At 34.6% G+C, this 144,179-nt stretch overlaps 1 long non-coding RNA gene and 1 pseudogene across 3 annotated transcripts, besides 1 other annotated feature; one reads left to right on the top strand and one right to left on the bottom strand.

Annotated features, from left to right (window-relative positions):
* Window positions 8,797-8,997: a silencer, noted in NCBI's record as "peak5329 fragment used in MPRA reporter construct". NCBI's record gives its function as "represses an SCP1 promoter by STARR-seq MPRAs in K562 erythroleukemia cells {active_cell/tissue: K562}" and the evidence as "EXISTENCE:reporter gene assay evidence [ECO:0000049][PMID:32103011]".
* Window positions 48,638-126,322, top strand: LOC105379064 (uncharacterized). Of its 3 annotated transcripts, none has more exons than XR_948537.3 (4): window positions 48,638-49,238; window positions 53,395-53,474; window positions 119,996-120,092; window positions 123,502-126,322. It is a non-coding gene; the product is annotated as an uncharacterized LOC105379064 (long non-coding RNA). The 3 variants fall into 3 exon arrangements; XR_948535.3 differs by lacking the exons at window positions 119,996-120,092; window positions 123,502-126,322 and adding exons at window positions 68,700-68,845; window positions 70,162-70,246; XR_001742789.2 differs by lacking the exons at window positions 53,395-53,474; window positions 119,996-120,092; window positions 123,502-126,322 and adding exons at window positions 68,700-68,845; window positions 70,162-70,246.
* LOC100421863 (ASH2 like, histone lysine methyltransferase complex subunit pseudogene) lies at window positions 75,914-76,527 on the bottom strand (annotated as a pseudogene).
* Window positions 126,323-144,179: the final 17,857 nt, after the last annotated feature.

Raw genomic sequence — 144,179 nt, 5'->3', positions numbered from 1 at the left:
TATTTCCTTTTTTCTGCTGAAGCTATCTTGTAAGAACTGGCTTTTCTGCCACGCCCAGAGTAGTACCTCTTTATTTTAGAGGAGATGTTTCCCAATTCATGAATCACAAATAAAAGCCAATTATTTAATTAAATAAGTTCGGATTTTGTCTTTTGATATCATATGACAGTAATATTCACCCAATTACCCATATTCAAAAAACTTATTTCACACAAATATAGTTTTGGAAAATACTAACTGCTCAGTACAATAACTGCCAATATCATTTCGGTTAGAATTCACTAAATCTCTTTTTTGGGAGGTCATGTGTATTTTAAAGGATGTTACTTTAAATGAGACAAATACTGAATAATATTAAATAAGACAAAATCCTCACTTATAAGAATGCTTTCTGTTTAGTGAAATGAGGCAAGGGCATAAAAACAATAGAGCTATGAAATGGCGAAGCACCCGGTTGTTATCTGAAAGATGAATTTGTTGAATTCTTTCTACACTATAATATTTATTGTCAATAGGTAATTTCTTCAATTTGAGTGAGTGTGAAGTACCAAGAAATTAATAATGTAAGCAGCCGTTAATACATCATAAATTTTATAGGACTAAAAATAATAAACAAAAGAGCAACAATTAGAATAAACTCAGTTATTTTTTATGTGCATATATTTTAGGTCACTTGTGAAATATTGCTTATAACTTAATTATGGACATTTTGTCTCTTACTTGGGAAATAATAATCTGTTAATTTTTTTTTTTTTTTTTTTGGTTGGAGTCTCACTCTGTCACCCAGGCTGGAGTGCAGTGACCTGATCTCAGCTCACTGCAACCTCTGCCTCTTGGGTTCAAGCAATTCTCCTGCCTCAGCCTCCAGAGTAACTGAGACTACAGGCATGCATTATCATGCCCAGTTAATTTTTATATTTTTAGTAGAGATGAGGCTTCACCATGTTGGCCATGCTTGTCTGGAACTCCTGACTTCAAGTGATCCCCCTTGGCCTCCCAAAGTGCTGATATTGTAGGCATAAGCCACTGCACCCAGCCCTAATCTGTTATTAATCATTATTTTCCATTTTTTCTTCTCCCTTTCTTTTTCATTCTCTCCCTTCCGACTGTGTCTATCTACATTATATCTACTGTGTCCCAGGCATTAAGCTAGTTATAGTGTTATTGAGGCAGAAGAATAGGATCTGGAGGCAGGGAATATAGGCTGATTCATGCTGACTTCCTAGAACTAAATCAAATGGAAACTCTTCAGCTATGACAAGAAACGTCCTCTCCATCTACATAGGGCATATATCTAGTAAATGACTGTGGTTTTACTTCATCCCCTTCATTTATATAGGGTATACACCAAGTAACCATTGGAAACCTCTAGAGGTTATTTAAACCCCAGAAAATTCTGTAATGGGACTCTTGAACCCCTATGCTAGGCCCGCTCTCCCCCTGTGGAGTGTACTTTCATTTTCAAAAAATTTCTGCTTTTCTTGCTTCATTATTTTCTTGCTTTGTTTGTGTGTTTTGTCCAATTCTTTGTTCAAGATGGCAAGAACCTGAACACCTTCAAACAGTAACGTTATTTCAAAAGTTGGTTCTACCATCTATGAGCTATGCAGTATTGGAACAGTTTTACTCAACTTCATTCCTTTTTTAAAAGCTGAAGATACTAATAATACGTATGACATTATTGGGAGGCATAAATGTATTATTAAATGGGAAAATTTTATTTCAGTGCCTGACATAAGACAGGCTCTCAACAGAGTTTTAGAATAAAGGAATGAATGAACGAATTAATGCATGGTAGTCATGGCAGTGAGGATTTGAAATTCATTTGTAATATTCAATTTTTGAGAAGACGTGAGAACTGGAAAAGTTTATTACAAAGAGATCATTTATAGACCAATGCTTCTCATTAATATGTATGCAGACAATTTTAACAAAATCAAATCCTAAATGAATGTGAAATACCTAAAATATAATAAATCATAGCTGAGGTGGTTTATTTCAGAAATGCATGTTTCATTTAGCATTTAAATGTAAATTAGTGTAATTCACCAAATTAACAGACTGAAGGAGAAAAACCATACATTTATCCCAATGAATGCAGAAAAAGCTTTTAATATAATTCAATACTCATTGATAAAAAAATTCTTAGCAACTTAGATATAATTAGGAACTTCCTTAATTTAATAAAGAGTATCTACAAAAATATCACAGCAAATATACTCAGTAGTAAAAAGCTATCCCATTAAATTTTGGAGGAGGTAGAAATATTTGCAACTGATGCTTCTGTTTAATATTGTACAGTAGGCACTAGCAAGAAAAAGAAATACAAGGAAGAAACAAATGATTATTTTCAGATGGTATTATTGTGTGCACAGAAAAATCAAAACAGCTTACAGAGAAAATATTATAATTTATAGGTAAAATTAGTAAGTTCATGTAAGTTCAAATGTATTTTTAAAAAACATTGTACTTTATATATAAGCAAAGATTTTTAATAAAATTTAAAGAACATATAATTTACAATAGTATTTAAAATATATATCACCTAGAAACAATTCTAAAAAATACAAATGTACAGGGCTTTTAACAGAAAGCAAACTGTATTGAGATAAATTAAGGAAAATGAATTGGAGGAACATATCTTGGCTGTGGATTGGTAGACTCAATATTATAAAGAACTCAATTCTTCCCAAAGTGGTGTATAGTTTAATGCCATTCTAGTCAAATTTACAGCAAGCATTTCTTTGTGAAAATTCATCAAGTAATGCTAAAATTTTTATGAAGATGCAAAGGGTCTAGAATAGCTAAGAACATCTTGAAGAAGAATGAAGAATTTACACTACTATATTTTACAAAAATATATATGCAATATTAAGACAGTGTGTTATTGGTAAAAGGTTAGGCAAACAAAAAGAAAACAGAATAGAAAATTCAGAATTAGGCCTGAAAATTTAGTCATATAATTTATGACAGAGATGACACTGTGGTACAGAGGAAATAGATATTCACTTTAATAATATTTTGATTAACTGGATATTCACATTAAAACAAAATGAATCTAACCCCTACCTCACACCATATACATGAGTGTATATCAGATGGAGTGTAAATTGAATGTTTCTCAAAAGGGTAAATATTTATATGTGTTAACATTGTACATACATGTAGAGATATTTTTAAAACAAATATAAACTAAAAAGGAAATCTCTTACATATTTTTAGACAGGTGCTAAAAGGAAATACATGTGTTTCATATAATGAGGCACAAAATGAGGTCCATTAAGCTGGCTGCATAAGGACTTCTGAATATTGGCAATTCCTATATTTAGTCATAAACTATTGGTTATGCACAGGGCAAATGATCATTCTTATTTAGTAAGTATTTGTTTAAAATATGCAAAGATTAAGCAACATTGGCAGATTTCTTAATTCTGATTTATGGTTGTGACATTATGTATAAAATCTCTAAATTTCTAATATTAATCTTCTACTAAGTATGAGAAAAAGTATGAAGTGAATTGAATCTTTTTACATATGATTTTCTTGATACTTTTTAATTTACTTTGGGGAAAATGACTGAATTAGGGATAAATTTAGATGGATGTTTTCTTACGCTGAATCTTTCTGAAAGCAACTCAAAATGATAATATTAAAAATATTTATCCCCAATATTTGACTTCCTATTACTTTTAGCTCATTTTTAACATTAGTCTTTTTTTTCCATTTCTGTGAAATTTTTAAACGTATGGCTTTCATAGTCTCCTCATATATATTTTAATTTAGCATAAAGTATGATTTATTACTCTCACATTGATGTTTTAAAATTCATTCTACAGCAGTTCCTTTAAAAGGAAACATTACTTTGTGTATTTTCCCAACAAACAGGTGGTGTGGCTTCTCCACTGTCAAAGTGACAGCCACCCAATCACAATCATTTCTCAAATAGTATGCAGTGGAAAAATAACATCTGTAGATTAATGAAAACCAGCTTGATAAAATGAAGCAGGTGGTCATATTAGCATTTCTGCAGCTAGAGAAATTCATCTGCAGAAACTTGATTTACAGTAATTTTAACCTGATTTATTCTTCATTATAAGTAAGTGCACTACCCAAGAGATGTGTGAATCATGGTACTTAGTGAAATAAACATATTTGGAAGATTATTATCTTGCAGAGAATCTGTTGTTACTCTTCTTGAACAATGTTCTTTAGAAATCATTTGCTCCTTTGCTTTATTTAACTGTAATAATGTATATCTGGGAAAAGCAGTATTTTTCTTTCCATAGGTAAAAATAATCATATATATATATATGTATATATATAGTTTTGGAATTAAATATATCTTCATTGATGACATGCAATTAGGCTTTTTATAATATGCTTCAAAGACATTTTTAATAGAGGCAAGACATACATGTGTATAGGCATGTTGTAATGAATAAAACAGATTATATATATGTTTTATATAGTATGTATACATATATAGATACATATATATTAGATATTTTAATATACTTTTATATCTATATAAAGCATTACCCTTGTGAATATACTCATTTCATATACATTTTATATATGTATAATGTGTATACACACACACACACACACACACACACACACACACACACACTGAATATATAAAAACAATGGTGGAAATAATTTAGAAGGCCATAAATAAAAGATGTTCTTTGATAGATTGTTATGCAATTGTTAAAAGGGACAGTCAATCTGTATGCATAATGATTGTGGATTAATGACCACAATACATTATTAATGTTTTTTAAAAGAGCAACTTACACAAAAATATAGACAATTTAAAATAATGCACAAATGGACTCGGAAAATTATACTGAAGTACACATATCCAGATGTCAATCAGGGTTTTTTTCTAGAGGTGATTGAGTCTTTTATTTTCACTTTATATAAGTTTATATATTTGAATATTTTCTCATTGATTTTGTATTCTTTTTTACTTTTTGAATGTGTAAAACATTTTTTAACTGAGGAGGAAATTATTAATTATTGATAAACTCTTCCTTGAAAGGAAGTAGTCTTTCTAATATGGGAAAGTGATTCCTCATGTGCTAGAGATATTCCTCCTATATTTCATAACCTACATAAAACTAGTTTACTTTTACTTAAAATACTTGATTATAATCATGTGTGAAAATCTCTAAGTCTCATTCAAAGTAACTAAGATGTAAATACATTTTGAATATCTATATTTCTTAGAAAATATAATTTTATGTGTATGTGACATGAATATTACCAACTAAGTATTGCAACCAATTGAAATACATTCAAGAACCTGATTGTGAATTCTTTAGCATAAGGGATACATAATACAGACTATACTGAGTCATCTGCAACTGGCCCATGGCAATTTGTTCATTGCCAGACATTTATAGAACAGTCATCACAAGCTAGAATAATATTAGAGACATTGACAGATTCTAGCCTTTTATGTATTACCTGTTCAGATGGACCTGTACCTACATAAGTATATTCTCTAGAACTGGAACTGTATCAGCATAAATGCATTCACTACAACGTTCAAAATTTGAATTTCTTCTGAGAATGCCAGGTCAATGAGTTGACCTTGTTCTCTTGTGGGTAGTTTTTAATCTTTATTTGTCTCAAGCTACTTTTTGTAGGTCTGTAGCAAATAATGAATAACATTTTTACAATAATTTTCATCAGAGATTTGTAAGGAGATTCAGGTTCTGATAAAAATCATATTGTTTATCATATCCTTCCCTTTGCACTCTGCCCCACACTCAGCAACTCCAACACTCACTGGCCTCCAAATATGCTACTGAAATTGAGTTACATAAATAAGATGAATGTTGAACTAAAGAGAAAATAAGTTATTTTAAATATGAGATAACATGATAAGGTGGAAATTGGAAAGAACAATTTCATTCAATTTAGGCTTGTTGGGGCATTTCAGTAAAATAGATGTAAGTGTAGCTTAGGTCCTTTCTAGCTCTACATAATCATCTTTATGAGAGACTGCCAAATTATTAGATGCCTGATTTCTGGCACATTGCAGGCCTCTTCTGCTCGATTCATTTTTCAACAGGATTATGATGGAACTTCAACCAATGAAATCTTTGGCCACATTCTTAGCAATGCTGGGCCAAGACCACAAGAACTGTCTTTGCTTTGCAGGCCCTATCCATTTAGCTAGATGACTTTTCTTTTTTTCTGATTAACTGTCTACACTGTCTTCTCTGAGATTTGGTTCTCCCACTCTTCCTTTCCCCATTCTCAGGTCCAGTTGAGTACAAAGTATGGTATAATATTTTCTAACATATCCAATTTCTATCTGCCTGATTTTCATTCTTTTTTTTTAAATTTACATTCACCATTGAGAAACAGATCAGGACAAGGAAGATGGGTGCAACAAAAATAACACATATGAGGAAATGTATAAAGTTACTAAAAATCAACCAAAATTTTCACAGTCTCCTTCTTTGGAGTCAGATTCTCCAAAAGCTGACACTGAGACAGCTTTTGTTAGGAGGATTTGTTAATGATTTCCTAAGGAAATGATCCAAGAGAAATCTTTAAAGTGATAGAGGAATCAAGAAAGGGAAGCAGAGGAAGCCAAACAGAGGTATAATTTCACATAAAATCCCAGCTTCAGTCTGATTCCTGGGGAAACTTAAAAATGAAACTTACGCCTTACAGTCTGTCTTGATTTGAGACAAGGTCCTTCGGCTTTCTATCTGCAGCACTAGTTGGCCATTCGCTAAGGCCGCCCTGGGGATATAATGTAAACTCACACCTGGGCATCTCTAGCTCTCTGTGCATGAGAGGAAAAGTGGTCCAGGAGCTCAAAGGAAGGTCTCTGAAGAGAGTCACAGGTGCAGGTTGTGAGAAGCAAGGTACACAGAAGCTGCAAGATGGACTTACAGAAAGGACAAAGGGGATTCCAAGAGATTTGGCCAGATAATGGAACTTTTACAGTCTCTATTAAAATGTAGTTAGGCTTGACTTGCCTTTGTCAAGTGTTTTCTGCCTTCTTATTTCTCCAGGATGATTTGTTCTGCCTCCTTTGCCTTTCTTCAAACTGTTTCTCTGAGGTTGGAAGTCTTTTGTAATAAGTTTATAAACAGCCCCCTGACCCCCACCTCTTCTTCAGAACAACAACAAGAGAAATAGTTTTCAGGAAGGCAAGATAAATATGAGAAATATCATCTTAGTACTATTCAAAGAAACACTGCATCTTTCAAAGAATGCCACATCCAACCTAGTGTAGTTTTTGGGAAATGCTGATGTAGTTGGGTCTATTGGGAACAATTATGATATTTAGATCTACTTTTAAAAAGTACCCCAACCCCAGGGAAAATGTCCTACATCTAGAGTTGTACCACTGGGTGACAATTAAAGATGTTTTTCTATCATGAAATAAAATTCCCAGGTATGATTATGTTTGTCTTTAGCTCCTGTTTCATTTGAAGTCTCATAACCCTTCGTGGATATCATTTTAATTGGATCTTTCAAGTTTTTGACTCATAGAAAAATGATGTGTATACTTATCTGATGCCTTCAAGCAGGCTAGGCTCTCCTTAAAATAATAAAAATATTCATTGAGATATAATATTACAGGCTCTATGCTCCACAATTTATAAACAAAATATCATTAACTTTTCAAACCAATTGTAAACATTATCTTCTTTTTATAGATGGGAACAATGAGGTACTAGTAACCAGCCTGAGAGCTAATAAATAAAAATATTCTTTAGAGTAAAAGTTTTATATAGCGAAACCTAGACTAAGGTCACTTAACCTAATATACCTGTAATCACTGTCATTTAATGTCAAGTGTAATTAAGGTTCTAGCTTAAGAGTCAATGAATAATTTAACTGTAAAATATTTTGGTTGTTTAATACCAGTGGTTTTCTGGCCATCACTTCCATGGCAATCTGCTCTAGAATGTGTATTCATTGCTTCCATCTTTGCTGAAATTGATTATTTTGTTTTGCCCTGAATAAGAAGCAGATTCACTTATTACATTTTACTTATTTTATATTTCCTTTAATTTTCTTTTTCTTTTGAGACAGGAGACAGGAGTCTCGCTCTGTCACCCAGGCTGGAGTGCAGTGGCATAAACTTAGCTCACTGCAACCTCCGCCTCCAGGGTTCAAGCATTCCTCTCACCTCAGCTCCCCGAGTAGCTGGGACCACAGGCACACACCACTGTGCCTGGCTAATTTTTTGTATTTTTGGTAGAGACAGGGTTTCACCATGTTGCCTAGGCTGGTCTCAAACTCCTGAGCTCAAGTGATCTGCCTGCCTCTGCCTCCCAAGGTGCTGGGATTACAGGCATGTCCTTTTAAGATTTTAAAAAAGAAATGTTAAAAAAGATTATAGTGCATACACAGATCTATTTTCCAACAGGTGTGAATGTTTGTATGCTTAACATGCATTACCCTTCTGCCTTGTAGCTCTTCTGCTATATTTCAGCAGAACATCTGGATCCAACCTAACTTGGATCTGCAGTTTATTTGTTATAATCACTATATTAGAATATATTGGACTTCTTGTGTTTGTGATCTTCACCTGTTTAGGAGACATAACCTGAATTCCCTTGCTGACCATGCTTGCATTTTAAAGAAACTATACTTTCAACTAATATTTTAAAAACTTATCTTTTGAACACGACATTTTTAATAATTAAAATTACTTTTTATTTACTATTTTCTTTTCAGTGCTTTTAAAATCCTTTTTGAAAAAGTACTGGGCAAGATTTTATACAGTAATGCCAGCCAGAGATCAGAGGTCTTCAACATGGAGTTGAGGAAATGAGATGAGAAGGGAAAATTCCAGAGATAGTACAAAGTACACAAGGACCTGAGGGTCAGAACTTAAATATATTGGTTCCCAGCGCACTGAAGGATGTAAGCAGTGTAGATAAGGTTTATGTGGTTTCTGGAGGGAGTTATTTACTCCTTGACTAAGCACACCTTTCAGAAGAGCCAATTCTCATGAAAATAACAGGAGCAAAATACAGTTTTGCAAAGGGAAACTATTAATACTTACATTGGACCTTTGTCTTAAGACTTTTGTCTTTTTGAATAGATTCACATAAACAGTAAATGCTTAATATTGACTTACTATTTTAAAATGAATTGTCTAGAATCATAAGTGATATTTATGGCACTTAAACAATCAACCTGACCAGAGTTTAAACAGATATGGCAAAGTTTATCCTCATACATGTAATCTACATTATAATTTAAAAGATCAAATGTTTAGCAATCAAGCACGTTTGCAGAAAACTTAGCATGTCCAGCAACACAAATTGAACTTCTACAAATTAAAGAGAATCCAAGATCTCATAGTTCAGTGGTAGTGGACTTCTGCATTTAAGATTTCTGACTGGCAGATTAAAGGGGAGAAATCAATGTAGGATACAGGGAAGAGGTAAGAGTGATAAGAGTGATACAGAATGTGCTTGGGCTGTTAATGAGGTGGAAGACACTATCAGGATAAGTCAGAAACAAAGATATTGCTGTTTTGTTCAAGGTCAGAGACTGGAAAATGATGAGCTTTGGGCCAAAACCGGACTGCCATTCATTCTTAAAAATAAAGTTTTCTTGGTACACTGTCCTATTGAGTCTTATGTGTTGTCTATGGCTTTTGTTGTTCTAGGACCATTTGACATGCACAACCTAAATTATTTACTATGTGGCCCTTTAGTAGAAAAGTTTATGAAGCCCTGCTTTAGGTAATAATGCTTTTAAATATAATAATGGAACATTAATGGTAATATATTGATGGTCAAAGCCAAGAAAAGTGTATCATCATTGTTATCTCTAAGAACACTAGACTGCAATTATTTCTTAATTTTCAATTCTATTAAGGCAGCAAATATTATTTATAGCCCCTGTATAGATTTAGTAAAAGAATTAGTAAAACTAGCTTTTCTTAAAGTGTGTTATACGCCTAAGTACACATATGTACATGCAGAAAGAGATGTCATTTAGAAATTCATTCAACTTCAGTTGTTTAAAAAATACAATTTTATTATTATAATAAGTTTCAAAACAGTTACCAGAAGAAATTGATTCTACAACTCTAAGAAGTCTGGACTGAGTTTTGATAATTTTCTTGGCTTTTCTCCCTTGCCTTTATTAATGGGCTTTAGGTAGTCAGATACTTCAGACATCATGCCTGTTTTCAATGCAGGAAGAATTTAGATAAAGCGGGATAAAATTGGTTTCAGCAGATTTCAGAATAAGGATCAGTAGCTATAGATATGTTGTCTGTACTCTGCTACCTGCAAGGAATTCTGGTAATTTGATAATTTACAGTTTTTTTTAATTGTGGTTATAAACGTGTAACATACAATTTATCATTTTAACTCTTTTAAGTGTACATTTATACTGTTGTGCAATCATCACCACAATCTATCTCCAGAACTTTTCTGTATTCCCAAACTGAAACTCTGTACCCATTAAAGAGGCAAAGGTGAGGAAGTTTTGTCTGTTGGCTGAGATGCTCTGAGGCAGTGAGGGAAAGGAGAGGGTAAGTAGACAAACTTGGGGCATTCAGAATGAAAAACAGATGTATTGGTCAGGGTTCTCTAGGGGGACAGAACTAATGAATATATATATATATTTATGTATATGGGAGTTTATATGAGAATATATATATGGGAGTATATATATATACATATAGGAGTTTATTAAGTATTAGCTTACATGATCACAAGGTCCCACAATAGGCCATCTGCAGGCTGAGGCACAAGGAAAGCCAGTCTAAGTTCCAAAACTGAAGAACTTGGAGTCCAATATTCGAGGGCAACAAACATCCAGCATGGGAGAAAGATGCAGGCTGGGAGGCTACGCCAGTCTCTCTTTTCACATTTTTCTGCCTGCTTATATTCTAGCTGCACTGGCAGCTGATTAGATTGTGCCCACCCAGATTAAGGGTGAGACTGGCTTTCCCAGCCCACTGACTCAAATGTTAATCTCCTTTGGCAACACCCTCACAGGTACACCCATGATCAACACTTTGTGTCCTTCAATCCAATCAAATTGACACTCAGTGTTAACCATCACATGTCCACCCCTTGTCAACTTGAACCCATATACATCATACATAATCTTCAAATAAAGAAAATAATGAGGTCATAATTATGCCTAACGTAATACAACTGTCTTCGTACAACTGGAAATGCACCAATCTCCAACCCAAATGCTATTACATAAAGTTAACAACACTTAAATGCTGATGTAAAATCAATAAATATTATGTCAGATGATAAAGATGAAAGAAAATAAAATGAAGATATTTTCTTAGTATAAGTGTATACATGCACAAACATGTTTTTAACAAAAGGAGGAGGAAATACTCATAACAATTACAGTCCTTATTTCTGCAGCTGGTCACGTGGTCATAGCTGGTATTGATGACTACCTTCTTCTGCTACCCATTCTGTATTCCCTTTGCCTTCAGCAAGCACTGCAGCAGGTCGTGATTTTTTTCCTGGTAGAGTGACCCAAACCTTCATTCCTGAAGGGCCTGTGTCATTTGTAGTCCTGCCTGTGTTGGATTATTGTAGTTTCCCATTGACCTTAATCACAGGGGCATGATAATGAGAAGTGACAGCATGCTGGCAGTCCTCAGAGCCCTCGCTTGCTCTCGGCACCTCCCCTGCCTGGGCTCCCACTTTGGTGGCATTTGAGGAGCCCTTCAGCACCCCCACTGCACTGTGGGAGCCCCTTTCTGGGCTGGCCAAGGCTGGAGCCCACTCCCTCAGCTTACAGGGAGGTGTGGAGGGAGAGGCGCGAGCGGGAACCGGGGCTGCATGCGGAGCTTGCGGGCCAGCTGGAGTTCCAGGTGGGCATGGGCTCAGCGGGCCCCGCACTCGGAGCAGCCGGGCGGCCCTGCTGGCCAGGGCAATGAGGGACTTAGCACCCAGGCCAGTGGCTGCGGAGGGTGTACTGGGTCCCCCAGCAGTGCTGGCCCACCAGCGCTGCGCTCGATTTCTCGCCGGGCCTTAGCTGCCTTCCCGCGGGGCAGGGCTTGGGACCTGCAGCTCACCATGCCTGAGCCTCCCATCCCCTCCGTGGGCTCCTGTGCCGCCTGAGCCTCCCCGACGAGCACCACCCCCTGCTCCACAGCGCCCAGTCCCATTGACCACCCAAGGGCTGAGGAGTGCGAGCGCACCGCGGGGGACTGGCAGGCAGCTCCACCTGCAGCCCCGGTGTGGGATCCACTAGGTGAAGCCAGCTGGGCTCCTGAGTCTGGTGGGGACATGGAGAGTCTTTATGTCTAGCTCAGGGATTGTAAATACACCAATCGGCACTCTGTATCTAGCTCAAGGTTTGTAAACACACCAATCAGCACCCTGTGTTTAGCTCAAGGTTTGTGAATGCACCAATCGACACTCTGTATCTAGCTGCTCTGGTGGGGCCTTGGAGAACCTGTGTGTGGAAACTCTGTATCTAACTAATCTGATGGGGACGTGGAGAACCTTTGTATCTAGCTCAGGGATTGTAAACACACCAATCAGCGCCCTGACAAAACAGGCCACTTGGCTCTACCAATCAGCAGGATGTGGGTGGGGCCAGATAAGAGAATAAAAGCAGGCTGCCCGAGCCAGCATTGGCAACCCGGTCGGGTCCCCTTCCACACTGTGGAAGCTTTGTTCTTTCGCTCTTTGCAATAAATCTTGCTACTGCTCACTCTTTGGGTCCACGCTGCTTTTGTGAGCTGTAACACTCACTGCGAAGATCTGCAGCTTCACTCCTGATCCCAGCGAGGCCACGAGCCCACCAGGAGGAACGAACAACTCCAGACGTGCTGTCTTAAGAGCTATAACACTCACTGCGAGGGTCCGCAGCTTCATTCTTGAAGTCAGTGAGACCAAGAACCCACCAATTCCAGAAACAATAATACTAAGAGATACCCTAGCAGATGTCCTGTATTCCATGCATGCTCTTCCTTACCTCTGTAGACTGATTTCATCTTGGTAGTCCAAGTCAATCACACCAGCTAACACTGTAACTCCCTTCTTAGCCTGTTGACTTAAATTTAGGAGTACCCTGAAGTGTCCAGGTGGCAATCTTAGCTTCCAGTTTAATGGAATTGTTGTTGTGTCTCCTGGTGACAGTGTTCCTCCTTCTGGAACTGTAGCAGGATGAGCCACAGACAAAACACCTCAGACACTGAAATATAGAAGGAAGTGGCTTTATTCGGCTGAGAGCATTGGCAGACTTGCATCTTAAGGGCCCAGCTCCCTGATAGAGAAATTCCTGCCCCTTTTAAGGGCTTACAACTCTAAGGGGGTCCACGTGAAAGGGTCATGATCGATTGAGCAAGCATGGGGTACGTGCCTGGGGCTGCATGCATTGGTAATCAGGACAGAACAGAACAGAACAGAAAGTTTCACAGTGCTTCCTTATACAATGTCTGGAATCTGTAGGTAATACAAGTGGTTAAGTCAGGGTTGATTTTTAATTACCAGGCCTGGGGAGCGGCTGGGAGCTATCTAACTATTGATCTTATTTCTGCCTTTCTTTAGCTTCTGCTTCCTCTTTTCTTTTTCTGAGGCATGAGACAATAGGAGAGGTGGTCTCCTTCCTTATTCCACCCTTTGAGAATCTCACTTATTAGTGGGAGTTCTCACTCTCATCTTCACTGAGTAGGTCTTCCTGCAAAACAGATTGATAATGATTCATGTAATACATTTGTACCGAGGTTTTCTGATGAACTACAGTGGTAATACAACTTTTTGTCAGTTGGAGAAATATGGGCAGCAAGCAAGGAAGCAATAGACAGGTTCTTAACACTATTAGTATGCCTATTATTAAAGTCCTAAATCCTCCTAGAGATGGGAACCATTTTTCAGACAGGGACCCAGGGTTAAACCCATGCCAAACCTGCAATGGCACATGTGTCAGCTTTGTTATGTCTCTAACTATATTTTTGACTACTTGCCCTTGATCATCTATGTGTAGACAGCAATTGGTTAGGTTGAATTTTCTACAGATTACTTTTTCAGCTGCTAGTAAAAGTTTAGGGCCAATCTATTCTGATAGATGGCATTTTTCATTTGGGTTTCTTGCCGGGCTAAAATGGTTAAAGCTCTGCCAGTTTTATTAGTGATTATTTTTGAGACAGCTTTATTCAGCTGGGAGTGGATGATCTGGGTCCTGCTGGCTGGTTCACTTCTCCTGAGCTGCCGGTGTTAGCTGACTGTGGTGGATCCAAGACGTAACACCTGCAACTTTAACAGCATTGGGAGTGGACAAGATTACAGTATAGGGCCTATCCTATATGGATGCTGGAGAAATTAAATTTTACTTTTTAACCTAAACAGAGTCACCGGATTTAAAGGAGTGTCAGGCTTATAGGCATTTTTATGTTCTTAATTATGAACACGTTGTATGGTTATTCTTAGAACGTGCATTTGCATTTTTAAGGTGAATTCCTCTAGTTCCTGGAGGTTACCTTTAATTTGGGATAACTATGATTTGGGGGTGGCCGACTGAACAAAATCTTATAGGGCAAATACCTAATTTGTTTGGTGGGGTTGCATCTGACTCAGAGGAGGGCCATAGGCAAAAACTTGATTTTATTTTAAATGAATTTCCTGGCAATATTTCTTCAGTAGCTGCTTGAGTGTCCGGTTTACGCGTTTTTACCTTTTCCTGAACTTTGCGGCTGGTAGGCAGCATGCAGTTTCTATGTGATCCTTAATGCCTTTGCTGTTTTCTGTACCAAGTCAGCTACAAACGCTGGCCCGTTAACTGAGCTGATTTGTAAGGGCAGTCTAAATCTAGGAATAAGATCTCGGAGAAGCACACAGATTACTTCACGAGCTTTCTCTGTGTTGGATAAGCCTCCACCCACCCAGAGTAGGTACACACAATAACTAGTAAATACTTGTTACTACACTTTGGCATTTCTGTGAAGTCTACCTGGAGGTCTTTAAAGGGGGCTGCTCCATAAGCTTGTATGCCAGGCTGGACCCTGCCTCGCATTGTGCTGCCAGCAGGTAATACATCACTGTGCCACCATTTTGGCAAGGGCTGATAAATGTGAGATGTAGAAGTACTGGTGTAACAACTTTTTAAGTGACTTTTGGCCTAGGTGGGTGGTCTCATGCACAGCCAGTACAACTGCAGCTCCTAGCAGTTGTGGCACGGCTATCCTTCCATCTGGTAACTGGATCTACCCCTCTTCTATTATTTGTCCCCCTTTTGTCTGGAAAAATTCCTTTTCTTAGAATAAGTAGGTACAAGGTCAGGGGCCTGTGAGAGAAGGGGGGCTGTTACTGACACCTGGTGGAGGGTGGATGCAGCTTTCCAAGCATCTGAGTCAGCCCAGGAGTTCCCTAAAGCAACCATAGTGGAAGCTCACTGGTGTCCCCTGCAGTGTATAACTGTCACCTTTTGGGGCTTCCACACTGCTTTTAGTAGTTGCGAGATCTCTTGCTGATGTTTCATGTCTTTTCCTCCAGAGTTTAACAAGCCTTTTTCCTTGTATAATGCCCCATGTACCAAGAGTCAGTGTAGATATTCATAGTCTTACCTTTACTTAGTTCTAAAGACTGAATTAAAGAAATGAATTCATCTTTTTGGGCTGAAGTACTCTGGGGCAACGATTTGGCTTCAATGACAGTGTCCAGGTTTACCACTGCATATGCTGCACATCTCTCTCCTTGTGGGTTGACGAAGCTGCTCCCATCCACATACAGCTTCTAGTCCACTGATGCCCAAGGCTGGTCCTGGAAGCCAGGTCTGCTAGAGTAAACCTAGTCTAACACTTTAACACAGTTGTGCTTGACAGGGCCCTCTGACACTGGGAGCAAGGTGGCAGGGTTCCGGGTGTTACAAACTTCAATGGTTACGCGGAGATTTTTACAAAGCAGGCTTTGGTACTTGGTTGGTCTGGCATTTGTCAGCCAATGATGTCCTTTGGTATTCATTAAAGTCACCACAGCATGGGGGGCTTTTATGTTCAGGTTTTGGCCAAGAGTCAGTTTATCTGCTTCTTGTGCTAGCAGGGAAGTTGCTGCTAAGGCCCTCAAACACGGGGGCCAACCTTTAGAAACTCAGTCTAGCTATTTAGAGAGGTAGGCCACTGGCCTTGGCCAGGCCCTACATCTTGGGTTAAAACTCCGACTGCTATTTTTGTCTCTTTCTGACACATACAATGTAAATGGCTTTGTTAGGTCAGGTAGCCATAGGGCTGGGGCCGACATGAGCTTTTCTTTGAACTTATGAAAAGCCTATTGTTGTTGGGAACCCCATTTGAAAGGTTCTGTGTTGCCCACATTTGTGACTTGGTACAGAGGTTTGGCCAGTACTGCAAAATTTGGGATCCAGAACATGCAGAACCTCACATCTCCTAAGAATTCTCTCACCTGCCTTCTGGTCTTAGGCTCCAGTAGGTTACAAATGACCTTTTTTTTTTTTTTTTTTTTCCTGATCCTAGGCTGCACTCTCCCCATCGGATAGTAAATCCTAGGCGGTGTACCTACTGTCTGCAGATCTGAGCTTTCTTCTTGGACACCTTATACCCACAGTCATCCAGGTGCCAGAGCAGGGCATCTGTTCCTTTGGCACACCCAACTGCCGTGGGGTATCCCAGCAGGAGGTCATTGAAGTACTGGAGCAACACGCAGCCTAAGTCTCTGGCAGGAAACTTTTGCAGGTCTCAAGCCAGGGCCTCCCTGAAGATAGTGGAGGAGTTCTTGAACCCTTGGGGAAGCTGGATCCAAGTGTACTGAGTGGTGACACCTGACCCCAGATCTTCCCACTGAAAAGCAAACAGCTTCTGGCTCTCAGAAGCTAGTCTGATGCTAAAGAAGGCATTCTTCAGGTCTAGGCAGGTGAACCAGCTGTCCTCAGTACGTGAGCAGCTGGTGGCAATCAGCCTAAGTAGGGTTATGAGTCTGGATAATAGTTTGGAGCAAATTAATTAAGGCTTAAGGCTTTTCAGTATAAGATGGGGTATTGTTCTTCCAATTGGAGATCAGCAGAGGTGAAAAGTTGATACACAAAGGCATGCCTTTCTACCATATGCCCTTCCTCATCTACCCCAGTATATCACTGCTCCCTCAGGGGGATTTGCATAGCTTGAGCATGGCCAGATTTGAGAGTGCCCATTTGACTATCTTGACTTCCTTCCATGGCCTCTCAAGGCTCTGCTCCTCCCCTTCGAGGTGAGACCTGGGGCATGTTAGCTCCTGAACCTGGTTCCTGGGGGGCTGTTGACCTCAGTAAAGAGTGGGTAGGCTGGGACATATGGAGGAAGAATTTCTGTTACCTCTGGCGGCTCCTGCAAAACAGGTTTCTCTTGCTGTTTCTGGGATTTCCTCTTTTAACTCTGTCTGCTGTCAAAGCTGCTCTCACTTTTACTTTTGGCCTTTTTTGCAATAAGCTGTTAAACAGGGCTGGATCTATGCCAGTTTTATCATACTATATTTAACTATGAGTCAATATAAAGGAATTTGGTCTGGGTACACTGGCTGTCCTCTGACCCCTGTCACCACCTTAAATACATGGCCAATTGTTCCCTGTCTATAGTTCTTTCGGTCGGCCATCCAACATCAAAAGAGGGCAATTTTAATTTACATCCACAGAGAGTTCTCAACCTCTGGGGGGTTAACTTAACTCTATAATCCCCTGCAAAACCTTTTTTAAGGTTCTGTAACATGCACTTTAACAGAGGAAGTTTTGGATGTTCTGATGACTTTTTTCTTATTTATTTTATTTTGTTTTTTTCTTGAGACAAAACAACACTCATACTACAAGAAGGAAAGGGTAAAAGGTCACTCATTCGTCTAATTCACACTAAATCAAAATTAAAACCTAAGCCAAAGTGTTGATAAAGGCATGCCTGTTTGCCAAGCAATTCAAGCCAAGTCAAAATCAAAACCAAAACCAAAGTGCCAATAAAGGCACACCGTGGGTGATCAGGCCACACTTCCACTCAAATGGAGTAGGCAAGTTCCTAAGACCGGTCTTACCATGTTTCAGATGTCCGGACTCCAAAAGCCAGTTCCTTCCCAGTGTTCAGCCACTGCGTCGATCTCACGCAGGGGCTTGCCATGCACTGCTCTGACGAGGCGTTCCACTGGGGCAAATGCCTACCTGGGAGCACTTTCAGGATCCGCGTCGCTCAAGCTGGCCGGAGTCCCCCACAGGGATGCTCTGCAGGGCAGGCCTAAGCCACCTAAGTGGCTTCCTTGATTGCCCGTCAACCACCTCACTTCCCGGTCAGGGAACCAAGAAATGTAGCAGGACGAGTCACAGACAAAACACCTCAGACACCGAAATATAGAAGGAAGTGGCTTTATTTGGTCGGGAGTGTCGGCTGACTTGTGTCTTCAGGGCTGAGCTCCCTGAGAGAGAAATTCCTGATCCTTTTAAGGGCTTACAACTCTAAGCGGGTCCACGTGAAAGGGTCGTGATCGATTGAACAAGCATGGAGTACATGCCTGGGGCTGTATGCATCGGTAATCAGGACAGAACAGAACAGAAAGTTTCACAATGTTTCCTTATACAATGTCTGGAATCTATAGATAATACAAGTGGTTAGGTCGGGGTTGATTTTAAACTACCAGTCCTGGGGAGTGTCTGGGAGCTGTCTAACTATTGATCTTATTTCTGCCTTTCCTTAGTTTTTGCTCCTCTTTTCTTTATCTGAGGCATGAGACAACAGGAGAGGTGATCTCCTTCCTTACAACTAAGACTTCTAGGCCAGCAGAACTTAAGGTTGTGGGAACAGGAAGCAAAAGTTGCTATGGATCACTAGGGGTGATGGTGAGTGGTGCCACTTCCACTTCCACCCCTTGATTCCTGGACCCATAAATCCTGGCTAGGGGAGAAACAGTACCATATATTGGGTGCTGATTCAGAGCATACATGGCCTTCTGGAGAACTTTGCCCCAGCCCTACAAAGTATTGTCACCTAATTGGTATTGTAATTGTGACTTCAAAAGGCCATTCCACTGTTCTATCAATCCAGCTGCTTCCAGATGATGGGGAACATGGTAAGACCAGTGAATTCCATGAGCATGAGCCCACTGCTGCACTGCTTTAGCCATAAAGTGAGTGCCTTGGTTAGAGGCAATGCTGTGTGGAATACCGTGACAGTGGATAATGCATTCCGTGAGTCCATGGATGGCAGTCTTGGCAGAAACTTTGCATGCAGGATAGGCAAACCCATATCTAAAGTAAGTGTATATTCCAGTGAGGACAAACCTCTGCCCTTTCCATGATGGAAGGGGTCCAATATAATCAACCTGCCACCAGGTAGCTTGCTGATCACCCCAAGGAATGGTGCCATATTGAGGGCTCAGTCTGCTCCTGGCAAATTGGGCACTCAGCAGTGGCCACAGCCAGGTCAGTCTTGGTGAATGGAAGTCCATGTTACTGAGCCCATGTGTAATCTCCATCCCTGCCACCATGGCCACTTTGTTCATGGGCCCATTGGGCGATGACAGGAGTGGCTGGAGAAAGAGGCTGAGAGATGTCCACAGAACGCGTCATCATATCGAGTTGATTAATAAAATCCTCCTCCACTGAGGTCACCCATTGGTGAGCACTCACATGGGATACAAATATCTTCACAGTTTTTGACCACTCAGAAAGGTCCATCCTTGTACCCCTTCCCCAAATTTCTTTGTCACTAATTTTCCACTCATGTTTCTTCCAAGTCCCTGACAATCCAGCCAAACCATTGGCTACAGCCCATGAATCAGTATATAATCACAAATCTGGCCATTTCTCCTCCCGTTCAAAGTGCACAACCAGGTGCACTGCTTGAAGTTCTGCCCACTGGGAAGATTTCCCTTCACCACTGTCCTTCAGGGATGTCCTAGAAAGGGGTGGTAGTGCTGCAGCTGTCCATTTTTGCGTGGTGTCTGCATATCGTACAGAACCATCTGTGAACCAGGCCCTAGTCTTCTCTTCCTTTGTCAACTGATCATAGGGAACTCCTCATGAGGCTATTAGTGCAGTCTTGGGGAGAAGAGGCAGGGTGGCAGGGGTAGAGGCCATGGGCATTTGAGCCACTTCCTCATGTAACTTACTTGTGCCTTCAGGACCTGCTCGAGACTGATCATGTATATAACACTTCCCTTTGATGACAGAATGCTGCTGTGCATAACCTACTTTATGGCTAGATAGATAAGAAAACACTCAGTTCATGATAGGCATTTCAGGTTATATGCTGACTTGATGATGTTAGTCAAATGTTCAGTTTTCACCAAAGCCCGGTAACAAGCCAAGAGCTATCTCTCAAAAAGAGAATAGTTATCTGCAGAAGATAGTAGGGCCTTGCTCCAAAATCCTAGAGGCCTTTGCTGTGATTCACCTGTGCTGGCCTGCCAAAGGCTCCAAACAGCATCCCTATCTGCCATTGACACCTTAGTCACCATTGGATTTATTGGGTCATATGGCCCAAGTGGCAGAGCAGCTTGCACAGCAGCATGGGCCCATTGCACAGCCTTCTCCTCTTTTGGACCATATCCAAAACTGGCAGCCTTTCAGGTCGGTCAATAAATAGGCTGGAGTAACACACCCAAATGAGGAATGTGTTGCCTCCAAAATCCAAATAGGCACACTAAGCATTGTGCCTCTTTCTTGGTTGTACGAGGGGCCAAATGCAGCAACTTATCCTTCACCTTAGAAGGAATATCTTGACAGGTTTCACATCACTGGACCCCTAGTAATTTAACCGAGGTAGAAGATCCCTGAATTTTAGTCGTATTTATTTCCCATCCTTTGGCATGCAAATGCCTCACTAATAAGTCCAGTGTGTTTGCTGCTTCTTGCCCACTGGATCCATTCAGCATAATGTCATCAATGTAATGGTCCAGTGTGATATCTTGCTGAAGCAAAAGGCAATCAAGGTCTTTCTTAATAAGATTATGACCCAAAGCTGAAGAGTTGATATATTCCTGAGGTAGGACAGTAAAGGTATATTTCTGGCCTTGCTAGCTGAAGGCAAATGGCTTTTGGTGGGCCTTATTGACCAGAATGGAGAAAAAGGCATTTGCCAAGTCAATGGCTGCATACCAGGTACCAGGAGATGTATTAATTTGCTCAAGCAATGCAACCACATCTGGTACAGCAGGTGCAATTGGAGTCACCACTTGGTTAAGCTTACAATAATACACTGTCACTCTCCAAGATCCATGTGTCCACTGCACAGGCCAAATGGGAGAGTTGAACAGGGACATGGTGGGAATCACTACCCATGGGTCTTTAAAGTCCTTGATGGTGGCACTAATCTCTGCAGTCCCTCCAGGGATGCAACATTATTTTTGACTTACTCTTTTTCTGGGTAGAGGCAGCTCTAATGGCTTCCATTTGGTCTTTCCTATCATAATAGCCCTCACCCTACCAGTCAGAGAGCCAATGTGGGGGTTCTGCCAGTTGCTAAGTATCTCTATGCCAATTATGCATTCTGGCACTGGGGAAATGACCCACTGGACCCACTGTAAGTTGCACCTGAGCTAAGACTCCATTAATTACCTGACTTACATAAGCCCCTATTTTAACTGGAGGATGATGGTAACGTTTTGGGTCTCCTGGAGTCAACATCAGCTCAGAACCAGTGTCCAGTACTCCTCAAAATGTCTTATCATTTCTCTTTCCCCAATGCAGTTACCCTGGTAAAAGGCCAGAGATCTCCTTGGGGAAGGATGGAAGAAAGATTCACTGCATACATTGTTAGTAATGTAGTGGGGTCCTTCCTCAAGGGGACCTGGCCTCCCCTTCATTCAAGGTGTTCTGGGTGTATAAACTGGCTCAAGCCTGAAAATTGATTGAGGAGCTGTGCTTCTCTGTCTTTATAATTTAAATTAGTGTTTTGTCCATACGACCTAGAAATTTTCTGCTTGTATAAATTAAGTAGGAATGCAGTAGGCTTTCTTTCAATTTCACTTCCAGGAACATAATTAATTAGCCAGTGCCAGAGCTCTCCACCAGTCAGACTATTCTGATTGCTGTTTTGCCTCTGCTGTCCATTACAGTAGCTACACTCACCATGCCTTTGATGGTTGAATGCAGCCACTTTGCTTCTGCCACCTTGGGATCCAATTATTCCCATTGTATTTAAATTTTTTAGTTGAGTGACTGTAGTTCTCACTGTTAGATCTGGCATACAGAGAAGAGCAATGACAGGGCTCTTCAAAGATACAGGTGCTGCCCTCACAAATCTATTTCACAAACATTGGTTAAGGGTATATCTTCTGGACCCTCTCAGCTGGGATGAGTAGGTCTAAAGTGACTAATATACTACACCATCCCAATCTCCCTAAGCCTTTGGATTCCCTTCCTCTACATTAAATCGAGAGACCAGGAATTTCCAGCTTGCTCACAGTAGGCCATCTTTTAATCTATATTTCAGCTAACCAAGCAAATAAACTATTAGAATCTTTTTTAACTCCCTGAGCTGCAACATTAAATGCAGAGTCCCTACTAAGTGGGCCCAAATCAATAAATTCAGCCTGATCTAACTGTATGTTCCTTCTACCCTTATCCCACACCCTTAATATGCATTCCCATGTCTATTCTCCAGATTTCTGTTGATATAAATTAGAAAACTCTATTGTAGCACACTGCTTCATGGGTCACACTCTCAACCTCACCTCTAGGGGCCTGCTGGGACTTTAGTCTAGTTATAGGTCTAGAAGCAAACAGAGGTGTTGGGGGCAGCTCCTGAGGAGAATCAACATTATCTTGCCTGACAACTGCCTCAGAGGAGACCATCACTGTTGCCTCAGATAGTGCAGAGGTTATCTCCTCAGACAAAGGTGGAAAGGCTGACTGCAACATGGGTCGGGGAGGGGATATTGCCACTACTGGGGATGGGGATGCTGTTTTTTTTTCTGGCTAAAATGTTTCATCAGAATTTATAAACTCAGTGTCCCCAGCTTCATCAGGGTCCTCCCACATGTCCCTATTCCAAGTTGCAGGGCCCCATTCTTTGCCAATCAGTGCTCTCACTTTAACAGTAGACACCTGGTGAGGCTGTGCATGTACCTTTCGTTGCAGGTCAGCAACTAGCATGACAAGAGCTTGTGTCTGTTTTTCCACAAAAGAGTAAGATAAGACTTTTACTCAGGGCAACCTTAGCAGATTTGAGGCTCAGTATCTGCTTCTGAAGCCAGGAGATAGAATCCCTGAGTTCATCATTTTCTTTCAACACTTTGTCCACTGAACTTAGGAGCAACCAACCAGCTTTGTTCCTTGGTTCTCCACATGTGGTCAAAGGTATTATGTATAGAGTCACTAAGCTCCTTGCCTGTCATGAGTGATGAATCAGGAGTGTCAAATGCATTTATTTTGCATAACTCTCTAAAGAGTTCATGCCAAGGACTTATCAATATTCTCCATACTATTAGAAGTAGAGTCATTAGCATTTTTGGTCTAATCATATTAAGTAGCCAACTCTAGAAACCCCAAACCAATGAAGGAATTCCATCCTTAATATTTTATTCCTGTAGAGCCACTCCTGGTACCAAAATCTGCATTAGGGTTCTCTAGAGGGACAGAACTAATGGAATATCTATTTATCTATCTATCTATCTATCTATCTATCTATCTATCTATCTATCTATACACACACACACACATGTGTATATATGTGTATACATATGTGTATATATAGTGAGCTAATATATATGATTATATATTATATATAGCTAGTATATATAATATATAATATATTGTGTGTATATATATATATAATAAGTTTATCAAGAATTGGCTTACACAATCACAAGTTCCTACAATAGGCTGCTTGCAGGCTGAAGAGCAAGGGAAGCCAGTCCAAGTTCTAAAACTGAAGGACTTGGAGTCCAATGTTTGAGGGCAGGAAGCATCCAGCATGGAAGAAAGATGTAGGCTGGGAGGCTACGCCAGTCTCTCTTTTCACATTTTTCTGCCTGCTTATATTCTAACTGCATTGGCAACTGATTCGATTGTACCCACTCAGATTAAGGGTGCATCTGCCTTTCCCAGCCCACTGACTCAAATGTTAATCTTCTTTGGCAACACCCTCACAGACACACCCAGGATTAATACTTTGCATCCTTCAATCCCCTCAGGTTGATACTCAGTATTAACCATCACAATAGTATATTAACACTTCTGAGAAATTCTTTGACCAAAAATTTCTTTATTCTAGTATTAACTATTAATTATGAAAATTCTGTTTCATAGAAAATACTTTGGTTAACATTGTTGGTAATTTGTCTTTTAGCTTGTATATTTTTGTTAATAATGGTAATGTATCTTTTGTTATTGCTATGTTTATTCACAAAATATTTTTTATATAAAAAGCTATTTTGTTCTCTAATTGTATTTTGGTTTCATTTTTTAATATTTTGCCTTCCAATTTATTTAATCAAATTTGTTATTTGTTGTCACACATAGTAGTAGTAATCGACTATGCCATTATCTTTTATATAGTTATCAATGATATCCTTATTGACTTAAATATCATTTTTACAGTATGCAATTTCAGTCTTCATTTATTAAGACTGAAATTTATTTATTATGCCTTTCTCTGATATTATTTAATAAATGATGACTTGAAAATAAATGTTTTTCACTCTGGAAAATTTTCCTTAAAGCTTTGTAAATTAATGTTTTTTTCTTAAAATATTATTGGAAAGAATATTGAAAGAAATTTGAAATATTGAAAGAATACTGAAATATTGAAAGAAGTCTTTGTGGAAAAATTAGATTTTTTTTTCTCCTGCTGAATACTTTATAATTCTTTTTTTCTCCATGAAATTAAGGCCTGCTAACTTCTTTTTAGATTCTTTTTTGTTATGTTGTTTTGAGATATGGTCTCACTTTGTTGCTCGGGCTGGAGTGCAGTGGCGCAATCATAGCCCACAGCAACCTCAAACTCCTGATCTCAAGTGATTTCTGCTGTCTCAGCCTCCCAAGGAGCTGGGACTACAAGCATGCAGCCTGTACTAGCCTGTACTAGACACCTGGCTAACTCACGCCTGTAATCCCAGCACTTTGGGAGGCCAAGGCGGGTGGATCACCTGAGGTCGGGAGTTTGAGACCAGCCTGACCAACATGGAGAAACCCCATCTCTACTAAAAATAAAAAAAATAAGCGGGTTGTGGTGGTGTGCACCTATAATCCCAGCTGCTTGGGAGGCTGAGGCAGGAGAATCGCTTGAACCCTGGAGGCAGTGAAACCTGAACCCGTTGCGGTGAGCCAAGATAATGCTAATGCACTCCAGCCTGGGCAACAACAGCGAAACTCCGTCTCAAAAAAAAAAAAAATTCTGTAGAGAAAACATCTCACTATGTTGTCCAGGTTGCTCTTTAACTCCTAGGCTTAAATGATCCTCCCACCTCAGCCTCCCAAAGTCCTGGAATTACGGGCGTCTTTTTAGATATTGACTTGAACTTTTCAATCTAAAAAATCTAGAAATCTTTTGCTTTTAATTTTTGTTTTCTTTTTTATTATAGTGCAAAAGTTTTTTTTTCTGTTATTACTTATGAATTCTTAATTGCTTTGAAAATATCTGTTTCATCTTTTCTACTCTTCCAAAACAGTAATTAACTATATTATGAATTTTTATTTTCTGTCCTTAATACCAGAGTCATTTCGGTGATCACTTTTCACTTAATTGTCTTCTTCCACATTTGAAAGTTGTCTCAAGCCTTTTATTCACATAACTTATTTGGTATAAGGTTTTTTAGCAATATTAATTCTACTGTTAATTTCATCTAATGCATATAAATATTCTGTAGTATACCTTTGTTTTAAAAACTGTCCTTTGAAATCTATTTTAGCTTTACATTTCTGCTTTGTCTCTCAGCTTCATTTGTAGCTAAGTGTTGTCTTATTTCATCTCTTGTTTTGTGGAAACACAAATGTGTGTGACATTTATTTTCTTTTTCTGAAAAAAATTATTTTCATGCATTTTATTCCTTGATTTATTTACTGTTATATTCTTCCTGACTCTACTGTAGCGTCTAGTACAGTATGTAGTAAAGAATTTGCCCTTGCCAAAAAAGAAAGTCTGGACTTCACCCTCAGCTTTTGGGGGGTAATTTCTGGACCTTTGGAATGTCATGCCTGATTGGAGTGTCTTTGGAGGCCATGGGTCATACTGCTTAGTCTAACAATGTGAGTTAGGACAGGGCCTAGCCAAACCCAGGTCTCAGGGCAGGGGCTGACAATGCTAGAAAGACTGACCATGTGATATAAGGTGCAGGTTCTGGGTCATGTGGTATGATTTGACCAGGAGACTGAGGTCAATCATATGTGCAGTCAATCAATCAACCATGCCCATGTCAGGAAGCCCCACTAAGAACTCTGGACATAAAAGCTAAGAGTGAGCTCCCTGATTGGCAATACTCCATGTGTATTGTCACACATGGATTCCAGGAGGTTAATGTGTCCTGACTTAGAAAGAGGACAAGAGCAGCTCTGCATTTGATATTTCTTTTAGACTTTGCCCCATGTGCTTCTTCCCTTGGCTAATGTTAAACTATGTCCTTTTCAAGTAATAAACCATAGTCATCAGTATAATATCTTTCAATGAGTTTTGTGAGTCTATGAAAATTATTGATCCTGAGGGTAGGGATAGGAACCCTTTGAACTTTCAGTTGATGTCCAGATGTGAGGGCGATATTGGGGATTGTACCCTCCAACTTTATAGTTGGCCCAAACTCTTTATAGTATGTGTCCATATGCCCTGATATAATGTTTTATTAGTCAGTTAGAGAAAGTGTTAATCCAGTTCTGGAATTCCGATCAGAAACAAGATAGATCCTCCGCTAAATCTCCTTCTCTTCTTTTCGATTTTGAGCTCAATATTCTGCTTCTAATTCAGTGAAATGGTTATCAGAGATCAGAGGAAGGGTTCTGCAAACATACATTATTTCATTCCATCCTGTGCATGCATCTCTCTGTATGTGTGTGTATGTGTTGAAACCACCATGTCAGGTGCTGACACATATTGGATTAATCCTATTTTCTGCTATTTTTCAGATCAAGTTTGGTAAATGTTTATCTATTACTTCAGTTAATAAAAGCACAGAATAACCTTGGAGAAAACCATTCTTTCAGTTTACCTACTATACGCTGATATCTTGGTCTGTTTTTCTGTTGCTGTAACAGAACACTAGAAGCTGGGTAATGTATAAAGAAAGGAGAATTATTTGGATCATGATTCTGATAGCTGGGAAGTCCAAGAGCATGGTGCTGGCATCTGGCAAGGGCCTTCATGCTGAATAATAAAATGCTGAAAGTTCAACTGAGCTTGCAAGACAGGAAATTGGGAGAAACTCATCCTTTTTATCAAGAACCCACTTCCATCATAACAAACTGACTCCTGTGATAATGGCATTAATCGATTCATGAGGGTGGAGTCCTCATTACCTACTTGCCTTTTAAAGACCTCACCTCTTAATATTGTTAATTCAATAGCAATGAAATTTCAACATGAGTTTTGGAGGAGACATTCAAACTCTAGTAACTGCTATGATATGTTGGGACTCTCTGTGGTCTAAGTCTTTTGGCCCAGTTTCTCCAGGAAACTGTCCTGTACTGAGAATCAACACTGTAGAGACATCACATTTTCAGATACCTGAACTTGTAAGTCTGACTATAATTGCTGCTTTGAATATAAAGATTTGTAATGAAAGAGGAACTACAAATGAAACTTAAAAAAATTATTGTCTATTTCCTCCTCTAGTCCTCTTGTTTCTGAGCCCAATGGCTGTTTATGGGATGATAGCTGAGGATAATTAGAGATGCTGTTAAGTAGGTAAAATGAGGCTATGTTAATGAATAACCTAAATACTGAGCTTAGTATGTAAGATGGCAATAGTACCAAGTGTAAGTCAAGGAACCTATGCTCCAAAGACATGTTGCCACTTTTCTTTCTATCCTAGGTCAAGCTACTTAAGCTCTTTATAACTAGGTCTTTTTCATTTGTAAAAGAAGGTCAAAATGTGTATTTTCTGTAGTAAAGATAAAGTAGATTATACATATTGCGATGTTTTGAAAAATGTGGTGCAGTATATGGATGACAGAAGCTATTATTTGTTCACATATGAAAAGCCTAATTTCTGAACTTGGAAGTGTATAATAAAAATTACATTTTTAGAAGATGAATTTGGCACTTATGCAAGAATAAATGAAGTGGAAGCATAACCAGAGTGAATTAGGGTGGTACATTAAGTGATGGCTCAAAAAAGAGAAGATGGAGGCAATCCTAGAAATGAATCAACAGAACATGATAACTAATTGGATGTGAGGCAAAGGAAGAGAGCAGTCTTAGCTAATGTCAGAATTTAACTTCATGAGTCAGAAGGATGGTGGTATCATTCACAGGAACAATGAATTTTGAAAGGAAATCCAGAAAAGGCAAAAAAAAAAAAAAATGTAAAACAAAAAAGGAGAGGCAAAGAGAAAAAGGAAAATAAAAGATATATACTCATTTTCCCCAAATTGCTCACGTTTACATTTTTAAAGTACTAAGTAGCAAATAATTAGATCTATTATATATTCTCTAATTCATTTTATCTTCTCCTCTATCAAAAGGATTGCTTCAGTGCCTATATAACACTAAAAAGTGAGCCTTCTTTTCCTGCAGGAAATAAAAAAAAATCAGAACTGCTTTAAAAAGTCGCATTGAATGATTTCTATTGAGGTGTTTCATTTCAAACTAAAAGCAGTTTTTAAAACTCTAAATAACGGCAGATTAGATGTGCATGTTATAGGCATTCTTATCTCATGTTTTCTTTTCCATTTTGAAAGATCTGACTAAAAAGGCCACTTAAAATGTAAATTTTTTTTAAGAAATCAGTACATGAGAAATATTAGAAAAAAACCAAAAATGTGAGATCTTTGTCATCATGTATAAAGTGTTAGATATTTACTTTTAATTAAAATTACCCTTGTCTGAATTGTTTGTTATTCTCATCCGTTTCTGATGGTAGAGACTATGGTGAGAAAGAAATGTAACAGGGCCTACTTAAAAGGCAATAGGGAAAAAAATCACTTATTATTATAATGTAGTTTTACTCCTTGAAACCTGTAACCTCCATTACACTAATGGAATAATGAATAATGATAATACATTGAATATAAGTAGGCTCCTTTTGCTGCAAATAGAATGTTTCATCTTTTGTCTAAAGTACTACTAATAAAAGCATAATGACCTTTCAAGGTCTGAAAATGAATGTACAAGAAACTTGGGAAGCTAGTTTTCCATTAAATGCATTAGTGATAAGCTTGGTAGTTTTCTTAGTGTTCTCAGAAAGATCCAACCTCATTATCTCTCAAATGGTGATGCCAAAGTCAGCAGCAACTGAGTCTTAGCTTTTCACTGTAAAAGTTAGGGTGAAAAAATTGAAGGGCACAGAAATTTCTCCAAAATAGCTTGTTATTACATTTTAGAACTAAATAATTTATTAGAGTAGCCAGTAGATAATAAGCATGATCAATTCATATTTACTTTTATTCACATTTATATTATAGATATTTATATTTATATATAGTTATATAATATTTTGCACACACACATACATACACATATACACTCATATAAATTCTTAGGCCCTAATGAAATTATACTTGAACCATGGGTTTTGACATAATTGTCTTCCTCCTTCACCTCCTTGTAGAAACTTACTTTTTAGAGCATATAGCACTGGAATGTACTGGTTTACCTCTGAGCATATCACTTGTCTTTTTCATAGAACTGTTTTATTTTCCTACTCTTGTTGGAAGAATACAAAGTTTTTCTAATGTGTGTTCTTTCCTTTCTATACCTTGTCTCCTTCTCTGTCTCATCCACTCCCTCATCTTCAACAATTTCCTCTATTTAGATGAAATTCACCTATATCTGGAACACTTACTTCTGTCCTGAGGTTGTGTCCTGTATTTCCAGTTACTTGTTAGACATTTAAAACTGGATGACTTGACAAATTCCCCTGAAGCCAGCTTTTATTTCCAAATGGTCTATTAGCAGCACTAATATATTCTATACATGAGCCTTATTTTACTCTTTGCTATCTCCCCATATTGAATCAGTCCTCAATTGCATCAATTTTTTTGTTCAAATGTTACCAAACTTTTTCCATTTTTATCTTTCTTTATTGTCTTCATCTCCACTCAACTTTTGGCTGATATCATTTCTGAATATTCATTCATCCTCAACAAAATTTGATTATGGTTTTATGAAAAACAGAGAAATGAAAAAATTGCAAACTTTATCAACATACACCTTTTAATCTAGAAAGATGCAAAAGATATATCAAACAAAATGATTATAAAAGAAAGTATTTTTCATATCTTGAGTAAAAGATATTTTTCCAACAGATTTTTATTCTGTTAAGGACCATTTTAAAGGGTCCTTAAATAAAAATTGTCCTTATTATTTATTAAGTTATTTTTGGTGAACTTTTATTTATTCTACTTTTTTTCCTTTTTAGTTTTAATTTTTCTTTCTTCATTTCTAGACATTTTATCTACTAGAAAGATTATCTTTCTTTGTCTATAATGGATGTTACTAAAATTTTTTGTTGTTACTTGCCTTTTGACTTTACTCTTTTTTATTGTGACATAGTTTTTTTAAATGTACTTAAAATAATCTATCTTTTATTTTATGGATTCTCTAAATGAGTCCCCATGCTAAATTTATAAAGACATTTTGAGACATTTCTTCTGATCTTTGATGGCTTTTTTATGTTTAATTTTAATGATATTTTTGGTTTATTTTGTTATAAGTTTGATTTATGGATGGAATTTTATTTTTCTCCACGTAACTCCTCCTAATATTCCCACATATATTTACTTCAAAATATCTTAATTATTTTTATTAGAATGCTGCCTTTATCTTACTGAAATCCCATTTAGTGTTCATTGTTGAACCTTCCAATTTTTTTCAATGATCTGTTTAACTTTTCATGTATAAGTAGCACACTGCTTCAAGTGAGTCTAAGTTTTTGAAATAATGACTCTTTAGTCATATATATTACATTTTACATACAAATGCAATACTGTAAATAGTATTCTCTTTATTTCGAATTAAAAGGGGGAACTACTTTCACAATATCTACGAGAAATTTTTCCCTAATCTTTGCAGCAGTTATAAAATTTTGCCCTTTGTCATTGTGATCTGTAGTGTCCTCAGTCTCCCAATATAAACTTACCATTTTGATTGAATTTCAGTAGCTTGCTCAAATTCAGACATCTTTTATGGTGAGGCCCTTGGCAAGGAGAATGACAGGCTTTGATATAATACTAGATGTGTTTTCCTGAGGCTGTCACCTGGCTATGGGACATTTAATGGCTGAATGACAGAAAGGCAGAACATTACTTACAAGGCAGGCATAATTTTGCAGACTGCCACCTATCTATCAGTTATAGAAGTCAATAGAAATGTCTTAAGAACAGTCAACTAGAATTTCTTTATAATACTTTGAAAATAAAAGAATTATTTTGATTATTTAAAGCGAGTTTTGTTAATAACAACTGGATCATTTTTTCTCATTTTACTTTTGATCTCACTCTGAAAATTATATATAGTATTTTCATCTCAAGAACATCCTTATTGCCATTGACTGAGTAGCAAATGTTAAGTCATTTGTTATTATAATATTCGATATTATAATTTAAGTTAAAATTAACAAGTATAGGCTTTGTTAATACAATAAAGATAATCCCATTTCTCTTTTCCACTCTTTCATCTAGTAACATGTATTGGTGAGGTCACAATGTCCAAGGATATGTGATAGATAAATTAGGGGAACAGAACATATTCAAGTATATCTCTGATATTTTTTCTGGTTACAACATAAATAGGTGTACGAAAAGTTAGCTAAAAGCAAAAGGCTGCCCAGGTGGAAGGGAAAACGAGTAGTATAGAAAATAAGTGCAGTATGAATTCAAATGAGGGATATGACTGTGGGCAGAGGGTAGCAATCACTTGAGGCTCTTCAAGGAGATAGACTTTGAGGCTGACACTCAAAAACACACAGTGTTCAATAAATCAGAGGAGATGAGAAGTTGAAAAGGATAAAGTGATTGGGTTTGTGAGGAGATTGGCTCACTACAACCTCCACCTCCCGGGTTCAAGCAATTCTCTGCCTCAGCCTCCTGAGTAGAGACGGGGTTTCGCCCTGTTGGTCGGGCTGGTCTTGAACTCCTTACCTCGTGATCCACCCGTCTTGGCCTCCCAAAGTGCTGGGATTACAGGCATGAGCCACCTCGCCTGGCCTATTGTCTTATTTTAAGAAATTGCCATAGCCACCTCGACCTTCAGCAATCACTACCCTGATCAGTCAGCAGCCATCCACATGGAGGCCAGACCTTCCACCAGCAAAAAGAATATGACTTGCTGAAGGCTCAGATGATCATTAGCAGTTTGTAGCAATAAAATATTTTAAAATTAAGGTATGTACATTTGTTTTAGGCATAATGCAATTGCACACTTAATAGTTATAGAGTAAACATAACATTTATATGCATTGGGAAACCAAAAAACTGGGACTCACTTTATTGCAGTATTTGCTTTATTGTGGTGGTCTGGAACTAAACCTGTAATTTCTCTGAGGTATGCAGTATTTTCTCATGATTAAACATGATACATATAAAAAAAAAACAGAAAAAACTGACAATACCTGTATTGCCAAAAACATGACAGAAGGATAACATCCTCTAATTCTGCCTAATTCCAAAGTGAAGAGTGATTAAGTGAAGTATAAAATTTTCTTCTTATTCTGGCAAGCCTACAGAGGAAGAAGAAAATAATTTAAGCTCGACTCTATATAATGCTGTTACTTCTTCAATGGCAGGCAAAGGGCATTTCAGAGTAAGTGATGATTAGTAAATATTTTTCTCATTTTAGGTTTTATTGATCTATCTTAAAAATTTATATTTTGCTTATAACATGAGGAAATGCTGAATCCAACAGACGGTAGCAGCAAATAAAAAGTCATGTTTTCAATTAAAACTATAGAGGAGACTGAGACAGGAGATCCTATCTAAAGGAACCATACCTCTCAGCATTTGCCCCCTTCACAATATTTACCTTGTTCTTATGCCCAAGCTTTGAGTGGCCAATAACGTGACTTAGATTGAGGAAATTAACAAAGGAAAGAAGAGGAAGGACCTAGGCAGCAAAACCATTTTCTATGGGAGGTGTTCATAAACAGATGAATTGAAAATTACACAGAGAAAGTTGCCAAAGGTTTGCTTTTCAGGGTACTGCAGACCCTACAGAAGAAATCCAAGTAGTGGGAATGTATGAAGAAGAGTAAAAAGATTTAAAGGGAAAATATGTAAAGGGCTTAATTTCCTAAGTAACTGCTTTTAGATTGAGAAAAGCTTTCTTTGAAAAGCAGCTTTAATTTTTCCCCTATTACACTTTAGTGGCTTTTAAAATTCCCCTTTGTCTTTGCTAAAGTAATTCCTACATAACTGTAACTCTTGAGAATATTGCTTTCATGGAGAATGAAGAAAGATTTTTTTTTTTTTAAAGAACAGTCTCATCTCTATATTTTTATTCCTAACTGGAGTCAGGAAGCTGTATTTAATTCAGGGGATTGTTTCCTGTAGTTCCAAGCATGAGCTAATGATCCATCACAGACTACAGAAGTATAGCCTCTTAACACAGTTCTAAGCTTTGTTGAAGAACATGTGAAGTTGAGGGCCACTTTCTGAGTGTGGAAGCAAGTTCCCTGAAGAGGAAGGCTCTGAATTAAAATACTTAATAGTAGATGATACTATAATCTGGCAATAGAGAAGGTAATCATCAAAAGCAAGCATGCACACAGAGCTCAATTTATACAGATTTAGCGCTTCCATGTGGAGAGCATTTCTTTTATTCTTATTTGTATAAATTTAAGAAGCACAAGTGCAATTTTGAGCTATATTGTGTAGTGGTGAAATCTGGGCTTCAGAGAAAGACTGTGTGTGTGTTTATCCATGTGTAACGCTACCAAAACACAAGTCGTGTATAATGGGGGCCCATAGAGTCCGAAAAGAGGGATATGGGAATTTAGAATATGTTATTTTATAGAAAAATTTCCTTTGGAGAAGTATGGCACAAAACAGTAGAGATGAAAGAAGTACCACATTAGATTCTTTATTGTCTTATAAAGGGTTTTATACATAATTCCCCTGGAGTACTATCCTACTTTCTTGAGGGCTGTGCCTGCACTTGAGACATTTTACAAGAAAGAAAAATCATGACATAAAAATGGATCTTTTTTTTCTTGCTTAAGATGGTGGAGAGTAAGTTCAAATGCGTGTCCAATAAACCCACCATCAATTTTATCCCTGGGAAGTATTTGGAAGGTAGCCAAATGGTAAGCCACTAGAAAGTGTATGAAGAGACTGAAGTTAGATGGTCAGGTTCATGGCTATATTCTTGGAGTAACCAACTTTGCTTTCTTTCCTCAGGGAGACAAACAGTCACCAATCCTCCATAGTCACTCATTTATTGGGTTAGATACTTTTCAATATTTGTATTCCCTATATGAATATATTCTCCTATAAAAGATTTTGATTGTGAATTATTATGTAATGTGTTCTATGATTGTTAATTTGATTGGATTTGTCAGTAAGAAAGTTTCATCTAAACCTAATGAAGATAGAATTATTGTGTGCAGACTAAAGGGGCAGTAGATCTAGAATGTGGAATTTATAAATCATGAGGCCAAGAATTACTCCACTGGATGCACAACCCAGTTTTAGATGTTTAGACATGAGCTTCAATTAATCATGATCTTTACTTTGATGTATGATATGAGGGTAGAAAATGGACTCTGTTTTTCCAAAGCAGATAAGCTAGAAGATAAATGTTCAGAGGCTTATCACTTGATTATAGTTGTAGTTTACAATAATGTGTCTAGACACATATAGCTTCATCTAACTTAAGTAACGTCTTAGGATCTTCAAGCTCCTGTTACAGGACTCAGACTTTCTCGATAAATGCACAAATGCTGTATGTGTCTGGAATTAAATAGAAGAGATCTGTTCAGATTCCATAAACTCATTCAAATAAGAAGTGGAGAGCTGGAGGTGAGGACAATCTATAGCTATCAGAATGAAGCCTGGCATTAAGAGCAGTGTCTCTCTTTATTGTTTGAATTCATTCATACATTTCTTCACCAGATGGGAAACATGGCTGCAAGAAACAGAGAGCTGGTGAACATTTGTGCTTCTCCAATGCTGATTCATTCAGGGCTCTCTTACTGTCCTTTGGGCACTAGCATCAGTAGGAAGACTACTTTATTTTATGCCATTTTAGTTTAAAAACCCTTTTAATGCCCTTACTATGTGCCAGACATTATTATAATTTCTTTGCAAATAACTTCTTGGTGGTTCTCGTCATGCCAAAGGCTTTATCGACTGTGAAGGATACAGAGCTCAATTTATGCAGGAGATTTAGTACTTCCACGTGGTAAACATTTTGTTTTCTTTAAATTTGTATAAATTTAAGGGTTACAAACACAATTTGTTACATGGCTTTATTGCATAGTGGCAAAATCTGGGCTTGTAGCGCATCTATCACCCAAATAATGTATGCTGTACCCATTAAATACTTTCTCATTATCCAATCTCCTCCCTCCCTCATGTGGTTAAAATTTCTAATATTTTAACTGTTTAAAAACGTGGATCCCTTCCTAGAGTTTGAGGAACTCATCACCTTTTGGTTCTGATAGGAGGCTGAAATAGAAAATTGTTAGACACTTGCTTTCCCAGCTTCCCTTCAGTGGAATTGCAGATATTTCCTTGGATCCACCAATAAAATGGACCACCCCAGAGTGTGACTCAGGAGCTGGTAAAAGTAACAAGAGAAAACTAGAAAGTTCCTCCTAATGGTAAGAGTAAGCAAAAAGATTATTGAATCTCTGGGGCAAAAGTGGAAGCAGTGACATTTGTAGCACCCGCTGCAAGGCGGCAGCAATACTGCTTGTAACAATGCAAGCATATTGGAAGTGGCTGGGTGGCAGCAGTCCTATGACATCATTTTAAGCATCCTCTTAAATTGCCTCTGCCTAGATCTCCAGTTCTCCTGTGGTTCTATGAGCTACCGATATCATTTTCATTCATTCCTTTTCTACTGAAATCAACCCAGATCTGCTTCTGTGGCTTGAAACTAAAATATCTGACTGAAGCACACCAAATATTAGACATGGGCAGTCAACATTTTCCATTTATTATGTAAATATGTAGGCTTATGATAACTCTTCTTTCTTCATAGGACGAAGAGTCAGGCATAAAAACTGCAAATTGAAATGATATATTGTTCTCCAAGGCCTAATACTTTCAAGGCACTTATAAATAACGACTTCAGAGTGTACAGCATTTGAAAGGAACATTTTGAAAATGTGTTTAGCCAAATGCTATTTCTCCAAGAAAGAAGGTTTGAAAAAGGAACATTTTGTAATTTAATAGTTTTGAAAAATGGAGCAAATCATATCCTCTTCTTAGTACTTTGGTACACTTTGGATTCTAAGAAATTCCACATAAAAGAAACCATTTCATTTTTGGCTAGATATTTCCAAATATATTGGATGCTGCAAACATTTTCACATAAAACTTCTTAGTATTCCTCAGAGCCAATGTTCTGTGGAACATTCTGGGAAGACATAGAAATGTCTACTTAGTTATTCAGTATCCACTGAGGATAAAATGTGTTGCTATGCTTGATTAATGTGAGAATTTCAAAACAACTAGTTTTATTTTTCCTTTTAAAAGTTTCATAGAAATTTAAAGAGTTATAGAACCTCTTGATTATTACACTTGGAAGATTAGCATGGCATAGTGTTTATACAAATAGACTCAAGAGCCAGACCCCCTGGGCTCAATTTCTGGTTCTTTTCCCATATTAGATATGTGGTCTCAGGCAAGTTACTCAGCTTTCCCATGCTTCAGATTCCTCACACTGAGGATAACATTTTACAAGAATTAAATGAGTAAACTTTTGTATTAAAATTATTTGTTTTCAATATTTTATTTATAATCTTGTGTTTAATTTATATTTTCCTTTTGTTAATTGTGTTAGCTAGAAAGAGATTTCTAATAGGATTATGGTTAGTGAAAAGAGAGCTATTTATTATGAAGATGAAACAAAAGATACAGTTAGCGAAATGCTAAAAAGATTTTTGTAATAGTTTTATGTTTTACAAGAAGTGTTCATCAAAATGTTATGAATTTGTCTTCAGGAAATGGTCCGTGTTCATGTGATAACTTTCAACACCTTTAAAATACATGAGTATGAAAAGAAAGTGATAAAAAGAAAAAGTCTCTCTCTCTCTCTCTCACACACACACACACACACACACACACACACACAGCTCATTCTGTAAGCATCCTTATGTGATTTTTAGTTAAGTGTTGGGGTAAATAAAAACTTGTGACCCAAAATAAAATGAATGAGCTAATACTTTCTTCAGATTTGGTATTCTCTGTAGGAAATGTCTTAAGGGAGAAGGGAAAGTTCTTGAGAATTGAAACACCCACATATAAAGGGTCAAACAATTATTTTATTATATTAAATTAACTAGTTTATATAATTTATAATTTCTTTTCCATCACTCCCTAGTTGTAATAGACAGTATATGAATTCTGCCAAAATCCCTTGTATATACCCCTTCCACTAAGTGCAAGTGAAAACTGTGACTAACTTCTAACCAATAGATTAGGGCAGGTTAAAAGTAGTTTACAGATATAATTAAGGTTCCTACTGAGTTGCCTTTGAGTTAATCAAAATGGTGATTTTTCTTCATGGACCTGACCTAGTCAGTTGGGCCCTTAAAAGAGAAACCGGGTCCCTCCTGAAGAGAAATTCTCCTGGTGTATTTGAAAAAGTAGCTGCCATGGTTTGAGAGGGCTTTGTGGGTAGTTCCTGAGGGTGACTGTTGGAGATTAGAGTGACTACTAGCTAGCAGCCAGGAAGAAACCAGGGACTTCAGTTCTGTAACCACAAGGTAGTGAATTCTGCCAACAGCATGCATGAATTTGGATGAGAACTCCAAGTAAAAACTAGATGAGAACGTAGACCTGGCTGATACCTTGATTTTAGGCTAGCAAGACCCTTTAACAGACAACCCAGCTAGATGATGCCTGGACAACTGACTCCTGTGTGATGGCTAATATTAGGTGTCAACTTGATTGGATTGAAGGATGCCCAGATAGCTGGTAAAGTATTGTTTCTGGGTGTGAGGGTGTTGCCAGAGAAGATTGACATTTGAGTCAGTGGACTGGGAGAGGACGACTCACCCTCAATGTGGGTGCGCACCATCCAATTGGCTGCCAGCGAGGCTAGAACAAAGTAGGTGAAAGAAGGTGGGATCAGCTTGCTGAGTCTTCTCGCTTTCATCTTTCTCCCATGCTAGATGATTCCTTCTGTCCTCCTGCCCTTGGACATCAGACTCCAGGTTCTTTGGCTTTTGGACTCTTGGACTTACATCAGTGGTTTGCTGGGAGCTCTCAGGCCTTCAGGCACAGACTGAAGGCTGCACTGTCAGCTTCCCTGCTTTGAAGGCTTTTGGACTTGGACTGAGTCACTACTGGCTTCTTTCTCCCTCATCTTGCAGACGGCTTATCATGGGACTTTACCTTGTGACTGTGTAAGCCAATTCTTCTTAATAAATTCCCTTTTATATATACACGTATATCCTATTAGTTGTGTCCCTCTGGAGAACCCTGAGTAATACACCCCAGCAATAGCAAGTTATTAAATAAATTTTGTTTTAAGCCTTTAAAAGTATTTTTTGTTTGTTTTAGCAGCTATAGAAAACTAATACAACAGCGTTCCAATTGCTCGTTTTAGTGTCTTGCCAAGTTCAGAACACTATGGTTAAAACAATTGATTAATCCAAATAAAATTATAAAAGCATAATGTCCTGCCAAATAGCACTGTGACTTCTAGCTGGAGAGATTTTTATGAATGCCAAATGTTGCTGTAACTTGATGTTACTGTTCTATAGAATTTGAGTTCCATGAACATTCTTCAATAAGACAGGGATATTTCATTTCTTCTGGAGGTGGCTCAGAGCCAAACTGGAGCATTTATAGATTCTGGGAGCAGCAGCAATGAGAGTTTAGTTAGAAAAATGTTTCCACAGTGTTATTTAGACTTGACATTCTATACCCACATTTGGTGTTTGGCATGAGCCTTATACACAGTGGCCTAAAACATTGTGGTAGTAATAAGCACAGCCAGCCAAACTCTGGAACCAGCCTGTGTGATCAAATCTAGGCTCTGCCTTTAACTAGATCTGTGTTTCAGTCTCTTTATCTGTGAAATGGAAATTAATAATACCTACATCAGGGGGTTCTTATAGTAAAAGTGATAATATGGGTAAACCCCTTAGAACAGTGCCTACGTAAATATTAGTCTGCATAATTATGTCACTTGATTTGTATGTTTACAATTCTGACACCATTAATTCACTGCAAGGAGGACAGTCGTGTATATCTCTATGATACATGTTATCAAGTTGCTGTAATCTCTCACATCTCTCGTTTCAATTCCCTTTGCGATCAAATTATGTGAATTTTCAGAAGATGGCTGTGGATGTCTATTTCTACAATTTAGGATAGAAGCAAAGTAAATATAACAAAGACTGAATTTACCAAAAAATATGAATGGTATTTTATGGGAAGTGGCGTTATTATAATGCATAATATCAGAACATAAAATTGTTTTCTTCCTAATTTATGTTTATTTATGTAGCACTGGTAATCTTTTCAGGTCCTAATGGTAATTAGTATAGCTACAATCTTTCTTTCTGGCCAGAAAGAAAGTTAATGAAAGTACATAATAGTCTGAAGAGCGGGTGTGGAAAGACTTTTATCTATTTAATGGAAGGATTAATGTGAAAAAATTAAACTATCCTCAAACAATTATGCTGCTAATTAATATTTCAGCTTTCACAGATATTAGACAGGAGTTTATGAAGGAGGAAAAGTCATTCCAGTTTTAACCTAGCTACTTTGATATACTACTGCAAAGAAACCTTCCTATGTTCTGATCTTTAAATGTGTCACTTTTCATTGAAAAAATGCAGAAGCAGAATCCCCTAGTAACATGTCAACTGTGCACCTGATGACTTTTCAAATAATGTACAGGACATGCATAAAACTGTTAAGCAAATAATGAATTTTGTGCAAGGCATGCTCCCAGGTGTTATTTTGCAAATATAGCTTGTCTTGTACTGTTATGTCAGGTGAACCTAAAAACAGAGGGTAAAATTGCTATCAAGAGTAAATGATTGGAATCCAATTTTTCTGTTAACTGAACTGAACCCATATGCACACTGTAATATTCCCCAGGTTTGATAGGCATATTCTATTAGCAATTTCTACTCACCACATACTGTAATTTGGTGTTTAATTATTTGCATGAAATAAATCATCAGTTGAAACTTACTATATTAAAAAACATAAAAATAAGCCCTTTTTTTACACACACCAGTGCCTTGAAAAACTGGCTTGCCAAATTCAAAATGGCAAAATTAATAAAATGAGTAGCTAAGCATTTTATTTGCAATTGTATCTTTGCATTTATTTTTAGAGCATAATCAAGAGAAATATATTTATTGATTCCTAAAGGAAATGTTTACTTTCCTTTATCTGGTAATTACAGAAACAAATTGCCTGGTCACATTTGAAATAAATGAATCAAATTTGAGTCAATGTGTTATAGATAACTAAAGTTACATGATTGCAATTTATTCACAGAGTGTTTTTTTAAAAAAATCATTGAAGTGACTGGAAAAAATGTACTTAATTGAAATGTTAAAAAATGGAGAAGAGTCTCAGCATGAAGTGCTGAAGGCTTCTGGTGATTTGATATTTGTCTATGAAAAGCTTATCTCCACTGAAGAAAAGGCAAAGAGGGTGAGCTCCTTGAGAGACTTGTTTATACAGAGGAAGGATTTTATTATACTTTATTGTATGTACATGGCATAAGTTCTAAAACATTAGAAGAACTATTCTGCTGTAGATCTCGAAGCATCTTTCTTTGGGGTAGTTTAAAAGTAGGAAAACTGTTCCTCTTCTTAAGGGTGCAACATGGTTTTAATAGAATTTGAAAGGAGATGCCTGGGTTTTCAAGGTTTCTTTCATGGATAAGATTTAAAGAAATAATTTCCATCTTAGGTCAGAAATGCAGTATGCTTTCATTTCTTTGCTCAAAAGATTTCCCTCAGGAAACACAAACCTGGAAGTACAATCCATGGCTCCCTGGGGGTAAATGAACTATTTTGCTTATTCTTATTGCTGATTTTTAGAAATACATCTCATGTACAAGCCTACTTCTAGCTTATAGAGGGCAGGTAATTCATGAAAAAGGGAAGGAAGCATGAGGTATTGCTCTCCCCTTCATGCTCACCCACCTCCTGCCATTCCTTCAGGTCCCCATTGCACCTCACTAATGCACAATGTGCAGAGCTGGTCTGGCCTCGCCTCTGTAGATTGGTAATTCCATTTATTCCAAAAGGAAGTGATTCCTCTCTTGCACATTTTCTTTTTCTCTTCTGTCTCTATGTCTCTCATTATTTTCCTTCTTTTTCACTTGAATTTATTGAAATATAATTCAAAATAAAATTGTATATATTTTAAGTGTGCGAGGTGACTTCATATATGTATAACAGCACTCATAGATACCTTTTTTTAACAGAACAGTTCAGGTTTATTAGCAAATTTCAAATACACAATACACCATTAGTAACAATGCTCACCATGCTCTACATTAGATCCTCAGAGCTTATTTGTTTTATAACTAAACGTTTGTGCCCTTTAGACAACATCTCCCCATTTCCTGCACCTTCCAATCTCTCATTCTTTCTCTGTCTTTTAGGAGCCACAAAACTCAACTACTTTCACTAGATGGGGTTACAGTTGAGGAGTGGTGTTGGAAAATTTGCTGTTGAAAGCTTTTCTATAGTGCTAACTTGTTCCAGTTCCAAGGAATCCACTCATTTCTCTCTTCCTGAGAGAATTGAGATCTCTACATATGACACTGGGTCATTTCCCTTTAAACTGATAAAAATTTAAATTTGATATTCTGTGCCTTCAGAGCCTCTAGCTCTGCCTGTCCCAAGCACAAAATTGTTTTCTTATCCTTCTTTCTTATTCTCATTTATGTCTGTGGATTTTTCCCCAAATAACAAAAACTTACATACTTTTCTTTTTTTATTATTATTATTATACTTTAAGTTTTAGGGTACATGTGCACCATGTGCAGGTTAGTTACATATGTATACATGTGACATGCTGGTGCGCTGCACCCACTAACTCGTCATCTAGCATTAGGTATATCTCCCAATGCTATCCCTCCCCCTTCCCCCCACCCCACAACAGTCCCCAGAGTGTGATGTTCCCCTTCCTGTCTCCATGTGTTATCATTGTTCAATTCCCACCTATGAGTGAGAATATGCGGTGTTTGGTTTTTTGTTCTTGCAATAGTTTACTGAGAATGATGATTTCCAATTTCATCCATGTCCCTACAAAGGACATGAACTCATCATTTTTTATGGCTGCATAGTATTCCATGGTGTATATGTGCCACATTTTCTTAATCCAGTCTATCATTGTTGGACATTTGGGTTGGTTCCAAGTCTTTGCTATTGTTAATAGTGCCGCAATAAACATACGTGTGCATGTGTCTTTATAGCAGCATGATTTATAGTCCTTTGGGTATATACCCAGTAATAGGATGGCTGAGTCAAACGGTATTTCTAGTTCTAGATCCCTGAGGAATTGCCACACTGTCTTCCACAATGGTTGAACTAGTTTACAGTCCCACCAACAGTGTAAAAGTGTTCCTATTTCTCCACATCCTCTCCAGCACCTGTTGTTTCCTGACTTTTGAATGATTGCTATTCTAACTGGTGTGAGATGGTATCTCATTGTGGTTTTGATTTGCATTTCTCTGATGGCCAGTGATGGTGAGCATTTTTTCATGTGTTTTTTGGCTGCATAAATGTCTTCTTTTGAGAAGTGTCTGTTCATGTCCTTCGCCCACTTTTTGATGGGGTTGTTTGTTTTTTTCTTGTAAATTTGTTTGAGTTCATTGTAGAGTCTGGATATTAGCCCTTTGTCAGATGAGTAGATTGCAAAAATTTTCTCCCATTCTATAGGTTGCCTGCTCACTCTGATGGTAGTTTCTTTTGCTGTGCAGAAGCTCTTTAGTTTAATTAGATCCCATTTGTCAATTTTGGCTTTTGTTGCCATTGATTTTGGTGTTTTAGACATGAAGTCCTTGCCCATGCCTATGTCCTGAATGGTAATGCCTAGGTTTTCTTCTAGGGTTTTTATGGTTTTAGGTCTAACATGTAAGTCTTTAATCCATCTTGAATTTATTTTTGTATAAGGTGTAAGGAAGGGATCCAGTTTCAGCTTTCTACATATGGCTAGCCAGTTTTCCCAGCACCATTTATTAAATAGGGAATCCTTTCCCCATTGCTTGTTTTTCTCAGGCTTGTCAAAGATCAGATAGTTGTAGATATGCGGCGTTATTTCTGAGGGCTCTTCTCTGTTCCATTGATCTATATCTCTGTTTTGGTACCAGTACCCTGCTGTTTTGGTTACTGTAGCCTTGTAGTATAGTTTGAAGTCAGGTAGCATGATGCCTCCAGCTTTGTTCTTTTGGCTTAGGATTGTCTTGGCGATGCGGGCTCTTTTTTGGTTCCATATGAACTTTAAAGTAGTTTTTTCCAATTCTGTGAAGAAAGTCATTGGTAGCTTGATGGGGATGGCATTGAATCTATAAATTACCTTGGGCAGTATGGCCATTTTCACGATATTGATTCTTCCTACCCATGAGCATGGAATGTTCTTCCAAAAAACCCTTCAAAAAATTAATGAATCCAGGAGCTGGTTTTTTGAAAGGATCAACAAAATTGATAGACTGCTAGCAAAACTAATAAAGAAAAAAAGAAAGAAGAATCAAATAGACGCAATAAAAAATTATAAAGGGGATATCACCACTGATCCCACAGAAATACTAACTACCATCAGAGAATACTACAAACACCTCTATGCAAATAAACTAGAAAATCTAGAAGAAATGGATAAATTCCTCGACACATACACTCTCCCAAGACTAAACCAGGAAGAAGTTGAATCTCTGAATAGACCAATAACAGGAGCTGAAATTGTGGCAATAATCAATAGCTTGCCAACAAAAAAAAGAGTCCAGGGCCAGAAGGATTCACAGCCGAATTCTACCAGAGGTACAAGGAGGAACTGGTACCATTCCTTCTGAAACTATTCCAATAAATATAAAAAGAGAGAATCCTCCCTAACTCATTTTATGAAGCCAGCATCATCCTGATACCAAAGCCTGGCAGAGACACAACCAAAATAGAGAATTTTAGACCAATATCCTTGATGAACATTGATGCAAAAATCCTCAATAAAATACTGGCAAACCGAATCCAGCAGCGCATCAAAAAGCTTATCCACCATGATCAAGTGGGCTTCATCCCTGGGATGCAAGGCTGGTTCAATATACGCAAATCAATAAATGTAATCCAGCATATAAACAGAACCACAGACAAAAACCACATGATTATCTCAATAGATGCAGAAAAGGCCTTTGACAAAATTCAACAACGCTTCATGCTAAAAACTCTCAATAAATTAGGTACTGATGGGATGTATCTCAAAATAATAAGAGCTATCTATGACAAACCCACAGCCAATATCATACTGAATGGGCAAAAACTGGAAGCATTCCCTTTGAAAACTGGCACAAGACAGGGATGCCCTCTCTCACCACTCCTGTTCAACATAGTGTTGGAAGTTCTGGCCAGGGCGTTTAGGCAGGAGAAGGAAATAAAGGATATTCAATTAGGAAAAGAGGAAGTCAAATTGTCCCTGTTTGCAGACGACATGATTGTATATCTAGAAAACCCCATTGTCTCAGCCCAAAATCTCCTTAAGCTGATAAGCAACTTCAGCAAAGTCTCAGGATACAAAATCAATGTACAAAAATCACAAGCATTCTTATACACCAATAACAGACAAACAGAGAGCCAAATCATGAGTGAACTCCCATTCACAATTGCTTCAAAGAGAATAAAATACCTAGGAATCCACCTTACAAGGGACCTGAAGGACCTCCTCAAGGAGAACTACAAACCACTGCTCAATGAAATTGAAGAGGATACAAACAAAAACTTACATACTTTTCTTAAAGGGATGATATATTGTCTTTAAAATGAAGCACCAGCTTGTTTACTAAATTACTTTACTTGTTTACTAAATTAATTTAATTTCAGCAAATTAATGATAAGGTATTTTGTGTCAAATTAAAATTTCCAGGAAATAGGGTCTTATAAGGCCATTACTGTCTACATCACCTTAGTTTTAGTCAAGTGTTCATGAAAGTGGTGAGCACTGATCAAAGGGCACAAAATATCTACGTAAAGAAATCTATTTTAAATCCATAGATTTCATTATAAAAAGGGGCACCTTATTTCCAGTTTAGGGAATTCCTATTGAGTGATCTGCATATGTACCAGTAAAACGCAAACCATTATTTAAATTTTTTCACAACTTTGGAAACTTTGCATTGTAAAACTTACAGAATATGATTACCAATTTTTATATTTTTTTTGTACAGAGTAGATTAGCTTAATAAATTGAACGCTAATGAAAAAAATTATGATTCTAGGCTAATTCCAAATTGAACTAGACAGTTTTTCTCTTTTATGTTTTGTAATTTTTTTTATATATTCTGATCTTTCATCAATTGTTCCTTTTGTATAATCTAAGCTTAAAAATGAAACTGGTGATTACTATATTAAAATGCATTAACTTTATAAATTGCTCTTCTTTTGTATTACCAATACTTTGGCTGTGCTGCAGGTGCATAAAGTATTTTATCTCAGTAAATCCTTTGGACCTTAAGGATAAGATCTTCCTGCTCCTGTTGATACAAACAAAGGACGTACTTTAGAAAGAAGTGACGTCCAGTAGAATTTTCTTCAATAATGGACATGGTATATATCTGTACTCTTCAGAACAGTAGCTACTAGCTGTATAGAGTTATTGAGCATTTGCAATGTGGCTGAGGGACCAAATATTTAATTTTAAGTAACTTAATTATATAGACACATAGTGGATATCATATTGAAAAATACAGTCTAAAACTTAATAAGTTGCCAAATACCTCTGAGCTTCAGTTTTCTTATTTGCAAAATGAAAATACTCACCCATGACTCTGTCACAGAAGTGTTTCAAAAATCAAATGAAAAGAGAAAAGTGTTCAAGCATATTTAGGAAGGGCCATGGATGGACTCTGGAACTGTACAGCTTAACTGTGAGTCTTGACTCTACTCCTTTCTAACTGTTATATATGCTTGAGCAAGATATGACAAGTATCTGTAAAATGAGAATAATAATAGTATCTAACTCACTGATTTTTGTGGTGATTAAATGAGATAACATATGCAAAGTCTTTTGAACAGTACCTAATATGAAATTGAGCCCTAGATAAATAGACATTATTATTCTTGTTATTAACAATGCAAACATGTAGAAAGCATGCTCTAATGTTTAGAGAAAGCTCAATTATCTCATCCTTTATTCAGTTTCCAAAATAGAAGAACTTGGCTAGGATTCAAGAACAAAATTTCATTCATAAGATTTTGTGGTGAATGAATCTTTGGTAGGATTGCAAAAGAATTAAATATCTTTGAATTTTCCCTCTTTGTTTTTACTGTTCTATGTGGCAGTTGTGTAAATTGGGTTTGAAAATAAAAATTCCATGTAGGGAAGCCTGCCTTTGCTTAAGAAGAAGAGGAGAAAAGAAGATATTGAATATTTCTGTATTATAATAAAATTGACAAGGGAAGAAATAACAAAAAAATGGAGGCTGATACTCTAGTAGCAACACAGTATGTATTAACCTTGTGTTGGGTGTCTAGCTATGACTTAGACATGGAATTCTGAGATCTCAAGTCCTGGCATTTTCTATTGCCTGTATTTTCCTTCAGAGGCATGACCAATAACACCAGGAGTACACAGGGTATTTTTTTTTTTTTTTGACAGGGTCTTGCCTTGCCATCCAGGCTGGAGTGCAGTGGCATGAATTTAAGGTTATATAGCTCATTGTAACCTCAAATTCCTGGGCTCAAGCAATCATTCAAACTCAGCCTCTCAAGTAGCTAGGACAACAGGCATGTGCCACCACACCTGGCTAATTTTTAACATTTTTTTGTAAAGATAGGAGTATTGCTATGTTGCCCAGGCTGGTCTTGAACTCCTGGCCTCAAAACACTCCTGCTTCCTTGGCCTTCCAAAGTGCTGGCATTACAGGTGTGAGCCACTGCCCTCAACATCTATACCATTTTGATTTTGCTGCTTTGGAAACGCTGATCCCAAAATTCATTTTCTTTTTCCTAGGACATGCCCAATATCTTCCTTTTTTTGAGACATTTATTTGGGTTAAGAAGCAAAGTCTCTTAAAGTAAGTACTTTAGAGAGAAGAATAAATCAAGATGTTTATTTGTAACTTGGTAAATATTCTGACAGCTGACTTGGAATGGAGATGATGGTGGCCAGATCGCTGATGGAGCCAGAGTAGGTGTCTAACTTGGAGAGGTATGTGTGGTAGGCAGAAGAGTGTTGAAGAAAGACTACCAAAACCATACCTTTTTACCTAGGACTGGAATATTTGACTTTTTCCCCATGATCTTCTGTACCATCTACAATTTGGATAGTGCTTTGCTTATACATTGAAAGTCACTATTTGGTATGTAATATGTTTATTCTATCACTGCCAGTTTAGATGGAGAAAAATACAGTAGAAATTCACGAGAAAGACTTGGACTTATAACTAAGGTTTACAGGCTGTTACCTGAGTAGAGTGTAATGGTCATTAATAAAAAATGCCACTATGTCCTACTTTAACAGGTATTTCCATATTCAAATTCTTAATCAAATCATGTTTTTGTAAAACAGACATACTCTTGATCTCAAATAAATGAAATATGCATTTATTTGAAAACATACAGTTCAGTTTTCAAAATCTGATATTTTTGTTATTTTAAAATCTGATATGAAAAAACCTTTAAATTAAAAAAAATACAGTTTTAGTTTTTTTTTTTTTTTTTTTTTTTTCTCCCATCAGTTGGAAGACACTGATTTTCTTTGCTGGAGGTGGAAATTTAAAAGAGTAATATTCTATTGTTACTTTTAAAGTTTAAGTCTAGGAAAAGTTGAGGTTTTGTTTTCCTTGAAGTATTGAACCACATTAAAAAAAAAAGCCCATCATTTCATTTATTAACTGTAGAAAGAAGACCAAAGGAAATTCACCAAGTAGATAGGTTTACCAGACTAAAAAATATAAAAGTGTAAAGAAAGTACTGCATATTGTCACATATCTATCTCCTTTTTAGACAATACATAAAACTTTACTTTTTAAATGCTTATGTGTACAGGTATTGTGCTAGATCTTGTGACCAGTAAAAAGATAACAAATAACAAAACTATAAAATTAACATAAATAAGATGAATAGCAATAAATATAAAGGCTATAAAATAAAATGTAGAATAAACAAAAATCTTATAAACGCCATAACAAGGATACTTCTGACAATTATGAAAGTATAAACAAGAAAGTGTTTCAATTTGAATGAGAGGGTTAGTTAATTTATTGTCTAGAAATGACATTTAAGTTGGTCCTTGAGAAATGTTAGAATTTTTATAGCAGTGATAATGGAAAGGCATTCTAAGTGGATAAAAACTGTGGTTAGAAACATAGACTGGAGAGCAGGGTATCTGAAACAATGCTGAGCCATTGTTTGCTAATAGTGGACTATGTAAGCAAGGCAGTGGAATATAGGCTAGAAGGGTATATTGAAGCCAAATTAAAGAAGGATGTGAAGGTTAGGCTAAGAAGTGTGATGAGCTTTATTTAGGTAATAGGCAATGAGGAGAAATTGAAACATGAAGGAACATAATTTGAGGTGTGATTATTTGAGTTTTTAAAATATTATCACTGTGCATCAGAATGGGTTAGGGAAGGCTTAAATCCTGGATGCTGGCTCAGCACCTATTAGAGCAATTAAAATGAGAAATGATGCAGACTAAACTAGAATTTCAGGTAAAAATGGGAAAAATAGGCGTTAAAAAATGGTATAAACGTTAAAAAACTACACTTGACTGAGTTAGAATATGGAGGAAAAGGAAGTATGGAGATCAAAAGAAAACATCAGGATTTGGGAGCTTGGACACAGGTAAGAGAAGTGGTCTGGGGATGGTAAGAGTCATGAGCCTACCACTTGGGGTCAGGGATAGGTCTAGCCATTTAGATGTGAAAACAGAAAGATAGTGCCTGAAGCATTGTCCTCATTCCTAAAACTTCCAGTGATGGGAACATTAAAACTAGTAGTAACCCAATGTTTCTGTCAAAAGAACATGAATTCAGCTCTGATATTGGGAACCATGTCATTGGAATGTATTTTACCCCTTCAAAACTAGTACAACGAGTCCAATGATAGGAAGTATATGCTTCCTTCTCCCCAACAACATTCTACTTATGATTTGACTGTGTAATGCTTAATTTTAGGTATCTACTTGATTGGATTGAGGAATGCCTAGATGGCTGAGGAAACACTGTGTTTGGGTGTGTCTATGAAGGGGTGTCCAGAGGAGATTGACATATAAATCAGTGGACTGAGAGAGGAAGCCCTGCCCTCAGTGTGGGTGGGCACCATCCTGTGACTGGTATCTTCAATGGGACAAACTGGGAAGGCAGATTTTCTTTCTCATTGGTCTCTTCCTCCCTTCTGGAGCTGGATGCTTTACTCCTCCTAATCTTGGACATCAGATTCCAGGTTCTTTGGATTTTGGACTCTGGGACCCGCACCAGGAGCCTCCTGGGGGCTCTTCGGCCTTCAGCCTCGAACTGGGGGTTGCACAGTGGGCTTCCCTGGGTCTCAGGCTTGCTAAGTGAGTCGCATTACCTCTACCGGCTTCTTTGGCTCCCCAGCTTGCAGAGGGCCTATTGTCGGACTTTTCCACCTTTGCGATCTTGTGAAATCTTCTCATACATCGTATTGGTTCTGTCTCTCCAGAGAACCAACAATGTGTTTAGTATCAAGCTACACAGAAGTTAGAGTTGAAGTCTGGAAGAAAGAAAAATCAGTGTAATGGGGAAAAATAGAGAAAAAAGTTAGTTAGGGAAAGCACTTGGAAGAATATTCGCATTCCATATGCAGTCATCATTTGTTAACTCTCTCCCTATGGTTCACTCTGACATAGTTCTAATACATAGTGGCAATATGTTTGGGTGTGATAATTCCAGCTCCAGCTTCAGCAGTGAATCTCACCTAATTCACTAGGCTCAGGTGATCCTCTTGCCCCAGCCAACTAGCTGGGACTACAGGCTTGTGCCACTGTGCCCAGCTAATTTTTGTATTTTTTAGTAAAGATGAAGTTTTGCCATATTGCCCAGGCTGGTTCTTGAACTCCTGGGCTCAAGCGATCCACCTGCTTTGGCCTCCCAGAGTGCTGGGATTACAGGCATGAGTCAAAGCTCCTGGCCTGTGAGTTCATTGAAGATGAAATTTCTTTTCCTGCTTTTTTTGTTAAGTTTACGGGTTTCAGGAAGAAGAATGAAGTAATCAACACCAGATTACATGCTTTGGAATTTATAAACACATTTGTGATAATCAAGAAAGTAGTTTTATTCCAGTAGTGGCGATGAATGCCAAATGGCAACAGTTTGAGGACTGATTAGGTTGAGTAAATGAAGGCAACATAAACATAATGTTTTCTCATATGTTAGAACCTTAACTTGATAATTTGGTAGATTAATTCTATGAGAAATATAAAACTGTGTCTTAACACAAGAAGTTGAGTTTATTAGTACACAGTTTATTAGTACTAGACTGTGCTTTTGCACAGTTTCCTCTGCCAAAAATAAAATCTCCCCCTTTATTCACTTGTTAAATTTTCATGCTTCAATATAGAGTGGAGAAAATTAAAATGATAAGAGAATATAGTTGATAGAATAAAAGTCTAGAGGAAGTAAAGAGACCTGGTTTACCTCCCGAGTTCAGAGCTGAATGTACCTTCCTCTAAAATTAATAACAAAAAAAGGATGGGAGAAGAATCATGGGCATTTTAAAATTGTGAGTAAAATGAAGGAATAACTACCTGAAGAACTCATTTTTGAAAATAATTTAAGTAGAATTATCTACACAAAATAAGGGAAATGGACAGCAGACTGGAAAGTAAAACAAGTAGTGGGTGCTGAGATGTGTAGGGAATAAAATTGGAACTCAGCTAGAAAAACATTAAAAGATATCTGATTAGAACTGAAAGCTTCTCCATGTTTAGGGTGCATGAATATGTAGTGAAAACAATTAGCAAATTTTCATGATTTTCTATAGCAACACCTGTGTAGAAGCAGTAGGGGCTAAACCATACTGCAATTTGTCATGGGGTTAAAATTGGCAGGTCCGATGTGTTGGAAGTGGTCACCGAGATAGATAATTCTAGGAAGCAAATAGAGCATTGTTGAAAGGAGTTACTGTGTCTTTCCAAACTGGATGGAAAGCCAAATGATGTGGCAATAATAAATGGGAAAATAGTGCTGTGTCAAATAATGAAAGTCTTAATGAGCTCTAAGTTGGCTGTGGGAAAGAAAGAAGTGACAGGATTTGAAAGTGATTTTGTGGAGAGTATGTAAATAGAGTCTGATGGTGGTGGCACAAGGGTTTGTAAAGAAATCAGAAAATATTGTTAGAGTTTTTATAGAGATTACAAACTAGTTTGGTAGGCAAAACATGTATATATATATATATATATATATATATATATATATATATGCATATTTACATATTTTACATATGATAATGATTATTTAAAAATTAGGTGGGAGGTACTGATTTTAAGTGTTCTTAATATTCACAGACAGGAAAGGTCTTGTCAAAGGAATTTGGCCTGGGACTGAAGGATAAGTCCATTTTAGTTAAATAGATGGAAAAAGGGATCTATTCTATGTGTTTTAGGAACACAATATGAACAAACATGGTTATGAGGAGAGACCAAACCAAACACTAAGGATAACGATGACAATGATAGTAATAACAACTTGTTATGCACTGACTTTACGTATATGATTTTATATAATCTCTATAGTAACCTTGTCAAATAGATATTACCCCAGTTTGTGCATGAGGACATGGAAACCTAGTACTTGCCTTAAAACATGGTAAGAGTACCAGAAATGAAATTAAGATTTGTCTGATATCGAAGACGTGTGCTTAATAAATAGGTTTTATTGCTTTTAAATATGGACCTACATGGCTATTTCAAGGATTGCTTCCCATTGATTATGGGGAAATGTACCCTTTAATTTGCTCTGTGAGTAGTTAAGTTCCCTTCCTATCCTACATTTCAGCCACCCTAGAGTTCTCTGTTATTCAAAGGCACCACATTCTCACATGTCCTGTGCTTTTGTTCTGTGCTTTTCTACTAAAAATTACCCTTACCCATTTATTCACCCATCAAACTCCTATACATTCTTTATTTCCTTGTGCCTTCTTTCAAGATCCAATTCAAACATATGTTTTGGTAAAGTTTTCCTTTACTAATCTATATGATTAATTATTCTTTCCTTTGTGACATATGTACAGACATGATGCTAATCACATTATATTAATTTTTTTATGTTTGCCTTTTCTTTTAGAATGTAAATTTCTTGAGAACACAGTCTTAGTCTTATTTATTTATTTTTTATTAAGAGGGAGTCTCACTCTGTTGCCCAGGATAGAGTGCATTGGTGCGATCTCTGCTCACTGCAACCACTGCCACCCAGGTTCAAATGATTCTTGTGCCTCAGCCTCCTGAGTAGCTGGAACTACAGGCATGTGCCGCCACACCTGGCTAATTTTTTTTGTATTTTTAGTAGAAATGGGGCTTCGCCATGTTGGCCAGGCTGGTCTCGAACTCCTGACCTCAGGTGATCCACCTGCCTCAGCCTCTCAAAGTGCTGGCATTACAGGTGTGAGCCACTGTGCCCCACCCATAGTCTTATTTATATTTGTGTCTTCAGTGTCTTATAGTGTCTAACATAAGTATTGCTCAATTAATATTTTTTGAATTAATGAATGCTCAAATGAAAGATAGGTAAGTTGGGACAGATTTATGAAAGGCAGACAAGAGTGTGGATTTATTGCATGGATTAGTGGTTGTCAACCTGTGTTCTGTTGCATCTATGGGGCCACTTCAACAGGGTTTTAGGCTTTTATCAGTGCAGAACTGCTCTTATATATTTTGCATAGTGAATTTCTATGTAAAATTTCATTCAAACAAAAGCTTCTATAGCCAAAAACTCTTCAGAAACCACTGAAAAGTGATAGAGCATTACAAATTTTTCAACAGGGGAATGACAACGTAAAGGGATTATTTCAAAGATAATTTGGCATAGACACTTCTAGACTCTCCTCTTCATCTGTGTGTGGGTACGTATATCAGATATCTATCTATTTATCTATCTATCTATCTATCTATCTATCTATCTATCTATCTATTAGCTATCTATCTATCATCTATCCACATCCACATGTATAATTTTAGATCTTATAAAATTCACCTAACTTAGGCTTGGCTGACTGAGGCTCTACACTTATTTAGGGGTGTTTCCTAGTTCTTAGGCAGATGTTCATACTCAAGATTGTGCTTTGATGTGAATGTTACATTGCTCAGTGGGGAGCTGCTCAAATCTGTTTCGCTACTGCATATAAGTGATTCAGAACACATACACTAAATGAAAGGTCTCAGTGTCTCAAGTGTTTTATCTACATGAGGCCAAAACCCCAGATATTGGGAGACATTTGGATCATTCAGTTTTCTCTTTTTCATATGAATGCTTTGGTGTCATGTAGACATTGCCTCAGTAGATATATCTTCAAGGATTAGATTTATGGAGTTCTCCGTAACAGGGAAGACCAGAGAGACCATTTATCTTGAGCACTTAGAAATGTAAATGTATTCTTGTTTAATTGTTTGGTTTCTGAACTTCACAAAGAACAGCTGGAGATAGAATTCTGTAATTCCTAATGCTAATAAACTGATATTGTGGATAGCTCTATGTTTATAAAGTGGTTATTATGTTCTATGGGATTAAATACGACATTTGTGTCTGTGCATGGACAGAATTAATCCTGAATGCAAATAATAATACAACAAAGTGTTTGGCCTTATATCCTGTCAAAAACACTCAGTGCTGTTAGTCATGGTGGTTAATTTTATCATAAAATATCTGTCGAAACATATCACTGTTCTTAAGATTCTAAAGGGTTATTTCAATTTCAGAAAACCAAGGATTTGAAATATTTCCCTTTCAGTTTCTAGGTAAACTGTGATTATAACTTTTTGTAACTCTTTAAATAATTTCATTTTTCTGGTAGAAATTTCAGAATGTTTTAGAGAGCATCAAAGTGATTTTTTAAAATGATATATAATAAATACAACTTCATTTCATGCCTGAAAACATCAGGTATCACGTAAATCCCTGAAACTCATTTTCCTATGTCTCACCATGTAACTACAATCTGGAGACGGAAATTACTATCACCCAATTAATTCTGAGTTACTAAGTGCAGAAGCAAGATGTAAATGACAAAATATTGAAATGAGAACTACTTAATTTCTTGTGATAGAAGCATAAGTAAAATGAATGTGTAAATGTTTCAGTAATTCTACATTCTTTTATTCATTTTACAAGTATTAAGTGCATGCAGTGCCAACACTGTTCTAAATCCTGAGAATTCTACAGGTCTGAATAAAATCCAGCCCCGAAATGTAAGATCGCAGATAAACAGAAGAGATAGACCCTTGCCTGTAAATGTGGGAGAAGCTCCCTTAAAGGAATTCCACTTAATTGAACTGTATGACATCAACTGATGCTGTCTGTTCCTACTGTGACATGTAATTGATAGTTTTCCATGGTGCACTGAGAGTTAGGTTAATTTGGGGATGTTTTCTGCATTCACCACCAAAAATAGTCTTACCTACTTAGCAGGAGAATGGACTATTTTTTCCCAATTATGTTTATACCAATTGAACTTATTTTTTTAAAAAAATACACATAAAATAGTGTATACAACAGAGAGACACAACTTTAATTATAATAATAAATGAAATATATATGTTCCCACTGGTTTAATAAATAGAGCAATACTAATACTTTACCACCCTGTGCTGTGAATTCTATCTTAATAATTGTATAATTTAAATATTATATAAATGGATAACATATGGATATAAAAGAAAAATAATTGTCATTTAAATGAGAACTTTGTAGAATGATTTGAAAATATTTGATAAATATTAGTGACTAAAATCATTATTGATTTATGGTACGAGTAAAAATCATGTAAAGACTGACAAAAAATATTAAATGTATCTTTCTTTAGAATATTTTATCTTTAATATGTCTTTCCACTTGAAGAGCTACTTTACAGTAATACTGAAAAAATAAGTTCAGTTGTCCCTAGACAGGTAAAACAAATTCCTGTTTCTTTATGGCATTTTGTCTTTTGTTAGCATTGTCAGTATGAATATGCACAGATTGTTGTATTATTTAATGTTCTGAATTTTTCTTGAATCTATCTCTTCTGTGAGTCTATAATAATGACAAAAAAGTAAACACCAGAAAGGGAAAAATATTTTTTTCTCAAAATTATTCAGTGATTCTTTAAATCTTAGAATTACAAGTAGGCGAGATGAGCTAAGTCAACAAAAACTGATAGACATAGATAAAAACAAAGCCCTTCAGATTATTTCAGGTTATTATTTTTGTGCCCTGTGTTTTACTTCTCAGGTAGCTGAGACAGACATTTTAGGAATGGAGAAAAATGAGAACTCTTAATTTAGAGACAAATAGAATATGAATATTTCAATTTTACTGATTTAATATTAGAAATACAAGCACTTTTAAATTCAAAGAAAAAGAGACCATAAAATATTTAAGCTTTGGGGGATATGCATTAAATATTTCTTGAAATGTTTCTACTGGAAATGAGATGTATTAAAATATTTCACTTTTAATGAAGAAATATACAGAAAATTAATTGAAAAAATTAATATGGTTTTTTAAATTGGTGATTTTAAAATGTACTCTAACATTAGAATTTTATTCATCTGTTTTCTTTTATGTTGTTGTTGTTATAGCAAACCAAACTGTATTTTATATGAATTTAGGGAGTACAATTTTCTTAAACAGAGTGAAAAGGAATGAAAAATTATTTAATCAGGTTCCACAATCTCTACTTCTGACTGACAGCAGAGCATTCTTATTACATGGAAATGCAGGGTGATTTATCTTTATTCCAGCAAATTGCTGAAAGGTTCACAATATATGTGAAAAACAGCTTTGTTATTCAGAGTAAAGTGGAAGAAATTGGAGATCCATACTTTTGAGTTTCTTTTCATCTTTTTGGCATTTTTAAAATTATATTTGCAGATTTTATGTCATGGCAGGTTTTCTATTATCTTTAACTTGAAAAAAAAGGAGATATGAGTATACTTTGCTGTACTTCCTTTAACTTTTCCTCTTTGAAGAAGTCGAATGCTAATGACATTACCCAGTACTGCCTGGTGAAGGTAGGGTAGGGGGTGTTTTACTGATTTAGATAGAAGGAGTAATCAGTCATGTGCCTTGAATAATCAGTCATGTGCCTTTTTCAGTCACTAGTTTATATTTAATCTTTTGGGTTTCGTGTCTCTAATTTGTAAATTATTCAGGCTTCTGAATTATATTCTGGCTTTCTTTTTCTGAATCATTTTACTATTCATTACCATCTTTACTTGGAAAAAAATCAAACTAGATTCTTTTAATCTTTGTTTATGGCTATAAGTGGGAAAATGTTTGGTATGAAGTTGGATTTAAACTACTGGATACATTTAGCTTTAGAAAATTCATCAGTTGCCACTGGTCTTAAGTCAAACTTCTTGGATAACCCCATCCAATATCACATGGTGTCAGTTTCTCATTGCCTATGATACTTATGTCTGTACCTTTGGCTTAGATCTCTTTTCCATGCTGTAGAACCACATATCCAGCTATCTTATGGACAACTCCACCTGTATGTCCAACACCAGCTGTAACTCAGTATGTTCAACACTGAGTTTCATCTCCTCTCCTTATATATTTCACATCTAGTCACACAACCATTCATCCCAAGTCCCCAGAAAAATATGAATATATGTATATGTATATATGTCCCCAGAAAAAAAATATATATGTATATGTATAAAATCTTAGATATATATATTCCTCACAGTATATATATACAGTATACATATATTCCTCACAGTATATATATATTCCTCACAGTATATATATACACAGTACATGTAGTATGTATAGTATATATAGTATATATAGTATATAGTATGTATAGTATATATAGTATATATAGTATATAGTATATATAGTATATAGTGTATATAGTATATAGCATATATAGTATATATAGTGTATATAGTATATAGCATATATAGTATATAAAGTGTATATAGTATATATAGTATATATAGCGTATATAGTACATGTAGTGTATATAGTATATATAGTATATATAGTGTATATAGTATACTATGTAGTATACATAGTATATATAGTATATAGTGTATATAGTATATATAGTATATAGTGTATATAGTATATATAGTATATAGTATATATAGTACAGTATATATAGTATATATACTGTATATAGAGTATATACAGTATATACATATTATATATAGTATATATAATATATATAGTATATAGAGTATATATAGTATATAGAGTATATATAGTATATAGAGTATGTATTGTATATATAGTATATGTATACAACATATACTATATAGAGAGTATATAGTATATATAGTATATAGAGTATAAAATATATATAGTGTATATATATTCCTCACAGTATATATATAGTGTATATACATTCTTCACAGTATATATAGTATATATAGTATATCAATTATTCCTCACAGTATATATACAGTATGTATGTGTACTGTATACATACTCTATATAGTATATACTGTGTATATAGTATATACTGTATATAGTATATATGTATACTGTATATATATACTGTGAGGAATAATATACATACTATATATACTGTGAGGAATAATAGATATACTATATATACTGTGAGGAATATATATACTATATATGTAATATATATAGTGTATATGTATACTATATATAATATATAGTGTGTGTATATATACTATATATAATATATATACTAGATATATGCTATATATACACTGTGGGGAATAAAATATACTATATAATTTATATACTCTGTATACTGTGAGGAATAATGTATATACTATATATATACTGTATATATATACTGTGAGGTATATATATATATAGGAACATATATATATATATAGGAACATATATATATATAGGAACATATATATATATATATAGGAATATATATATATATATATATATATATATATATATATATATATTCTCCAAATTAACCTAACTCTCAGTGCACCATGGACATCTATCAATTACATGTTACAGTAGGAACAGAGAGCATCAGTTGATGTCATACAGTTCAATTAAGTGGAATTCCTTTAAGGGAGCTTCTCCTACATTTACAGGCAAGGGTCCATCTCTTCTATTTATTTCAGGGCTGGATTTTATTCAGACCTGTAGAATTCTCAGGATTTAGAACAGTGTTGGCACAGTATGCACTTAATAAATATATATATATATATATATAATATATATATTTATATATATACTGTGAGGAATATATATATACTATATATATATACTGTGAGGAATATATATATACTATATATATATACTGTGAGGAATATATATATACTATATATATATACTGTGAGGAATATATATATATACACTATGAGGTATATATATATACTATGAGGTATATATATATATACTGTGACATATATATATATATACTGTGACATATATATATATATACTGTGAGGAATATATATATAAATATATACTGTGAGGAATATATATATAAATATATAATGTGAGGAATATATATATATATACACACACACATGCACATACATATATATAGATAGATATGGTCTTAGTCAAACCTCTTCTTGGATAACCAAGAATATATATATATATATATATATATATATATACACACACACACACACACACACACACACACATATATGTACACATATATATATACACACACATATATATACATATATATATGTGTGTGTATATCTATATATATTCATTCCTCACAGTAAACTAATGTTAGGCTGGGCATGGTGGCTCACATCTGTAATCCCAGCACTTTAAGAAATGTATATATGTATATGTATAAAATCTTAAATGATCACACACCCTAATCTATATATGTATATGTATATAACCTAATGTATATATGTATATGTATAGACCTGATGTACATATGTATATGTGTAATCTAATGTATATATGTATATGTATATTACCTGATGTATATATGTATACGTATAAAATCTTAAGTGATCATGCACCCTAACAAAACTAATGTCCCATATATTCCTCACAGTAAACCAATGTTAGGTTGGTCATGGTGGCTCACAACTGTAATCCCAGCACTTTAAGAACGTGAGGCAGGAGGATCACTTAGACCCAGGAGTTCAAGGCCAACCTGGGCAACATAGGGAGACCCTGTATCTACATAAAATAAAATAAAATAAAATAAGATAAAATGAAATGAATATTTGGACATGGTGGTGGATGCCTGTGGTCCCAGCTACTTGGAAGGCTAAGATGAGAGGACTGCTTGAGCCTGTGGGCTCAAGGCTGCAGTGAGCAGTGATCGCACCATTGCACTCCAGCCTGGGTGAGAGAGACACCTTGTCTCAAATAAAGCAATAAACAAGAAAGAAAAAAATCTCCTTAGCTTTTATAACCTCCATTTTATAGGTGAGTAAACTTGTCTAAGGCTCAGACTCAGACTTATGTGAGGTGATATAGTTAGTGAATGACAGAGCTGAGGATCTAGAGCTATTTAATGTCCATATTCTTTGTTCCACATAGACTGACTTAATTTACAGTTCTTTTGACTTTTGATTTCTTTACTCAATCAGCTAACTTGTCTCCAACTAGACTTTCCAGAAGGAAGAGAATCCAAATGAATATTTGAAAGAGAAGTAAAATGGTACTTATTGATACAGAAATTTTTATTGATGTAATTTTGCTCTAAGTGAAAAAGGAAGTAATTGATAAATATGACTAAATTTATTAGTCATATTTCCAGTTTCTTAATCAAAATTGTAATCAAAATAGTCTCATCCTGTACTCTCCAAAAGTTAAAAAATAATTATAGTAATCAAAGCAATGTTTAGCAGTATTTTCTTGATGGGTTGCCAATTTATAAAAATGTACAGCTAAACTTTCATTTCTTTTAAATTTTTATTGTGTTTTTATGCAAATGAATTTGTTAATATATTTGCAATGCTCAATATTGATAGATACGTATATATTTATGACATATACAAAACAATCATATTGTTCCCCTTGTTATTGTGGAATTATTAGTTTTGTTCTCACTACTTCATAAAATAAATTATGTGTCAGTTTCAGAGAGAAATGTAGTTTCAGTGTGTATTAATCTAGGTAAGAGGCAATATGGCATCTTATAAATATTAACAGTTTATTCTGAATTTTTAAGATTTGGGTTTATTGTGATTTTTAAACAGCTGTGACTTATAACTTATATATCTATCCCATCCCTTGCTGGGTAATATTTTTAAAGTTTCAAAAATGAAATATGCTTTCCAGGGGGCATCTGTTTTGAGAAAATGAATACAACAGAGTTATTATCCTTTGGATTCTTAAAACATATTGACTTATCCTTATGATTATTCATTATGACTTCAAAGGAGAAAAATTAAACTTAAATCACTTTCTGCTTTTGTAGTATAAGAACAAAAAGTAAGCTGGCAACAGGCAGAGGGAGGGAGAGCAAGATTGCTACGTGGAGTACTAATTCTTTCACCCTGTCAGAATGAGAATAAGATGCTTTATGTGACCAGCATTTGAATTCCTCAGGGAAAAAAGGAGATAACTGTAATCTTCCATGCATCAGAATAAGTGGCAAATTAAAAAAAAAAAAGGTATCCAGTACAAGAGCCATGTTTATTTTTGGAGCTTTAAATTTGCCTTTGTCCTGATGTTTAAAATATAGTCCTCATCATCTGAATACACACCTTTTAAAATCAAAGATTATTGTTGCCATGCTTGATTTAGTGTAGTTTAGGATAAACTCCAATAGGATCTAAGTCATATAATCATTTGGATTTAGATGAGCAAGAACAAGATTATTAAGAGACTCAAGCAATCTAGCTTCAAACTATAAACTTCCTTGTGGCTAATCTAACAAAAATATCAAATTGGCACAATTTGACTCTGCAAAGCAGATTTTATTTTGTTTGAAAACATGAGTATTTGACAATAAAAAATCAGAATTATTTGGTGTATTCTACAGGTACATGTGTAGATTGCAACCTCAGAAAAGTTGAAGAAATACTATTTTTGATATAGTTGATTAAAAGTAACAAAAGTAGCTAATCAGCTAGTTAACAGTGTTTGAAAAATACAAACTGTTGGGAGAGAATACCAACTGAAAGCAAGTAATCAAGAGACAGCTGGAAAGAAGAATTAAAAAAAAAATTCTAAGAGCAAATGTAATGGATGAAATAAATTCTGCATATGAAAACCTGAAGTCACAAAAATGATTAACCAGAAGGCTGGTGTTTAATTTCAATGGAAAGTATTCTTTATCTAATGAGATTAACCCAAAGGACCTGTTAACAATGCCTTACATGTATTTCAAAATATTATCTACTTAACAGAGGCCTGGGACAAACAAACTTTTAACTGAAGAACTGAAGATGCCAGAGCTAATATAAGGATAATCAGGGGGAAAAAAGAAAAACAGCAAAGTAACTCTGAAATTTAATGTAAATCAGTGAAAAAAAATTCTTCTATTCTTAAATTTGGATTCAACCTAGCGATTTATTCAATGAATTGCAATACTCTTGACCATATCTTTTTGTAGTTCTCAATAGTAATGTAGCACTTTGCCTATTGAGCTTGATTGCAAAAGTTGCCCAGGAATTAACATGAGGTAGGTATGTTAAGAACTCAGAATTTTGTAGGAGGAACTATAAATCAATTGAGGGGAATCAAGACTCCTAAAATGTTTTGGAAATGGAGCAACCTACACTATGTTATCTTATGTTAGATAGAGCAAGACATTTCACGAAGAATTGTCTTGAGGCAGTATATTTTTCCCCCAAAGGATTGGTGTGGTTGTCAAAACTTATGGTGGTTACATGTCCTTTGATACATTTGAACAATTAAGGCCAGTTGCTGAGATAGAACTTTATCAGAAATTATATTGTTGATTAAGACTCAATGCCAAAGTAGTTTGATTTTCCCTCCCCATCTTCAATCCTGGCCTAGCTAGAACCCTGGCCTACCTTGCTCTCTCTCTTGCCCTGCCCTTTAAAAATCCACTGTGAGGCACATATTTTAATCTGTCTTTGCTTGTGGGGCAAAGAAGGTAGTAGCATTTCTGAGCCTACCACATATATTCAGGTAGCTTCATACCAGTGTTTCTATTCTTTACAATAAATGCTATTGGTCATATATAACCTTCTAGTGACTCAATTCTACATATCTTGTCAGAGATATTGGATATGAAGTGATGAATTAAAAAAGAAAATACATATAAAATTTAATTCAAAGCATTTAATTACTGAGATAAGCTTCAGGCAGAGAGAGATGACAAAATATTTGTGAAGGAAATGTAGAACAAAGTACATTTGTTGGCATATCTTAAAATTCAATGGAAATAAAATTGTTTTGATCTTTTACCATATCTGTAGCTATTTCAGTATTCACCACTTTTTACATAAAGTAATAAATTATATTTAAAATTTTCATGATATTTGGACATGACCATTTTAAATACAAATGTTTATATTTTTTCTGGTAAATTTTTTCTGTTAGTTATGAGTCTATTTAGAAACATAAATGAAATAATTTGTGGGAGCTTAATTTCTGTTTGTATCAATTTGCATGTGTGTAGCATTGCTTATGCAAAATAAATGAAAGCAAGAACTAAGAAATCTAAATAAATATACATTTAATTTTTATTGTAAAATTTAAAATTATGCACATTTGTAGATGTCTAGAAACACAATTAAGCAATTAATTATTGCATAGACAAACTAAGAAGTTATTAAAACATTAGCATATTGTGGGATTGCTATTTGAATTATTTATTTATTTATTTATTTATTTATTTGTATTTCTTCAACATATCAAACTGAATGGCTTAGACTCTTGCAAATGGATCATTGAATCAATCAAATTCTAGAAATGACATGCATTAGAAATGAGTCAGAGTATGGCCTAAAGCAAACCTGGCCAAATACCACGATCCCCAGAAAAGCTTTTTAAAATACAAACACCCAGGCTTTCTCCTTGGAGATTTTTATTCCGTAAGGGGTAAGAACTGAATATTTTAAAGTAGGATCTTAAAAAGTATTCCATTTCCTTTTTTTAAAAAATTTTCCTCCATCATATTTCTTTGCCTGCTTTGGTATTATTGTATACAAATATTTCCTTAATTGAGCTCTGCTGCCGTATTCTCAAGGGTTGGCAGATTTTCTGTTTTTAAATGTTGTGATTAAATTTGATAACATATTGTTTGATTCTATTTATATGAGATGTCCAGAATAAGCAAATTTATAGGGACAGAAGGTAGATTAGTGGTTGCCTGGGGTGGGGAGAGAGGGAAAATGAGAGAGACTGCTAATGGTTATGGGGCTTTCTTTTTGGGGTCATGAGAATGTTCTGGAATAGACAAAGGTGATGGTTGCCCAACCTTACTAATATGCTAAAAACCACAGATGGTAGTTTACTTTAAACGGGTGAATTTTATGGTATTCGAAAAAAATCTCAATTTTAAAAAGTGGTAAAGCAAAAACAATGTTTGATGATAACACAGAATTTGATATTAGCATGTTCTGCGTTTTGTGGATTACTGCCAAATAACCTACTGCCAAATAAGCCTGATATTGTTGGTATCAACTTGTGATACGTAATAATCAGAAGTAAATGGAAAATTTAAAAGAGGAGGATTTGATATATAAAAAATATATTTGGACAAGAAAATGTCAAATAGGTTGCACAGTTTTTCAAATAGAGGAAAGTGGTGAGGGAATTGAATTGGTACAGTACAAATGCTAGAACAGGCAAGCCAAACTCAGAGAGTGGGCACCGGCAAGTCAGCACATTTACATTGTGATCAACATTGTGCGTTTCATAAGGCAAACTATGCTTGAAAATCAGCCCGTGTTTTTAATTCCATCATCTTTTTAACACCATGTCAAGCTAATTTTTTATTTTAAAAGGAGAGATTATTTCCTTTATGGAAATTTCCCTTTGTTGGTGGCTGTGATAGTCCATCTTTGGAACCACCCTCCTCTTTTTATTTTATTTTTATTTTTTCTCCTCTTTTTAAAAACGATTTTTTTCTTTTTTGTACCTCATTTGTACTTGCTTTTACATCTATAGATAGATAGAGATAGATATGTATATATATAATAAATATATATTAAACCTATATATCTATTTTAGAAGAAGAGCACAATGAAAACTGTAAGAAGGAATCAAAAATAATCTGAGCTCATCTTCATTTATCTTGTAATTAACCATCCAAGGATTTTCTTAAGAATTTTATTAAATGAATTTAGAGTGAAGCTTCATGTGAAACAGAATGTTTAAAATGACTGATTATAGGGTTTGCCACATACCCTTCTACCATGTAAATATGTTTATGTTTCTGAATTATTTTGGGGTGAAGAATTTTAATTGGTGATTTTGTTTTTGTTGTTAGTAATGTTTTCATTTTTAAAAAAGTATACACACAGTGTAGAAAGGCAAGAATTGAATTAAAAGTGAATATAATTGTTTAATACTCCTAATAAAAAACAAAATATTGGCCGGGTCACGCCCGTAATCCCAGCACTTTGAGAGGCCGAGGCGGGAGAATCACGAGCTCAGGAGATCGAGACCATCCTGGCTAACACGGTGAAACCCCGTCTCTACCAAAAAAAAAAAAAAAAAAAAAAAAAAAAAATTAGCTGTGCGTGGTGGCGGGTGCCTGTAGTCCCAGCTACTCGGGAGGCTGAAGCAGGAGAATGGCGTGAAGCCCGGGGTTGGAGCTTGCAGTGAGCCGTGATCGCTCCACTGCACTCCAGCCTGGACGACAGAGCGAGACTCTGTCTCAAAAAAAAAAAATAAATAAATAAATAACTGGCATCATGTCAAATGCTAGTTGCATTAATAAGTAAAAGCTTCAGATATGAGGAATACATGTAATATTGTAGTAAGAGTATTTCTTCTTAACTTGCTGGTTAGTAACTAAAGCCATTTTATTTATGTGCTTACTATGTGCCTGGACTTGTGTTAAATGTATTATATGGATTCTATTTGCATTTCTATTTTACAGTGGAGAAACTGAGGCTTAGAGAGAATTTTAATAACTATTACATTAGAACAAACAGACAACAAATAGATAAATGGCAGGACCTATAGAATGATACAAGGCAACACATATACACTTTAGATAGGATGAATGTAAATGAACTCAGGTCATCTGCCTCCAGAGCTTGCTTTCTTGCTTTGGTAAACATCATATCATATTCCCACATGCCATGTGGTCTTTCTATAGTAACATCTGACTGTGCTAATTTGGCATAAACAACAATCATTCAGATATAATTTTTTTGTACACAGCAAAATCTGTTGAAGAACTCTAATATGTCTTACTCCCAACACTTCAATGAAAACAATGGAATAAGAATTTAAGCTATTTATACTTATTATGGAAAGTATATATAATACATAAATGATTTTAATAGTGTATACTCACAAGTTACATAATACACACAATGTAACGTTAGTATATTAATGGGAATTAGGTACATTTATTATATTAATAGCATTATTAAAATGGTGGCTAGAGGTGTGTTCTTTTTAATAATGGCATAGCTGTAAGGGTTAATCTAATTGCTTAATTTATCATCATTTCTGTTAAGCATTTCTGTAGTTCCTATGGTGTTTGATAATAGTGCAATCAAGTTTAGAGTCATCCGAACTCTAATTTTGACCCATTGTTTTAATATTTACTAAGTAGCCTATAACTTTATAGCACTACTGATAATACTTTAAAATATTTTTCCACTTCAAAAGGTTGGCAGATTACTTCTCTATTAAAAACTGGATAAGCAAAGACACCTGTAGTAATTGGTTAATAGAGGGCTAATAAATTTATCTAGGAAAATCTTTTTGGATAATGAGGATTTTCACCCATGGCTTAGATTTTCAGTATGATACTCAGTTGTACATAATATTGTCTCATTCATTTATTCTATTTTGTGGGGGAGGGTTGTTTTTTCCAAGCTTTACTTAAATGATAGGCTCTTCAATTCAAGGAGGAAATAAAATTTTAATTTAGCCTCCTTTGTTTCAGAATTAGAGAATCTGATTTTAAATATTTTACTTCATAACTGGTTGTCAATTACCTATTTTATGTATTTCATAAGGTGTATAGTTTTGCTTTTACACTTTCCTTCTTCCTTTGTTATTTTATTTCCTTTTGTTTCTTAGCAATGGAATGATAAATTAATGTTTACTGAACCACAATATCTCTGTTAACTTATCAGTATTAGCCATGGATTCATTTTCCTTTTCATCATGATAAGAAATGCATTGCTTGATAAGAATATATATCCCAGACAGGCAGTTTCCTTGTTGGTATTCTCTGTAGATATCGCTTCCAAGGGAAGAAAATTTGTCTTTTGTTGGCAAATTGTTATTCTGCTTGTTACCTTGCTCTCATTATAATGTCTTCATCTTAGCAGTGCATGATTTCTGTGCACAGTATGTCTTGCTGTGCTTGTGCTGGTTTTAGTACTGAGATGCTGCTTTTGACATGACAGGAGTCAGTGTCCTGGCAGGTGAAATCTTTCAAAGAACTGAGTGATGAATTAATGAAAATAACTATCTGTGTTTAGATATGTAGAGATCATTGACTCATATACTGAGTCAATGTTTATCATGTGCTGCTTGTGAACAGATCAGTATAAAAAGATGTGGAGAATGTATGAGGGAAATGAAAAACTTGATGCCTGACTTTAAGTAGTTTATAATCTATACTCTAGTCATAGTCTCCATATCCAGAGCTTGTGGTGTGGCCATGCAGTTGTAGAGCGAGAAGAAATTCTTTCCCAGATTTACCTTAAGTATTTCTTTCACTTAAAATATGTTAATCTTCCAAACTAAAATCACCTTTCAAGGAAGAGCCAATGGGGTATGTTTCTATCTGCAGCGTATGTAGCTTTAGAAGGCTTCCTCTCTGATGTGGAGAAATAGGAAGGTTTTACACTGTTGGTGGGAGTGTAAATTAGTTCAACAATTGTGGAAGACAGTGTGGAGATACCTCAAGGATCTAGAACCAGAAATACCATTTGACCCAGCAATCCCATTACTGGGTGTATACCCAAAGGATTATAAATGATTCTGCTATAAAGACATATGCACATGTATGTTTATTGCAACACTGTTCACAATAGCAAAGACTTGGAACCAACCCAAATGTCCATCAACGATAGACTAGATAAAGAAAATGTGGCACATATATACCATGGAATACTATGCAGCCATAAAAAGGATGAGTTCATGTCCTTTGCAGGGACATGGATGAAGCTGGAAACCACCATTCTCAGCAAACTAACACAAGAACAGAAAACCAAACACCGCATGTTCTCACTCATAAGTGGGAGTTGAACAATGAGAACACAGGGAGGGGAACATCACACACCAGGGCCTGTTGGGGGCGGGGGAGCTAGGGGAGGGATAGCATTAAGAGAAATACCTAATGTAGATGATGGGTTGATGGGTGCAGCAAACCACCATGGCACGTGTATACCTATGTAACAAACCTGCACATTCTGCACATGTATCCCAGAACTTAAAGTACATATATATATACACATACATATATATATATATACACACATACATATATACACACACACACACACACATACTTAAAAAAGATGACTTCCTCTGTGTTAGACACTGAGATAAGCTTTTAATGTGCTGGATATTATTTCCATAAATCTGTGAGTCTCATATCAGACATAGGAAATAAAGACTTCATGATAGTAAGGAACTCAGGTTTTTCTGACTCTAGAAGCAGAGCTCTTAATTACTGTATTCAGCTCAAGAAATGCTTCACACACTACATAAATGTATTTCTACCCACCAAACAAAATACAGATGAACCTTGAAAAACATGAATTTGAACTGCATTCATCTACTTCTACTTAATTTTTTAAATTTCAATAAATATATTGTGCTTTCTATATTGGCAGGTACTGAATATGCAAGCAAACGCGGATCCGAAATCCAGTATCCAGGATGTGAAATCCGCCTTTAGAGAGTTGACTTTTCTTATCTGCGCTTCCACAGGGCCAGCTGTGGGAATTATGAGGGGATTTTGGTGTCTGCTGATACCAAGGATCGACTGTCAATTGCACAATTGTCAACAAATTCCTTTTCTCGCTTTTCTTAGGTTTTGCTTTTCCATCTTTTATGGAGTATGATTTACTTTCAAATCGCCTCTGAAGAAACCTATTAGTCAGTCAACTGCAGAAAAACTTCTCCATAATATCTACCTGGAATATATCTTGCTTCCATTCACCTTCTTCCTTTGTCAATGTACGTTACTCATGGTTGCAATTCCTACTATGCCACTTTTCAGATGCACATATTCTTCTTCAGAGGCTTGTTGTTGTTATGTTTTTAAGTAGATTCAGGTTTTTATTCTCTCATTACAGAGTTCAGTATTCTCTTTTTTCTTAAGGGGTTGCTCCTCTCTACATTAAAAAAAAGTTTTTCTGTAATATGTTCAAGTGTGAATCTAATTAGCTACTGTATAAACAGATAGGATGATATTTTGTGGCTTTATATTAAGCCATTAACAAGCAGACACTTTTTATCTTTCTGGGTTTCAAGGAGAAAGAAATTTAACAATTTTTTTATTCAGCAAAATAACTTGAACATATTTAATATTTTATAGAGGTGGTACTTTCAACAGTACTGTGACTCAACACTTTTGCTTTTCCATTTATTTGTAAGGAAAAGGCAGAATGCCATTTGGTTCATTGACAAACAGGATAGAAAATATGTCTTTAGAGTTGGGGTGGTTTGTGAAGAAAGGAATAGGAGTTGAAAGAACATTTGAAGTAGGACCTCAACTCCTTTCTGAGAGGATTCATCTAAATTATATGGAACTGCTGTTCTATGTTCAGGGCATTCTTCATTTGAATCCATTTGGGAAACATTTTGTCCTATAACAGGAGTGGGGGACTTTTAGGATTAGGGTATTTAAAAGGATAGGGAAACACATGTGTATTAATTACTGCTGCTAAATATTTATATCAGAATTTATAATACACTCCTGTTAAATAATACAGATATGTTGAAATGTGATAAGAATGTGAAAAGTAACCTAAGTAAAAGATGAAGATGGATTTATAATATTTATATATATATATATTTACAATAGTCAATAAAAAATATTCTTTGTGGGGGTTGAAGAAAAGACCAAGAGCATACAATATATCAACCAACATTCAAGATCTGTCTTCTTCACCTGAATAGGTCCTGAATGTTAATTGATTCATATTTTGGAACATGAACATTCATGTTTTGGAAGTTAATGCAGAATATTTTTCCTGCTCCGTATAAAAATCATATAAAACATGCAACTGAGACACCGATCTGGGCAAGGGCAAATGAGAGTAATCATCCAATTTTTTCTCATTACTGAGAATTGTCAAAATGCCGTGAGGGTATACTTTGCAATAGATTGGCATTTCACAGTTTACTTTGCACATATCTTAATCATTGTGAATCTAAGAGAAATAGTTAATAAGGCATGGGCTTTTGCAATGAGTTTTTTGCCTAGATGAAGTAAGATGCTGGCACTTACAATATTTCATACAGAATCTTTCTTTGCATTGCTCTCACAGGACTCTCAGGAGGAATACAGTCTTTGTCAGTCATAAAGGAAGGAAGAGTCAATGACATAGGATCCCAAACACGGCTAAAATGTCTCATATCTAATGCTGTACTCCCCCTCTTAACCAAAATTTGTGTCAGGAAAAGGCACAAAACTCCACCAAAGGATTACGGTACCTTAATCCAAGGAAGTTGTATAGAGGCTAGTATTTAAAATTGTCATTTTGATAGGCCCCACTAGTGGATTTTATCCCCTGTTAGGTTGGACAATCCTCAGTATATACACCTTACTACACAAAGGTAAGATTCTGGATGAGTGAGGCATATGCCTGTCTTTCATAAAGTGGGAGCAGGGCTATCAGGAATATCAGTTTGGGAAAGAATAAAGGTCTGGGACCTCACTTTCAGAAAGAGGACATATAGATTTTGAGGATTTAGAAATTGATTTTTAAAAAGTGATCTGTTAATTTTTCATAAACCTTTAGGTCATACATACCTCTGTTTGATTTCAACAGCTTTCTTTGTTATTACCAAAGAGTATTCAATCTCTTATTGTTGTCTGCTGTCTGAAGCCTGTTTTACTAAGATGGCACCTGGGAATGTAGGGAGGAATATTCCTCCCTTCCTTTCTCGTTCTCTCCTTCTTTCTCCCCCACCTTATTCTTTTTCTTCTTCCCAACCCCTTCCTTCCTTCCTTCCTTCCTTCCTTCCTTCCTTCCTTCCTTCCTTCCTTTCTCCCTCCCTTCCTCCCTCCCTTCCTTCCTTCCTGTCTCTGCATGTACACTAACTGACATTTAATGTTCTCTGGAGCCATATGTCTTGCGCACTCAAACTCTGTGCACTCTGCAGGTCTCTAACACTAAATTCTGCAGAGAATATAACTGTGATCTGTGTTAGATTATTTAGGCAGTCTGGATGGATACAGTTTTAAACCATATTTAGTAACATTAAGCACACAGATTCAAATCAAGATCTCCTGAATCTAATAATCCAAGTTATAAACTCATTCTCATTTACTCATCCCATGAATATTTATTAAGCATCTTGAGCATCTACTCTGTTCCAGGGTCTGTGCTCAGTTGTTTTTTGTTAGTTTGTTTTTTAGACGAAGTTTCGCTCTTGTCACTCAGGCTGGAGTGCAATGGCATGATCTCAGCTCACTGCAACCTCCGCCTCCTGAGTTCAAGCAATTCTTCTGCCTCAGCCTCCCGAGTAGCTGGGATTATAGGCGCCTGCTGCCATGCCCAGCTAATTTTTGTATTTTTAGTAGAGACGGGGTTTCACCATGTTGGCCGGGGTGCTCTCGAACTCCTGACCTCAGGTAATCTGCCCGCCTCGGCCTCCCAAAGTGCTGGCATTACAGGTGTGAGCCACCACGCCCAGCCTGTGCTCAGTTTTAAGAAAAATAAGATGTGATCTCTATCCTGCATGAGCTCACAAAGGGCTTTGTGAGATTAAATGATAAGCAAAATTTGCTAATAATTACTATGTAAAAAGAGTTTATAACTGAGAGGTTCACTAAGTATTCTTGGAGAACAAGAGGGGGAAAAATGATTATGTCTTTCCTAGGGGAGTTGGGAAGGCTTTAGAGGGAAGGTCGTGACCTTTGAGCAGTGAAGGTACTTAAAACACAGTTGCTGGGAAAGATCCATTTCAGCTAGTGGCAGAAGATAGACTACTGTTATATACAGGAGAATATATCTCACCAGCTCTCTGTTTATGTGTAACATTTCTAGGTAAACCTAGACATTTTAAAACTGCAATAGAAGCTAAACTGTTAGCTACTGAAAAAGCTGAGAGTGTTGAAGTGAGCAGAATTTGCTTCAAATGCAATATCCAGGGATTTTGGAAGATGTATTTCATTTGATATATTTTCTGTCTGCTTTAAATGTATAATATAGCATATCAAAGTGATCCCATTTTATTACCCAAAATAATGCACTCTATTATTCTTATTCTGTCAGTTTTATTATTGTCTCATGCAATTAGTAGATTTAAAAATTAATGTCTAACTCAGGATTTCTCAGCTACAGAATTATTAAACTTTAAACCATGGATTCTTTGTTGTGTGGGGGCTGTCCTCTGTGTTGTATGATGATTTAGCAGTATCTCTGAACTTTACCTATTACATACCGGTAGAATACCCTAGTTAGGACAACCAAAAATGTCTCCAAACACTTACCAAGTGCCCCACCGGGGGGCAAAATCACCCCAATTGAGAATTATTGGTTTAGTTTGACTCCAATATTTTCGAGTCCTCTTGATTTTTTACATTTTTTAATCAGATGTTGTCCTAGAGTCATCCTTACTTATCATTTATTATAATATTGTTATTACTATAATCATTATTTTGTGCCTGGATGTTCACTAACAATGTATTGTTCTAAGCAGATATAAGTGCTTTCCTTGGTCTCATCTAAGATTTTCTTAGGCAACAGAACCTGGCTGGGATATTTCACTTAGTGATATAGATCACATTTTTCCTTCCTCATATAAATAGAGGCATTAGGTGATTTCAAATAGAATCACAGGGGAGGCAGAAGCCCAAGGTTTATTACTACTCTTGCCTATCCTGGGTCATGTCTTTCATGTATGTTTTCACAATTCAGTAGAATACAGCCTGAAATTCTTTTGTGGTATATAAGTTATAGTAAATTTCCCTGGTTAGCCAAAGGTGGGGAGAGAGAGATGAAGAGCAGGAAGAAAATGGATGTTAGGAAACACCATTCTTGCTTCAATCTGAACTAGCTGTGTTTTCTACTCCCATCTAATAGAGGTAGCAAATCATGAGAAAATGAAAAGAACAGTTATTGTTCAGAGAATTCTCTGAGATGCTTCCCAATTTAAAACTAGGGGCAGGCAGGCCAGGCTATGATACTAAGAACAGAAATAAAACCGCATATTTACCACTTCAGTGCTGTTTCCTGATATAAGGAAAAAACATCTCTCTGCTTACCCTCTGACTCTCCAGGTTTCTTCATTAAATTGTCAAAAGTTCCATTGACCATCACAGAAATTGAGTTCCCTATTTTCTGAGCAAAAGGGAGAACGTTGAATGAATGGTAAATGAACAATAGTGTTTTAAAGAAAACTTAGTTCAGCGGTCACATTACAAAATGCAGGATACTCAGATAGGGAAAGGATCATTTTTCTCTCTTAGCATTTTATGTATGTGGGAACACATAAAAAACATTTTAAACTACTTATCTTCTTAGAAACCTCTGGAAACTGCAAAATCTAGTCAATCAAAATATACAATATTACAATTGCCAAAGAATGCTAGTTTGAAATTCCATTGTAGGATCTCCTCTTCAGAATCTGTTAAACACAGCTCTGCTGGGGTTCTGGGTAAAATAAGCTGCACAAATAATTATTTTTTGTTGCTTTTAAGAGCTAATTTAAGATACTAAAAAGTTAAATATATATATATATATATATATATATATAAAATCTCAAAAATAAGTGATAAAAGAATCACTGAGAGATAAGTAAAAAAATACCCCAACATTTAAATTAATAAGATAAATACTGTAGAGTTAAATAAGGAGGCTTTCCTGCAGCTATTTGCAGGAGAGTCTTGTTGCACTTGCATAATAGTGGCATTCTAGCCATAGGGTCAATCCTTGTAAAAAATCTAGAGGAAAAACCAGGATGAAATGGCTGTAAATCGGTAGATCAAATTATTGTTCTGTTTTATTTATCAAAACATGCATGCACGTATTTAAATGAGTTAGGTAGTGCCATGCAATTTATGAAGACTAAAGAAGTCCCTCCTCCCCTTTCCTTCCATATATTCCGTTCTCCAGAGAAAACCAATTCATATAGTGATTTCCTTTTCAAATTTTCCATGTATTATACTAACGTTGCTATTTTTTAATTTATAGATTTTCATCATAATTTATTGACTTTCTGCTATGAGAGATGAGTGTGCTCGTGTGACACCCAATTAAACACTTAATCCATTCAATTACATGAAGTACAAATTGCTTGGTAGGTTTTTAGTGAAGTTTACTTAAAAAGATGGTCAATCAGTTGGAAGGTATTTCCTTCTAAATTTTTTTACCTTCTGGGAAGGACATGATGACTGGAATTGTAGCAACTTCTGTGACCATGAAGTAACACCAAGGAAGGGAGAGGTGTTTGGCAGAATAGTCCACCAGAGAACCCACATGTCCACATCCTCATTCTTGGAACCTGTGAATATATTGCCTTATATGACCAAAAGGATTTTCAGGTGTTATTAAATTTATGGACCTTGACATGAGGAAATGTGACTGGAGTATTTTGCCTTATATGGCAAAAAAAAAAAAAAGACCTTTGCAGGTGTGATTAAATTTATGGACCTTGAGATGTGGCAATGTTAATGGGTTATCCAGGTTAACTCAAACTAATAATATGATTGCCACAACTGTGGTCGAATAATGGAAGAGTCAGAGAGAAACTCTCTTTAAAAAAAAAAAAATCAAAACAAGCTTTATTTAAGAAGAGTTTCCATAATAACTTTGTTAAAGCTGCAAGCAAGTTTTTTTTTTACAATTATAATTCTAGAGACCTAATGATCCCAGTGTTCAAAAAAATATTTTTTAAAATTAGTAACAAAGACAAACTCACACCAAAAAGAAACAGCTTTTATTTGGCTGGGAATGTATAGCTGTTGGTTTCAGCTCTGCTCTAAAATAGGCTCACCAGTTTTTTTGAAATAAGTGAGATAGAGTTGTCCACAGAAGGAAATATCTTTTAATAAGCAAGCTACTTGTAATGATAAATATTAGGTGCTAATTTGAAAAGGCCATTGGGTGCCCAGATATTATGGCTTGAAATATCTGATCAAGTATTATTATGAGTTTGTGAAGGGATTTTGACTGAATTTAATGTTGAACATTTAAATTGGTAGACTGAATAAAGCAGCATACCCTTCTTAATTTAGGTGGCCCTTATCCAATCAGTTAAAGTTCTGAATAAAACAAAAAGGCTGACCCCCTCCACCCCCTACCAAATAAGAGGGAATTCCTCTTACCTGACCGTCTTTAAGCTGGGGGGCATAGATTCTTTCTGCCTCCTGACTCACACTGAAATACCAGCTCTTCTTGGGTCTTGAGCCTGCTGGTGTTCAAACTGTTACTACAACTATTGGCACACCTGGTTTTCAGGCCTTTGGACTTGACTATAACTACCCCAATGGCTTTCCTGTGTCTCTAGCTTGCTGAGTGCAGACCTTGGAACTTGTCAGCCTCCATAACAGTGTGAGCTAATTCCTTATCATAAATCTCCATCTATCTATCTATCTATCTATCTATCTATCTATCTATCTATCTATTTATCTATCTATCATCTATCATCTATCTATCATCTCCATCTGATTAGTTGTGTTTTTCTAAAGAACCCCGACTAATGCACTTCTTAGTCAAGAGTATTCACTCCTTAGGAAATACACTTCAATAACAAGGCCCGGGTTGTGGGATATCTGATCCAGCACTAGTTTCATAGGGAGCTTACAGAATTGTGAAGTCAGCAGTTGTTACCATATAGTATGCAAAATAGGAGCATTCACTGAAAATGGGGAAAGGCTATTGAGGAAAAGGAATTTTCTCCAGTTTCCACCCAGCCTTTAAACTTGCTAAAGTTAAATTAAAGGCTGTGTTCTGCAGCATCTTACGGAGAATATTAGAAACAATTAAACAAAATATACTCATGATTAATTCCCAGAGAGACTCTGTTTGAAAAGAAAGAGGAACCTGGTCAGGGTTTCCATAGAGGAATCTACCTCACATTGACTTTTGTTCTCATATGATATAAAACATTAGCCAGAGTATGTTCTACCACAGGCCCTAGCTCATGCCACTCATAGGCCAGTAGGTGATACCTATTGGTGGATACATAAAGCAAGTTCCAAAGTTAAGGAAACCATGCTGCTCTTGCATGGTGAGATAGCTAGAAAGTAAACCCCTCAAAAATATATTTGTAAACCACATCTGTATTGACAACATTTTTATAAAATATTATTTCATGTTGAGGAGGCTGCTTTAGGCTCTTCTTTGCTTGCTTTGTCTACAAAGTTGGTTTTTTTTTTTTTTTTTTTTTTCCCTAAGACGCAAGTAGCTTTTAAATTTCAGGCAGAGACTTGGCTGTCTCTGTCTTCAAGAAATTGACGTAAAATCTCAGGGCATCTTCTTGTCAATAGCTAGAGAGTAGTGTTTACCAATGAACTGGTAGATCTTGGTTCCCTTTTTGCTCTGCCAATAATTAGGTTTACTAGCTCTGAAGATGGAGGAAAGGACCTTGATTCAGGGAATGCAAGCGATCCCTAACAGCTGTGAAAGGCAAGGAAAAAGATTCTCTCCTAACACCTCAAAAAGGAATGCAATTCCAATGACACCTTAAGTTTAGCTCAGTAAGACTCCTGTTTAACATCTGACTTACAGAAATATAAGATACTAATTGTTTTGGTTAAGCTACTTAGTTTGTGGTAATTTGTTACAGCAGCAATAGAGACCTAATACAGAAGCCAATTTTCAGAATATGGGAACAGAAATATGGTAGGAACTTGAAACACTGATGACTTCATAAAGCCCTGGAAGACTGCATTTGAACACTGGGTGTGTGTTTGTGTGTGTGTGTGTGTGTGAGAGAGAGAGAGAGAGAGAGCACATGAAACTGCTATGTTGTGTTTTTTTTTTTGCCTAGTCTTTGTTTTTCATATCAATATCCCATTCTTCAATAATTTAATGAAGACTGAGCTCCTTTATACATTCACTTCCTTTCTCTCATCCTCCAAACGAATGCTTCACTTTTTGCTGAAATTAGTATCCAGAGTTATTATTTAAACAGTGCAAATAATTAATTGCTGAGCCAAGAGATCTACTATATATTTCTTTTATTGAAGAACATTTTATTCTCCAGAAAACATACACATACGCACGCACACAATATTTTCTAAATGATCAAAGCTGTAAGATTGTCTGCTTTTCTCTTCTTGGGGATCTCCTCCTGGAAACTCCCATTCCCCTTTTCCATCCAGATTGGTTGTACGGGCTTCCTGGCCACCTAAGATTTTGAGAATTACTTTCGCCTCTTTTCTATGTTGGATCCTCTGATTCTTGGATTCCTGTCTTCGTTTTCTTAGTTTCCTCTCTAGTTTTGGTGCAATACTTAGTTTAGTATATCTGAGAAATGATACATGAAAAGTAAATTTAAAAAAAAGATTTTGCGTGTTTGAAGCCATCTTTATCCCAACTTTACACTTGCCTGATATTTGGGGTAGGTATATGATTCTAAATTATGCTCTCTCCGAATTTTGAAGGCTATGCTCCATGATTATATAATTTTTAATGTTGCTGTTGAAAAGCCCAAGGCTACTTGTTTGTGCTGTTCCTCTGGATGCTTTTAAATTCGCTTACTATTAGGATGTTTGAAAATTTCCAGTGATTTATTTTGCCGTGAGTCTTTTTCAAATAATTGTGTTCAGCATTTAGTAGATCTTTTCAATTTGTAGACTCATTTCCTTCAGTGTTAAAATATGTTCATAATATTCCTTCAACATGTTCTTTACTTTCTTGTGTTGAGATTCTTATTAGTTAGATATTGGCTCTACTGGATTAATCTTTTATTTCCCTTTCTCTCTTATTTTTCTTTTCAGTCTTTGCTATTTTATACTACTAACTAGGAAATTTTCTTAGTTTTATCTTCTATTACTTGTTTTTTTTTCTTTCTCCGTTTTCTATTCCTTGAGGTTTTTGATAGTTTCTAATCATGTTTCTAGCATCTTTCTCCGGTCTTGTGAATTGGCACATGTGTCATCTTTCTGAACATATTAACTCTAAATTTATTTGGATAAGTGTGTACTTTCTTGCTCCTGTATTGTTTCTGTTTTTCCTAAGTTTTGTCTTTATACTTTGTTGTGGTTTGTAATGGTGGAAGTTTTTGGAAATTACTCAAAAGTCTTTGGTAGCTCATTTATATTTGAGAATAAGCAATTCAGAAACATTTGAGAGCTTTGTGTGCATGGCCAGCCTTTTTGAAGATCACCTTTACAATAGAGTGGTTTTTCCAGTGAAGACACTTAAATGTTGGTTTATATAAATCTTTTCTCTAGTGTGGTTTAGGATTTTTAGAAGAGAGTTTTTAATCTCTTTCCTTGAGTCTATAAATACGTCTCTGGATTTTCAACTATTAGGTTGGTGCAAAAGTAATTGTGGCTTTTACCATTAAAAGTAATGGCAAAAAATTACCATTACTTTTGCACCAACCAAATAATTCACTATTTTCAGCACATCACAGCATTTTCTCTCTTTTGTGTTCCTGATGTTTTCAAATCCAGAGCTTTCTTCATTCAGTCTTTATAGGGAATGATGTTTTCCACCCCCTTCAAGAATAGAGAAAAGATGTTTGTCAGGTTGAGCTAGGAGGGAGAACCTGGTGCTCTAACTGCTCCCTCTTTAGATTTTTGCTTTACTGCTAATGTTTTACTACTGACTTCTGCAGCACCTGGTACTTCCAATTATGGGGAGTTCCAGAACAAATGGAGTTGCTTCTTATAGACTTATTCCTTCATCTTCCTTTACTCTGTACATTTGGTTTTCATTTTTAATCTTTCATCCTTTATGTATTGTTTTACATTACAGGTATCTACTAATTTATTTGAGGATGAAGCTGATGGCTTCTGTTTTAGTTTTAAATGTAGTTTTTGGTTTTGATTTGTATTTTTAATATCTAAGAGTAAAGTATAGCATTAACCATTTATCTTAAAGTTGAAATTTCATTTTAGACATATTTAGTGCTCTAACAAAATTTCTCAATAAGTAGTGCAATTTAGTTTTCTATTCAAGTCTGATTTGAGTATATAATTTAAGGTATCCAAGTTTATGGAAGTAAAACAATAATTTAGTTGCTTTTAACATTGGAACATACATTTTTTTAATGACATGATTTATCTTAAACATCTTGTTAAGAATTAAAAGAGATTGTACAGGCAAATTTAGGTATCACAGAGGCAAAACCTACGCATTTTGAGAGGAGAATTCTCAATGTAGTCTTATTAAGCTTATACTCTATGTCTGCAGTTAAATGAGCAAGATCACTGATCATAAGAATCTCAGTACTGTGCTTTTCCCACTGTACAGCCTGATGTTTTGCTTGTGCTTTACAATGATATAAAGGTTACAGCTGAGTGAGTGAAAAATTAAGGCCAGAAACATGAAAGAAACCAAGGCAATGAGAGAAAAAGCATTAATACTTTCTAGAGTCAGAGGTGCATAACGAGAGAGAGAAATACAGAAATACTATGACTTGCTGTTAACAGTCTAGCCATTGTCTAATATGTTTTTCAAATTTCTGTTTACTTTGGTCCACTATCTACATTTTAAATGCTTGAATTATTTTTTATGTACGATTGTTGAATCTGACTTAAAGACCAAATAACATTATAAACTATACACATAGTATTTTTATTTTTATTAATTTCTTGGGTAGATTGTGAATTGCTTTGGTATCCCAGCATGCAGCAAAGTGCCTGTATATAGTAGCTGCTTCATGAGTCCTTGATTGAATTAAACATTATGATTAACTAAGCCCACAGCAAATTCTGAATAATCTTAATTTGCAAGTTCACTTTTTTTCATGTCATTTCTGGAAACATTTGCATTGTTTTGATTTTTTTATTTGAATGTAAAGCCTTGACAGAAAGAAAATTTTTTATGTGTTGGCAACATTGTTTAAATTCTTGTTTCTCTTTCAGCACTTATCACAGCATCTTATGCATATAAAATTCAATATATATCTGTTGATTGTATAAACTACAAAGAGACACACTTAAGTTGAAATCAATAGGGTAAGAGAAATACTTACAATGAAATGACAAGGGATAAAAATATCTCTATTTTCTCAGAAAACCATCTTAGAACATATAAATTGTAAATTAACAATATTTAATTTCCTTATAATTTAGAAAATATTTGTGAGATGTTAGTTGCTTTGTGTAGCAAGTATTATTACCCACATTATGTAAATGAAGAAACATAGGGAGGTTAATAAGCTTGTTCACAAAACACCTCACCACTAAAAGACAACTTTATTATTATTTTGTTATTAATTAATATTATTATTACCATTATCATTATATTATTTGGCAGTGATTGTGTGAGTGGAAATGGCTGCCAAATGTTTGTTTTCACAAGTGCAGTTACATAAGGGAATTTCATATCTAGATATTTGTTCTGTACACTTGATGGATACAACTGGCCTGGTCCTTTTTTCCTGCTTTTAAACAATACAATTAATTTCAGATTCTGGGGGAGAGGGATTCTGAGAAAGAAAACAGTTCTAAAAGGAACAGTTCCTTTTAGCATTATGCTTAATACAAAAGTCATAACAGAACATGTGTTGTTACAGAAGTCAGAAGTAGATATCTGCTAACTTTAAAAAATAAATAATGGAATAAAGAATAATTATCATAAGAAAGCAATTATCATTAATGTCGAAGGAGTATAAATTAAATGGAATTTCACTTTTAAAATAAATGAATCTAGAAAAATCATATATAAAAATAGATTTCAAATATTCAATTGAAGTTTCAGTGTCAAAGAATAGTAATGACTTCCTATGATGAAAAATATCATAGAGGAAATCATCTTATAATTTATCTTATAATGAATATGTTTTCTGTTACCAGATTGGCTTAAAGTAATTATACTCCGACTATATTATCTTTTATTCCAAGCACATGAAGGATAGAAGGTTTCATATGTATGGTTCTTCCTAAGATATAGATTGAGAATTTTATCCAACGTTTAGGACATAAGTTTTCAAGGTTTTTAAGATCATTGGTTTAGAAGAAAACATACCATTTAAGTTTTCTTATGGCCTAGTATTTCTTAGGAACATATTTGCTTTGTCCTATCTTTTTAATTTTATGTAAAATACCTTAAAAACTGGATGTGGGGATAGAAAATTAGTGTATATTGTATTCACATTCTCATTTCTAGATCCTGACAAATAGATTAGATTTAAAACAGTGAAACAAATCAAATGAGCAGCAGTGTGACTGTATCACTTCTTCCTATAATCAGTGTCACTAAGAAATATTTATTGGCATGAATCCTATTATTCTTAGATTATGCCAATATGATATTTTTTGCTTTTAATAAATGTCATAATCTGTAAATTCCAAGTTACAATTCAAGCAGGCTTTATATTTTCATCATCATTATTATGATAATTGTAATTATATATTAAACAGTAAATATATGTGAAGTAGTCTACCAAGATATCTATATGTATATTACCTCATTTAATACAGACAATGACCCTATTACCCTTATCACGGAGGTAAGCACAGAAATGGGCTTAGAGGGGTTACGTATGGTCCAGAGTCAAATCCAGGCAGTATGATTAGAGCAAATACATTCTTCAGAGATGGTTGTATTTTAACATTAAAAAAAGACAAAAAATTAGAGTGGACACTGAGGTAGAGTTCAGAATAACAACTTATAATCACAAAATATTTCTTAGAACTGTAATAGGGCACAGTGAAATCTTATAAGGTGCTACCTTGTGCTTTTCATAAAAAAAAAATTTATTTTACCCTAAGCCATAGCTATAGTAGAGTAGATTTAAGAATATTAGGAAATAGAATCTTCTGCAGGACTTCTGTAAGTTACAATTAAATATTTAAAATGTAAATAGAATTATGAATGTAACATCTTATTTACAATATATTATTTATGAGGATTAAAAGCAGAGCTCTATATAGAAATTTTTGTATCAGATTTTTCTTGGGAATTTTTTTAAGTGATCAGCAACTTTGGAGAATGTTATTTATTTTAAAATTACTTTGAAACGTGTCTTTAAGGATTTGTTAGCATGGACTGTAATGCCACAAAATTAAAATAGAATGAATTGGAGTGAACTATGGAAGTATTTCTTTCATAAACTTGAGTAGATATAAATTCATTTTGAAAATGATGTCTATATTTAAATATAAAATAGTCATAAATGATGTTAATGGATGATTTGTTGTTCACATTTACTATTTCATGAAAAATTAGAGTGACTCTCTGAGGTCAAACTTTCCATGTGTATAATAGTTTAATTCTACAGTTAATATTTAGAACACGAAATTTCATATTTTTAAAAATTAATAAATGTTAAAGTTAAAATTCATAGATATTTATGTGTGTGTGTGTGTGTGTGTGTGTGTGAGAGAGAGAGAGAGAGAGAGAGAGAGATTTTAGTTCATGATTTTCCTGGCCTAACTAGCTTTTGGCTAAAAAATATTTTTGTTAATATTTCATTGATACTTATCACTACCTTTTATGCAATTTCTTTTTGGAAACAGGGTCTCACTATGTCACCCATTCTGAAGTTTAGTGACGTGAACACAGGTCATTACACCCTCAACCTTCCAGGCCCAAGCAATCCTTCCGCCTTAGCCTCCAGAGTAGCTGGGACCACAGGCACATGCCACCACACTCCTGGCTTTTTTTTTTTTTTTTTGTAAAGACAGGGTCTCCCTATGTTGTCCAGGCTTGTTTCTAACTATTGGGCTCAAGGAAACCTCCTGCTTTGGCCTCCCAAAATGTTGGGATTATAGGCATGAGCCCACTGCACTTAGCCTTATGCAAGTTTTTAAATTCCTACTAGGTATCACCCAATATTTTCCATCAGTGTCTCATAACTTTATAAACAGGTTACTTTTATACTACATTCTTCATGTTTCTCACCTTGATGGATGCTGCCCATAAGTTGTATGAGATGTTTGAACATTGATTACTACAGCTACAAAGACCAATGTGACCATCCCAATGGCTATGCGAGCATGCTATCTCTAGTGTTTCCCAAGCCCCTGGCCTGGTATGCTCTGCATTTCCTGAGATTAACAAAGTCCAGAAGTTGTGCTGAGTTTCTTCCACAATGGGGACAATATCCTTTTCTCAGTTTTTTTTTTTTTGTTATACTTGATTGCCTGACTACCAAACAAGAGTAATATGGAACTAAGAGTCTAAGAGTCCTGCATAAAATCAATTTCTATAGTTTTTCCCTGAAATTATTGTTTTGTTGTTTTAGACATGCATTTATAGGGCTTGGGTCTAATCATACATGACAAAATGTCAATTTTCTTCTCATATCACTTGAACAACACAAGTTTTACCTGCATGGTCCACTTACACATGGATTTTCCTGTGTCTCTCCCACCACTGAGACCGCAAAGCCAACCCTTCCTCTTCTGCTTCCTCCTCAGTTTACTCAACAAGAAGGCAATTGGTTGTATACTTTTATGATCACTCATTTTCTTTTTTTTTTTTTTTATTATACTTTAAGTTCTAGGGTACATGTGCACAACGTGCAGGTTTGTTACATATGTATACATGTGCCATGTTGGTGTGCTGCACTTATTAACTCGTCATTTACATTAGGTGTGTCTCCTAATGCTATCCCTCCCCCTTTCCCCTACCCCACGACCAAGTGTTCTCATTGTTCAATTCCTACCTATGAGTGAGAACATACAGTGTTTGGCTTTTTGTCCTTGTGATAGTTTACTCAGAATGATGGTTTCCAGCTTCATCCATGTCCCTACAAAGGACAGGAACTCATCCTTTTTTATGGCTGCATAGTATTCCATGGTGTATATGTGCCACATTTTCTTAATCCAGTCTATCATTGTTGGACATTTGGGTTGGTTCCAAGTCTTTGCTATTGTGAATAGTGCTGCAATAAACATACATGTGCATATGTCTTTATAGCAGCATGATTTATCATCCTTTGGGTATATCCCCAGTAACGGGATGGCTGGGTCAAATGGTACTTCTATTTGAGATCCTTGAGGAATTGCCACACTGTCTTCCACAATTGTTGAACTAGTTTACAGTCCCACCAACAGTGTAAAACTAATCCTATTTCTCCACATCCTCTCCAACAGTATTGTTTCCTGACTTTTTAATGATCACCATTCTAACTGGTGTGAGATGGTATCTCATTGTATAATCACTCATTTTAACTTAATGAATAGTGAATATACTGTCTTTTTTTATTTTCTTAATAACATTTTCTTCTCTCTTTCTTGCTTTATTGTAAGAATATAGTATATAATACATAAAACATAAAATATATGTTAATCAACTGTTTATGTTATTGGTAAAGCTTCCAGTCAGCAATAGGCTATTCATAGTTAAGTTTTGGGGAGACAAAAGTTATATACAAATTTTTGACCTTGCAGGGGCTCAGCACCCCTAACCAAAGGTTGTTCAAGGATCAACTATGTATACACATGTGCACATACACACACTCATGCACTCTTGTATATATTCTATTGGTTCTGTTTCTCTGGAGGACCCTGATACAACTACCATGTCCATGTTTAAATGTGGGTTCCTACCTTAAATTTTAAATTAACAATTTTATAAATTCATGTGTGTATGCATATCTTAAAACTTTCATTATACATTCAGTTTTTATATAATAAAAACTTTTATTATATTTTATTATATGTCTTCCATACAGAAATATATAGCTCAATAAGTTATTATAAAATGATTATCTGTGTAATCACAACTGAGGTTAAAAAGTTGAAGAATACCAGCATGACCAATCCTCCCTTCTTGCCACTCCCAGAAGATCATCACCATCTATATGTCTAACACTTTGCTTTAGCTTTTCTATCTTGAATTTTTTACAGTCACATTTTATATGTAATTTTGTGCCTAGATTTTTCAGCTTAATATTTATACTTCATGTTCATGCATTTCTACTGAACATATATGTAGAGGTGGAATTGACAGAGTGTTTTTACACAACTTTCGTAGATAATACAAAACTGTTTTCCAAAGTGCTTGGATAAGTTTATACTTCCTCTAGCAGTATAAGTGGTTCATGTAGATCTGAAGACTTTCTAATGTATCTTGGAAATGTAGCCATTGTGTTGGGTATGCAGTAATACTTTATTCCAGCTTTTCTTAACAAATTTACCTAATAGTTAATGGGACTGAGCACTTTTTAATATGTGCATTGGCCATTTGAATATACTCTTTTTTACTCAAAAAATTTACTTAGCTAAGACTCCGCCCATATGTTTATAAATTGGATTTTCTAAGTGTTTAAAATTGTTTTTAGTTTTACTGATACATAATTGTACATATTTATAGGGTACATGTGACATTTTGATACATGCACATAATTTGTAATGGTCAAATCAGGGTAATTGGGATATCCATGACCTTATTCATCATGTCTTTGTGTTGAAAACATTCCACATCTTCTTTTCTAGCTATTTTGAAACATATGTTATTGATAACTGTTGTCACCCTACTGTGCTATAGAACACTAGAACTTACTTCTTCTGTCTAACTGTATTTTTTGTATCCATTAACGAAGCTCTTTTTCTTACTCTCTCCCTGCTACCCTTCCCTGACTCTGATATCCACCATTCTATGCTCTACCTCCATGAGATAAACTATTTTAGCTTCCCCACATGAGTGAGAGAATGCAATGTTTATCTTTCTGTGCCTGGCTTACTTCAGTTAACACAGTGCCCTCTAGTCTCATCCATGTTGCTGCAAATGACAGGATTTCATTCTTCTGTATGGTTGAATAATATTTTATTATTTACATATGTGACAATTTCCGTATCCATTTATTTGTTGATGGACACTTAGGTTGAGGGTTTTCTGACTTTTAAAAATTAATTTTAAGTTTCTTTTTATATGCGCTTCACAAGATCTATTTGTCTCAATATGTCTTACAAATATCTTCTGCAACCTTATGATTTGTGTTTTCACTGTCATAATTGTGTCTTTTCGTGAAAGAAGTTCTTAATTTAAATAGACCCCAAATTACAAGTTGTTTCATTTTCAGTTAGTGCCTTTGGTGTTTGGTTAAATATTTATATTCATACCACAGGTAATAGATGCATTTTTTCGTAATATCTTCTAGAAGATTATTTGACTGCCTTCCTTATTTAGATATACAATCCACTCAGACTTGATTTTTGCTTTTAATATCAGCTTGACTTCTGGAAAATCTATTTGAGATAGTGTCACTGAATAAAAAGATCATATTTCTGCAGTGTAGTACAATGCCCATTTATACAGATGAAATATCTTTATATGTAACAGTCTGTTTCTTGCCTCCCTTTTTGTTCCATTGGTGTATATTTATCATTGCTCCAATATTATATTATCTTAAGATAATTACTTTAAAATAAATCTTGTTATCTTGTAGAGCAAATCATCCTACTGTGTTTTTCTCCAAATTCATCATTGCTATTCTTAGCTTTTTATTTCTTCATATGTATACATATGAAGAAATATATATGTGTATATATATATCATATGTGTATATATATCCTGTGTGATATATATATACTGTATATACTATATACACTATATACTGTATATACTATATACTATATATACTATATATATACACAAGCTGATATATTTATATCATATATATATATCATAGCTGATATATATATGTATCAGAGAGCTTGTTAACCACAGAGAGAAGAACTGTAATCAGGATATTTGTTAGAAGTATATACATACACACACACTATATCAATTTGAGAAGATTGATAGTTTTATGGTATTGAGTCTTTAATTCCATGAACATGAACATGGTCTACTCCTTCAATTATTTCCCTTTTCTTTAATTTCCATTAATCTTTTATATAATTCTAAACATCTTACACATTTTGTATTTTAGATCTAAACATTTTATTTTTGTTATATTAATGTAAATAATATTTTTTAAAACTGTCCTATAATTTGTTACTCATACAAAATTAAAACAGAAATTTATATATCGAGCTTGTATTCCACATTCTTCCTAAATGCACATAACAACTCCAAAAATGTATCTAAAATAAAATAAATAAAATATTTATTATCTACAGATACATTTTTAGAATTGTTAAGTGCATTTAGGAAGAATGTGGAATACAACCTCAATATATAAAAATCTATTTTAATTTTACATGAGTAACAAATTATTCTAGCACAATAATGAATGGCAGTTGTGATAGTTGACCTCCTTCTTTTGAGACTGATCTAACTGGGAAAATTTCAACGTTTCACCATTACATTAAAAATTTGCTGAAGGGTTTTTGAAGGTAGCCATATTAGATGAAGGTAGCTCAATTCTATTCCTCTCTTACTATTTTTAATAATTAAAGTTGAATTTCTCTAAATAATGTTTTGCGTCTAGTTGTGATTATATGAATTTGGTCATTAGTTGTGTTGAAAACATTTTATTGTGCTTAGTATATTAATTTAATTGAACGTAAACACATTTAATGTATTATGATCATATTTTAACTTTAAATCTAAAACAAATTTGCATTCTTAGAATCAACTCAATTTTGTCCTAATATTTTTTAAAATATTGCTGATTCATTTTGCTAGTTATTTATTTGCAATATATGCATATATATTTATAAAGGAGATTGGTCTGTAATTTTCCTGTCTTGCAATTTATCATCAAATTTTGGCATCAGGTTTAGCTGGCCTCTTAAAGTAATTCTTGACAAATGTTTGCTTTGTCTTCTGAAAGAGTCTGTATATAATTGGTAATATTTATTTTTTAAGTGACTGGAATAATTCACTTGTAATTCTCTGCACCTGAAGCTTTTCCTGTAAAATATTATTTACAAACTCTATTTTAAAACTTGTTATTTAACTGTTAAGATTTTCTGTTTCCCTTATTACACTTTGATAAACTGTATCTGTCTAAGAATTTGTCTATTTCATCCAAATTTTTGAATATCTTTTTATAACATTATTAATTTCTTCTTTTATTTTCTTTGGGTTTAATTTCTATCAATATTCTAAATGCACTTGTAAAGAACATGAATTCTTTAGCTGCTGATTGCTCTTCTTCATAATCATCCAAATGGACGATTTGGTGAATTATTGTACTGTGTTTAATTTTTCTATATCTTACTGATAGTTATCTGTGTTTCAATCTGCTACTGAAAGAACCGGTTTGATGCACACATCCCCCAGTTTCTGTGTGCTTTCCTCCAAACGGCTCACATCTGCAGTCTTCCTCAGTGGAATATCCTTGTATTGTTGCAATATGTTTTGCCCAGATGGACAGCCAGAGCCAGAAGTACCTGGGAGTTAATGTCTCCTGGGTCGCAAGTATCCAAAGAGCCACTGTGGCAGGAGGATAAAAGCCCAGCTTTCTTGCTTCTAGGCAGGATAACGTTTGCTACATAACTCACGCTCCAAATTATCCACCAGGATCATGCTGAAGCTAAGGCTATTCCTGAAGTTACACCCTTGCTTGCATGTTTCCTTATTGTGCCCTGTAGGCTATTCCCTTGGTGGGTTTCTTCTGTTAATCCACCCTTAGTAAGTTACTTGCATAGAGTCTGTTTCTCGGAAACTTGACCCAAAACAATGTTTGTACTTGAATCCCCTAATTAAAAAATCTGGAGACAAGGGGAAATGATCACTTGGCTTCTTTTAAATGTTAAAAGTTTATAGTCTATTATTTTATCTTGTTAAAATATTTGTTTTGTTGATACCTAAATTCTGAGGAGGAAAACCTTGATACTGGTAATCATGATGGAATAAACATCATGAAGGCCACATCAAATTGGTGCTGTAGATCAGGCTATTATTCGATGTAAGTTTCTTCAAAGGATTAGGCATTTATAAGTTTTAAGCGTGTTTTTAAGTTGTCATTTATTTATATTAGAAAAATCTCTTAAGAGGTTTTGTTCTAAAAGAAAAGTTGCTTTTGGAAGTTTGAAAAAACGGACAAATAAACTAGCCTCCAGTATCAGTAGGTAGGCTAATTTTTCTACATATATTTTTAAAAAGTAAAAATTCCCTAGTCATATTTCCAAAGATATTGTGGTGGTTGGTGACAGTGGTGATGTATGTGTTTGTCTTTATAAAACAAACACATGCATATTCTTAAGAAAAAAAGAATTATGATTGTCATTCTCATCCCCCTTAACATTCTTCAAACTCCTTAGATAATGAGTAACTCCAACTATTTACAATTGATGAGAGAGCATGCCAGAGAGAAACACAGGTGAATCTAATTAAGTCTAATTTATTGATGATATTGTCATAATCATTCAACTTCAGCAAAAGAAACAGAGAAGGTAGGAGAAGAGGCAAGGCAGTATATCTGAAAAGACAAGAAAAAATGTTTTAATGAGAGAGTAGTCATTACTACTGAGCTACCAAGATATTGAATAAGACAAAAAAAGAATATTTATGTTGAATTTGGCAATTTGGCAATTTATAAGCGTGGTTTTATGGAGTACAGAGATGAATATTAGAGTCTTGTGGGTTAAAATATGAATGGGAAGGGAGAGAAAGATATCTGTAGACAAATGATTTTATAAGTTTGGTTGTCAGAAGGAGCAGAAAAATGAGAAAAACCTGGAGAGTTAAAAGGGGATTGTTTCAAAGATAGCAGATTATAGAGCATGTATTTATACTGTGAGAATAAGGAAGAGAAAGAATTATAATTCTATAGGGAGTGTGAGTAATATGATAACAAATTCATTGATAAGATAGAAGAGGAAGGTGCAGTACATGTTGAGCATTTGTATCTATTAGGAATTCATTTGGATCAGTGGAAAGGAGAATATGGATGCGTTTATAGCCATAGACATAGGTTTGGTAATGGGAAAAGGAGTTTGCAACTCATATCTAACTCAATATCCTGTATCTCTAACTTACTTTGGTTACAACAAACAAGATATGGAGAAGCAACAAGCTCAGGGAAGTTAAGCTACTAGCACCATGAGTTAGTATAATCTGATTTTGCAGTAAGATAAAAGTGTGCTTCCACTATACACACAAGTTGAAATCAAGAATGACTAGTTATGATAAAGGTGAATCAGTTCATCTCTTTTAGGCAGATACTGAGGACATAAATCATGATCAGAGAGTAAAATGGGAGAGTCCTACCAAAACACAGTTTTCCCCTTTTGCTCTGTATCTTTTGGATTCTTTTACAGTTTTAACTCTTTTGCCTAATGAACTATCTCTGAAGACCAACTCCCTGGCCCCTTGCTTCTCTGAAGCGCAACTTTACTTTGCAAATGACTTCAAAACACTGACCTTTTGCTTTTAGCCATGTTGTTGAACCCCAGATTTTCTTCTGTTAATAGCCATGCAAAGAATGGGTGTGTGTATGCCTGTGCATGCACCCACAGACACACAGATACAAACACACATCCAAACACTCCAGACGAAACCTAGTTTCACTCTTTACAAACCCTTGACTCTGCCACTCCATCCCAGAAGACAGAAATATATGAATTCTGAAATGCTTTTTCCATGCACATATTTGCAGTGAATGTCCTGAGAAATCAAGACTCTCATACACACATATGAAGACATTCTGCCATTTTGTATTACTTATTTTTTTTCTTCTGTTATTTTCCCAGAGCTTTCTGTATATCTATATATTGCTTTTGTTTACTGGCTGATTTGGTATATTTTCTATGATTTTTTTTCAGGACTCTAGACATATCTTTTAGTACATCTCTATTCAATGCTCTCTGTGTGGAAAATCTTATTTAGGAGATACATTTCAGTTAAATATTTATATAAAAATTTAAGGAAACAAATTTTTATTTTTATTTCTACCTAATTTGGGGAATAGTTACTTAGGCTTAACTGACTCATTTATTTGGAAAAACTTACAATTGCTTAAAAAAATTGTTCTTCTAACACATGTTTGATTGGTACAACTAATCAAATTTTATAAAATATATCTACCTTTTTAAATTTTAAGATTCTTATCTTATGGAAATTACTGCGATATAATCCCTAAATTGTTTTCTTTTATATTTATGGTATCACATTTACATTATACCTTTTCATAGCAGTCACTAATGCTTTCTGTGGATTTTACGCTAAATTAGACAAAGTTTTATTAAAAGATGCCAGTGACCCTCTACATACAGTAATGACCAAGATTCTCAATATCTTCAAAATAGCTTAAAATTGGGTTAGCTAGAAATAAAAAATTATACTACCATCAATGTGTCAGTTATATATTTAGCTCCAAATCCACATTGAATGGCCTGCTCTGCGATCCTGGAGATGGACCCTATAATATTTCTCTTTGCTAGCGCACCGAGGCTAAACTTTGTCAGTGGAGGGTGCAGAAGAGATACTGAAAAGTGAAGGGATTTTTTTTTTTTTCTTCAGAGTCAGGTGAGTTCCTGTAGACAGGCTCCTATAGCACATGTGGTTTTTGCAGTGCCCAGCTCTTACAACATGGCCAGTTTCTGCCATACCATGAATCTCCTGCAGCACTTGGCTGAACTGTTAGGTAGACTGGTGCTTCCTCTGAGTGACCTACCCTGCACCCAGACTCAAGGAGATTTGTAGCCACAGTGAATGTCTCCATTGTCCAGAGTCAAGGCTTTTTACTTTCCTATGAGATCTAGATTTCAGTACTAGGAAAATAACCCAAAAGGGAAGGAAGTTCTTCCAAATGTAATCCTTTACTTGGGCACTCTATCTCACCCTAGAGGCAGTGTCTATATCATACATTTTCTACTCATATTTTTCAGAGTTCTTTGTATTCCTTCCTAGCCAATCCTTTATTTTTCTAATTCCCTGTTATAAGTCAGTAATTCTTTACATCAAGCATTCCTCATTCAGATTACTGTGTGGTTTCTGTCTTCTGATTAGACCCCCGTTTGTTAGAAGAACAATGTAAAAGTAAACAAAATTATGTTTACTATATGTCCTCTGTGAGATTTAAGATTCTTCAGTGTATAAGGTTACCAGGTATCTGTGCATAAAATATGCCTAAAGTATCTATGGAGTAGTAGGCCAGGAACCCAACAAGTCAAGATTTATGTAATAGTAACTTCCATGTAATAACTTAGTTTATTATGACATTGAAACATTGGGCACGGAAAAGCATTTAATTTGATGAGGTAACTTGTCTAGGAAAAGAAATTAAATCACCACAACGAATATAGAAAAGTGGTAAGTTTCAAGTCAATTTTATTTTCACATTGAAATAAATAAGTGTAAAGCATAAATGTGCCAGAGAAGTAGTCATTCCCAGGCAATTTTACATTTCTGTTGTAAGCAAGTAATACATGATTCTACTGTAGACTTAAAAGGTTTAAAACAAAATATATGCCAACTTGGAAAGTACTTCCCTTCAAATATCTCCACTCTAAAATTGCATGTTAAGTTAGGAGTCAATGGAATCCTGAGTAGGTGAAAGTAAATGCTAATTAAGGGAGTGACTTCATCAGCTCTGTACTCCTGGTAACTAGCACGGGTCCTCATGCATTTTGAGCACTCAATAAAAGTTTGTTGAATAGGCAAGTGATTCATCTATATGTAGCTAGGATTATACTTCCCCTTTATAAAATACAAGATTAAAAGACTTAAGACTGTAAGGAAGAGATTAGCACTGTAACTCTATAATACAGCCTTAATATAGGTAGTAGTGTCAGATAGTGGCTGTTTTCACCCTCTTCTGGCAGGATGAAGAGAGTGGGGGGAAAGAGAGCAAAACTTTGTAATTACAGCATTGAAAAATGTTTATAGTTTTTATAGCCCTGGAAAGTCACCATTATTATTGCAAGTCACCTCTTCACTTGCTATCAGTCGGCCAAATTTTTACCGTATTTTGTCTTTAAAATATTTTTTTCTAGACAAACGTTTGAGTTCAAGTGGATATATAGGAAATTCTTGGCTTCTAGTGGGTCAGTATAGTGGGAGCAAAAGAAAATATATCAGGCAATAAAAGATGTGGATTCTTGTCCCCAGTCCTCTAATACATCCCTATGGTACTTGGTATTATCCTAATCTCTCCATTTGCAGATGATGACAATAATTTGCTTTGTCTCATGTCACAGAACTGTTTTGAGGATCCAAGGAGATAGTGTAAGTAAACATATGATAAACATTAATAAGTAGTACCAGGTATAAAATATTTTATGACAAGACCATGTTGACAGAAGACAGTCCTTCCTCAAAAGTTAAGATTAATTAGTATTTGCATGGGAGTCCGTATGGTAATACCAAGTGCCATAGAGACCTATTAGATGTTATTTATATAATAGTCAGAAATATGAGCTTTGAAATCATTCAAGCCTGAGTTAAAAATTCATTTTCTGTTCTTTACTAATCAAAATACTTCGGGCAAGTACTTAATCTTACTGATCTCATTTCTTCTCATCTGTAAAATAGGGATAGTAGTATTTAGTTTATGGAGTTAGGAGATAAAGATAAAATGAGTATGCTAAGCAGTTGTCACACAGTATATGAGACTTAGTAAATCCCCTACTAATGATAGCTCATAGAATAATAGATCAGCTATTTTGCACAAAGACGAACACTGAACTAACTATATACACCAAAATTGGAATTTTTGTACAACTGCTTTAGGCTCCTCTTTACCTAATCGTTTTTCTGAAACCTTTGGGTACAGATCAGGTGAATCAGTCTAAGGTGAGAGCTTATCAATTTTCATGTGTATAAAAATCACCTTGGGAGCTTGTTAAATATGCAGGTTCTCAGATTTTAGTTCTGGAGATTTGATTTGGGGAGTCTGACTCATGTCCTGGGGATGAATGTTTAAAAATGCCTCCAGTGATTCTGATGTAAGTGATTCCATGTTGAGAACAATTGCTCAGTGTATGTCACGTTCAGAGGGACGATGCTAGTTAAACATAATTGCCACTTTTTCCTTGTGTATATTTTACATCTCAGTCTATGATATCTTCTTTTTCTCCTAAAGGTTTTTCCTTTGTCATATTGTTAATGCCAAAACGAAAATATTTGGGATTCAAATTATTTGACGTAGTTGGAATAGCTGCATTAAGAAAAGAAATTCCTGCTATCATAGTATAATATATAAGTTTAAGAAATACTAAGGTTTCATAGAGACTTTTGAAGTAATAAACTAGGGAAATACATGTTTCTGTGCATTTTGAATTGTACAATTTTGTGATCTTGATTTAGTTTCCAAATGCATTTCTGACATCTCTTAAAGGATGGTCATGAAAACAGAAAATGGAAGAATTAGTTTTTCATGCTTTCCATAGATAACATAAAATCCCCAAGAATATTTCCAGTGTTTGTTTTATTTGTTCAGTCTTTGAGTTGTTTGCATAATTTATTCTGAGGATACAGAGATTTGCCAACAATCAAACTAATTTCAATGATTTGTGTTTGGTTCATGTTGTCTCAATTTGAGTATTTGTGTTAATCAAATATATTCTTCCAAATAATAAAGGTTTACCAAATACAAAAGGAAATTATTAAAAGCTGTCTGTATAAATACAATATCTTTATACTCAGACTTACTGGAAGATATTAGAATTAAACTAAAGTGTTTATTAAACAATTGAAATGAATACTCTTTATTATTATGATTGCAACAATAATAAAATGTTTATAATGTTGATAACACTGATTAAACACATTATGTCCCATTGAACATAACAATTTGTGAGGTGGGCACTGGTAGCATTCTATTTATAGATGAGGAAACTGAGTTTCAGAGAAATTGAGAGTCCAGGGTACATAGCTTTTAAGTAGTAGGACAGATTTGTACAAGTGTGTCTGATTCTGAATTTGAAAATTCAAGTAATACATTAATAAAAATTTACAGTAAGTTCTAAATGTTCAAAAAGAGAAAGCTTCACAAAGTTTCAATGGTGGAGTAAAGCATTTTCCCTTTCCATTTGGAAGGAAAATGGAAAAAAATAAACACGTGTTTAGTTACCCTTAGAAAAAAAATTTAATTTTCTTAGTAAATATACAAATACATTCCAAACAACTTTATTTACACATTACTGTTATCAGAGTGGCAGAAACTGACAAAAGTTATCAACACACAGGCAAAGGAGAGGAGATTCTTTAAAGTAGCATCGTCAGGAAGTCTGATCTCACCTAGAGCGGAGAACAGAGCAGCATCATATCAACTGAAAGTTTGATTTTCCTGGTCTCTGGACTTTCCTCAGAGGTCACACAGCAGCAAAAGATGCCTTTGCTTTGGGTGAAAATTCTGTAAGATCATCTGAGAAAGTAGTCTTAGTTTTCTTCTAAGATTATTTTCTCTTCGTGGACACTTCTGGCTATATGTAGGGCGATAACTGTGCCTACTGCTTGTCATGATTACCTGCAAACCATAAAGCACCTTGTAGGCATGATTTATAAGGTAACTGAGCATTCACACTGGGAACATCCATATTCATGTATGTTCAATGTGATTCATTGTGATTACATATATATATATATATATCTTTCCCTTTTTGTTGAAAGATGGCATTATTAATACGTAGAATTGTATTCACCTGGTAAAGACATCATTCACACACTCCATAAAGTTTTATTTTAAATTAAAAGAATTTTTGCTCTGACATTAATCCTATTAACAGAATAGAGAATTCAAAATTATGTCAAGAAGCAACACAAGCTTTTAACACTAATAATTGGCACTGTTCTGTAGGTGATATTAAGAAGCCTAAGGTTACAGAAGGATGGAAATATATATGTGTGTATATATACATATATATATATATACACACATATATATATATATAATCTCACAAGTATAAGCTTGGGAGCAAGTAAGACCTCACACAGTGCATTCCTGTGCGCAGGATCAGAATCAGTCTTCCATTTCTCACACTAAGAAGAACCATAACAGAGGGCCTAACTAAAAGTACCACATTTGGCAAGATGAATGTGAAAGTTAAAGTCGATTCAGACATTGACTCTTTATTTATAAATGTTTTTAATTTTGTTAAATGTTGAACACAATAAAGTCAGTTTTGTTTGTCTATAAAGACAATTTGAGCACAGATTTTAAAATGAAGTTTTTAAAGTTAAATTATATTGTGCTTTCTTGAGTACATCAGTGCAGTTTAACTTTGGGAAAAGGAACTCAGGCAGTAGAGCCACAAAGGAAACCCCAGATATTTAGTTTCATATTGAGGATTGCCACATACCTGTGTTTTCTGAATAAATAAATGAGGGAATGAAGATAGGTGGAAGGAAGAAAGGAAGAAAGGCTGGGTAGAAGAAAAAAGTAGAATAAGATGGGAGTTTATATATTAGTAGTAAGTAGCATGACTAAGAAATTGGTCTTGATGAAATAAAAAGATAATCAATATATTTTGGGTAATAATTGATCAAAAACTTGCTTCCAAAATGGTATCAAAGAGAAAATATTTTAGGGTAATATAGGTCCCAGGTGTTGGAATGGAAATGTGGAGGTAAATGTTAATGGAGTTTTCTAAATAAAAATAACTGTAAAATAGTGGGCTGGTGTTTGAGTAGGTTATTGCTTTATATAAAAAAATTATCAAAAATGATGATAAAACTAAGAGTAAATAAAACAGAGAACTAGGTGACAAAGGTATCAGATCACTAGAAAGACTAAATGCCCTCATTCTTCTTGTATTAAAACAAGTTTATATTAGGGAAATAACAACAATATTAAAATATATTATTATTTTTTAAAAGTCAATAATTTTTGAGCAGCACTTACATACAAGGTACTGTGTGTGATCATTTAAAAACTGCTAAATTATAAGCCATATTTCTTATATAGTTTTAAGCCCCTTCCTCATTGATTGCTTTATTGGAATATTTTCCCTAGTGTAATAATAAAATGTAATTAGTGAGAAAACTTGAACCATTCAGTTATTATTTCCATCCTTCTGTAACCTTGGGCTTCTTAATATCATCTACAGAACAGTGCCAATTATTACAGTGTTAAAAGCTTGTGTTGCTTCTTGACATAATTTTGAATTCTCTATTCTGTTAATAGGATTAATGTCAGAGCAAAAATTCTTTTAATTTAAAATTAAACTTTATGGAGTGTGTGAATGATGTCTTTACCAGGTGAATACAATTCTACGTATTAACAATGCCATCTTTCAACCAAAAGGGAACAGGCAACATAAATTCTTTCTTATAAATTATTTAAATAAATGCAATCTCTCTTTTGTTTAACATTGGAAAAATTGGCATTACAATTTGAAAATAAATATTTCCCACATAAAAAATCTCACAATTTTTATTTTACATTAGAAAGTAAAAGTTTTCATATAAATATTTTGAAATTTAGTATCCAAATGCATTTATCCAAATGCATTTATAATATATTATATATAATATGTATACTATATATAATATATAATATGTATATTATATATAATATTATATATAATATGTATATTATATATAATATTATATATAATATGTATACTATATATAATATATAATATGTATATTATATATAATATATAAAATTACATATATATTATATATATTATTTAATATATAATATATTAAATATATTTAATATAATATTGTTTAAATTTATGCATATGTAACTATATGAATGCCATTTTCTATCCTTAAATTATAGAAATTAGTATATGATGAGTAAATTTATTTGCTTTGTATTCTGAAATAATTTTGATGTTGAGTGGAAATATGAAATTTTAATCGGTATTTCCAAAGAAAACAAATAGAATTGTGTTGAGGAAAATTTCCCCCAAAGTTTGTGCTCAACATTTTGTACATAGACACAAAATTATGAGTAAAAATTATGGAGTTTTTGCTTAATATGTACTGAATAGAAAGAATTCACTGTAAATGCAGGGCACTGGAATGAATTTCCAAAATAGTTGTTCATTCCTTTATTCATTCTCTAATGCAGTAAATATTTACTGAGTGCTTATTATATGAAACTCTCAGATTCTAAGGAAAAAGAGACACTCAATAGAGAAGAAATTCTTCTTTTTATAGGGTTTATGGTGAAAATCTGAATGTCTTAAATGAAGATTAAGTCAAATATAAAGATACAGCTAATCAGCCAGCATGGTGGTGCACATCTGTAGTCCCAGTTACTTGGGAGGGGCTGAGGTGGGACAATCGCTTGAGCCCGGGAAGTTGAGGCTGCAGTCAGCCCTGATCACACCACTGCACTCCAGCCTGTGACAAGAGTAAGCCCCTGTCTCCAAAAAATAAATAATCAAATCAAATGAAGCCAAATCAAATAAAGATGTAGCTAAGAGGAAGAGCTTTAAGAAAACATAACTTCAATATAAAACCAAGAAGACACGCAGATATATTTAGTATTATATCAAAACACTAGAAAGTAAAATAAAAAGTTCTTCACAAAGAAATATGTATAAACACATACCTACAAAGCCACTAGATATTACATTTACATAACTTATTAAATGTCTATGATTTACCGTAAACTAAACTAGAATAACTTATTTTAGAAAATCAATTAGATTCCAATAAATTTTTTAAAGCTACCATTTGTAACTTCAAAAAATGCAAATCTCTTGATTATTTTGTATTTATTTATTATGAATATAAATGTGTTAAATGGACAGAACATCTGAAATACTGTAACATCAAAATTATTTACCAGAAAAGTGGTTCCTGGATACTTTTCTGAGACTATCTTCTGAGAAGATATTTTAATCAGTCATGAAACTGAGCAGTGTTTCAATTTGTAATGGAGTTTGACTATTTTAATGATACTTTCTATCAATATTTAATTGTAAACATTATAATTAGTTTTCAATGATGTATCAAACATCTGAGAAAACTCCAATAGCAATTTCTTTGGATTGGAATGAATAAGAATGCACAATTTTTGAAATGTGTTATGACTATTTCTTTCCAGCTGTATTAACAAGCAAAAACATTTGCTGGATAAAATTTTTGACCATGGTGGTTGGTATTAATTGTGAATATAATAGAATGGATTAGCATGTGATAGTCTGACTTTCCAGTAGCAAACAGATACAGTCTGTGACTTCTTGACACAGTAGTGTCAAAGGTAGTGCTTTTTGGTGAAGGAACTACAGTAATGGACTCACAGCTCCATGTGGCTGGGGAGGCCTCACAATAATGGTGGAAGGTGAAAGGCCCATCTCACATGGTAGCAGACGAGAGAAAATGAGAACTTGTTCAGGGAAACTGATTTTTAAAAAACCATCAGATCTCATGAGACTTATTCACTATCACAAGAATAGCATGGGAAAGACCCACCCTTATGATTGTTTGTGTTGTCTGTGATTTCTTTCAGCAGTGTTTTGTAGTTTTCCTTCTAGAGGTCTGTCACCTCCTTGGTTAGGTATATTCCTAAGTATTTTGTTTTATGTTTTTGCAGCTATTATAAGAGGGGTTGAGTTATTGATGTGATTCTCAGCTTAGTCACTGTTGGTGTCTAGCAGAGCTACTGATTTGTGTGCACTAGTTTTTTATCCTAAAACTCTGCTGAAATCATTTATCAGTTCTAAGAGCTTTTTGGAGGAGTCTTTAGGGTTTTCTAGGTATATGATCATATCATCAGCAAACAGAGACAATTTGACTTCCCGTTTACTGATTTGGATATGCTTTATTTCATTCTCTTTTCTGATTGCTCTGGCTAGGACTTCCAGTACTACATTGAATAGAAGTGGTGAGCCTTGTATTGTTCAGTTCTCAGGGGGATTTCTTTCAACTTTTCCCCATTCAGTATTATGTTGGCTGTGAGTTTGTCATAGATGGCTTTTATTACAGTAAAGTACATCCTTTCTATGCTTTTATTACATTAAGGTACATTCTTTCTATGATTTTGCTGAGGGTTTTAATCATAAAGGGATGCTGGATTTTTGTCAAATGCTCTTTCTGCATTCATTGAGATGATCATGTGATTTTTGTTTTTAATTATTGATAGGGTTTGCCTGTGTCCCACCCAAATTTCATCTTGAATACTAGCTTCATAATTCCCACATGATGAGGGAAGGACCCGGTGGGACATAATTGAATCATAGGGTGCTCTCTAGAAGATAATTTGTCCTTTTACTCTTCTTAGTTTTAAATTTTTAAGAATGTACATTTTTAGAATCATATAGTAAAGGAATTTCATTCTGAAAACAGGACCTGGATTTATTCAAAAGAAATAGTTCTTAGAGAAATTCTCAAACTATCCTTTTTAAAAATAAAGCTCACTCTGTAATGGTAAAGCATACTTCTCAAACAGATTATATTCTTAAGACTGTTCTGAATATAAGTAAATTTGTCTAACAATCTGTCATATATGTTACTTTTCCTGTGTAAGTTACATAGGTTAATTTCAAAAAGAATTAACAGTGACTCATATTATAAAAGAAGAAAGTTAACATACTAAAACAGATCAACACATTAGAAGTTGGCAACAGTGCCATCTTTTATCCATGTAATTAGTTATAGCAATAGGGCATTTCAATTCAGCATTTCCTGTTATATAGGGCTAAAAATTGTCTTTAAATATTTTCTGTCTATGGAACCATATTTTACATATTTATCATATGATTCTTATAAAATCGGTAATAAGTAACAAAATGAGCTCTATCTTTCTTCATATCTTTCTTTTATATTAATGAAACAAATATCTATCATATAGACTTTTTACAACATTAAATTGCATTTAGTGATGGTTTTGGGTTACAAATGAGACAGCCTTTCTACAAGGAGCTAAAATAATATACTCCAGAAATATTACCTGATTTTCTTTCTTAATGTGGGAATAAACCATAAAGAATCCAAATAAATCGACAGTTAACTTGTTCCTTAAGTCTTTCCTTCAGATGTCTCAAGTGAATTCTTGGCTAAGGCTGAATCAAAAGCATTTTTTCTGCTTGAATTCACTGACAAATATTTGAAGTGCTGATGTTGTATAGTTTTGATTTACTTATTAAATGAGTTCTGTGGAGATTATTTGCTTTAATAGGTCCTGTTATTTTCAATATAGTTGCTTGTAAGCTTTTCTCTTTCCAGTTATAAGATTTAGACAGCACATGTATAGTGGATAAAATTGACTGTGGTTTTAGAATGGATTAGATCCCTGGCTCTGCCTTTTACCAGCTAAACGACCCTCACTTTTGCCATCAGTCAAATTAATATAAAGATGTGCTTGCAAATTTTCTGTAAGAATTCAATAAGATAATTGGGGTAATGTTCAGAAAGAAGTAACTCTGTTTATGGAAACTGTTGTTATTATCATGTATAGTTGTGATGCTAAAACCATATTATCATTGTGTAGATTTATATTCATTTAAATGTTCTTGGCAAAGGCATGTGGTCACTATGGCAGGATTTCTGGTTACCTACACAGTGTTAATTCTCTCGTGTTAATAGAAAACTTTGTGTTCAGAAGGGCAATGAGCTCAGCTTAAAACCAGATTTTCTAGCAACTTCTGTAACTAGGAGTAGTCTTGTGACTCCTAGTTCCACCTAATTATATAGACATAGAAGATGCTAGTTGTGGAAAATTTTTTAGATAGTTAAGTTTCTGTTTTATATATACAGATGAACACAATCCCTACTTGAAAGAAGATTTGGCTCATGAAAGAGTAGTTTAATGAATATCAAAACCAATATTGTGGAATGCAGTTGAGATGGGGCTAGAAGAAGAGTTCTAACCACCACGGAGTGGAAACTTACTGACTCTTGATATACATCAATGAAACAACTGGTCAAATTGTTCTGCTTGGGTTGAAGACCAAGGTAATGATTGACGTTGTAAAAGTTAGGGAAATGGAAGAAAAAAATAGAATATTGGATACTTCTTGTTCTTTTCTGAGGAGGCTTGCAAGACAAATTTGAGCCAGAAATGGGGAAAAACATTCTTTCCTAAGAGTCACTCTGAATTTGTGACCCACAGTCAAAATTAACTGAGAGTTCCACAATTTGCAGTTTCTAGTGTTGAAAAAGACTATAAATTATAATGGTTATTATGGTGGTTTTGAAGCTGCAATTTTATCAGGGCATAATGGAGTGGCAAGATTTCCCAGAATACTTTTCTTTAAGTGTTTTCCACTAAACAAGAGCAGGAGCCCACAACAAAAAGACCTATTTTTAAAATTGCTTTAAGGCAGTGGTCATTAAGCTAAGGGCCAGGGGAAGAACAGTATACAAAGACTAGTAGAAGAATGGAGTCTTTAGCCTTAAAGATTTTATCTAGACAAGATCTTTGGCTTTAAATACATATAATTTACCAGAAACAAATAGAATATTATAAAGACTCACTGGTTAACTCAGAATTTTTCCAGCAAAAGAGATGTGGACAGAAGTGACATATGTCATTTTAGGGCAGAGATCATATATGATTTAAAATCTCTCTTTTCCCTCTACCTCAAGAACTGTAATGCTCCCAGACCATGAACAGGTAATGGTCAGTAGCCTGTTAGGAACTAGGCTGCATAGCAGGAGGTCAGCAATGGGTGAGTGAGCTTTACTGCCTGAGCTCTGCCTCCTGTTAGATCAAATGTGACATTCGATTCTCATAGGAGCGTGAACCCTGTTGTGAACTGCTTTGCATGCCAGGGATCTGGGCTGCATGCTCCTTATGAGAATCTAATGACAAATGATCTGAGGTGGAACAGTTTCACCCTGAAACCAACACCCACCCTCTACCCCAGTCCATGGAAAAAATGTCTTCCACAAACCTGGTCCCTGGTGCCAAAAATATTGCGGACTGCTGCTTTAGGGAGAGCCTGAGTTCTGGAATGAAATTAATAAGGAAAAGAGCTGTGGTTGTTCACCAACAGAAGTGGAGTTGAAAGTATATTAATCTCTGTTGTTGTTTGGGCCAGGATTTGGAGCTCTTTTTAGCCCAGCATAACCTAGTTTGCTTATACATAAAGCCTTATGTACCCTTGCTTGAAGGAAGCCAAGAGAATATTCAGAAGAGAGTTACCTGTTGCCTCAGTTGTTATACATAGGGCTTTATTATGAAAACTCTACACTTGTACCATGCAGAAAAAGAAGTGGCACAAAGGGGGAAATAGAAAGCTGGGGATGTTGAAAAAATGATAAAAGACTCAACAAGGTGGAGTCATTCTGGTAACTTTTGAAGAAAGGCATAGACACAGAGAAAGTTAACTGCATTTCCACTGAGAAGTTGTAGCACTCAGAGGTTAATTTTATGTGTCAGCATGGCTAGGCTTCATGCCCAGTTGCTTGGTCTAAGATCAGCCTAGATGTTGCTGTGAAATTGTTTTTATTATTATTATTATACTTTAAGTTTTAGGGTACATGTGCACAATGTGCAAGTTACTTACATATGTATACATGTGCCATGCTGGTGTGCTGCACCCATCAACTCCTCATTTAACATTAGGTATATCTCCTAATGCTATCCCTCCCCCCTCCCCCCACCCCACAACAGGCCCTGATGTGTGATGTTCCCCTTCCTGTGTCCATGTGTTCTCATTGTTCAATCCCACCTATGAGTGAGAACATGAGGTGTTTGGTTTGTTGTCCTTGCGATAGTTTGCTGAGAATGATGGTTTCCACCTTCATCCATGTCCCTGCAAAGGACATGAACTCATCATTTTTATGGCTGCATAGTATTCCATGGTGTATATGTGTCACATCACATGAAAAAATGCTCATCATCACTGGCCATCAGAGAAATGCAAATCAAAACCACAGTGAGATACCATCTCACACCAGTTAGAATGGTGATCATCTCACACCAGTTAGAATGGCGATCAGTCAGGAAACAACAGGTGCTGGAGGATGTGGAGAAATAGGAAAACTTTTACATTGTTGGTGGTACTGTAAACTAGTTCAACCATTGTGGAAGTCAGTGTGGCGATTCCTCAGGGATCTTGAAATAGAAATACCATTTGACCCAGCAATTCCATTACTGGGTGTTTACCCAAAGGATTATAAATCATGCTGCTATAAAGACACATGCACATGTATGTTTATTGCGGCACTATTCACAATAGCAAAGACTTGGAACCAAGCCAAATGTCCAACAATGATAGACTGGAATAAGAAGGTTTTTTTATATGATTAACATTTTAATCAGTTGACTTTCTGTAAAGCAGATTATCCTCAATAATGTGAATGAGCTTAATCCAATCAGTTAAAGGCCTTAAGAAAAAAGGTTGAAGTCTCTCAAAGAGGATGGAATTCTGCCTCCAGACTATCCTTGGATTTAAGACTACGAGATCACCTCTTGCCAGAATTTCCAGTCCGCTACTCTGACAGCTCTGTTTCTCTGAATAAGGCAAGCACCTTAACAACATTGGAGGACTGAAAGAGCTCTTGGCCCTCAACCCCTAGATTTCACAGTGTCAAGACAAATGTCTAGTGTGTGTGAGTGTGTGTGTGTGTGTGTGTGTGTGTATTAGGTGTAATTCAAATCTAATTTTAAGAAGTATGATTTAAATGAAACATGTAAATTGGAGGATGACTATATACCCTTAAGATCATTTTTACTGGATAAGAATGGAGCATGTGACTATATATATATATATATATATATTTTTTTTTTTTTTGGTCATACAATTTATTTTCCTTTTGGTATATACCCAATAATGGGATTGCTGGGTTGAATGGTAGCTCTATTTTTAGTTCTTTGAGAAATCTCCCAACTGTTTTCCACAGTGGCAGAAGTAGTTTACATTCATACAGTGTATAAGCATTGCCTTTATTCCGCAGCCTCATCAACTTCTGCTATTTTTTGGCTTTCTAACAATAGCCATTCTGACTGGTATGAGTTAGTATTTTATTGTGGTTTTGATTTGCATTTCCCTGATGATTAGTGATGTTGAGCATTTTTGTTTTCATGTTTGTTGGCTACTTGTATGCATTCCTTTGAGAAGTGTCTGTTCATGTCCTTTGCCCACTTTTTAATGGGGTTATTTGCTTTTTGCTTGTTGATTTAAGTTCCTTATAGATTCTAGATATTAGTCCGTTTTCAGAGGCATAGTTTGTGAATATTTTCTCCCATTTTGTAGGTTGTCTGTTCACTCTGTTGTTAGTTTTCTTTTGCCCTGCAGAAGCTCTTTAATTCGGTCCAATTGTCAATTTTTGTTTTTGTTGCAATTGCTTTTGAGGATATGGCCATAAACTCTTTGTCAAGGCTGATGTCTAAAAGGGTGTTTCCTAGCTTTTCTTCTAGGATTTTTACAATTAGAGGTCTTACATTTAAGTCTTTAATCCATCTTGGGTTAATTTGTGTATATGGTGAAAGGCAGAGGTCCAGTTTTAATCTTTTGCACATGGCTAGCCAATTTTTCCAGCACCGTTTATTGAATAGGAGGACCTTTCCCCCTTGCTTACTTTTGTTGACTTTGTCAAGAATCAGACGACTGTAGATGTGTGGCTTTATTTCAGGGTTCTGTATTCTGTTCCCTTGGTTTATGTGTCTATTTTTGTAACAGTACCATGCTGTTTTGGTTACTATAGCCTTATAGCATAGTTCAAAGTTGGGTAATATGATGTATCCAACTTTGTTCTTTTTTCTTAGGATTGTTTTGGCTATTCAGCCTCATTTTTGGTTCCATATGAATTTTAGAATAACGTTGGTAGTTTGGTAGAAATCACGTTGAAAATGTAGATTGCTTTGGGAAGTATGGACATTTTAATGATATTGATTCTTCCAGTCCATGAGCATGGAATGTCTTTCCATTTGTTTGTGTCATCTATGATTTCTTTCAGCAACTTTTATAGTTCTCCTAATAGAGATCTTTCACCTCGTTGATTAGATGTATTCCTAGGTATTTTATTTTTTGGTGACCATTGTAAAAGGATTTCATTCTTGATATGGCTCTCAGATAAGAGCCAAATGTTATTGGTTTATAGAAATGCTATTAAGTTTTATATGTTAATTTCTTTTTTTCACATACAATTTTTTTTATACTTCAAGTTCTAGGGTACATGTGCACAATGTGCAGGTTTGTTACATATGTATACATGTGCCATATTGGTGTGCTGCACCAATTGACTCGTCATTTACATTAGGTATATCTCCTAATGCAATACCTCCCCCCTCCCCCCACCTCACAACAGGCCCCAGCATTGGTGGTTCAGTGGTAGAATTCTCGCCTGCCACCCTTGTTACTATAATTTTAACTTAGTTAAATATTACTTTAATCTAGTTGCCACAGCTGTTTGCTGTAACCAACGTTTACTAAATTTACTGAGAGAATTAAATAAAAATCTGTGTTATAGGAGACAATGACTCTAGAATCAGAACATTTTGGGGGAACTTAATTTGGAAACTTTAATTGATGTAATTAACGCTTATGGAAGCCAGTTGGTAAGGAAAAGAAACGAATTAAGTGCTAAAAATTCACACAATCTCTTAAATCCTCCCATCAACATGTGTTATGGGTGATGAAGGAAAAGGTAATGGAACTGGAAGGAGAACATCAAAAGACCTGGGGGTGGGTGTGGCTAAGATTCACATGCCTTGTAGAGCAAATTCCTACTACCTACTACCTATGTTTCAAATTCTGGTGGTCTTTGCACTGGTAGTAGATTTTTTTGTGTGTAAATAAAATGTCAGAGAAACTATGGAAACACACCTGAAAAGTATGTAAAGGAAATAGTATCAAAGTCAGAATGTGGGTTAGGAAAGAAAGTGCTAATAGTTTCTCTCCCTATACTGGAAGATGGCACGTTAAAGAAAGAAAGATGGCTTGGTCAGATTAATTATCCATATGCTTTCATTATATCTTTTGATCTTATCATTACTCTTTTTGAAACTCTTTGACTACTTTTAAGATTTTTCTCTTTGTCTTTGGTTTTCAGATCCTTGGTATAGTTTTGTTTCCATTTATCTTGACTGAGTTTTCTAGAGCTTCATAAATATACGAAAAAAATTTTATTAGTTTTGGAAAATTCTTGTCTATTATTTCTTTAAATATTACTTCTTCATTCCTTTTATTTCATCATCTTGGAACTAAATTATAGTATTTTAGAACATTTCAACAGTCCCTAATTTTTCCTTATTCTCTTTTTTACATTTTTTATTTTTGTTCATGTTTATTTCAGTTTGGATATTTTCTACTGATATTTATTTTAGCTCACAAATCTTTTCTTCATTTATTAAGTTTTTAATATTAGTTACATATTTTTACTTCTAGTATTTCCATTTGATTTTGTACAGAGTTAATTTTTTCATCTTTTTATCTTTAAGATGTTAATCAGTTCTTTTTAAATCTTGAACATATTCATATGTTAAAGGCCTATCTCTCAATATCTAAATCACTGAGAGTTTTATTCTATCGTTTGATTTTTTTCTCTCCTGTTGCTGTCTTCTGGTATTACTGGCAATTTTTGAATGATGCTGAGCATTGTGTTTGATACATTCCAGAAATTCTGTAAGTTCTTATCTTCCTTCAAATGGGTAGTTACCTTAGCTTCTATCGAGCATTCCGAATAAAACGACATCACCTCAATTTAACCATGAATTGTGCTGTTTCAAGGTTTGCTTTCATTCTTTATTGCCTGCTTATTTCTTATTTACTTTAGTCATAGAGAGTAATTTTTCAGAATTCTAAACAGAAATTCTGAGTTGATTGAGAGAGCCCTTCCTTCTTAGTGGATTCTAAATTCTAATTTTCTTCCCCTTTCTCTTGAAGAGACTGGAGCTGTGCAGCTGGTTGTCACATTACTGCTCAGCTTCTTTGTCTCTCAGTGCACACTATTTAGGAATCCTTAATTGCCTTTTTAAATGCTGCCTAGAATTGTAGGCTCATCTCAATGAGTTTCCCTTCTCTCTGGTATCTTAGCCTCTGAACTCTGACTTCCTTGATAGCTGTCCAAATCTTCAGAACAGTGTTTGGCTTATTTTGTTTTGTTTTATTTGTTTTTCATTCTTATTTTAAAAATTTCCTTTTCTGATTGTTTTCAGGATTGGGGGGGTGTATGTGAGTGCTATGTTATTTGAACTAAACTCAGAATACACATTTCATGTAAGAATACTATTATTCCTTTCTTCAATTTAAAAAGTCTTCAGTTTTTTAGAGAAAATTCTCTTTAAATTTTGCTTTCTTTTAAAACATTTTCTCTATTCCTTTCTTCTGTCTTATAACTGCTGTTACATATAAGACATGAATTATATATACACATAAATTTACCAACTTTTTGACTTTCTGTTATGTGTTCTAAGTTAATTTCTTAGTGTAGTCTTCAATTCACTATTTTTTTGGACAATTTCTAGCCCTGCCTAGAATTCTACCATACTTCATTTTTCTTTAAATTATGTCAATATATTATTTTTATAATTTATAATTGCTCCTCTCATTTATTTATATTAACTTTATATATTATGAGTAATTCTCTTTCTTGTTTTTAATATAATTTATATAGAACATGTATAAAAGTTTGCCCAAGTCTCTTATGATAAAGTGAATTTATAATCCAGTTGTTGATTTTTATAGGCTGTCTTTTTTATCATTAAACTTTTTGATTTGCTTTAGAATTTTAATGTTACTTACCACCTAGTAAACCTCTTCTTTTCCTTTAAGGCTTAGCTGAAATATAAACTTATTTGTCAAACTATCTTTAACTCTTCATGTCTGAATTAATGATTAATGCCTCTGTCTTCCCACAACACTTTGATAAACGACAAACTTATATAAAATGTAACATAATAAAATAATATATGTTTGTGTTTCCCCTATTGGACTGAGAGCTCTTTAGAGTAGGATTCTGGGCCATTTTTTAAATGGCTGCTTTTATTCAGTGCTTTAAATATAGCAGACAGCCAATATAACTTTTTAAATAATTATGATTATTCATATTTATATTTCTTGACTCACAATATAGACTGAGAGGCCAAGAAGTGAGTTATTTACATTGGAGATCATAGATATTATTTCTTGACTTTTTAGTTATTTCTAGATATTGAATTTTCCTAGAAATAAAAAAATCTTTTTATAGTGTTTTCTCTTTAGAACAAATTTTTCCCCACATATTTTTTCCTTTTGTTGATAAAAGCATAGGGATATTGATATGAAACTCTTCATATTGTTAAGAGAAGTGTTTTGGGGTATAGGTGGTTAACTTTCTGGAGATGGGCTATACTATCTTTAAAGTCCAGGCTCTCAAACGAAGTATTCTCACTGTTGTAGGTGCTGAAAAAAAATATTTGAAAATAACCTGTGACTGACAAGGTATCTGACTTTCTACTCAGAAAACAGACCAGTCACAAAACAATGTTATTTATGCTAACATATCCTATTCCCGATTTGAAATGGCAAATTTTAAAATAATACATAGATAATATAGTAATTAAGTGAAAGACAAATTTGTGTTAGTCTTTGAGAAACAAATATGATAGAGGTAGGCTTTGTGTCCCCACCCAAATCTCATCTTGAATTGTAATTCCCAGATGTTGAGGGAGAGGTCTGGAGGGAGGCTGGATTATGGGGATGGTTTCCCCTATGCTGTTCTTGTGATAGTGAGTGAATTCTCACGAGATTTGATGGTTTTATAAGTGTCTGGCATTTCCCCTGTTGTTACTTCTCTCTCCTGCCACCGTGTGAAGGTTCTTCCTTCCCCTTTACCTTCCATCATGATTGTAAGTTTCCCGAGGCTTCCCAAGCCACATGGAACTGTGAGTTAATTAAACCTCTTTCCTGTATAAACCACCCAGTTGTGGGCTTTATAGCAGTGTGAGAATGGACTAATACAAAATATCAAGACAGGATAAACATATAAGGATTACATAAGGGAAAATGTATAAGTAAAAGCATATAAGTAGGTAGCCAGGAAAGTTGGGGAAAGCTGTCAGACTGCAATGCAGCCTAACTCTGAGTGAAGGGAAAAGAAAGAAAATGTTGGATGAAGCATCTTAGATGGCCTTCCAGTATATGAAAGGTTTGGCAACACCAGTGGACAGTTCTTAAGTGAAATTCAGTCCAAAAAGAGGCTCATGTTTCTAAGGAATGGTCTGTCTAGAATAACTGTTCTCAGTGCAAAACACAAAGATGAAATTCAAAGTGTAGCAGCAAGAGTTCTTGGTCAGTAATGCTACCTGTAGTAGGCAACCTGATAATAAAAATCACAGTATATATAAATCATAAAATATTCAGCATAGTGGGTTAAAATCAGCCCAAGAACTTTATTTCATTTTTGGCTCTTCAAATTATTTTATTTATTTTATATTTTTCTATTTCATTTCTTTTTACTGATCTGTATACTGAGTCAATAATGTCCTTCAAGCTCCACTTTTCCCCTTTCTTCTTTTTTCTTTTCAAGTTTTCTTTTATTTCCTTTTTAAGTTCTCCTCTTTCTTAAGGACAAGTTTTCCTAAGATTTGATTGACAGACTGAAGTCTTGAAGGGTGGTCACTTAGTCCTTGCCAGAAGGCCCTCGAGCTGTTGTTAGAGACCAATTTATGCTATTATCCGTGGAAGAAAAATATATTAACAAAGACTATTCAACTGAATTCACCTCTTCACAGGTCATTTGTTTCCCGACCACTTTATCACCCATGCATGCTCTTCCACCCCAAGTTCATGTAATAGTAAATCGTGGGCAGGAAATGATAATCCAAAAATGTATAACTTGACTCTTTTTTTGTATCCACTGGATTATCTTTTTTTCCTGAAAGAGTATAAATAATCTTAAACTTTCCTATATTTTAATATGAGATGATTTAAAGATGTATCAGTCACAGAATCTACATAAAGTAACATTATAATTTTTTTCTCTTATGAGTAGATTTTTCCATTAAATTGGATTTTATAGGACATAGTTTCCATGACCTGTAAGCTACAAAGGTTAAATCTGATTATAATTTAGGAAACATGTTTACTTTTAATATCTTGGACAATTTAAATAAAAACTTCTGTAGTTTAATAGGCAAGCCTTTTATTGTGATCAATAACAGAGATGTTAACGGTAGAAATTCTTATATGTATTATGAGCAGATTTGTGTAATAAAAATCATAACTTGAATTCAGTTGAATTCATTGTTTAAAATTAGCTGCTTACTTGAATTAAAAAACCAACATAAAATTTAATTTTGTTTTTAATGTTTTTTCCCCTCCACCTCACCATCCTCCCTCAGTATAGTGAATTACAAACAATTATGAGAAACAACAACACTTTTTTATGTTGTGGATCTAACCAGATCCTCATGAGCAGCTCATGCTGTCACTCAGGAGACACTTTGAAGTAGAACCTAGCATTTTATCATATTGAAAAAGCAATAATCAGGCTTCTGACAACTTTTGTGTGTAGTCAGAAAAGGAAAATTATTTTGTATACCCTATCATATAACCTCATCCTCCATCTAAATATCTCATTTTTTTCTGGAGTCCCACATTTCTTCCAGCAGCCTCACCTCCCTTGCATTCCATTATCTAACCTCTTAAATCCTCTGAAACATTCTATATATTTTATTCTGTTAAATTGAATTAAGTTTGGCCTAAAATTGCCTCTGTACATATTGTAAGTTGGGACTAAAAGTGACATTTTCCTAGATTATGTTAAGCATACTGACCATTTTTATATCTGTCTGGTCACTTGGGATCATAGTGGAGCCACAATTATTAATTGGAGGGTAGAGGTATAAGCTAGAAATGTGTTAAGAGTAATAATGTATTTATATAATGATAATTAATAATTGTTATAAAAAAGTACACAGTTTGAGAATTTGAAAGAATTGTCTTCTGAGCATTTTCTAGGTATTAATATTTTCTCATAGAAACAGTTGTATAGAACCACTACATTATGATTATTACAGCTAAAATGTATGCAGCAGTTATTGTCTGTCAGTTGCTTTACATGGATTGTCTTATTTAGTTTTAACAATAGACCTACGAGGAAGTTACAATTATTTTCCCTATTTGCAAGATGAGGTAATGAAGACTGAGAAGTTAAATGGCTCACAGAAGAAAATCTAAATGAAAGACTATTGAGCCTACCTGTGAACCCATGCATTTCTAGCTTTTACCTATTTCACCATGTTTCCACTATATTTATAATTGGTAGAATTTTAGATCATCACACAAAAATTATTTAATCTATAATTGATGAAAGGAAAACTTGACTTGATTTCATTCATCTTATTTTCTCAAAGTACTAATTTTTAAAAGCCAGCAACTATATCTTTGGCTCTACAACCCTTAAACAATAGTTCACAGAGGAGAATAGATAGCATAGCTCCTTGCTTATTCTTTAATTTGCATAAGGGAAGTGACAAGAGCTCTCCTAGTGTCATTTCCCAATAGTTAAGGATTGGGCATCAAAGGTCAACTGACTCCACATACCTAGCACTTGAGCAGAATTCGCCAACATAATTAAAATTAGTTGAAAATTGTGTTTGTTCATAGTACCTTTGACATTCATTGAGTTGCTGATTTCTCTTTTAACTGTGTTATGTGTGTTGCTTGCGTTTAGTAACAGTAATTGGCATATCATAGTGTTGAATGAAAAAAATTTATAAAAATGAATATTTTCCTACTATAATTCCTATACATTAGGCACATGAATAGTCATTATTTAAAGTAACTGTGATTTATAAGCAGTGATATAGACCTCATTTATTTTACACTTACAATGAAAAAGGAGAAAAAATATGGATTTCTAACTGCTGAATTTCCAATTACCTCATTAATTTGGATTGCTTTTGTTGAGTAAACATGTACCTGATGTATTTTGGAGAGAAATAGAATGTAAGATTTATTAAATTTTTAGTTTGTTCTGTGTTCTGATGTAGTTACCTCAAACCATTTTCCTTGGTAGCAGAGTAAACATCTACTTTTCTCAATGGCATGGTAAATGCAGTAAAAAATTTTGAATGTTTTGAATGAACTTTTAGTAACAGTATGACTATGTCTTTAGTTACAAAATATTTTGAATATATGTTCTATGTCAGTCTACAAAGAGTTACATTAAATTTAGTCCTTAATCAAGTAAAGACTAAAGTCAGTATTATTTTGATGGTTTTATGCATATAATATGAATTTACATGAATTAATCATCTCATTAAAAAAGACATGTTTGTATAAATAGCAAATATGTTATTTGTTTAAAATATATATTTAAAACTGTTAATTAAGTTATTTAGTTTATATATACATAATATTTTCTCATGGTAATTTTTTTGTTTATAAAACAAAATGCAAATTACATTATCCTTTTTAAATCAACATAGTGAAAATGATCTTTTTATGTCTTTATCATGAAATTATTTTAAAATTATAGAAAGTAAACTAAAACTAAAGCATGCTGTTTTATACCATGGAAAATAAAAATATTAATTATATAAATTAGAATGTAAGAAGATAAGTCATTCTTTTGTTTTTGTCAATTAAGTATTATAAAATTCTGGGGGGGTTATGTTAATGTAATTTATACAAAAGTTTTATCTCTGAATTTTCTAGACGTGTCTTCCAATATTTAAAATACATTTGTTTGATTAAACTTAGAGGTACACAATATTTACTAATATACTTAGATATGGTTGGTGCTATGGGTTGAGTTTTGTTGTTATAAAAAAAAGATACATCAAATTCCTAATTTCAATCACCCGGGATGCAACCTTATTTGGAAATAAGGTAGTTGGAGGTGTAATTCATTACATTAAGATGAGGTCCTATTGGAGTAGGGTGTGCTCCTAATCCAATATGACTTGTGTCTCTATAAGAAGAAGGCTATATGAAAACAGAATTACACAGAGTGAACACTGCATACAACCAAGGCAGAGATTGGAGCTATATATGCTTCTACAAACCAAGTAATGCCAAAGATTGCTGGCAAATCACAAGAACCTAGGAAGAGTAAAGAAAGGATTCCTTTACAAGTTTCAGAGGGTGCATGGCTCTACTAACTTCTTGATTTCAGATATGTTTAGGACTGAAGATCTCTTGATTTCAGATATCTCTAGGACTTTAAGACAAAAACATTTCTGCTGTGTTTAACCATCCTGTTTGTGGTAGTTTGTTATTGCTAGATTCAAATGATCGACCCTGGAATCCAGATAAAAAAATTTGGGGCTTTTAAAAATAACATTTATAATGTGTAGGGAAGAACTAATTACTGAGTAACTATGATATTATCTATAATTTCCTGAAAAAAAATAGAGCATAATGGATGGAGTGATGGTGTGAGAATGACACCACATCTATGTAATTAACTCTGGTTATTAACTGTAGAGAGACATTTTGCTTTCTCTGGCCACCAGTTTCTCTATCCTCCAAATAAAAATAATATCTCCCAAAGTGCCTTTAATAAGCTGATTTGGATATTAAATAAGGATATATTTCCCAAGTTGTCTGGAAATTTAAAACTGTGTGCCAACATAAGAAAATATCTTTATACATCCTGCTTTTCTGCACAAGCTTCTCATTTTTCAGATATTGTACAATTTAATTATTTCTTCAGTGACTTAATTCACTAAACATACAGTTTCAATACAATTTATGACCATTTGTACTTCTTTAATTGTAATTCCTGATAATTATTTATACTAAAACATTCCTTTCTCAAAAATTAAAAAAAAATCTAAAATGTTACTATGTCCAGCTGAGAACGCTCTCTTTAACTCTGAAAGCTTAAATTTGTACTTCTCACAGATTTCTCAGAATAACATGTCCAATATGAAATTTACAAACTTTTTGCAAAGTGCTCTACCCTTTTCATGTCAGAGAACATCTCAACTATCTACCAGATTCTTAAAAACCTGCTGTAAACTCTTGTTACTCATTTCTATTTGTTTCTCAGGGCTGTCTTATACATCTCCATAAAATTGTTCCAATTCATCTGTGTATCTCTTTCCTGCTGTCATACTTTTAATTTTGAGCTCATCATATCTTGGCAATTTTGTCTGACAACATGCAATAAAATTTCTAACCCACCTTCCACACTGCTGCCAGAACCCTTTTGAACTGCCAATTTGGTTGTATTAACATCCTTGTTCCCTTGGCTTTATTTCTGGCTTCAGACACATGTATAAAGGGTAATTGCATGCAGGCTTCCCCTCCCTACTCCCTACTCTTTGGTGGTAACAATTCATCTACACTTGTGTTCTCTGAAAGTACCTTGTTTCCTGTTCTGATATTTTTTTGATGTTACTTTTGAGGATGGCAGCTGGATAATTCTATGTATACAATTAAATATATAGGAGGATATTAATGCCAGTTGAGATATCCTCAGCCAATGGAGGATAAGAGTCAGTAGATAAATGGCTGCTGATGAAGGTAAATTCACCTTTAAACACACACACACACACCTCAGCTCAGTCAATAGAAGAATATAATTATGTTTTCAAATAATGCCTTATTTTGCATGAAATTCCATGGTTCTGGAGCAATGTTTCTCAAGGTTGGCTTTGATAGGACATTTCTCTATTATTATTCTAGCTACACATACCATTCAGTATATGGTCTGTCTTTGAGGATGACCCCAGCTGTCCCCTTTTCTCTATCTTCTAAAGCCTGAGGTATGGCTTTGAATAGGGGTGATTATTTTATTCTGATATTTGAGAAAATACTTTGCATAAATCATTATTCTCCCATTTTCCTATTCTCACTGGATCTTCTGTTACCTTAAAAATATGTTCTCCTCAATAGGTCTCAGTAAATCTTGTTCAGAAACAAAAGCCTGGAAGACCCACCACAAATCTTTCACAAGGCAAGCAGAGCAGAGCCTACTAGAAAAGAAATAGCTAACATATAAAAAGAAGTCATAAATGGATATTTCAAAAATTATCTTGCCACAAAAATATTCCCTTAGAAAGGCCGTTTCTCTACTGAATTATTTGCTATTTGAAAAATTAAACTTAGAGATGCAGAGTATGGTGTGGAAGGCAGATATTGTTAGGAAGATAAATGAGTATAATCTTTTCTCTTTCCTTCTTAAATCACTGGAAAGCAAAAAAAGCAATGCATCAGTTTAGAAATATAAGCCAAAACTGACCTCTGAAATTTACCTCTTTGCATAGAATTGCCTACAAAGTCAAGTTACTAGTACAAAGTTTAGAATTGTAAGATTAAACTTAGAATATCTTAAAGAGAGTAATAGCATTTGCTTTTCATATTTAACTTATTTCCCTAATTCAAATCCAACAATCCATCTAGCACAGTAAACTAATTGGTTTTCCCCCAATACACCTATATAATTCTTCTATATAGTTTCTCATTAACTTTTGAAATAGAAGTCTGATTTGTAGTTTAAGTGAACTCAATTCTGATTTTATATTATCCTGTGTTTGTTTTACACTATACGCTGTCGAAAAACAGCATATCCTTCTACATATCTAGAAAGACTCTTCTCTCTAATCAGAAATATTTATAAGAGTAGCAATGGAGTTTGTATATACTCCCACAAAATAATTATTTCAATCCTTACTGGAATAAAATCTTTCTCCATTCTAATCTCTGGTCTAAAGACATAATTTGTTAATGCTCTTTTCTTTTCAATTCATTGTGTTGTAAAATTACTTATAATTTATGCAATAAAGCATATTAGAGTTACAGTATTCTCTAGGTTTAATCCAAGTCCATTTAATTTTCCTCAAAAGACTATTATCTCTATTTTAATGATATATTTTACTATCTCATTTAAAGCATTTATAAAAGTTATGTCATGTTGCTTAAGTTTGGGATATGTACAATTTATACTAAGATTTTATCCCCTCTCACTGTCTTATTTACCATTTATTGAATATCCTGTTACTTGCAAGGTATTGACATATATCACATTGGAGAAACAATGATAAATTAGACATTGGATCACTGAAATGGTGCAGATAACATAGCTGTTTAGATGGCTGACATGAGTAAAACAGAAAACTCGAATTTTGAATTTGATCATTTGAAGGTGAGAAAAAGAAACGCCTTTTAGATGTAAGGAACCTGTTGAGCCAAAGCAAAAAGATGGAAAAAAGTAAGTATATAAGGAAAACAGCAAGTTTTGGATGAGCAGAGTCTTTGTAAAGAAAGGTAGTGTAATATGACATTTGAAAGGAATGTTAGCTGTAGACCATGGAATTACCCAAGGCTAGTGTGAGAAATTGGGGCTTTTATATAAAAGAAGTATAGATTCAGTGAAAGTTTTTGAGCAAACTAGTGGCATGATAAGAATCACTAGGATTAACTCATCAGCTAACTCTAACATTAATTAAGATTAGGAGATTCTGTAAGAATAAAATGATTGACTCACCCAACATGTATTTAATACCAACTATGTACAATGTACTGCTAAGAATTACAGACTTAAGTAATAGAATAAAAATTCTTGTTTCAAAACTTGCAAACCATTAAGAAGAAAAATTAGACATTTCAAATTAAACCATAGAGGAATAAATAATATTTAGAAGTATTAAATATTTGCTCTGGCACTCGAGTGATCAATAAAATTAGAGGGTATTTTTGTGATGAGGAGCCTGTATCCTGGAGTCAGCCTGGATGTTAGTACTGGCTCTACCATCTCCTAGCTATGTGAATATAGGCCATTTAATCTCTCTGTGAATAAGTATTTCAGCAATCAAATTAAGAAAACGGTAGTTAATATCTCATAGGTCAATTGTGGGAATTAATGACAAAAACATAAAATATTTAGTACAACATCTGGCATATTTTAAACACTCAAGAAGTGTTTGCAGAAATGAAGTCAGAGTTGACTCTCCTGGTAACCATAAAGGCTGGGAATGCTAGGAAGAGCATTTAGCTCAGATCTTTCGAGGTTAGGGTTTAGCTCAAGGTAGTCTTCATGAAACATTCAGTCTGTGAATAATATAACCCAATCTAAGACTTGCAGACAAATAAAATAATGAGAGTCTAGGAAAGACTATATACATTAGAGCCCCACTTAATTCTGCAAGATATGAGACATTATTGCATTTGTTAAAATATAGAATGCTATGAGTTCACTTATTTTGTAAAGAGATCTGTGATGAGTAATTTTGAAAAATGACAGAGATCCTCTGTGATGAGTAATTTTGAAAAATGATAAGGTCAGTGGGGCTGAAACTGCAATGATTCAGGTAGGAATGATGAAAGGAGAAAGTTGTAGTGGGTAGAAAATGGGGCTTGGAAATACGGACCCTTCTAGAGATAGAATTTGCAGAACATGATAAGGGATTGATTATAAAAGTCAAGACAAAGAAGAAATAAGGGATAATGCCAATATTTACAGTCAGTAGGCTTGGATGAAGTAAAAAATCAACAGGTATAGGGAGTGCATGCAGAAGATTACATGCAAAAACAAAGATGAACATTTCTGGGTTGAAGATCCAAAAAAATAAAGTTGTGCCAGAGCATAAATATAGATTGTCTATTAAAAGATGGGAAGTAAATATATACATTTGTGAGTGAGTGAGTGTTACCCAAGGTCAATAGCACAGGCTAGGATATTTGCTGATATATCTCAGGCAAACCCTGTGAATGAAAGAGGCCAAAACAAAACAAAACAAAACAAAGAAACCCAAACAAAGAAACTAAAATAAGACCAACTTTTTATTGGTTAGAATATTTAGGTTAGACATCTGTTAAACTTTTTCCTTTTCTTAAAAAAGAAATAACTTATTTTAGTCCATTGAAACTGCCTTTCTCTTCATTTTTGAAATTTAGAAGTAATAATTCACTTGTAGAATTACTATAAAAGCATAATTCCTTAAGATTCCAACCTATAGAGTCAAATTATTTAATATTTTGGTTTATATCATATTAGACTTTTTCTTTTGCAAAGAAACCTAATTTTGGAAAAGGCATTTCACTTCCCTGACATTTTCAATAATCTTCAGATCATCTTGATATTGATTTTTTTGCCTCGTATCTCTACTGGAATGAAATTTCTCACCTTTTATTTACGTTGAATTTGCTTAGTCTAGAGATGACATTATGGAACATCTTTCCTGTAAAATATGGTAATGAAGCTTGATTCCCCATTGCCTCTGGAAGCCATCTTGTGGTCTTGAGATGTGGTACTCTCTGGACAAAGACAATGTATACAAAAAGAATGTAAATAAAAACACAGTCCTTGTTTTCAAGGACCTATTTATCCAAACATATGATCATATGATCATTCATTTTATATATATATATGTATGTGTATATACACAATAATTGGCTTTAGGCCTCTTCTAAATACATAGAAAACTGAAGAGTGTTATTCCCACCATAGCAATGAGAGAAAACTAGGTAATATATAAAATTATTTTTTCTTGAATCCAAAGAGTTGAAGTCACAGAAAAAGCCAGCATGAAATTTAAAGAAAGATAGGGCACAAGTACTAACACCCATGTTAGTAGGCAGGAGTAGACAAGGCAAGCCTAAAAACAGATAAAAACAAGTCCGCTACAATTTTAACACATTGCTAACATCTGAGTGGAGTCTCACATGCAAGTATGGAACACTGAGAGCAGCATACATGGCAAGCTCAACTTTACAACCTTCCTGAGTGGGCATGAGAAATACTGAGGGTGGCCAGGAGAGCATTTTTTAGTAGATAAGCCTTGGAGAAGGGAAGCTACCACAGGAAAAAACAAAATAAAACAAAAAACAAAACAAAAAAACCCACAGAGATATACCCAATCCAACATTTCATAAATAACAGAAGTAAGTCACTAAGAGATGGGTTAGGACCATTATAAATCTATCACAGGAGGAAAATTAGAGTAACTGAGAAAATCCCATACCTGAGTACCAGGGATGAAGGCCCTACATAAAAATGAGGCTGAATCGGAAAAAGAGATAAGTTACTTACCTTCCACTACTATGCCAGTGAGGGTAAGTAACAAGAAATAAGTAATCAGTGGGGTAAGATAATGCACATGGAGAGACACTCTCCATGAGATGCAAAAGCACAGTGAAGGGATAAAGCTGCGAGTGGAGCTGGACCATAAAGGGAAGCTCCCTGATAATTCAACCAAAACCCTAAATACAAAGTACTACTGGGGGAATTTAGAGCTGATGATTCACTATAAGTATCTATGGCAAAACAATACCCAAATAATGCATACTTCCTGGCAATAACTCACCTCCCAGATTAAAGTCATAGTAGAGAAAAAGGTATGCCCATTTCATCACAAATACTTCTTTCCTTTGTCTCTGTTGTTCTATGTACTATGTCTGACATACAGTGAAAAATTATGTGGTACACAAGACAGAAGAAAAGCCAAACATACAAGAAACAAAGCATTCAACAGAAGATTCAGAGATGACCCAGATATTGAAACTGTAAGTTAAGGAATTAAAAAATGCTTTCTGAGTAATATTTTTAAGCCCCTAAAAGAAAAGACAAAATGCCTTAAGAGACTGATGGGTATTTCAGCCAAGACAAAAAAAAAAAAAAAAAAAAAAGAAAAAACAATGAGTAACATTCTAGAATTAAAGTAAAAACATAGTAAGAGAGATAAAGTGTGATGTTGAGGGGCTCATGATTAAATTCAACAGAACCAAGGAAATAATTGATAAAATTGTATATAGGTCAATAAGAATTATATAAATTAAAACAGAAAGAGAAGAGGAAAAAAAAAAGAAGACAGAGTAGACCATCAGGAGATGCAGAATAATATGAAATGTGAACATGTGCCTAAGTGGAATTACAGGAAGAAGAGAGAGAAACAAGAAGATAAAAGATATTTGAAAAGACCATGGCTGAGGATTTCTAAAATAATGAAAGGGACATGAAATGCAAAATTCCAGCTAAGAGAACTTCACACAGAATGAAAAGCAAACCAAGCCAAAACAAACAGAAAATAGTTTTTTAAAAAAGAAAACATACATGCAGACACATTATACTCAAACTGATAAGGTAGTGGTGACAGTTAATAGAAAACATTTAGTACAAAGCAGAAATTAAGAGAAAAATTGTGAAGACAATAAAAAAAAGACACACTAGTTGTAAAGGAGCAAAAATTAATTACAGCAGATCGCTTGGCAAAAACTGTGCAAGACAGACAACAGCTATCCAGTGTTCTCTGTTTTTTGTTTTTGTTTTTCAGTAAGTTACACATGCAATTATCATGGCCCAAGTCATGTAGACAGAATTTTGGCCCCCATAAACTTTATCTTCTGGTATTACACTCTGGAATGTTACTTTATGTGGTAAATTGGACCTTGCAGATCTAACTAAGTTTTACTAATCAATTTATTTAAAATAGGGAGATAATTCTAAACTATTCAGGAGAGCAATATAATCATATGATCTGTTACATGTGGAGCTTTATTGTGGCTGAAGGAAGAGAAAATTAGGTAGACTCAAAGCATGAGGACTCAATGAACCTTGCTAGTTTGAAAATGGAGGGGACTGCATGAAAAGAGGGAGAGTGGACTGATTTCTGCCAACATCCTGAATGTGTTTGACAACAAATATTCCATAGTCTTGTGAGCAGTGCAGTTCTGCTGACACCTTGATTTCAACCTTCTGAGATTCTAAGCAGACAAGTCAGTTGAGAGACTCCGTGCGTAAAATTTGCACTTATAAAATAATGAGATAATAAATAGGTGTTGTTTAACACCACAAATTTGTTGTAATTTGCTGTAGTGGCAAAGGAAAACCAATACATCAGATATTTACTCAAGAGAAAGAAAAACATCATCATATAAAAATTTGTACAGAAATGTTTACATCAGCTTTATTTGTAACTACCCAAAATGGAAATTATTTACATCTCCTTTAATATGTACAAACATGCTGAGTTTCTCTTATGTACCAATGACACTTAAAATTTGATATTGCCTTCAGTAGAAATCTCTTCTAAACTAATGCTATTTGGTTCTGGCTTATAAATGGCAATTCTATGAACTAAAAAAAAAAACAGCATTACTCAAACACAAGATTATCTAATATTAACTAATCTAGCCTCTTTATATAACTTTTTCCTGTCTCATAGAAAAAATTAAATTTGTTCAGATTTTATTTGTACTTCCTAAATTCATATAATTTGCTATCTACTAACTTATATTCTGCTAGATAATTACAAATTGATTATTAGATGATTTATTCTATTATCTTCTCAGAGTTTGAGCTTACTGGCTCATGATTGCCATGCAATTCTCTACACATACATTTTTTTAAGTTACAAGAACTAGATTATCATTATAGCTTTTCAGATAGTTTTTCTTAGTCAATGTTTTTTTAAAAAATATATAATTTCTCAAAAATAACATCTTCTAAAATAATTTGACAAAGTCCAACATCCTATTATGATAAAGAAAAAAGCTCATGAAAAATTAGGTGGTTGGATGCAGTGGCTCATGACTATAATCTCAGTACTTAGAAAGACTGAGCAGGAGGATTGCTTCAGGTCAGCAGCTCAAGACTAGCCTGGGAAACATAGCAAGACCCTGTATATACTATATATATCATATATATATATATATACACACATACCAGTCATAGGGACATACACCTGTAGTCCTAGCTACTCAGGAAGCTGAAGTGGGAGGATCACTTGAGGCCAGAGGCCAGGAGTTCGAGGTAACAATGAGCTATAATTGCACCACTGTACTCCAGTCTGGGTGACAGACTGAGACCCTGTCTTAAAAGAAAAGAAAAGAAAAAGAAATAGAAGGAACTTCCATAACATGATGAAAGACGTTGCTATTGGCTGAATACTTGTCCCCCAAAATTTATATATTGAAATTCTAATTCCCAATGTGATTAGGAGGTGGGATTTTGGTAGAGATTAATTAGGTCATGACGACAGATCCCTCATGAAGGACATCAGTGTCTTTATTATAAGAGACCCTGGAGGAGAGTTCCCTTGCCCTTTCAACCACGTGAGAACATAGGGAGAAGATGGCTATCCTTGAATCAGGAAACAGCTCACCAGACACCAAATCTGCTAGCACCTTTATCTTGGACTTCCCAGCCCTCAGAAGTGTGAGAAATAAATTTTTGTTGTTTATAAGCCTTCCAGTCTATGGTAATTTGTTGTAACAGCTTAAACTGTTAGAGAGTTTTCAAGCTTGAACACAGGCATCTTTTTATTTGCAAGCTGTTATATTTGTTCCTATAAAAGCTTAAACACAGACATTTATGAAAAGCCTATAGCTAACATTATTCTCGATAGTGAAAGACTGTATCAGGAACAAGATAAGGATGCCCATCCTGACCATGGCTATTCAACATTGTACTGTAAGTTCTAACCAGAACAACTAGGCAAGAAAAAGAAATAAAATGTATCCAAATTAGGAAGAAGTAAAATTGTTTGTTTGCAGGTATGATCATATATATAGAAAATCTTGAAGAATAGGCACACGTTTGTGAGTGTGCATACCCGCACACAAGATTCTGGAGCAAATAATCAAATTTGGCAAAGTTAGAGATTACAAAAGCAACACAGAAAACATCAGTTTTGTTTCTATATAGCAGGAACAAGTAATCTAAAAATAAAATTACAAAAACAATTTCATTTATAGTAACATTCCAAAGAATAAGAATAACTAGAAATTAAATTAGCTAATATATTGAAAGCTATTGGTGAAAGAAATTAAATAAGACAAACAAAAGGAAAGACGTCTGTGTTCATAGAAGGGTAAAAGTAATGTTGAGATATGAATACTACCCAAAGTGATTTACAGTTTCAATGCAGAATGCTATCCTTATTATGATGCCAATAGTCTTTTTTTCTTTTTGCAGAAATGGAAATGCCAATTCTCAAGCTCATATGTAATTTCAACTGGATTTTCAAATGCAAAATAAGTTGAATCTCTACCTTATGCCATATATAAAAATTAACCCCAAATGGACTGAAAACATAAATATAAGCATGAATATTAACACTTTTGGAAGAAATCATGGGGTAAATCTTCATAACCCTGGATTTGGCAACGAATTCTTAGTTATGATATCAATAACATAAATATGGATAAATTGGATTTCATCAAAATTAAAAGCTTGTATGTACCAAAAATGTTATCAAAGAAGTAAAATGACAATCTAGAATGGAGGAGAAAATATTTGTGAATCATATCTCTGATAAAAGTCTAATATTCATACTATATAAAGAACACAGTTCAACAAAAGACAAACCACCTAATTAAAAAGAGGGTAAAAGACTTGAATAGAAATTTCACCGCAGAAACTATACAAATGACTATCAAACACTTAAAAAGATGCTCATATCAGTAGTCATTAGGGAAATGCATAGCAAAACCACAGTGAGGGATGACTTCATACACATTAGGTTGTAAACACACAGACACACACACATGCACACAGTGTTGGCAAGGATGTGAAAAAATTAAAGCCGTTGTATAATGCTGGTGGGAATGTAAAATTATTCAGTTGCTATGAAAAACAATTCAATGGTTTCTCAAAAAGTTAAAAACAGAAATCCCACATGACCCTTCAATTCCACTCCTAGATATGTACCCAAAAGAATTAAAAACAGATACTCAGAAAGGTACATGGTCACACATTTTATAGCAGCACTATTCAAAATGGCCAACAGGTGAAAACAACCCAAATTTTTCTCAACTAATGAATGGATAAACAAATTGTGGTATATACATACAATGGGATATTATTCAGTCATAAAATTGAATAAATTACTGATATATGGAATAACATGGATGAACCTCCAAGACATTGTGCCAAGTGAAAGAAGCCAGATGCAAAAGGTCACATATTGTATGACCCTATTTATAGGAAATATCCAGAATAGGTAAATTCAAAGAGACAGAATACGGATTGGTGATTTCCAGTAGCTTGAGAGAGGGAGGAATAGGGAGAAGATGCTTAAATGGGTAAGAGTCTTTACTTTGGAGTGATGGAAATATTCTGGAATGAGATAGAGATGGTGATTGTATATCATTGTGAATATATTAAATGACAAAAATATTCACTTTGAAATGGATTGTTTTATGTGTTGTGAATTTCACCTCAGTAAAATCATTTAAAGATAACAGCTGCTAATTGCAGATGCTCAACTTCTCAGGATGCTTATCATCTAGCAAAACCGATTTGCATGCATGGAGATGTTTAAATTATGCAATATTCATGTAGGTTAAGAAATGATTTTTGAAGCAGTGGTTGAGCACTACCTTCTTGTGTTATCCTGTGGATAGTCCACAAGGTTTGTTTCCTTTCTTTCTTCTTTGGGTATGGAGGGTGGCAAGAGCAGAAGGCGGCAGGTAGCGAGTTTAATCAATTGCTTAGTCCAGCTAGGAAGTCTTGGTTCTGGTATCTGCAAAATGGATAATCACATAATCAATAGAGTTGATTATAATTGCATAATGTTTTAGTTTTACACAGTTCTTATGACTGAAGTTTATTTTTTAAAATTGTTTGATTTTTTTCACTTGAATACTTAAAAATATTTCTTTGTACTCTTTTTTAGCAGCTTAGCCTACTACATTTTCCTCCTATTTGTTTCTTTGTAGTGACTGATCATCAATCAACTCTTTCTTACTGGTGACAATATAATCAAGATAAACTGTTCTTAGATTATTTCTCTATTTGTATAAATATTACCAATGTTGTAACATACTGTGAGGACCTTAAATATTATGCCAGGTTGATGACTGGCCTTCAGCTCAACCAGTATTTGATTCATTAAAATATCTAACCAACATGTAATTCTGACACAAAGCCGTGCTGGTATATCGACTGAACAAAATATCCACTTTATCTATCTGATTTAGAAGTGTCAACTTCAATTCCTATCATATCACCATTTCCTATTGATTCTTCCCTATTAACTTTAATACTCTGTTGGATTTCCTTTAATTGTTCAGCTTAGATGTCTGTGTATTTTCACCACTTACAAAGTTGGTGACACTATGCCTCCCTTTACCATGTTTATTTCTTTGAAATAATCGATGCAGAATAAGCCTTATTTTTTCATAAGGGTTATTCCATTAAACTCTGATTATGATTTAGTAATAATTGAGGTCTGAAGTTAATATTTAAGGCTTCTGTTGATATACATATAAAAAATCAAACTTGAAACCTTCTACAGGAAGACATGGATAGAAAAGACACTTTGTACCAAGGCAAAGGGGAGAAATGGAGCTTTGAGAATACTTTTTGGTATTTGAAATGCCCGGGAAATAATTAGTTTCATTTCTGTGATTCCAAATATATGTGTTGAGCAGCTTATAGATTTCAGATGTATTTTGTTATACTTACTGATACTCATAATGGCCTCCTCTCCCACTCACAACTCTGCTTCTTTCCTGACCTATTGCTTTTGGTGTTTCATTCTCTCTCATTTTCTTCTGGAGATTGTTAAGTGTGATCTTATTGCCGCTTCGCATAGAGTGTATTGACAGAAGTGGTAAGATTTTCTTGATTGTGTAGTTATGCACATGTTTAACCTGTATGTATCAACCAAGTACTTATTCTACAGAATGTGTATTGTTTGATATATGAAGAAAATGATAAGCTTATGTTTGCACAGGCTGTCTATTCCCTTTGCATTCATGCTCTATATTAAACCATTATTGACACTTTTAAATGTTGTGGTATTTTCTCTTTCCTTAATATGATTTCAATAGATATTGTGTTCAAGAAAAAGTTTTGTTAATATTCAAAGTGTTCTGAGTCTGTTATATTTCTTTGTCCTGAACAGTTTTGACTTATCTAATACAGTGAAAATTATGGTCCAATTTGTTGCCTACTGGCTTTTTATTTTTATTTTGGTCAAAACTTTCATAATTATATTTTATACCTAAAAAGTTTTAGAAAATGTTGACTTTCCAAAAATTTTGATGAAACACTGTTTACATGAGGAAGAAAGTTATTAATAAAATTTTAACTTACAGAACATGTGAAACTAGAGAGCATTCTAAAACTATGTATATGTGTATATATAAGTATATGGATATGTAGGCACACACATATATGTCTATATGTGTATATATATATAATGGTATAAAGTATGCTATAGTCAATGTGTGTATTATATATATATAACGGTATAAATTATGCTATACTCAACATAGATTTATACATACTCAATAGAGACTTATACAATGAATAAGACTATCCAATGAATTCAGACTTTTGATAATGAGAAATTTCATTATCTCATAAAGTGTTTGATTGAATAAGCTATCCAATCATGCACAGCACTGCCTCATTTTTCTATTATTATTCATTTACTTATCACTTTTCACCCAACTTTCTTTAAGAATTCAACAGAAAATGATGAATTGCTCAATTTATCTTGTGAGGTGCATACAAATTTTGTCTATTTTAAAGAGAAACTAAAGCATTCTGGCATAGTCTCATGCCTATCAAAGACATTTTTGACAGGGTCTTGGATAGAGGGCATCGGGTCTTACTCTCACAAGGGTAACTAGGGCTTTAAAATGTATATGTGAAAAGCCTACTGAACTCCTCACTTAAAAACAACAATGACAGCAAAACAGTTGGCACTTGAGATTCTTTCCCCCTCATGTTTCTGGCCTTTTTGTTTTGCTCAGTTCCGGTTGATTCATTATTCTTTAAATGGACTTATCCATAAGAAAGTGGGAAGCAAAGGAGAGAAATAAAAGTCATTTTCAAAAATAGTTTAATTTTTTTTAATGGGTGAGAAGAAAATGTACCAAGTTGCATGTTGTTTTAATTTAGTAAGATGAGTGTTTATTGTGTTAGGATAAAGTGTCCAGAGTCAGAAATAGCTGTTTGGAATTCTTCACCTAGCTGTGTTACCAGCTGTGTAAATTTTTCCAAGTCACCTAGCTTTTGTAAAATTTGGGATTATGGTTCTTATTAACAACTCTAAATGGAATATTGTATATGAAGTGTTTAATGCTGCAGCCTAATACACACTCAATAAACATTATTACTATTATTATTATTATGTAATGGTGGAATGGGTTAATATGTAGACTAGAAAGGAATATAACAAGCCTAGTAAGTCTGATCATTAATTAATTAAATTAAATTTGGAATTTTCAGATAACCGCAAAACAACCACAGAAAATAATACAGAGAGGAAAATAATTAGAGAGTTTCCTGTGAAAAAGAATAGTTAGATATGTACAATAGAGTCCATTACATTAGGACTCCTTTTAAAGAGCAAAACTTTCTTAATTCACACCACCTAGCACACAACTTTGGCACAGAACAGACAATAAATGTTTGTTAAATTAATTGACCTGATGACCTTACATATATACTAAAATATTTTATAGAAGTTTTGGGGAAAATAAGCCCCTTTTTTCCCTCTAGTTTTGTCCTATACCTAATTTTGGAGGCAGCAAAGAAAAGAAGCAAGGATAGTTTAAGGAAAGGAAATTTAATCAGAAAGTGGAGGGGATGAGAAAAATTCTATATAGGGGACAGCAGAATACAGGCTGAGTTGCTATAGAATTACCCATGGGTTCCCTAACAGCATAAACAAATCAGAGGAAGTTGAACCAAAGTATTTTCTGATTCAAAAGAGATGTGCTAAATTGACAGGAATATCAGAAATGACTAAACACGTAAACTTTTTAAAAAAATACTTGAACAGTCTCAATGTTGGCATGATTAACGCTCTATAAATTCAGATACAACATTATCATATATCTGTTTTAACAAGCTGATCTACATCTGACCATCTGAATTAAGTATAAAATCAATGCAATTAAACATAAATGATTAGCCACAATGTACCAGGATTTATGTTGGCATTGGGGAGGTGGGTGTGTGTGGGTATATACCAGCCTTGGGTTCTCTATTCTCAACGAGTTAAAAATCTAGCAGAAAAAAAAAATAATTGAAACAAACTGGAAAATGCTGTTTAATAAGTGCTGTACTCCCTGGTTTGAATATTTGCAAAGAGAGGATTTTAAAGGTCAATAGTGTTTTTAAATAATAGAAAGCTAATTGGGCTTGATCCAGAGTCTCCTGAAGTAGACACTCATATTTTATTTTTAGAAAGGAAGGTAACTGAAAAAAAAATAAAAGTTATAATATTGTGAGTTAAAGTTTCAGCCTTCGTCTGTGTAATGATTGGCCTTCTTTGCAAAGTTCTCGTGGCAGCACTGTGTTTTTTACTGGATAGTATGTGAAGAAGGCAGAAGAGAAAAGCGCCTCATTCAACATTCAAGGTACAGAGAATCATTTTGTGAAGAGCTGGTGTCCTTCAAATGGAGAATGAAATGGACCTTGTCTTTTGAAGATGGAGATGTAATAATTGTCTTAAAGTCCTTTTGAAATAATAATCTTAATAATATTCAATATCTCTTCAGATTGAATGAAAAGGGTAAAAGAGTTGGGAAGATAACATCACTCACGAGGAATTATCTGAAATTCTTCACCCCAGGGATATGAATTAGCTTCCTCATTTTATCCTGAAGAGAAGCCATCATAAAAGAAATTCCAAAAATAAGTCACAGAACAAATAAACAAAAGCCCATGATTTTGGAGATCTCTTCATGTAATTTTCCTCAATATATGTGATTAATTTAAAATATTATCAAATGTGACAATTTTTAGAAGTTTGTAATGGTTTCCAAATATAGGCCTTATATTGAAACAGTTATTGTGAGATCCTGCTTTGGGATCAGAAAATAAGCTTATTTCATAGTTTTTAAAATAAATGTTATTTTTAGAGCAGTTTAGGTTCACAGCAAAATTGATCAGAAGTTACAGAAATTTCCGGTTTACTCTGTCCTGACACGTGCATAGCCTCCCTTATTATCAACATTTCCACCAGAGAGATACATTTATTACAATTGATGAATCTCCATTGACACATCATTAACATCCAGAGTCCATAGTTTACATTAGGGCTCAGTCTTAGTGTTGTATACTCTATGGGTTTAGACAAATATATGATGACCTGTATCTATTGCTACAGTATCATATAGGGTAGTTTCACTGCTCTAAGAATCCTCTGTGCTCTGCCTGTTCATTCCTTCCTTGTCCATTCCTTAACAACCATGGATCTTTTTACTGTCTTCATAGATTGGCCTTTTGAAGAATGTCCTATAGTTGGAATTATGCAGTGTATACCCTCTTCAGATTGGCTTCTTTTGCATAGTAACATTCATTTAAAGTTCCTCCATATCTCCTCATGGCTTGATAGCGCATTTCTTTTTAACCCTGAATAATATTCCATTGTCTAGATGCACCACAGTTTATCCATTCACCTACTGAAGGACATCCTGGTTGCTTCCAATTTTGGGCAATTATGAGTGAAGCTGCTGTAAACACCTAAACACCCATGTGCAGATGTTTGCGTGCACATAAGTTTTAAACTCCTTTGGGTAAATACCAATAAACAAGATTGCTGGACTGTAAGTTAAGAGTAGGTTTAGTTTTAGCCTGGCGCAGGGGCTCATGCCTGTAATCCCAGCACTTTGGGAGGCTGAGGCGGGCGGATCACTTGCAGTCAGGAGTTCCAGACCAGCCTGGCCAACATGGCGAAACTCCCATCTCTACTTAAAATACAAAAATTAGCCTAGCATAGTGATGTGCACCTGTAATCCCAGCTACTCGGGAGGTTTGAGTAAGGAGCACTGCTTGAACCCGGGAGGCGGAGGTTGAAGCGAGCTGAGTTCATGCCACTGCCCTCTAGCCTGGGCTACAGAGTGAGACCCTGCCAAAAAATAACATAACATCACATAATATAACATAACATAACATAACATAACATAACATAACAACATAACATAACAAACATAACATAACATAACATAACATAACATAACATAACGTAAAATAAAAGTTTAGTTTCATAGAAAACTGGCAAACTATGTTCAAAGGGCTGTATAATTTTGCATTGCAACTAGAAATAAATGAGAGTTCCTATTGCTCCACATCCTCATAAGCATTTGGTGTTGTCAGTGTTCTAGATTTTTGCCATTCTAGTAGGTATGTAGTAATTATTGGTATGTATGTAATGGTATCTTGTTATTTTCACTTCATGGAGTTTTAGTCTTTTGTTTCTTTTATGTTTTCCCCTTAACTACATGAAGTGAAAAGTCATCTTTTCTCTTTCAACTGGGTAATGAACTGTCTTCATAAATCACTGATTATTGGACTATGGAAGTAATTTAAAAAAAAAAAACGAAAAAATGAGAACAGCACAAATACAGTTCTGTTGGGGGTTTATATTTACTACCTGTAGGGCAAAAGTATAGCTGATCCGTGCATGCTTCCTCATGTTAGATCGGTGGACTCTGTTCTCAGTTTGCAGTCTAGTGCACAGAACCAAAGAAGGCTTCTGCACTCTGCTGCTTTGTATGTCACTGTGACCCACTGGGGTTGACTCCTTGAAGGCTTTTGTCGATAAAGTGTTAGACTCCTGTGTGGTGTGGGTTCATTCTTAAGGAGGAACAGTGCATTTTCTTTTTGGATAGCAGGGCTACATTTGGTGCCTTCATTTTCAGAAGTAGGTGGTAATTATGATTTTAACTTTTTTGTCTCCTTAATTTCCAATACCTGAGTGCTTGTTTTTCCTATGAGATGATGTTACTTCCGAAGAAGGGTTTGAGAAACCTTCACTCTAATGAATGATAATAAATATATGAAATCCATACCATAGGTGCTTTGGTTCTTCTACTTTCCTTTTCATAGCATGTTACAATTTTTCCTTTCACATTTTGAATGTTTCCAAATATGTGGACCTTTGAGATTGCCTAGCAACAATTTGGATTGATAACATTTATTTAAAACCTGCGTATTTTGGATCCATTTAGACACAACAGAGAGGTTAAATCTGTCTATGACATTTGTGGGGCCAGAAACATGAAACTAATCTAGATTTATTGGTATAAGTTCTTACCTTTAAAGAAGCCATTGCTGAAAAACAAGAAGAGAAATATGTTATTTTAGAATAATACCATATTGTTTTAATAAAATATAAAACAAGTTTTTGTAATTGAAATGTTAAAAAGTAACACTTTTTTTTTTTTTTTCTTTTGAGACGGTGTCTCCCTCTGTCGCCCAGGCTGGAGTGCAGTGGCGCGATCTTGGTTCACTACAAGCTCTGCCTCCTGGGTTCACGCCATTCTCCCGCCTCAGCCTCCTGAGTAGGTGGGCCTACAGGTGCCTGCCTGGCTAATTTTGTTTTTGTATTTTTAGTAGAGACGGGGTTTCACCATCTTAGCCAGGATGATCTTGATCTCCTGACCTCGTAATCCACCTACCTTGGCCTCCCAAAGTGCTGGGATTACAGGCATGAGCCATCGCGCTCAGCCAAAAAGTAACACTTTATCCATCCCAAATAGCTCTTTACAATACTTGTATGTGAATAGCACTCCTTACAAAACTTGTGGCAAAGCAAGTAAACTTTAAAATGAATATGTTTATATTTAAATGTACTACAACAATCTTTTTGTTTTCCAAGTACTCTGAATATTTATACAAAATTTATTTTTTGAACATTAAGTTCATTCACATTTATATATTTATTATTTCTTAATTTAGAAAACAATTGAAAACTTTTTATGACTACTTTGAGTTAAATAATTATTTTTAAAATGTCAAATGTACCCATGCATAAATATAAAATGTGAACAGAATAGCATGTGAACTGCAATTGAAAGTAATATTTTTAGTTATCTCTGAAGTTTTCAACTTAGTTACAAAAACCTGTAACACAATACATAATTTCTGTTGCTCACAAACAACCATTTTGTTATTGACCACATATCTTTGTAGCTGGTTAGAGCTATTAAAATAAAAATTTTTAGGAATTAACTACCATTATTAGCATATTTGGGTGCTACCAATTACATAGTGTATATAGAAATGGCACTGAGCTCTAGACTCAGCTCTGTGTCTCACTGGTATCATGGTCTAGCATGAATCATTTGGTAATTTCTCTATGTAACATGGCTTATCAGGGAACATACAAACTTTTCAGTCACACAGATGTGTATTCAACGTGGCTCTGCCATTTAATACCTGGGCAAACTTGAACATGATAGAGCTCTCTCAGCCTCACATTCCTTAATTGTAATTGGAGTTGATAATAATTACTTTAGAAAGTCATTGCATAAAATTCCTATTTTAGCATTTGACTCAGAAAATAAATGGAATAAAAACCTTTTGAAATTGTTGCTCACAATTTAGCTCATTTGAGAATTTGGTAATTTTTACTTGATGATTTTAAAGCTTCTTCCAGCTCTCAGTTTCATAATTATACCACTTGCCAGTTAATAATACCTGGCAAATGTTGCCAAGTTTCTTAGGTAAAACAAAATGTCTGAATTAGTATTAATCATTCATGAAAAAGAAAAAAAAGTTAAATTCAATGTTTATGCTCTACTGCAGTATTAGTGTTTTCAGCAATATATCAATCTTTGCATGTATATATACATATATACATATATGTGTGTATATATATATATACACACACACAGAGATGATAGATACACATTTATCTATATACACATACACAAACATGTAGATACACACGCTTATATACAAATATACATATACATATGCTTTTATACATATAGCTGAAGCATGGGATATGATTATAATGTCATAGTTAATCTTATATAAGAAATATATCAGGAATTATTTGTGAGCAAAATATTCTATAACCGATTGTCTAAAATAGTATGTGAAAATTTCTGCCATATATTTAAAACCAAAGTTGTAAAATGGACCTGGCAAGGACCCTGCAGTGTGAAGAATGCTCCATCAAGAAGGACACAGCCTGTACTTGCTAAAACTCCAGGGAGCCTCAAAGACGAGTGCAAAAGTGGCAACTATGGCTGGCTGTCGAGCTTACATCACAGTAAACAAGTGCTTTATTATTAATTGTGTTTGAAGCATTTTCACATCTATCCTTTATTTATTTTTGGTTTATTATTTAATTATAACTTTAGAGCCTTGGGAAAGAATTAAATGTCTTTGTTACTTCCAATTAACAAATGAAAAAATTCAGTTTAAGGAAATCAGTAACATGTTTAGGATCTTGGTGCAAAGTAGCGGCAGATTCCTGTTTGCAGTCTTTTGCAACTTTAATAATTTAACTATAATTCATTGAGTATAGGGACTCTAATCACATATGTGTCTCTTCCTTTAAATGCTTTGTGTCAACTGATCATACAGCAACATGATATTGATGACAAAACAGAGATGCAAGGAGTGGTAAAGGAGAAGCAAAGATAGATAACATTGCTTCAGCCTTCAGGAATCCTACAAAACGTACTGAATTACTTAATCTTCTACCTGCCTCAGCCTCCCAAAGTGCCAGGATTACAGGCATGAGCCACCGTGCCCTGCCAAGCTTCTGTTTTTTATCAGCCACCAAACCTATGGTACTTTGTTATAATAACCCAAACTGACTAAGACAATATGTTAAAGGATTCATACAATATAAATATATATATTTTATATAAATTATATTTAAATTATATATATATTATATATATAATTAGATTGGCTTTTTTCAGGCAGTAATATGATCTATCATTTATCCATGTCTTAACATGACTTGATGGTTTTTTTATTATTTTTTATTTTATTTTTTATTATTATTTTATTCTTTTTTATTATTTAATAGTATCAAACTGTATAAATGTACTAGTTTGTTTATCCATCCAGTGAAAGGCTATCTTAATTCCTTCCAATTTATTATGATTATGAATGAATGTGTATCCTGGTTTTTGTAGGGACACAGACATTTAAATCATTTAGGTAAAGATGTAGAAACATAATTACTGAATCTTATGATAAACTATGTTTAGCTTTGTAAGAAATTTCCAACTATCTTCCAGATTGTCTGTACTATTTTGCATTCCTACCACAATAAATGAAGAATTCATGGTGTTCTGCAACCTCATCAGCAATTGTTATTGTTAGGATTTTGAAAATTATCTATATGTGTATTTTTTATATCCAATCATATGTCCCTTAACAGAAGGCTTTAACACTTGTACATTTTCTGATTATGTTTTTTTCTTTTTGCCATCTATTTGTGTGCTTTTAAGTATCTGCATTTTGTTTCTTTTTCTGTAACTTTGAAATATTTTGCATTGATTAAAGATTTTCTTCTCCCCTCTGCTATATACAATCTATTCTTTAAGTGTGTTAAATGAAATAGAAAAGAGATCAGGCCAAGGGGTTCCCTGAGCAGACAAAACCAGTTAGGCCACAAAAGCAAAATTTAATCATGCTTGGTTTTTTTCATATAAAGGAAACTTAGATTCTTTCTTGTAAATGCTTCTGAAAATCATAAACAAAACTTGAATCATCTTCCACAAGTAATATAATAACTTCTAACCAATCCACTGCAATCGGGAAAACTTCACTGTAGTAACCAGTCACTGAAAGTGTTAATCAACTTTCTCACATTCACTTTACAAGCCATTCTGTAATGGTGAGCCTGTAACCTTCTTACGACTTTAGGTTTTTTGTTTTCTTTGTAACTGACAAATAATAAGCATATATATTTGTGGGATACAATGTGAAGTTTTGATATATGTTTATAATATACAGTGATTAAGTTAGGCTAATTAACAAATCCATTGCCTCATATTCTTACTATTTTTGATGATGAAAATATGTGAAATCTATTCTTTTAGCAGTTTTGAAATATACAATGCATTATTATTTATTATAGTCATTTTTGGTTTGAAGTTTCCTGGATAGCAATCTGTGGTTTCTTTAGTTGTACAACAATATGGTTTCAAAAATTTTTCTAATTTTATCAGATTTTATTTTTGACAGGCGATTATCTGAAATTTTAAGACGCATATCTGATAAAGTCTAATATTATTCAACATCTCTTTAGCCAGTTCTCTGTTTTCCTGCTCTTGTTTCCTAGCTGTTAACTCTATCTTGTTTTGTTCTTAAATTCCATACCAAAAATTGCTTTTACTATTTTGTAATAAATATTTAGTATTTCAACATTTGTTTAGCTTTATGTATACATTCCTATTTTCTTTACTTTTTTTTTTTTTACATTTTATACTTTCTGTGATTACTTTTCTTCATTTTAGCAAGTATTTAGAAGTTTCTTTAGTAATGTGTGTTTATTTTAATTTTTCTTTAGATTTCAGAATATCTGAAAAGTACTTAATTCAGCCTTATGCAAGTTTTCATTTTTGTTTATTTGTTTGAAGATAGGGTCTTGCTCTGTCACTAGGCTGGAGTGCAGTGGCACCATCATTGCTCACTGCAACCTCACACTTCTGGGCTCAAGCAGTCCTCCCACCTTAGGCTTCTGAGTAGCTAGAACTACAGGCACAAGCTACTATTCCTGGCTAATTTTTTTGTTTTGTTTTGTTTTGTTTTGTATAGAGGGGTTCTTGCTGTATGGCTCACGCTGCTCTTGAACTGCTGGTCTCAAGCGATCGTCCTGCCTAGGCCTTCCAAAGTGCTGAGATTACAGGTGTGACCTATCACACTGGGCCTCAGCTTCACTCTTGAAATACATTTTGCTGGTTATTTGACTTCTAGTTGGCAGCCATTTAGCTTCAGCACATTAAAGATATTACATTCTATACTGGCTGTCATTTTTTAAAATTTTGGTAAGTCACAGTCTAATTTAAATTTAAATTTAAATTTATATATAGATAATCTTTCTTTCCTATGTCTGCTTTTATGTTCTCCTTACCTTCAGTTACTTGCAATTAGCTTAAAATGTGTACATGTAGACATCTTTTAATTATTCCTACTTGTAAATAGCCTTTCTAAATCTAAAGATTGGTGTTTTTCATGCTTTCTGGAAAATTATCAATCATTATTTTTTCTATATGACATATTTCTTCCTTTTTTTGTTACTTCCTTTTGGAACCTTACTTATCATATAGTTTATCTTTTCAATTTATTTTATATTTTTCCTAACCTTTGTTTCATATATTTTATATCCCTGTCTTTATTTTATGATTTAAAAACGTGTTCTAACCTACCTTTTAATTAAGGAATTTTCTCTTTACCTATGTCCATTCTGCTCTATAAATGTTCTTTAGAACTTTCGGTATAAATAATTATATTTTTAATTATTTTAGTTCTGGAATTTGACCCTTTTTCAAATAGAATTTGTCAGTTTCATCATATTTGGTTCCTTACTCATTTTTGGTCCCCTTTTAAAAATGTGTTTAAACATATTCAGGAGCATTATATTATTAATCAACAATTTGAATAGATAAAATCTTTATGTTTCTATTTCTGATTATTGTTTGATAGCTTTGTTATTAATTATTTAAATGAGTGGGAGAAGAAGGTATTAAATTCACGAATATACATCATCATTTTGCTACTATTTTCATTATTTTTATTTAATATTGTTTGAAAGATTCAGATAATGCTAAACTAACTTTCTATATCATATACCACTGTATTACTTATGATTCATTTGTAAGTGATGAAAACGTTACTCTAATTAATTAAACAAATAAAAATTACAAATATAAAACCTAACAAAATATCAGCATTCAATATCAGGAGAAGTAGCCTCAGAAGTGACAGGATTTGGGGACATTTAGAAAGTAGTTACTGAGGCCAAATGGTTGAGGGTACTGTGACCTGTAATTGGCTAATTTTTGATCATATGCTCTTGTCCAATAAGTGGAACATATTATCAAATAAACAAGGCTAGGGTAGCTTGGACTAAGCTATTGGATAATGTTTGTCAGCAGAACAGGCACCCCTATTTGTATATAATTCAACATTCACATTCAGGAAATGTAGAGAACCCTAGTAAGATACTTCACAAGAAGATGATCCCCAAGATGCATAATCATCAGATTCTCCTAGGTAGAAAAGAAAGAATGTTAAAGGCAGCTAGAGAGAAAGGTCAGGTCACCTACAAAGGGAAGCCCATCAGACTAACAGCAGACCACCCAGCATATCAATAAATGTGATTCCTCACATAAACAGAAAATGTATTCCTTTGTGTATATACGCAGTAATGAGATTGCTGGGTCAGATGGTATTTCTGTTTTTAGATGTTTGAGCAATCACCACACTGTCTTCCATGATGGCTGAACTAATTTGCACTCTTACGAACAATGTATCAGTGTTCCTTTCTCTCTGCAAACTTGCCAGCATTTTTTATGTTTTGACTTTTTAATAATAGCCATTCTGACTGGTGTGAGATGGTATCTCATTATGATTTTGATTTGCATTTCCCTAATCATCAGCGATGTTGAACTTCTTTTATATGATTGTTGACCACATGTATGTCTTCTTTTGAAAGGTGTCTGTTCATATCTTTTGCCACGTTTGGTTTTTTTTTCATGTAAATTTGTTTATATTCCTTATGGATGCTGGATATTAGATCATTATCAGAATCATAGTTCACACAATTTTTCTCTTATTCTGTAGATTCTGTTCATTCTGTTGATAGATTATTTTGCTGTGCAGAAGCTCTTTAGCTTAGTTACATCCCATTTGTCAATTTTTGCTTGTGTTGCAATTGCTTTTGGTGTCTTCGTCATGAAATCTTTGCCCATTCCTATGTCCTGAGTGATATTGCCTGGGTTGTCTTCCAGAGTTTTTATAGTTTTGGGTTTTATGTTAAAGTCTTTAATCTATCTTGAGTCAATATCTGTATATGGTAGGAGAAAGGGCTCCAGTTTCAATCTTCTGCATATGGATAACCAGGTGTGTGGCCTGATTTCTGGGTTCTCTATTCTGTTCCATTGGTCTATGTGTCTCTTTTTGTACCCATAACATGCTGCTTTGGTTACTGTAGCCCTGTAGTATAGTATAAATTTGGGTAGTGTGATGCCTTTTTTTGTCCTGTTGCTTAGCATTGCCTTGGCTATTCGGGCTCTTTTTTGGATCCATGTGAATTTTAACATAGTTTTTTCTAGTTCTGTGAAGAATGTCAATGTCAGTTTAACAGGATTAGCATTGAATTTATAAATTGCTTTGGGCAGTATGACCATTTAAACCATATGTATTCTTCCTATGAATGAGTATGGAATGGTTTTCCATTTGTTTGTCTCATTTCTGATTTCTTTGAGCAATGTTTTGTAGTTCTCTTTGTAGAGATCTTTCACCTCCTTGCTTAGATGTATTCCTAGGTTTTTTATTCTTTTTGTGGCAATTATGAACGAGATTGTGTTCTTGATTTGGTTCTTGGCTTGATTGTTGTTGGTGTATGGGAATGTTAGTGATTTTTGCACATTGATTTTGTATCCTGAGACTTTGCTGACATTGTTTATCAGCTGAAAGAACTTTTGGGCTCAGACTAAGGGGTTTTCTATATATAGTATGATGCTGTCTGCAAACGGGTAGTTTGACCTCCTCTCTTTTTTGGAAGCCCTTTATTTCTTTCTCTTGCCTGATTGCCATGGCCAGAACTTCCAATACTATGTTGAATAGGAGTGGTGAGAGAGGGCATCCTTGTATTGTGCTGGTTTTCAAGGGGAATGCTTTCAACTTTTGCCCATTTAGTATGATGTTGGCTGTGGGTCTCTCATAGATGGCTCTTATTATGAGGTGTGTTCCTTCAATACCTAGTTTACTGAGAGTTTTTAATATGGAGTATTGAATTTTATAGAAAGCCTTTTCTGCATCTATTGAGATAATCATGTAGTTTTTTCTTCAGTTCTTTTTATGTGATGAATCACAGTTATTGACTTGCTGAGAAGTTTGCTGTTATCCTGATGGGCTTACCTTTGTAGGTGACCTGATCTTTCTTTCTAGCTGCCTTTAAAATTGTTTCATTTCGATCTAGGTGAATCTGATGATTATGTGTCTTAGGGATGATCTTCTTGTGAAAATGTTGGCCTCTCTAACTAGGCTCGGGAAGTTCTTATAGATGACATCCTAAAGTATGTTTTCCAAGTTGCTTTCTTTCTTCCCATCTCTTTAAGGGACACCAATGATGTTATAGATTTGGGATAATCTCATATTTATCAGAGGTTTTGTTTGTTCCTTTTCATTCTTTTTTCCTCTCTTCTTGTCTGTCTTATTTCAGAAAGTCAGTCTTCAAGCTCCGAGATTCTTTCTTCCACTGGGTCTATTCTGCTATTAATACTTGTGATTATGAAATTCTTATAGTGTGTTTTTCAGCCCTATCGGGCTTACATTCTTTTCTCTCCTGGCTATTTTGTCGGTGAGCTCCTGCATTGTTTTACCATTACTTTTAGCTTCCTTGTATTGGGATTCAAGGTACTCCTGTAGCTCAATGATCTTTGTTCCTATCCATATTCTGAATTCTATTTTTGTTGTTTCAGCCCATCTCAGCCTGGTTCAGAACTCTTCCTGGAGTAGTTGGAGGAAAGAAAGCACTCTAGCTTTGTGAGTTTTCGGGTTTCTTGCACTGATTCTTTCTCATCATTTGGGGTTATCTACCTTCAATCTTTGAGGCTGCTGACCTTTGGATTTTTTTTTTATCCTATTTGATGACCTTGAGGCTTTGATTGTGGTATAGGGTGGATTCAGCTAACTTAGCTTTGTTTCTGGAAGATTTTAGGAGGCCAATGCTCAGTTCCCAAATCCCGGACTGCATGCTTTAGCTCTCGGGGACTTGTATTGGGCCCTGAGTTTGTTGTCTGGCTCACTGAGGTTAGAAATCCTCTTTGCTGGGAGAGCTGAGGTGCTCCCAGACTGCTAGTCACTCCATTCTGATGGGTGGTGTCAGCCAAAGCATTTTGAAGTGTGGGGACAATGGGATTTGTCTTCCTTTGTACATGCCAACAGCAGCAGTAGAAGAAACTACAGCAGAGTTCTAGTGGGTGCTGGGGTGCCTGGCTCCCTGAGGGTGTTCACCATAGTGGTGGAGGCTACCCAGTTGGGGTGCAGGGGGCCCCTGCTGGCGACTGTGTGTTGTAGCACTGAAAGTGGTGTTGGCTCGGAGGTGGGCTGGTGGGCATAGGTCTGAGTGCCTTCTCTGTGCCCTGCAAGAGGGAGTGATCGTTCTGCGTGGGGAAGGATCTGCTGTTCTCTGAGCACTGTTAGCCCAAGGTCAGGTGGTGTTAGGTGTGGGGCTGGCTGGCTCTGTGACAGCCAAGCCTCTGTCTGCCATAGAGTTTGGCGGTGGGAAGGGAGGCGGACTGCACTCCCGCACACTGGTGGGGCAAGGAAATCAAAACCCACTCTTGCATACATGTGCCAGCAAAGTGATGTGGGGAGTTGCTGTGGGCCCAGGGGAAGCTGCAGTGTAGGGAGGGAATGTGTGGGCTGGTGCATGGCTACAGGGGCTACCTTGCTGAAACTCTCTGCCAGTCAGGCACGGTCTGTCAGTGCAGTTGGTGTAGTGCAGGCCTCCAGGGAACCTGAGATTGCCCAGCAAGCAGGCATGGGTATGCTGGGGCCTTGGGAGAGGCCAGCAGACCAAGGGGAGCTCAAGTCGGACCGGCCTCATCTGATGGGGAAGACCACCCTGCAAAATTGAGATCCAACAGTTGGCATAGGGCAAAGTTGAGATCCAACAGTTGTCATAGGGCTAAAGTCTCTTATGGGAGCAAGTTGAGCCTAGATGGATGGCCGACCCTATCTTTGTTCCACTACGGATGCTCCCACACCAAACCCTGTGGGCTCTACATCACCTGGCTTGCTGCTCCTACCATTTCTTTCAGCAGCCCCCTGGCAACTAGAGTGTCCACAGTGATTGAGAGGTCTCCTTTTGCTGGGGTTCCAGAGGCCCATGGCGAGAGCAGATTGCTCATTGTCAGTTAAACACACTCATTGCCCCTGCCGTTGTGGGCCAGGAATGAGTCCTGGCGTGTGGTAGCCCCATGCAGGGTTCCTAGCTTTCTCCCTTCAGCCCAGTTTCTGTGTCTTCCCTCCATCCACTCTCGGTGCCTTCCCTCTGAAGATCTGTTAGGAGCATGCCAGTGGTCTCGGTCCTTCGTTGGGAGTTGTTCCACCTGGCTGCGTCTAGTCTGTCATGTTTTGATTGAAACCACTAGTTCTTTATGATATGGCTGATATGGGAGTTACAAAAATTTTTCGATCTCCATCAAAGTTGAAACTTAGAAGTGTAAAGTCATCAAGAATTATATTTAAGCAACAATAGCCTTTTTACTTGCCATTTGTCATTGCATAAATTATGAAAAATCAGTGTAGTGTAAATGCTACATAATGGCTCATATTTAGTTATGTTAAAACTTGCCATTACTATATGGGTATAATTGTTCCCTCTACTGCTACAATGCAAGAAACTTTAGATATGTCCTTGGCATTTGGCAGAGAGAACATAATTTTCTATTGAGAGCTATCTAAGTCTCCTTTATTTTAAAGTCCTTCGTTTCTCACATTATTAAAATTTCTTCAGCAGAAATAGCTGCAGTTTTTAAAACTATATCTTGTTTTATTACCGTGTTTCCCTTATTATAGTTATTTGCCTTATAAGTAAATTGTGTAATAAGAATTTCATATGTCTTGGTCCTCTAGCATATGCTTCTATACAAACTTGTATTCATAATACTATGTCAGTTGGAATTAATTAAATTTGTAAGATGTCCACTTTTCCTGTTAGATTTAAGGTTTCATAAGAACCAAGGACTGTGGTTATTTTTTCTACTCCTTCCTTCCCAGAAACTGGGGCAATGGTTGGCACATCATCCATGCTTTCTCTCTCTCTATTTTGAAAACAAACTAATTGATGAATAAAAAAGTGAGGCATGAAACACAAAAAAATACAGATATCTGAATAAAATATAAAATGTAACAATAATTGTATTATTCCAAATAGCCAATAAAAACATATTACATATTTAAGAATTTAGTAAATAAAAACAATAAATATATAAGCATTAATAGCATTCTATAAACCAATAATAACTAACTTGAAGAGGTAATGAAAATGATCTGCACCAAAAGAAAGCTTTTATATACATTTTGCTTGATCTCTGGGGTCTTTAAATATTAAAACTTTTTAAAAACTTAGTAAATTTAACATAATAATGATTCTATACCTTTAAGGGTGACCCATCACTATTCTGGTTCACCAAACTTTTTTACTCTGTGTTAAAATTGTAAAATGCAGCGGGATAAAGTTTTACATATAAAATAGAAAATGTCTTCTTGTCACTATAAATAAGTTATTTTTCTTGAAAAAAGTATTTGTTAGGGAGGATAAATAGTCTGTCATATGATAGAGAGAAAAATCGATTTACTGTTAACCAAAGTCATTTCCAATAAGAAACTATATCAAAATAATTAGATGCAAGCATCAGTTAAATAAGGTGTAGTTATCCATTCATTTTAGAATTAAACTATCCTTTATGAATAATTTAAACCTATATTCCTGGAATAGTGTGCAAAATCATTATATTGTTAAAGTATTAAATAGCAAGGCTAAATTTGTACCATTACTTAACTTCAAATAGATTGACAATTAGGTAGTTTGAAATGATAAAAATTTCTTTGAAAACATTAAATAAACTAGCTTTTTTTCTATTGGGTTATTTTAATGTCAAAATATTTTAAGTCATATATAAAAATAACTAATATTGTGAATTTAATTGATTATCATTAATAAGATAGAGAATTGAAGGTAGAATGATTTTTAAATTTATAATATAGTAAAATTGAACAAGATAGGTTATCCAAAGGTTGTTACATTAAAAACTAAGAGAGTTCAATATTTCTTTTATCATATTTATTTGGAATAAATGACAATTTTCTTATTCAAAACATTTAATTTTGAAATAATTCAATAGTTAATATATAAACTAGGCAATGTATATTTCATGGTAGTATTGTTTTTCTATAAATATGTTCTAGTGACAATCTCAAACAATAAATTTAGCTTTTGCTTCCATTTTTGTTTCTGGATGGTGTATATAAGAAGAGGAATATACAAAACACTTACTGACCAAGTCTTGAAATAGTTCTCATTGATTTAAGAATAAATTTGTTTAAGTTAACCGGTAGTATCTAAAGATAGATTTCTTGTGTAAATTCTAAAACAAGAACAATAATGAGTTGAAGATTCTGACAAACTTGAAAGTACAATGTTATTTTTGACCAGGGTTATTGTAATAGTATTGTAGAAGAGCATTACTGTTTCTACACATTTATGAGGAAGTTGTATATTTTATTTTTCTTATGCATGAGATTTCAAGAATGTACCATTAGTATCGACACAAAGAAAATATTAAAGGCAACTTTAGAATAACAAATTATTCAATACTGTTTCTATATAACTGTAAAATTATTGCAATTTTTTATATATAACTGAATATTGGTAAGATAATGGTGTTACACTACAATCTCAAATAATGTGTGGTATATATTTACCTTATCTATGAAAAGTACAAGTAGGCTGAGATAGTGTCATGGGCCTGAAAACAAAAAATGTCCACTATTCATGAGAAAGCCAGCTGTTTATACCAAGTTTCTAGGTTTTATGGGGATAATCAAATTGTGGGTCAAATGTAGGAATTTCTATAAGAGAGAGAATCCATAGAGCATGAAGCCTCCTACCTATCATCTACCACCAACACCCCAATCTG

This window comes from Homo sapiens, chromosome 5 (assembly GCF_000001405.40).
Source record: "Homo sapiens chromosome 5, GRCh38.p14 Primary Assembly".
Classification (NCBI taxonomy): domain Eukaryota; kingdom Metazoa; phylum Chordata; class Mammalia; order Primates; family Hominidae; genus Homo; species Homo sapiens.
The sequence above is the reverse complement of the archived record's forward strand: the minus strand, read 5'-3'. Positions and strand labels throughout refer to the sequence as shown.